The sequence below is a fragment of the Chiloscyllium plagiosum genome, unplaced genomic scaffold (assembly GCF_037043375.1).
Source record: "Chiloscyllium plagiosum isolate Xiang-an unplaced genomic scaffold, Cpla_swu_hap1 HiC_scaffold_25, whole genome shotgun sequence".
Lineage (NCBI taxonomy): Eukaryota > Metazoa > Chordata > Chondrichthyes > Orectolobiformes > Hemiscylliidae > Chiloscyllium > Chiloscyllium plagiosum.
The window spans coordinates 53,274,431-53,418,609 of record NW_028270163.1 but is presented as its reverse complement, the minus strand read 5'-3'; the positions used below and the strand labels follow the sequence as shown (position 1 = coordinate 53,418,609).

General features: G+C 44.9%; 2 protein-coding genes and 1 pseudogene across 7 annotated transcripts in view; all 3 read left to right on the top strand.

The window, feature by feature from the left end:
• Nucleotides 1-62,395, top strand: part of prkcaa (protein kinase C, alpha, a) — a 446,457-nt gene extending 384,062 nt beyond the window's left edge. For 2 of the 4 annotated variants that reach the window (XM_043715073.2, XM_088000738.1), the window contains 8 exons: nucleotides 2,976-3,067; nucleotides 4,513-4,575; nucleotides 6,725-6,863; nucleotides 24,855-24,935; nucleotides 26,903-27,010; nucleotides 32,853-32,993; nucleotides 36,727-36,756; nucleotides 58,248-62,395. In XM_043715073.2, coding sequence (XP_043571008.2) covers nucleotides 2,976-3,067; nucleotides 4,513-4,575; nucleotides 6,725-6,863; nucleotides 24,855-24,935; nucleotides 26,903-27,010; nucleotides 32,853-32,993; nucleotides 36,727-36,756; nucleotides 58,248-58,412 — 819 coding nt within the window. In that variant the 3' untranslated portion in view covers nucleotides 58,413-62,395. The remainder of the gene's footprint in view (nucleotides 1-2,975; nucleotides 3,068-4,512; nucleotides 4,576-6,724; nucleotides 6,864-24,854; nucleotides 24,936-26,902; nucleotides 27,011-32,852; nucleotides 32,994-36,726; nucleotides 36,757-58,247) is intronic. The other 2 variants (XM_043715075.2, XM_088000739.1) reach the window with 1 other exon arrangement.
• Nucleotides 62,396-82,346: 19,951 nt separating this feature from the next.
• LOC122545726 (voltage-dependent calcium channel gamma-5 subunit) lies at nucleotides 82,347-122,618 on the top strand. 3 transcript variants are annotated; one of them, XM_088000828.1, is made up of 8 exons: nucleotides 82,347-82,480; nucleotides 93,915-94,034; nucleotides 103,494-103,677; nucleotides 106,645-106,861; nucleotides 108,827-108,913; nucleotides 114,209-114,349; nucleotides 115,159-115,304; nucleotides 119,282-122,618. In XM_088000828.1, exons 4-8 carry the CDS (start codon nucleotides 106,654-106,656, stop codon nucleotides 119,537-119,539), a joined length of 840 nt encoding a protein of 279 aa, XP_087856954.1. In that variant the 5' UTR covers nucleotides 82,347-82,480; nucleotides 93,915-94,034; nucleotides 103,494-103,677; nucleotides 106,645-106,653; the 3' UTR covers nucleotides 119,540-122,618. The 3 variants fall into 3 exon arrangements, with proteins under 3 accessions (XP_087856954.1, XP_087856950.1, XP_087856951.1); XM_088000824.1 differs by lacking the exon at nucleotides 103,494-103,677 and having other exon boundaries at nucleotides 93,915-94,022; XM_088000825.1 differs by lacking the exon at nucleotides 103,494-103,677 and having other exon boundaries at nucleotides 119,282-119,739.
• Nucleotides 109,275-109,547, top strand: LOC148145339 (large ribosomal subunit protein eL37-like; annotated as a pseudogene).
• Nucleotides 122,619-144,179: the final 21,561 nt, after the last annotated feature.

The following is a 144,179-nucleotide window of genomic DNA, read 5'->3' as shown; positions in this document are numbered from 1 at the left end:
ACAAAGTTAAAAATCACACAACACCAGGTTATAGTCCAACAGGTTTATTTGGAAGCACACGAGCTCAGCCACCTGATGAAGGAGCAGCGCTTCGAAAACTAGTGCTTCCAAATAAACCTGTTGGACTATAACCTGGTGTGGTGTTGTATGATTTTTAACTTTGTTAACCTGGCTGTGCTCACAAACAGCTTCAAATGAGCAACATACCTAGTGCCAGTTTCCTCCTCCTTCCCCCATATCTTCGCTTGTTATTTCTATCCAAGTAATTGTGTAATGTCGTCTAATGTTTCAATTGAACCTGTTTCCACTCCACTTCCTGGCAATGCATTCCATATCCTAACAACTCTCTGTGTGAAACATTTTTATCACACATCGCATTTTCTCCTTTTGAAAATTACTTTAAATCTATTCTGCCTTGTTCATGACCCCCCTACGATCAGGAATAATTTCTCCCTATCCAGCCTGTCCAGTCCACTCATGCTTTTGCAAATCTCTATCATCACCTCTCATGGTCTATAACCTTTCAACAGTCTGATGTGGGATACTGTATCAAATGCAAATCAAGAACACTGTTACCCTCATTGATACTTTCTGTTACCTCTTCAAAAAACTCTAGGATGTTAGTCAAGTGTGATTTCTTCTTCAGAAATCCATAACGAATCTTCCAAATCGACCCACTCTTTTCCAAATGAGACTAATTCTATCCTGAATAATTGTTTCCATAAGCTTTCCAACATTGAAGCAAACTGACTGGCCGTTAACTGCTGGGTTTAACCTGATCTTGGACAAGGCTTTAATGTTTGCAATTCTCCAGCCTTGTGGCCCTCTCTGCACTCTATCTGAATCCACTATTTATTTCTGCTTTGATTTAATTCAAATTCCCTCTGTTTCTCCAACCCTCTCCTTTATCAATCCTCGAGTCTCTCTGATTAAGGAGAGACCAACCGTAGCTCCATTGCCCTCCTCAGGTCTTTGTCAGCTCACCCTGGTGACCAAGTTCTGGAGACAGACCCTTTGGTCTGCAATACTGCAGACAGACCCAGGAGGCTGTGACCCTTCTGCCCTCTCTCTGTGTCCTGACCTGAAGTGGATTGATTTCCCAGCACAATGCAGAGGAAGACCTTCAGTTACCAGAACCTAAAGAAATTCACTGAGGGCACAGAAATGCGGCATCACCTGCCAACAAACAACCCTGATCTTTCTTCAAACGTTCAAAAATCACTTGAATTTATAAAACCATGATGAACCCTTCATTTTGTAAGCACTTTAGTGCTCAGAAGCTCTCACCCTGTGTATAGTAACGTTCAGAATTTGAAGAGTTGTGAATTGGTTAAATCTGATTGTGTGCAGAAATAGGGCTGAGCCACTTGCATGGTCTACCGTAGATCACTCAGGACAGTGCAGGGGTCACTGTGGAGGAGTTCAGAGGGGACAAAATGAGGCAGTTAGCTGGAGAAGCAGACAGAGACTCTCTGTTAGGGAGTCCGACTGTCAACTGTGCTGATGAAACAAGCAGCTTTGTGTCATGAAGATTTGGGTAAGACCTACTACATTGAATGGCTGTGCTTAGTGAGGGCTCAGGGAAGCCCTGGAAGCTAAGAGAAGGCCATATGCTGCTCATAATTCAGTACCACTGAGAGGGAGGGTTGAGAAGCCAAGAAGCTGTTCTTGCTGCACGCAACTGAATACAATTCCAGCTCGGAGAAAAACCCAAGACATGAGTGGCTGGGTGCAGCTTGCTATTGGTGACGAGCTGGAGAGGTTACTGAATGAGCACTGGAGTACAGTTTGAGAGTCCAGTGGAACATATGCCAGGAGAGGAGGATGATTAATGAGAACAGAAGGTGTCATTGAGGCAGTCTGTGGCAAAGCAGTTCTTAGCAAGGAATTTCAAGGCCAGATGCGACGAGAGTGAAGAAGCTTTGAGATGACTCACAATATCAATAACATTAGGGGGAAATTACTGAGAAATCTGCAGGAACTCTCTTGATCATATTTCTGATTTGAAATATGCTGGAGGATGTTTGATCAGATCTTTTACCCCTATTGAACACATGTTGATTCTGGGTGTTAGTTATAACTTGTTATAGAATGTATCAAATTGTTCTGATGTTGTAAAGTATTGTTTTCTGCTCAAAACTGTGGAATCCTCTGGCTTTGCTTTCTTAGTAAGTCCCCTGGACCTCTCAGATTGCCTACTTTAAGGAAAAAATAAAAGTTACTAGTCCCTCATCAGATGGTGAGTGCAGTGTAGGATGGAACATAATTTGAGAGCTACACTGAACATATAGCACCCATGGGCTTCTTTCGAACAGTTCACAGCCTTCCCACAACTTTCCCACGTGTTTAGTTCCACAGACCACATTTGGAAAGGACAAGGAGAAGCAGGAGGTGAAAACCCACAGTCTTGCTCTGCTACAGGCTCCAAAGGTTGTTACTGACCGGCAAGCTGACCCTGTACCCAATACAGTCGAGCCTTGATTATCTGAACGAGACAGACAGGGAGCATTTTGTTCAGATAACTGATTATTCGGATAACCGGAAACAAGCAGTGATTTATGAGTGCCGGTTATTGGTTATTTGACAATGCACACCATAATGCGTTTAACCGAATGCTGAGTTGCCTAATGCCGTTTTTACGGGACCTTGAGATCTTGTTTGGATAATTCAAATTTCAGATAATTGAGGTTCGGATAATCAAGGTTGTACTGTAATCTCCTTTGGTTAACTCTAGCCACAGCCTTTTTTATACCTGAGCAGATTGCTGTTTTTCTGATTTCCTTTCAAATTCTTGTCCTGATTAACAACAGACACAACGCAGTATCTGACTCAGGCTAGTTTCTCTTCTGCAGTTCAAATTTGTGAGTATATTTAGTGGAAATGGTATTCTACAAATTCTGCCAAATATTGCAATTTGATTGCAGCTGATTAGGGAGATTTTCTCCTGCTCATATAGCTCTTGCCTTCCATTTCAGGATCGCCTGTATTTTGTTATGGAATATGTAAACGGTGGGGACCTGATGTACCACATTCAGCAAGTTGGCAAGTTCAAGGAACCGCAGGCAGTGTAAGCACATCTCCCCATGATTTCCCTGATTCGAATCTTGCTGAGTTCTCACCATGTTTATGCTTCACTGTTCCAGTGTAATATTCGGTATTAACTCCAACGTCTATGTAGCCACACACTTCATGGCTGAGTGATGGGACATGAACTGCGTTTCCTCATGTACTCCAGTGTCCCTGGGTTGTTTCGGTCTGAATGACAAGGTCAGGAAACAGCGAGCTTTCTGACCCAGGAAGTAAACTTTGTCCAGGGAAGAATGTACCGACCCATTCCTGCTCCTCAAAGTATTCGGTTGTTGTAGGATCATAATAAGCTTCAGCTTCCCACCTAGTTTACCCCTCTCCACTCAATAATCCCCCCCAATTGTGGCTTTGCCCACAAGCCTCTCCCATCTATCTATGCCACTCTCTCCCGTCAGGCAGAAGATACAGAAGCTTGAACACACACACACACACACAACCACACACACACACACACATACACACACAGACACACACATACACACACACACACACACACACACACACACACACATACACACACACACAGACACACACAGACACACACACACACACACACACACACACATACACACACACACACACACACACAGACACACACACACACACACACATACACACACAGACACACACACACACACACACACACACACACAGACACACACATACACAGACACACACACACACACAGACACACACACACACACACACACACACACACACACACAATTCAAGATCAGCTTCTTCCCAGCTGTTATTCAACTGATGGACCTCTCTAACTTTAAACCTAATGTTGATCTTGCTTTCTGCACCTTCTGTGCAGCCATAACCCTGTCCACCTTGCTCTGTTGAAGCACCCTATGATCTTTATGTGCTTGGATGTTATGATCTGCCAAGAATTGCAGGCACAACATTTTTCACTGTACTCAGGTATATGTGACCACAGTAAATCAAATCAAAGCATTCACCCCTCCCCCGTCACTGACTCCTCATCCCCTAACCTATGCCATCTAACCCCCCCAGGAGAAAGGGAGGACTGCAGATGTTGGAGATCAGAGTCGAGAGTGTGGTGCTGGAAAAGCACAGCAGGTCAGGTAGCATCCGAGGAGCAGGAATGAGGCTTGTGGGCCGGGGGCTGAGAGATAAATGGGATTATCTCTCACCTAACCACGCCCCTCCCCCCTGCCTCCTCTCTCCCCATTTCAGTGTAAAATGTAAGGCTATTGTATTTCATTGACCATCGTTGTATTTTCAGTAGTTTATGAAGGCAGTTTAAAACCATTTAATACTTGCAAAATTAGACAAAAACTTCCTCTAACTTCAAGTAGAATATTCTATGATGATCCATTTTGGTTGAAAGATTTGAAATTTAAAATGTGGAATATTTGGACATTTCATGGCTGATTGTTCCTGTTTTCTGTCTTCCAGGTTCTATGCAGCTGAGATCGCAGTGGGACTCTTCTTCCTACATAAGAAGGGGATTATTTATAGGTGAGAGAGCCAGAGTTTATTCAGAGATTATGATTACAAGCCTGTCCACAGTTTCTACATGCACTGCCACAGGGTAATACAGGTTTAAAATGCTGCAGCTTACTGTTCACTCAATAATACCAAACAATATCCATCACTCAGACCTGTTGCTTAGTGGGAAAATGGCAATAGATGAGAAAACAAAGGGTGGTATCGTGGTAACACTGGGCCAGGAGGTCTGGGTTCAAGTCCCCCCTGCTGCAGAAGTGTGTCATAACAGTTCTGAACAGGTTGATTAGGAAAATATCTAAAGGAAAGAGACAGACAAGGTAAAAATAAGACAATATCCTGCTTTAAGGGAAAATATCCATCTGTGCAGGATTCCTCCTTTGATGCACTGCTTCCTGAGTTTGGGAATTTTGGGTGTAGCACAGTAACATTCTACAGTTGCTTGACTTGGTGCTTAGGTGGCTGCTGTTATAATGCCTGAAATTTAAATGGATTTCCTTTCAAGGGCGTAAGGAAGGGAACGAATACGAATAATTTTATTTTAATTGTGGCAAATGAAATGCAATCTACACGAATGTGAGGTGATGCACTTGGAAGGACAAGGAAAGCTAGGGAATACGTGAATAACAGTAAGACCCTGGGAAGCACTGAGTATCTGGCCTGCATTTTCACTGGCCCCTTAAGGTAATCGGACAGGCAGATAAAGTGGTAAAGAAGGCATATGGGACGGTTGTTCTTAATGAACTGAGGCATTGAGTTGAAGAGCAGGGAGGTTTGGCTGGAACAGTATAAAACATTGCTCAGACCACTGTTAGAGTATTGTGTGCAATTCTGGAATCTATATTATAGGAGGGATGTGATTACACTGGAGCGGGCGCAGAAGAACTTTCCCAGGATGTTGCCTGGGCCGGAGAGTTTCAGATTGGACAGACGAGTTGTTTTCCTTAGAGCAGAGGAGACTGAAGGGGAACATGTTTGAAATGCATCAAATTATGAAGGGCTTAGGTAGGATGGTCACAGAAAAGATTTCTCCACCTGGTGGAGGAATCAAGGAGTGGGGGGGGAGGACAATGGATTTAAGGGAAGGTTTAGAGGGGATATGAGGAAAAGTATTTCACCCAAAGGGTGGGAGGAATCTGGAACTCATTGCCTATAATGGTGGGAGAGGTATAACCCGTCATTACGTTGAAGAAGTGTTTAGATGTGCAAGTCATACAAGGCTTTGGGCCAAGTGCTGGAAAATACGATTAGAATAGTTAGATGGTTGTTTCTGACCAGCAGAGATTCAATGGGGTGAAGGGCCATTTTCTGTGCTGTTGACCTCTATGATTCATGACTGATACAGAAAGCCCTAAGGAAAGGGAACAAATATTCACAATTTGCTTTGAGTTATCTCCCAGTAAAGGGCAGACATGTTGGAAGCTGTCAGCATGTTTCCCACATCCTTCTTCCTGAAGCTAAAACGCTTTGGTGACTCTGGTTTTGGATTAAGTTAAGGTGCAGGTGTTTTCCTTATTGAGTCTTAGGATATTGTGACCTCTCCATCAGTAGCTGTTAAATATAAAATGCCCATCACGTTAGTGTACAAAGATTGATTTCAGAAGGATTACTGAAACATTTACCCTCTCTAATGCACTCCTATGAAATCAGTTAACTGGGGCTCACATATTTCGCAATCTTACCGTCATTCCTATTTGGATCTCCTACCGAAGAAATATGAAAAAGATTAAACAATGAAGCTTTTTTTAGAAAAAAAACTTTATTTGTGGAAGCTGGACAGCTCTAAAATGCATTGTATGTTTAGGAACAACCACTTGACCATTTAGAGGACAGTAAAGTGTTAGCCAACTTGGTGCAGGACAGATGTCACGTATCAACTAGACCAGAGGAGATGGTCACTGTCTGTTCTTAAAGAGCATTCTGAGAAGCAGTTTCATTTTTCCCAGCAGCTGTGAGGTTTATATTGACAGACAGACTGGTCTGAATGGCTTCCTCCTGCATTCTAGGATTCCTTGTCTAGTTGAAGAAAATTGTTGTGACCAGTGTGTGATTTCAGAACACAAAATTCCTGGCGTTCACAGTCTCAGTGACTCTTGACAGTGGACTCGACCTCAGTTACATGAAGCTCAGAGTATTTCATCCACATTTAAATTGTTTGCAGAGACTTAAAGCTGGATAACGTGATGCTGGACGCCGAGGGACATATTAAAATTGCAGATTTCGGCATGTGCAAGGAGGGCATATTCGACAACGCCACAACGCGGACTTTTTGTGGGACGCCAGACTACATCGCACCGGAGGTAAGGCCAGAGCCAAGTCCTGGTTTATTAATATATCAGAATGCTGCTGAAACGTCATCAGAGCCCGATTTTTATAGACGTCAGATGTAGTTCATTCTTTCCAGGTCTCTTATCCCATTGTTAAGCACAAAAACAGAAATTGCTGGAAAAGCTCAGCAGGGTCTGTGGAGAGACATCAGAGTTAACATTTCAGATCGAGTGATGCTGATTTCTCTCTGCAGATCCTGCCAGACTTGCTGAGCTTTTCCAGCAATTTCTATTTTAGTCTCTGGTTTACAGCATCCGCAGTTCTTTTGATTTCTCTTAAACCATCTTTTAAGTCTCATTTGTGAAAATTGTTTTTTAGACCTCCAACAATTATTCTAATAAAAGACCATTCATCTTCAGTCCAGCTATTGAAAGTAAATTACAGCTTATTGTTACCAAGCCCTTAGTTCACACTGTGTCTCTGTCAGTAACTCAGGGAATTTACTCAGAGAAGCAAACCAGACTCAAATCCCACAAATGTAGATCAATGAATCAGTGAACTGTAGTCACAAATACAGTTTGTTGAGATTGACCAAGCCTGGAAACTAAATATTGTGGATTATACAGCCTAAAGGAGAAGCTAGTAAAATGGTGCAGCAGATGTTACCTCAGTCAGTAAGATGAAACCACTGCTGTAATAGAGTACAAATATAATGAAAGGTTGGGGGAGGGAAGGGGGGGGTGCTCTTGTGGTGTAGTGGTAGTGTCTGTATTTCTGGACCAGGAGACCCAGGTTCAAGTCCCACCTACTCTGCAGCAGTATGATAACATCTGAACAGGTTGATTAGAAAGTACCTATGATGGAAGCTCAGGAAGCATTGAAACATTTTGGGTAGAATTATTAAATAGAAACAGGAGCTTTGTGTAGATCCCCCCCTCCCCCCAATGGTAGCCTGTACAAATGCTGAAGTAAGATGCATGTAAAAGCAGTGTGGTTTTTAGAGGGGACAGGGATTAATTTTCAGAAAGACTGGAATAAGCAGCCAAGTCAATCAGAAATGAAATTAATTTCAATCATGTATTCTGGATGGTTTTCTAAAGCAATAGGTATAATATTCTCCGTGTGAAAAATCTCCAAGTTTCAGCACTGTTTACAGGTCACGATCCTGCTGACTTGGAGCTGTGCCACGCTTTTACATGACGTGACCAGGTAAGGGCTCTGTGGCACAGTGGTAATGTCTCTACCTCTGGGCCAGGGCACCCAGAGGTTGTGTCATAGTATGTCTGAACAGGTTGATTAGGAAGTGGGCCCATCAGCTAGACCTGCCCTGGATTTGCTGCCCAGTAAAGGATGGGATGAGGAGGTTGGCCTGATCCTGCTGAGAGAGACGGACACAGCCAGCTGCTCCTGCACAGGGGCCCTCCAAATGAGGCCCAGTCACAGAGCTTTCATTAACTTGGAAGGCCTCCCCTACTGGAACATCTGCTGTCAGCTCTGCCATGCTGTAATAGCATCACACAATAACAGGAATATTCATTGTGCAGGGGAGGTCACTGTCCTTACCTCAATTAAAGCCACCTCCACTAGAATCCCAGGCTGTGCCTCCCAGTCTCAAATTTAAAAGGTGGGGGCTGGAAAAGCACAGCAGCATCTGAGGAGAAGGTGAGTCGATGTGGGAGTAAGGCCTGACCTTTGGCTGCGGGAGTGAGCCTGACGTCTGGCTGTGAGGGGGAATGAGCCTGAACTTTGGCTGTGGGGGGAGCGAGAGTGTGTTTCTCAGGTCTCCTGGCTGATTGTGTTACTGTGCATAGCTAAGGGCTAAATGTTCATTCACACGCCTTGACTTCCCACCTCCCATAGGGCACCGTCAAGAAGCTCAAGTTAGCTTTTAAAGTTAATAGACTTTGTTCAAGTTAGGGTTGCCATAATCTCAGAGGATCATAGGGTTGCTCTTTCGTTAGAGAGAGATGACTGCTGGTGGTTTAACCAGTGGGTCACCACGCCCCAGGCAAGGGGAGAGAGGTTGAATGTGCAGTGACATTAATTCCACACCAGGCTTTTCAATGTTGTGGGTGTATAAAACTTCAGAATGCCTCCCTTTGGCTCACGTAGTGATCTTGGTTAAAGAGGTATCAGTTTATTCACTACCCTGAGAAATACGGACCTCCATTGTACAATTACCACTGGTATTTCAGAGTTGAACAAACCTAGCCATACATCAAGAACATCTCTGAACTGACAGCCAGACTATTGCAACCACTAGGACTTATAACAGCACACAAACCAACAGCCACTCTCAGACATCAACTCACCAGAACGAAGGACCCGATACCCAGCTTGAGCAAAACTAATGTAGTGTACAAAATCCCATGCAAGGACTGCACATAACACTATATAGGACAAACAGGAAGACAGCTAACGATCCGCATCCACGAATATCAACTAGCCACGAAACAACACGACCAGCTATCCCTAGTAGCCACACACGCAGACGACAAGAAACATGAATTCGACTGGGACAACACTACCATTATAGGGCAAGCGAAACAAAGAACAGCCAGGGAATTCCTAGAAGCATGGCATTCATCCACAAACTCCATCAACAAACACATCGACCTGGACCCAATATACCGGCCACTACAGCGGACAGCTGAAACTGACAACCGGAAGCGGCAGGGACAGGCCACTATAAATGCCGGAGGAAACACCACAGAAGCGCTTCACAGGAGGCTCCCAAGCACTGAGGATGTCACCTGGACAGGGGACGAAACGTTTGCAATAAAAACTTCCAGCTCGGCGAACAGAACCACAGCAACGAGCACCCGAGCTACAAATATTCTCACAAACTTTGAAAACCTAGTTCAGTCCTCAGAAACATCCTCTCGCATCACTGCATTGCTGCCTCCTGAGAGAGAGAGAGAGAGAGAGCAGGGAAAGTATGTGCTGAAGTGACTCTGTTCACCATTGGAGGTAGTGAGGCTGCCTCTGTCCACTGAATAGCTGTGGTGCTTGTTGGGTACAGAATGATCCCAGCTCACAAAGTGGCCATTCAGCCCCTTCTGGAAGACTTTCACTGTTCCTAACTGGTTTACAGTGCGTGAAGCAACACAGCTCTTTCCCTGTTCTGATATCTATGCGAAAAATTCCTTCAGACGCCTGACAAAGTGAGAAATGGAGGTCACGCTTTGTTTTTATTTGTTTCTGAACTCGTGGCTGGACATCGAGTCTCCTTTCAGACTGCTTTAGCCTCGCAGCCTTTCCAATTACTGTAAGCTTTAATGTGATCGATGACAGCACTGACTAGTGGTAAATCTAATTATCTGCTCATGTTTTTAAATGCAACTGGACTTTAATTGCAGCTGCAGGGAGAGATGCAACTTTCATGCCTCTTAATTCTCTCTAAAGCCATGCTCAGCCACAATATCTAACAAATTGTTACCCCCATCTGTCCTGACAACTACATTTCTATGGCGCCTTTAATACAATAAACCATCCCAAAGCAGTTTGCAGGAGCAGGGAAATAAAATGTGACACCAAATACATTAAGCAATATTAGATCAGCCTGGTCAGAGAAGTAGGATTTGGAACAGTGTTTTGAAGGAAGATGGAGGAGCGGAGAGGTGTAAAGAGGGGATTGCAGAGCAGGAGGCATGGCCAACAATTGTGAAGCAGGGGATGCAAGAAGAGGCCAGAATTAGAGGGTTCCAGATGTCTCAGAGGGTGTGGGGCTGAAGGACGTTGCAGAGATAGGAATGGGAGAGGTCTTTCTTATTGAATTAAATTGTGTGTTACATGCAGTTATACAACGTTGCTTAGAGTATTACAGATTATTGTCTTTCTGCATTCCTTCATACAAACTCACTCATCACACGCTCAGGATTGGTTAACTCTAAATAGGTTCAGTTTATTTGAAGGTTCAAACTGATATATGAACACATCGCTCAACAATCAGGTTCACTCTGGGAATTCAGTGACCATCATTACTCACAAAGTCTGCTGCACTCCTACACCTAGCCAGCTACTGGTTCATATTCTACATTGCAGTCTAGATTAGAGTGGTGCTGGAAAAGCACAGCAGGTCAGGCAGCATTCGAAGAGCAGGAAAATCGACGTTTTGGCCAAAAGCCCTTCATCAGGAATGCCCAAAACGTTGATTTTCCTCCTCCTCGGCTACTGCCTGACCTGCTGTGCTTTTCCAGCACCACTCTAATGTAGACACCAGTTATCACTGTCTGATGAGATTGTGACCCTCTGGCACTGTGGTGGTTTTCCTCCTTTTATTTTGTCACATTCTGGTTCCTTGGTCATTTGCAATCCCTCTTAAAGTCTCCAGTCCTGAGATACTCCCACATTACTGATTTGGAAGAGAACAGGAGTTCAGTAGGATTGTCCTGGAAGACAGATACAGTGAAAGGGAGAGGTTTTAATGTAAAATTATCATGTAACTGTTGATTGAGATGCAGTGAGCAGTACACCAGTGCTTTATTGCTGAAGCTGACTGCATTGTTCATTGTGGGCAATAGCCTTGAGCCCAATGCCCTAGCACCACTCAACAACTTTGGAAACAGAAGCAGTAAGAGGCCATTCGGCCCAGTGAGCCTGATCCACCATTCTATAATATCACGGCTGACCTAGTTGTAGTCTAAACTCTCCCACACCCTTCAATTTCCTGGTCAAGCAAAACTCTGTCTAATCCAATTTGAAATACAACAAACCTTGTTTTAACTGATATGTTATGAACCAGCACTCTTGTTAAACCAGCATTATCCCCCTGAAATCCCAGCAGTTTACTGCATCATCATGATGTCCGAATAGTCCATTGAGGGTTTGAGTGAGAAGGCTGTCTACAGGTAAGTTTTATTTACAGAAAGGTTGCATTATTATTTCAGTGATTTATGTCTTAAATAAAGTATAACAGTGATGTGTATACCCCCTGCATTATGTTTCTATCACTGAGTGGGTGTTTTTATATTGATTATATGGACCTCTCGATCAACCGGAATATTTGATCAACCAGCACACTCCTAGTCCCATAAGTGCTGGTTATATATCTTCTGACACCCAGAACTATACACCTCCCTGTTCTTGTACTTTATGTCTCTATTCATAAGGCCAAGGATACTGTATGCTTGGTTAACTTCTCCATCTGTAATCCCTGACACCTTGAAGGAGTTATGCACGTGTATTCCCAGTTTCCCTTTTCTCCTGCATATCCTTTGGAGCAATATCCTTTATAACCATCTCTTCAAAAATGTATCAGCTGTTACTTCTCTGCATTGAACTTCACCTGCTACTTACTCGCTGACTTCCCCGTGATTATGTCTTTCTGAGGTTCTACACTGTCCTCCTTTGTTCACAGTGACTTAGATGTTTCAATAAGATAGGAAAGATGCAGAGGCTTTGGAGAAGGTGCAAAGAAGGTTTACCAGGATGCTGCCTGGACTGGAGGGCTTGCCGTATGAAGAAAGGTTCAATAAGCTCGGACTTTTCTCTCTGGAGAGAAGGAGGGAGAGAGGAGACCTGATCGAGGTGTACAAAATCATGAGAGGAATAGATAGAGCCAATAGCCAGAGACTTTTCCCCAGGGCAGGATGGACTGGTACGAGAAGTCATAGTTTGAAGATATTAGGAGGAAGGTATAAAGAGAGTTGTGAATGCATGGAATGCGTTGCCAGCTTTGGTGGTGGTGGAAGCAGAGTCATTGGGGACATTTAAGCGACTGCTGGTCATGCACATGGATAGCAGTGAGTTGAGGGGTGCGTAGGTTAAGTTACTATGTTTTATATTAGGATTAAGCCTCGGTACAACATCGTGGGCCTACGGGCCTGTTCTGTGCTGTACTTTTCTATGTTCTAGGATCACCTTTCACTCTTTTCAACTCCACTGAGTATGGGACCATCCTATTCCATCTTTTCTCCAAAGGCAACCCCTACATTCCAGGAATCAGCCAAGTGATCCTCCTCTGAACTGCTTCCAATGCAAATCTACCCTCTTCAAGCAAAGAAAGCAAAACTGTATGCAGTATTACCCCAAGTGTGATCTTATTAATACCCTGTACAATCATAGCAGCATTTCCCGATCTTTATACTGTTACTTCCCTTTGCAATAAACCCCAACATCTTGTGTGTCCTCCTCATTTCCCCCTGGACCTGCATGTCAATTTTTTTGTGATCCATGGACTGGGCCACCCAGATCCCTCTGTACCACACCATTTTGCAGTATCTCTCTCTCTCTCTCTCTCAATTTAAAAAGATATTCTGCTTTTCTGTTCTTCTTCTCAAAGTGAACAAACTCTCATTTTCGCTCATTCACTGATCCATATCCCGTTGCAGATTTTTCGGGCTATCCTCCACATCATTTACCTTCCCTTTGTATCATCAGCCCATCTGGTTACATTCCAGTCAGGGCCTCTGTCCAAGTCTTTGAACATTAATGGGGCAGCACTGACCCAGGCTACGGAGGAACAGAAACAAGAGAGACCTCTGATGCCAACACAGCACCTTCTGTTGATTTCACATTCCCAGCCTCTCGCTGATGCTGTGTGTAGCCGAGAGGATGTTTTTGAGGTTGGATCAAGCATGAGTGACAGTCATCTCTGGGCAGGGGACACAGTTAGTGCAGGGGCCCAATATCCAGAGGGGGTCGCTACCCGCTCCATTCTGCTACAGAGGACTCCGATGAGGACTTCAATGGCATGGCCGATCAAAGAGAGTGTACAAGGAAGTGCTTTCAGAAATCTAGCAGAAAGCCTGCGACCAACGTACAGGAACGTTGAGGAGTCCAGCTCTAGCTAAGGCAAAGCTTGGAGGCCATTCTCTGCAACAAGGAATTTTGTGGACTCAACCGTAACAAATCCGAGTTCAGATCAGAAAGAGGCAGTGTAGCCCCAGAGCCTGCTCCAAACCTCACTGCAGCGTCTGGTAGCCAATGCTGCTATATGCACTGCAGCTCAGGCTGCTGCAGGAAGAACTTGTATCCCCCCAGCCCGTCGATGGTCTCAAGTCCTCTCACCTGTCCCAACGATTTGGCTAATTGTCCTGTTAATGCGTCAAAATAATTAACAGTTAGAAAATAAGAATATCCAACTAGTGTTCAATTCTTTGCAAAATTTTCCCAAACTGGAAATACTTTCTGTTTGCTTGTCACATTATAGTCGCAAAATGTAAAAGTCTTTAAGACAAAGTCCAGGCAGATGCTGCAGATCAAAAATAAGACCAGAAAGTGCAGGAGAAACCCAGCAGGTCTGGCAGCATCTTTGGAGAAAGCAGCAGTGTTAACATTTCCAGTCTGATATACTGAAAAAGGTCTGAAGGAGAGTCATACAAGACTGAAAATGTTCAAAATAAAAATATTGTTCTCTTTCTCTTCACTATAAATTGTCTTTACACAAATCATTTTACACTTTCCACAGTGTATACTGGACAGAGTTAAGTGCAGTGTGAAAGATGATTTGTGATGCAGTGATTACTAGTGAGCTTTCACAGATGAAAATGTATTGTCTTTGTAATTGCGCCATACCATATCTTTCACTTAATTTGGAGTTTTATTCAGACATTTACTGTCTACCTCATTATCTCCTCAAAACTCTTCAAGCAGATAGTGGTTTTCTTCCATTTCAGGAGCGCGTCACACACAAATACCTAAAAACATAAATTGCAACTATCACCCTGGATTAGGTCAGCTTGGAACATCTACAGGACAGAGATTGGTTGCTGTCAGTTCAGCTACATTGTGATATTTGATGAGAGATGAACCTTGCAGTTATGCGCCAGTTTATAAAGAATGATGCACTGCTTAAGAAAGGGAAAGCAATTCACCATTCACAAAACACACACACAGAGTGCAATTTGAAATAAAATAAATATAGAATATTTCAAAGCAGTCTCACATTTTACTCAGAGCTATTTTCAAAATCGCTGCAGTTACCCCTCACTATTTAATCAGCTGCAATTTGATGATATCCCCCTCAGTCTGATGTTTTTTTCACGTCTCACTCCAGTAGCATTGACCCAATTATCCCATCAGAAAGCAATTCTTTATGAAGCCTTCATCATCCCAGTACAACACTGGATTTGATTGCATCTCTGACGCAGATTTGAGAAGACATTCTGCTTTTATTTAGATTTCTTTTAAAACTGGTTCCAGTTAGTTTCAAGGGTTACTTTTGAGTTTTGACACTGTTTTGTGTAAAAACATGTAATTATTAGAATAGTCCAGGGAAGGCACAAATATCATCCTCCGAATCTCATTTTTGTCAAATTAAAGATTAAGTTAATAATGTCCTTTGCTTATTTTATTTCCACTCCTTCGAGGAGCTTCCATGTGATCACTGCAGCCAGCGTAATTCCTGTCATTTTTTAACAACGAACGAGATTGGAGTATTGGCTTCCAAAGCACAGATTCTCTGACTCAAATGCTGAGAGCTGGAGAAAGAGCATGACTGAAACTCATCACCTTCCTGGCAAGGGATCCCTTACACTTTCCATGTCTTTGTGACAGATATAAGCAATGTGAATAACAAAGATAAAACAGTATGGTTTAAAGAAATTGTCGGTGAGCAGGAAAATAGTTTTATTCAGGGAATTAAGAGAAAAATAATCACTGTAAATTTTAGGATGGTAACCTCACTTAAAGACCTAAAAACTTGAAATTTCAACGACTAGAAATTACAGTTCTGAATGGCCACTGGGTCCTCAGTCTGCATCAGAGTGCTATATGTGGTGTGACTATAAATGTTTTTTACTGAGTTTCTGATTTGATTTGATTTGATTTGATTTGATTTATTATTGCCACATGTATCTAAGTACCGTGAAAAATATTGTTTTGCAAGCAGTACAGGCAGATCAGAGCAAACAAGGACGTACAGATCAAAGGATGCTTAGATACAGGTTACACTGCACAGGAGTACACAAAGCAAGATCAGCATTGGATTTGACATAAGAGAGGCCCACTCAGCAGTCCAATAACAGCAGGGAAGAAGCTGTACATGTACAATGGTGCGTATGTTCAAGCTTCTGTATCTTCTGCCTGATGGGCACTACTGGAGTGGGAGGGGTCTTGGATGATGTTGGCAGCTTTTCCATAACAATAAGAAGTGTAGATGGAGATTGGGGGATTGGAAAGGAGATTGGCTTCCGTGATGGTCTGGGCTGTGTGCTCAACTTTCTACAGTTTCTTACAGTCCCAGGCAGAGCCTTACCAAGCCATTATCCAACCAGATAGAAAGCTTTCTATGGTGCATCTGTAAAGGTTGGTGAGGGTCTTTATGGAAATGCTGAATTTCCTAAACCGCGTGAGGGAGAAGAGGCATTGTGTCTGATGAAATCTCAAATTCATAATGGGTAGGCCCCCTTTGAGATCGAATGAGGCGCACACACACACACACACACACACACAGACACAGGTGCATACACACCCTCATGCACTTGTGCACACATAAACACACATGTGTGCACACACATACACACAAAGCACAAACATATGTGCACACACAGACACAGGAGGTAATATGCATATGGAATAAGCTGTCAGAGGAAGTGGTTGGGGGCGGGTACATTAATAACATTTAAAAGGCATTTTGGACACATACATGGATAGGAAAGATTTCAAAGAATATGGGCCAAGTGCAGGGAAATGGGGTTAGGGTGGATGGATATTTTTGGCATTGCCCAGTTTGGGTCAAAGGGCCTGACTCCGTGCTGTAGGACTCTATGACTCTATATGTGCACACACAGACACCCATGTACAAACATATGTGCACATGTGCACATCCAGTGGAGAACAGGGAGAATGGGCTGTTCAGCCAAATAGTCGAGTCTAATTGGATCAGCAAATTCAAGGTGAAGTTCAATGAGAATATGGAAATGAATGGACAGACAGACAGAATGGTAGCAGAATTTTGGAATGGTTGTGAGACATTGACCAGGTGGACTCCAGTGATAGTCTCCAGTCTTTTTCACTCCTGTGTACCTTGTATTGCTTTAAGAATGAGCTGTAGTTTTCCATTTCAATGATGAGGAGTTTGGTTATGTTATTATCCAACTTTCACCACATCGCTGATCCAGCTGCTGTTCTGAAGTTTAAACGTCTTATTTCAGAAAATGAGTATTGATCATTTGGAGTTGAGCTTACAGTGATATTGTTAATGTAATGGAGCTGCACTAAAATTACTGCTGCTGGTCGTATGCTGTTTTGACAGTTTGACAGGCTAAGTGGATATGATCAGTACCCACTCCTCAATGCTCCTAATATAATCTTTGCAATAGCTCACAGTTTTGTTTTATGAGGACTAGGGGCGGCAATAGCCTAGTGGTTTTACCACTAGACTATTAATCCAGAGATGCAGGTAATATTCTAAGAATAAAAACAGAAAATGCTGGAAAAGCTCAGCAGGTCTGGTAGCATCTGTGAAGAGAATCAGAGTAAACGTTTTGGGTTCAGTGACCCTAATATTCTGGGAACCTGGGTTCAAATCATATTGGAATTTGAATTCAATAAAAATCTGGAATTAAAAGTCTAATGATGACAAGGAAACCATTGTTGATTGACAGGAAAAAAACTGAACTAGATCACTAATGTCCTTTCCGGTAGGAAGCTGCTGTCCTTAAGGCGTTTGACAAGGTTCCCCATGGGAGACTGATTAGCAAGGCTAGATCTCATGGAATACAGGGAGAACTAGCCATTTGGTAACAGAACTGGCTCAAAGGCAGAAGACAGAGGGTGGTGGTGGGGGGTTGTTTATCAGACTGGAGGCCTGTGACCAGTGGAGTGCCACAAGGATCAGTGCTAGGTCCTCTACGTTTTGTCATTTACTTAAATGATTTGAATATGAGCATAAGAGGTAGAGTTATCAAGTTTGCAGATGACACCAAACTTGGAGGTGTAGTGGACAGCGAAGAGGGTTACCTCAGATTACAACAGGATCTTGACCAGATGAGCCAATGGGCTGAGAAGTGGCAAATGGAGTTTACTTTAGATAAATGCGAGGTGCTGCATTTTGTGAAAGCAAATCTTAGCAGGACTTATACACTTAATGGTAAGGTCCTGGGAGTGTTGCTGAACGAAGAGACCTTGGAATGCAGGTTCATAGCTCCTTGAAAGTGGAGTCGCAGGTAGATAGGATAGTGAAGAAGGCATTTGGTATGCTTTCCTTTATTGGTCAGAGTATTGAGTACAGGAGTTGGGAGGTCATGTTGCGCTGTACAGGATATTGGTTAGGCCACTGTTGGAATATTGCGTGCAATTCTGGTCTCCTTCCTATCAGAAAGATGTTGTGAAACTTGAAAGGGTTCAGGAAAGATTTACAAGGATGTTGCCAGGGTTGAAGCATTTGAGCTATAGGGAGAGGCTGAATAGGCTGGGGCTGTTTTCACTGGAGTGTCAGAGGCTGAGGGGTGACCTTATAGAAGTTTACAAAATTATGAGGGGCATGGATAGGGTAAATAGGCAAAGTCTTTTCCCTGGTGTCGGGGAGTCCAGAACTAGGAGGCATAGGTTTTGGGTGAGAGGGGAAAGATATAAAAGAGACCTAGGGGGCAACTTTTTCACGCAGAGGGTGGTACGTGTATGGAATGAGCTGCCAGAGGATGTGGTGGAGGCTGGTACAATTGCAACATTTAAGAGGCATTTGGATGGGTATATGAATAGGAAGGGTTTGGAGGGATTAGGGCTGGGTGCTGGCAGGTGGGACTAGATTGGGTTGGGATATCTGGTCGGGTTGGACCGAAGGGTCTGTTTCCATGCTGTACATCTCTATGACTCTATGACTCTATCTGGTCTGACCTACATGTGACTCCAGACCCACAGCAATGTGGTTGACCCTTAACTGCCTTCTGGGCAATTAGGGATGGGCAATAAAAACTGACTGAGCCAGAAACGCCCACATCCTGTGAGTGAACAAATAAAAAAAATGTTACTTTGACAACATTTTCCTTTCCTCCTAAGGTCATGTTATGGATCCTTGCCATGAGCAGCCATTTTGGCTTTTCTGCAGATGCTTAGTTCTCTCTAGTGTCAGCTGGTTGTTCAACTATAGGGGGCATCACAAGCCAGTGCAATCCTGTCCTGACTGGCTACTTGCCCTTCCCAATTCAAATTATTAACCACTAACCAGGAATGAACCTACTGATTGTGCTTTTTAATCTCCTTCCCATGTGGGGAAGGTAGCAATACTAAACACAATTGAGCCGCACCTTTTAGACGTAAAGGAGTTGCTGTTAGATATTTTAAACAAAATGTTGGGACATTTTATGACAAAACTCCAGGGTAAGGTGGACCGGAACTCAGACCGTCTGGTTTAGAGAAGATGACACTACCACTGTGTCACCACAGCCCTTAAAGGAGTTGCTGTGAATAAAAAATACATGATCAACTCCACGTCTGATCTGAATGCCATCTGATATGATTATGTTGCTTTTGAGACATGTGCTACTTCCCCGTAGTTCAGCAGTTTAAATGAACATTTATAATTCTCTGTGGGATAGGAGCTGTAAAAATAATTATTGAGCAGTCTTTTCTGGATCATGTGAGGTTACCCATGTGGAATGTATACTTGGATCCATCAACTTTAATAAATTGCACTTCATGTAAGTCACAGAGATCAATGTTTACACTGCCTGCGGTTCCTTGAACTTGCTAACTTACTGAACGTGGTACAGTTGGTCACCACCGTTCACCTATTCCATGGCAAATTAATGGAAACTGAAAACAGGCAATGCTGGCGAAACTCAGCAGGTCTGGCAGCTTCTGTGGAGAGAGAAGCATTTCTTTCCTGCCAGTGATACCCGAGTAGCCTTGCTTTATTTCTGTGGTAACTACAGCATTGTTCTGCTTGACAGCATAGTGACAGGTTAGTTCACTCTCCCACTGTCATTTCTGAAGCTCTGCATCATTTTTACAGATTGTAGAAGGGTCTGATGAGAAAATATTTGTGATCATTGTGAAGGTAGGGCACCTCTGCTGGGAAGCACAAAGTCAGTAATTTTGTGCAGGCTGATTTTATCAGTTAGTTTGTGATTGAGGTTAATGCCATTGTCCTTTAATATATTGCTCATTGCAGCTCTACATTGAATTGGAGCAGGATTTATGAATGCTATTATTTTTGTAATGATACGAGACTAAGGTTGTTAAAAGGAACCTGGCCATCTGTTTAGAGGAATCACTTAGAGCCAGTGTGTAAGGGGCAGTCAGTGGCAACAATCAAAAGGTCAATGAAAAGTTCCTTGGTATTTGAATGTGCCTGGAATTCAAAAAGTTGGTGGTATTTGATTCCTTGAAGCGTGGTTTAACACAGCATTTGCTTTTAGACAATGACAGGTGGATTTTACTCGAACCCCCACCAGTTCCTGTTTGTGGTGAGTGGGTCCAAAGTAGTTTGAGTCCCCAGGCCACTCCACTCCAGCCCATTCCCATACTCACCCCCATAATACACTGGGAGATGGGGGGGGGGGGGGCGAGGAGTTGAAATTAGCATGATGTCTGCTGCATTGAAGTCAACTATCACAGTTCAGCCGGGCTTTTCCCTTTTAATCTGTTCAGAGATATTATGACACATCTCAGAAACAGGTGGAGTATTGAGCCCAGGGCTCCTGACCCAGTGGTAGGAACGCTGCCATTGCACCAGAGGAATTTCCCCACCCCATTCAGCTAGACTTGTTAACAGGACAATTGACTTGAATCATCCTTTGTCCTTGCCATACTTTTGTCGCCAGGGATATTTGGGTCAAAGTGGGTGGCCTATTACTTAAACATTTTTAAAAGGACAGGAAAGAGGGAGGACTATCTTTGGGGGTTTGGGGGTCAAGGAACCTCCCCGCCACCAAAGGTAGTATCCCCTTTTTACCTGCCTGCTCACCACAACCCATTCCCCACATCCCGCCCCCTCCTCACCACATCCAGCCTTCCCACTCAATACCCCAATCTGCCTCATTGGTTTCCATTGGCCCTTCTTCATCAGAGCTCAGTACTGCTTCCTCCCACTGGAGGGCGCCCCCAACTTCAGCCTGCCCACAATATGTCATGGCGGCAGGGATGGCTCTCTTCTCATGCCCATTGGCTGCCCATGCACTTTTCTTTTGGTGGTTTGAGTGTCTGTGTGTATGGGAGAGAGAGAAAGATACAGAGACCAAAGGAGAGACAGACAGAGAAAGAGACAGGAGAGAGATGGAGAAAGAGAGACAGAGACGAGAGAGACTGACAAACACAGAAGGTGAGACAGAGAGAAAAAGAGAGGGACAGACAGACAGACAGAGAAGGTGAGAAGTGGAGTGTGGAGAGACAGACATAGAAAGGCTGGTCAAGCAAACATTGAATTTTACCCCAAATCTCAGTAATTCCATATTGGCCTCAGAAGATTATAGTGTGAGGACTAATACAAGGACTAATAATTCATCCATGAGCAGCAGTTGCAGAAACTACATTTGTACTCCCTCGAGTTTAAAACAGCGAAGGCATCTAATCAAGACATGTACAATGTGGAAAGGATTCGTTGGGTTCCTTTCAGAAATCCTATTTTCTCTGGTGGGGCAAGTCCACAACAAGCTTAGCATAAAGGCAACACTATTTAGAAATGAAATTTGGGAGCATTTTTCATGCTAAGATTGATGGAACTCTCCCTAAGAGGTTAAGAATTTTGGGTAAATACATTTTTCAAGATTCAGACGAACAGATTTATTTTGGGCAAGCGTATTCAAGGTAATAGGCCAAAGCCAGAGAAATGGGTTTGAGGAACTGAGATCTCTGTGAATGTCAGAACAGATCAGTGAGGTTAAACAGTCTATTCCTGTTACTGAATGTTTACTGACCCTTTGGCGTAAATTGAAAGAATGTATAAGATGAAGAAGGAGCGGTTACTCTCTCTACCATTTACAACATTTACAACAGGTTTGTCCTTCTCCTCCCCAAAAATTTCTCTAAATCTCTTAGAAACTTGCAAAAACATACTGTAAATTTTGGGTATCTACAGATCATTCTTCATCATTGTTGCCTAATGCTGTGTGACCAGGTGTGTACACTCTATTCTGGGTGATTGGAGGAATAGGAGTCTGGGTCTGGCTATATCTCACCCTCATCAGCTTCCTACTATCTACCAACGGTGACAAGAACACAGCAACTCATCCATTTCAGGTGTGATGTCTTCAGTGGGCACCCCTTTGCCAATGGGAGAGCCAGCATTTGCCACACGTACCTCGCTAGAAGCTGCCATGTGTTGTTGTGGGTTGTCATTCTCACCAGTGGTGCCTGTTGCCAAGCAACCAGTTGGTGGTGGTGCCCACCAGCCCACAGGAAGTGTCACCATTTTCCTATCAGGCCTTTGTTCTGTATCCAAAGACGTCCTTGAAGTGGGGCAGACTGTGATTGGATTCAAAAGATTTTATCCACAGAAGATTCATGAATGAGCAACACTGTCTCAAAGTTTGCTGTGTCCATGATAAACTTTTCATTCAGTTAAATAGATTCCAGCTGGAGAAAGGAAAAGACAGTTGGCCAAATGTTTATACATCTTACACCTGCACATTGTCTCTATTTATAGGAAGGTGGCAGAGAATGACTAATCTGCAAGCAAACATTCTGGCACCTAATGCCTGAATATAGAAACCCGCAATGTGATGGGAGAAATCTCGAGGCCCTTTCACATGGAGAAGAGCAGCTGCCAAGCAGAGGCAGGTTTCTGCCCTTCTCAACCAACCCCACCAGAGATCCCCGAAGGTGTCAATGTTACAGAGCTGTGATTGGCTTAAAGCTGCCTGTTTCAACAAAGTATTACAACAGGATCTTGATCAGATGGGCCAATGGGCCAAAGAGCAGCAGATGGAGTTTAATTTAGATAAATGTGAGGTCCTGTCTTTTGGAAAAGCAAATCAGGGCAGGACTTATACACTTAATGGTAAGGTCCAAGGGAGTGTTGCTGAACAAAGAGACCTTGGAATGCAGGTTCATAGCTCTTTGAAAGTGGAGTCACAGGTAGATAGGATAGTGAGGAAGGCGTTTGGTATGCTTTCCTTTATTGGTCAGAGTATTGAATATAGGAATTGGGAGGTCATGTTGCGGCCGTACAGGACACTGTTGGAATATTGTGCACAATTCTGGTTTCCCTCGTATTGGACGGATGTTGTGAAACTTGAAAGGGTTTACAAGGATGTAGCTAGGATTGGAGGATTTGAGCTATAGGGAGAGGTTGAATAGGCTGGGGCTGTTTTCCTAGAGGGTGAAGATTGAGGTGTGACCTTATAGAGGTTTATTAAATCATGAGGAGAATGGATAGGGTAAATAGACAAGGTATTTTCCCTAGGATGGGGAAGTCCAAAACTAGAGGGAGTAAGTTTTAAAAGGGACCTAAGGGGCAATGTTTACACGCAGAGGATGGTGCGTGTATGGGATGAGCTGCCAGAGGAAGTGGTAGAGGCTGGTACAATTGCAACATTTAAAAACCATCTGGATGGATATATGGATAGAAAGGGTTTAGAGGGACATGGGCCAAGTGCTGGCAAATGGGACATGATTAATTTAAGATATCTAGTCCACATTGGACTGAATGGTCTGTTTCCGTGCATAACTTTATAAATCTGGAAGGTTATGACTCTATAACTCCATGATTCTGTAACTCTTTGACTCAATGGCTCTAGAACTCAATGACTCTAGAACTCGATGATTCTAGAACTCTATAACTCTGAGCAGTTGGATCCTGCCGTTTCCTTCAAACAGTAGGCAAGCCGAACCCAGCCCAGCCACAGATGTCATCACGGTCAAATTCCCCTTCGGTCCGTCCTGTCAGCAGACCACTCCTAAAGGCTCTCGGATATTATAGGAATGGGGTTGTTAGTGTCTTTAGGTTGCACCACCAAACTTGTGAGAGAATCTCATATTACCCAGCGCCATAGGTTTTGTAAGGCAGAACACGTCACAGCTGTTAAGGCAGAGATTCCCAAAGACCATTCCCACCCCCAAAGACAGTCATGATCCTCAACATTGTTTGGTTCCAAAATGAACCAAAGAAGCAACATATTCTGCTTGTTTGCTGGTGGGACCATGATGGCCTTTCCTGGCTCCCAGTCAACAAGGGTTCCATCAAGATGTGCAAAGCACCATGTTCCTTCCATAACCCTCGGCCACTCTCTTGGCCATTTTCCCAGGTCTGGGGGAGCTGGATGGGAAATTCTCCACCATTTGCCCCTGTTCCATTAGAATGTCTGATAACATCGTAACCAAACAGAATATCAACAGAAATGGGTTCCACTCTCTCTTCTGACCTCTCAACCCCAGTTCCACTTTGGACACGAGTAACATTTTGAGGGACAAGTACAGAACTGGAGCAGGATGTAAAACTTCCTATAGTATGGTACAGGACCAGCAGCCTATGATTGTTCATTCATGTAATGTCAATGGGTATCACATTGAAATCACCTGGTTTTTAGATTAGATTACTTACAGTGTGGAAACAGGCCCTTCGGCCCAACAAGTCCACACCGACCCGCCACCCACCCATACCCCTACATTTACCCCTTACCTAACATTACGGGAAATTTAGCATGGCTAATTCACCTGACCTGCACATCTTTGGACTGTGGAAGTAAACCGGAGCACCCGGAGGAAACCCACGCAGACACGGGGAGAACGTGCAAACTCCACACAGTTAGTTGCCTGAGGCGGGAATTGAACCCAGGTCTCTGGCGCTGTGAGGCAGCAGTGCTAACCACTGTGCCACCGTGCCTCCCACGGTGTGTGGCAAAGCAGAAAATCTTCACCTGGGATCCACTCACTCATTGTGAAAGTGATGAGCATCACTAAAACGGTTTTATCTCTGCATAACAACTCAAGGATGAGTTGGACCAAAGGGTCTGTTTCTGTGCTGTACAGCTCTATGACTCTATGTTATTGAAAGAGTCATAGTACTTTTTGCTAAAGTCAATTCTTTTAATAAAGCAAGTTGGAATAGCTGTACAACCAAATATTCTTTTCAAGATGTGACTGCAGTTTTTTTTTCCAGTTCTTTCCCTCACCTTTTGGATGTTTGTCCTATCTTTCAGATTATTGCTTATCAGCCATATGGAAAATCGGTGGATTGGTGGGCGTATGGAGTATTACTTTATGAAATGCTAGCTGGACAGGTAAGAAACCCTTTGGGGAAGGGAGACTTTGGATGGTTGGATTTTCATGCTGTGCAGAAAGTGACGCCAAAGGATTGTTTTTTTTTCTGTAGTTTACTCCATTAAAAATATTTCCTTCTTCAGTATAACACCTATTCCTACAAAACTAATTAGAATTAGGTTTATTGATTACATCATTTGTCAGAAGAAAAGGTAGTACAGTAAGAGTTTCTGTAAATCAAAAAATAATTAATATCCAGTTGAATAAGTACATTGTCTCAATTTTCATGTTTGAAGACACTATTAGAATTTCAACCTTTCGAAATAATCAAGGGGGCTAAAAGGAGGGGTGGAGGAAGTAAGCAATAGTAATCACGAGAGAGAAAATACAGGGGTAACTCATGGGCCTGAAAGCAGATAGGTCCCCTGGCCTTGATGGGTTGCATCCTAGGATATGAAAGCAAGTAGCTACACAGGTAGTGGATGCACCAGTTGTAATCTTCCAGGAATGTAAAATGCACATTCTTGATCTTCGGCCAAGAATGGGCTGTATAAGATTTTACTGAGGCCACAGCTGGTGTACTGTGTGCACTTCCGGTTACCATACGATAGGAAGGATATGAATGCTGCAGAGAGGAGTTTCACCAGAAATGTTGTCCATGCTGGAGTGTTTCAGCTATGAAGAGAAACTAGATAGAAGGGATTGTTCTCCTTAAAGCCGAGAAGGCAGAGGCAGGACCTGATTGAGGTGTACAGTTTTATGACGAGCGCAGTTCGGAAGAAAGCTTTTCCCTTAGACCAGTAACCAGGCCTGTAGATGGTAAGGTAAATGGCAGGAGGTTTAAGAAATATCACCCAGACAGTGGAGGGCAACTGGAACATGATCAGTCTAAAGTCCGAATTTGTACAAAATAGGGAAGTTCAGATGCATTAAAATAAAAGCAAAACTGCATCCTGAAAGAGAAGATGGAGTTTAGACTGGTGACTGCTGTCTCTCCCTCTTTGGTAGTGCCTTGGGCCAAAGGCTGACTTGTTTGCTTTCTAGCTCAGTGGGTTCAGAGATGGCCGACGAGTCCAATGCTGTTGTTTGGAGGATCGGGTAGATGAGTTGTTTGAACTTTGTTTGAAGTTTTGATTTTTTTTAACTTTCTCTGATGCAGTGCAGTGATCTCCTGTGCAGTCTTTCGATGTGGTTGGTGTCTTCCTGAATGAGCCCTGACTGTTGTGATCAGTCACTAGCCACAGATTCTTGGGAATTGGCAGGAATGTTCAGTCTTCTCAAGGGTATTTTGGTGTTTGTACCGTCCCTCTCCTCCTGATCTCACAACTCAAGAGCTCTCACAGACCGAATTGTAATCCTGAACTCCCTCCCCCTCTCTGCCTCAGGTTTGAGGATACGATCCTGGATTTACAGTTGGCCTCCAGCATGACACTGGACTGTGGAATTCCCTGCCCAGTGAGGTAGTTGAGGCTTCAGCATGGAATATTTTTAAAGCTAAGATAAATAATTTTTTTTGAACAGTAAAGGAATTAACGTTTATGGTGAGAGGGCGGGTAAGTGGAGCTGAGGCCATGAACAGGTCAGCCGTGATCTTACTGAATGATGGAGCAGGCTCGAGGGGCCAGACGGCCTACTCCTGCTCCTCGTTCTTATGTTTGTGTGACTAGTTTGGCAACGTGCTAATAAAACTGAGCTGAAAGCTTCAGCTGCTGAGGTGGAACGATACAAGGAGGAGGAGAGGCCTCATTGTTGACCATGTTGACTTGGTGAATTGTTGGGCAGCCTTTCTTGCTCCTGGATTGGGAGGATCATGCGGCCCTGTGAGGAAAACAAGGACAAACATTGTCAATTCTACTTCTGAAATCTCCATGTAAAAGATCGTATAAATATCGCTGGAATTCAAAGGGGTGAATAGACCTTCAGGTCTGTTGACAGTTCTAATGAAGCTTTACCTAATGCTTACAATGGTTTGTTTGTATTCTGACAGCCTCCATTTGACGGCGAGGATGAGGATGAGCTTTTCCAGTCTATAATGGAGCACAATGTATCATATCCCAAATCAATGACAAAGGAGGCTGTCTTAATCTGCAAGGGGGTAAGATATCGGTCTGCTGTCATGACATCTGAATGGAGTCTGCTAGCGCAATATTTCATGTTGTGAAAGATTAATTATTATTACTTTAAATAATGTGACAGACTGACACGGTTAGGAGTTTTCATGCTGGAATGGGGACGACCAATAATACTACCCAATCCCTTGAAGTTGTGACATCGCCTCAGAAGCTTTCCTTGGGGTCTGTCTTTCATTTCAACTTCCATTTGAAAAAGTAGCAATGTATTTCTTTTAAAGTGCCAACTTGCCTCCATTACCAGCCTCCAACCTGTGAACTCAGTTTCCCTCTCCACACATCCATGGAATATTGCCTGCATTTTCCATTTGCATTTCAAATTTCCAACTGTTGTGATATTTTGCTTTTGCGTGATCCTAGAATTTTAGATTTCTGAACCTGTTTGCAGTGGCTCATGTTTGATTCCTGACCCTTGATAGGCTGAGCTTGGAAGAAGACTTTTAACCACACCATCTGGGATAGATGGTTGGTGTGAATTCTGACTCAGGGAGAAAAGGGGTGAAGGAGCACAGAGAAAATCCAACAAGCCTGGGGGTCCAGCACTCCAGCTGACTTTAACAGCAGGACATTACGATTGTTTCTTTTCATTCCTGATGGACAGCTGACTGGATTGTAGGCTGACAAACCCTAAGCCTAAAACTGACCTTAACCCTGACCCAATCTCTGACAAACCCTAACCCTGACTCTATCTCTGATAATCCCTAACCCTAATCTTAGCCCTAAATCTGACAAACCATAACCATACCTCTGATAAACCCTAACCCTGACCCTAACTCAGACAAACCCTAATCCTAACTCTGATAAATCCTAACCTTAACCCTGACCCTATCTCTGACAAAACCTTAACCCTAACCCTGATCCTATCTCTGATAAACCCTAACCCTAATCTTAGCCCAAAGTCTGACAAACCCGAACCCTGACCCAACCTCTGACAAACCCTAACCCTAATCCTGATCCTATCTCTGACAAAACCCTAACCCTAATCCTGATCCTATCTCTCTGACAAACCCTAACCCTAACCCTGACCCTATCACTGACAAACCCTAACCCTAACCCTGACCCTATCTCTGACAAACCCTAACCCTGACCCTATCACTGACAAACCCTAACCCTAACCCTAACCCTATCTCTGACAAACCCTAACCCTGACCCTATCTCTGACAAACCCTAACCCTAACCCTGACCCTATCTCTGACAAACCCTAACCCTAACCCTAACCCTATCTCTGACAAACCCTAACCCTGACCCTATCTCTGATAAATCCTAACCCTAATCCTAGCCCTAAATCTGACAATCCCTAACCCTAACCCTGACCCTATCACTGACAAACCCTAACCCAACTCTGACCCAATCTCTGACAAACCCTAACCCTGACCCTATCTCTGACAAACCCTAACCCTGACCCTACCTCTGACAAACCCTAACCCTAACCCTGACCCTATCTCTGACAAACCCTAACCCTGACCCTGACCCTATCACTGACAAACCCTAACCCTAACCCTGACCCTATCACTGACAAACCCTAACCCTAACCCTAACCCTATCTCTCTGACAAACCCTAACCCTGACCCTATCACTGACAAACCCTAACCCTAACCCTGACCCTATCACTGACAAACCCTAACCCTAACCCTGACCCTATCTCCGACAAACCCTAACCCTAGCCATATCCTATCTCTGACAAACCCTAACCCTAACCCTGACCCTATCTCTGACAAACCCTAACCCTAACCCTGACCCTATCTCTGACAAACGCTAACCCTAACCCTGACCCTACCTCTGACAAACTCTAACCCTGACCCTATCTCTGACAAACCCTAACCCTAACCCTGACCCTATCTCTGACAAACGCTAACCCTAACCCTGACCCTATCTCTGACAAACCCTAACCCTAACCCTGACCCTATCTCTGACAAACGCTAACCCTAACCCTGACCCTATCTCTGACAAACGCTAACCCTAACCCTGACCCTATCTCTGACAAACCCTAACCCTAACCCTGACCCTATCTCTGACAAACCCTAACCCTAACCCTGACCCTATCTCTGACAAACCCTAACCCTAACCCTGACCCTATCTCTGACAAACCCTAACCCTAACCCTGACCCTATCTCTGACAAACGCTAACCCTAGCCATATCCTATCTCTGACAAACCCTAACCCTAACCCTGACCCTGACCTGAACTCTATTGCCTGACAACAAAGCCAGTACTAAATAGCTCATCACAAGAGAGACTTTTCTATGGTCTCTATTAATGTGGAAGGAGAAGGGGCTTGTTGGATGTGAGGGCAATAGTTGTGAGTGAGTGGGAATCAAAAGGAAGGGAGTGAGAAATTAGGGTCTGGATTGGTGCGGAGGAGGGATTTGCAAAAGGAAAGAATGAGTGTAGAAGTAGATACAGAGGGAACCATTGGGGCTGGAGGCTGACAAAGCTTTGACAAAGGGTCACTTAGACTTGAAATGTCAGCTTTTTTCTCTCTTTACAGATGCTGCCAGACCTGCTGAGATTTTCCAGCATTTTCTCTTTTGGTTTCAGATTCCAGCATCTGCAGTAATTTGTTTTTATCCCGTGCTGGATAGGGTGTTGACCTCATCAAACTAACAGCTTCCCCCTCGAGCTTTTTAAACCTCTGAGCTTTCAGAGCCAATGGAAACCTGGCTGGCCACTGTTTAAATTTCAGCCAGTGTCCCAATCAGAGCCTGACTTAAATCACCATTTCATTTTAATCATCTTAAATCATCTTTATCGCGTGTTGCCTGGCACATTAAAAATGGCAGTGTTGGTGACACGTCCCCAATTTTATGAACTTGAATCCTCTTCCTGCCTGATATGAGTACAACTTGCCACTGCCAGATAAAGATGAAAACAAAGCTTAAAATTGCAGTATGGCCTTGTCAAGAATATGTTGTTCAAGAACTTGCAGTTGTTATCTCCCCAGCTGATGGTAATACTGAACAAACCTAATCCCAGAGTGAAACCTGGCTTCATACACTCGAGGTTTCATTTCTCGTCTTGGTTACCATGGAAGGCAGTTGCTGATAAGAGGCCGTCAATATACTTCTTAAGCAAAAGAACATAAAAGAAACAAGCAACAGAAGTGTATTAAACTATTTCATTGGTTCTTGTATAATCTCATTACAAATATCATAAAGGAAGATTCATCCCTTTTATCCCAGCAATAACCTTACAGATACTCAAACCTCAGTGAAAACTCACTCTCGACTTCTGCTAAAGCTTCTTATTCATTTGGCACAGCTGTAATCAGTTTCGTTTTTGGTAAATTTCTGTTGTGCATTCACTTAGTGTTGTTTCCTTTACCTAATGTCTCTCCCCGATATCCTTAAACCAAACTGCTAACTCAGCTCACTTATTATTTAACATGGCTTCCCTAAACTCATGTTTTCAACAGCCTTGTTGAATATTTCTTCTGGGTTGTTGCCTTCTCACTGATTTCTGGGCAACTCGGCAACTCCCCCCATCCCTAACTGCTCGGAGACTGGGAATTACCTCACGTCTGCTGTTTAGGAGTTGTCTCTGAATCAAATTGCGTCCTAACAATTACCTCCCCAGGGAACGTGTTGGTCAATTATCTGAAATCTGAATCCCTGAAATTGTAGGGACACTGAAATTGTGGGGACCACTTGTAAATGCTGTTTTTGAACTTATTCAAAATGACTTTCTGACCATAAGAACCACTGAAAGACTAGAATCAGTTTTTACCTACTTTAGAATCTAATTTCTCAAATCATAATAACATACTCTGAAACTTCATAACAGTGATATACTTTAAAAAAATGCCTTTGGAAAACAGCGAACGTGAACTTACACCATGCAGTGGCAACGTATAAATATGTTCAGTGCATCGTGGGAAATTCTTTTGTATGTTGCTTTAGTGGAGCTTTAATCCATCCCCATAAACAGGGCAACTCATCCATTAAAGTAGTAGACAAAGAAATTTCAGACAAACAAAGTATTCACATCCTGCTATCTACACAGTGTCACTTGAAGGTGGCACCTTCTTTATTTGCCAAATACAGCAGCTTGATGCTATAATTAACCGTCAATGAAGTCAACATAATGAGAATTACACATCCTTTCTAAAATAAAGACTTGAAGAACAATTATAATTTTTTTTAACTTTCTGTCAGATTTATGAAGTATTTTGGGAGACGTTAAGACCTAAAGGTATTGACAGGCAAGGAGGGGTCAGTTCGGGAGAACTGCAGGTCTGGCCCCTCTCTGGGAACAGCCTCCTGGCTTGAAGCAGAGGGAGGCAGGGGGATGCTGCTGGAGAGGGACAGGCAGTGAGGCAGTGGGACCGGGGGCAACAGCTGGGGAGACCAACTGGGCAGACACTGCCCGGGCGGGCGGTGGGCTGTTCCACCTTGTTAGCAGCACGTACTCAAATGCTTTCTGTGGTGTGTCCTGGCCAGCTGATATCACAGGCTGATTGTCACCGCAGCCAGGGTCGCCCTGTGGATCTGTTTGATTTGGAGTGCCCGTTGCCAACATTGAAGCTGACTGACATAGTACACGCATGTGATGTCAGTCAGCCATGACAGGATCTCTGACCATGTGGATCTCTGACCCACTCAGGCACACTCAGCTGACTCTTCAGGGGTTTCACAATCTGCCTTTGTTTTTATTTGAGCTATTTGTTTATTTTTTCAAATTGCTTAAAGCATTTATTTCCATCAAATTAACAGAGCAGATCTTGTAAATACTCTCGGCTTCGAAGGATATATTGTAACATTTTAACTCAAATATTGACGTGATGATGTCAAACCTTTCCTGCCTGGTGGAAGTTTGGTGTGAGGTGATTCTAGATGGAAACAATTCTTCCCATAAGGAAAAGGAGTTTAATCAGACAATTAAAAACAACCAGTTTCTCTATTCTCTCCTTATGCATTATTCTGTAGCCACATTCTCAGCATCAGACAGGATCTCTGACTTTTGTTTTATTTTCTGTAACACAGTCTCCACAAATGTAGGCCACGGCTGTTGGAAATGCAAAATCCATCAGTATATTGGAGCATCAAGTGTAGTAATTAACTGACTGGGGATTTGGAAGAGCAGAGAGAACAGGAAATGAATTCTTAGAATCACTACAGTGCGGAACAGGCCATTAGGCCCAACAAGATATATCCCTAGTGGTGGGGTCCGTTTGGATAGGGGAGGGGAGGGAAATATATCCCTGGTGGTGGGGTCCGTTTGGATAGGGGAGGGGAGGGAAATATATCCCTGGTGGTGGGGTCCGTTTGGATAGGGGAGGGGAGGGAAATATATCCCTGGTGGTGGGGTCCGTTTGGATAGGGGAGGGGAGGGAAATATATCCCTGGTGGTGGGGTCCGTTTGGATAGGGGAGGGGAGGGAAATCCTCTGATCTTCAGCATCTGCAGTCCTCACTTGCTCCTTTGAAAAGAGTTGCCAAACTGAACCATCACCGTGCTACCCTGTAGGGATGACCCAGCAATAATAATGAATTGTGATATATTTGTATGACTTGGAGATGCCGGTGTTGGACTGAGTGTACAAAGTTAAAAATCACACAACACCAGGTTATAGTCCAACAGGTTTAATTGGAACCACTAGCTTTTGGAGCGCCGCTCCTTCATCAGATATATTCGTATGTCCGAATGGTGTGCAACTTAAAGGGGAATTTGATGATATGATAAAAATTGCTGTTTCAGCTTTTTAACTTCCAAGAAGGATAGCCCACTGATTCTGCAAAGCACGCACCTTTCAAGCTATTTTCAGTGACCTGATTTATTTTATCTCAAGCTTTTAAAAAAAATCTCTTTTGCAGCTAATGACAAAACATCCAGCAAAGCGTCTTGGCTGTGGAGCGGAGGGAGAGAGAGATATTCGAGATCATGCTTTCTTCCGGAGAATTGATTGGGAGAAACTGGAACAAAGAGAAATACAGCCTCCATTCAAGCCAAAAGTGGTGAGTGTCACTGAAATAGAGACACATTGATGTCACATTTAGGAAATCTAGACTGTCTGCACGTGTAGAAGCAGCTTATAACACAACACTTTGATTCAGGAAATAGTTGGGCTGAGACAGCAGAACTGAACAAAATATAGGTCAGACACAATTTATGTAGGTGGCTTCAAACAGCCATCTCCAGTTCAACATTGTCTAAGGGTTTCGAATTAAAATTTCTTCAGAAAGTAGTTTCCTTTAGGAGCTCTTTTCAGGGTTATAGAGAAATAATCTAACATTAGAGGTTATTCCCAGACACAGAGCCCCCAGCACTGATGGGAAAGGCAAGTGTGCATCCAATATATCTAACTGACATGCTTGCCTGTGGCAAATTGTGTGTTATATTGTGGGAATTTATATCACAGTGTAGAAAATAAAGCCAGTCTGGTTCCTCACAGAAATGTGAGGGAAGTCAAATATTTTTGAATCATAACAGACTGATTTCTACACTTCTAAAGCAATAAAATACTTCTTTATTCGTTTTGATTATGAGATGATCTTGACTGTATCCAGAGAAGCTGTACATCTCTTGTCAGCAGGATTTGAGGGGGTTCATCCTTCCTGCATGCAGTGACTAAGTTGCTAAATGTCTCTTTTTTTTGCAAAAGAAAGGATTGACAGGGTGGAGGATTTGTGGGTGGTGTTTAAGCTCATGCCTGTAACATGGTACAGCCTCACAGTATGACAAGATGCCATGGTAATGCTGACTTTAGCAAGATGTCAAGCAGTTTTCCCACAAGGAAAGGGAAAACTGAAGAGTTAGTCACCCTGCATTACTCCCACCTGCTTCTCTTAAGAAATGAGAAAGAGAGACTACGTATCCCATTTAGCTGTATTCAGTGAAAGTCTAATAATACTAGAGAGGAATAGTTCTTAAACTGTTGACTATATTTAAAATCCATGACAAATATATTCAGACACCATAAACACATATGAACATAAAACTCAGATTGTGCAATAGGTCTTTATGTGACCACAGCAAGGACCAGTGCATTTATTCCATTTGTGGTTCAGCAGCAAACGGTGCAAGTCTGACACTCTTCACCAAAAGCAAGCTAACTGTTTTCCTTTTCAGTTATGATTCCAGCGTATTAGTTTTGCAGGGTCCTGCAATTCTGACATGAAACAAATCCAGATCAGGAAGGTTATTTAACCCACCTCCATAGGAACATCCTGCTAGTCCCCCGGGCAACATTGCGTTTTTTTTTAATGATTCTAAGCTTTTCTGCTCCACTTTTCAATGCACAGTAACTGGCTGATCACCACTCTGGATGAAGAGCTAATTGCACTGTGTCTCGAGATTTCCAAAAACCATTTGGCAAAGTTCTACACAAAATTGTTTGAGCTCAAAGCAGTGATGATTCGAGTTAAGTAACAACTTATATTTATGTAGCACCTTTATCATAACTAAACATTTCAAGGCATTTCACAAGAGTGTTACAAAGCAAAACTTGGCTCAAAGCCATCATAACGCAACATTCCAGGCAGTAGCCAAGGAGGTGGGGCGCATCTTAAAGAAGGAAAACGGGATGGAGAGGTTTGGGAAGGGAATTCTAGAGCTTCAGGCCTTGGTGGCTGGGGACAGGATCACCAATGATCCAGCAATTAAAATCTGGTTCTTCCAAAGGCCAGAATTAAATAAATGCCGGTATCTTGGGGCGGCACAGTGGCTCAGTGGTTAGCGCTGCAGCCTCACAGCGCCAGGGACCCAGGTTCAATTCTTGCCTCGGGCGACTGTCTGTGTGGCGTTTGCACTTTCTCCCTGTGTCTGCGTGGGTTTCCTCCAGGTACTCCAGTTTCCTCCCATAATCCAAAGATGCGCAGGTCAGGTGGTTTGGCCATGCTAAATTGCCCATAGTGTTAGGTGCATTAGTAAATATAAGATAGGGGAATGGGCCTGGGTGGGTTACTCTTCGGAGAGTCGGTGTGGACTTGTTGGGCCGAAGGGCCTGTTTCCACACGGTAGGGAACCTAATCTAATCTTATCTCATCTTAAAGCATTGTGAGGCTAGAGTGGATTATAAACTTAGGGAGGGGGAAGCCCATGGAGGGATTTGAAAACAAAGGGATCTTTGAAACCAAGGTGTTGCCTGTTCAGGAGCTATTGTGATTTACTAACCACAGGGATAATGGACAAACCGGAGTTGGTGAGAGTAAGGGTATGAGCAGAGTCTAGAATGGCCTCAGTTTATCCAGGGTAGAGTGTGCAAAGTCAGTCAGGAGTGTGTGTTCAATTCTCGAGGCTGCAACAAAGGGTTTGGTGAGGGTTTCAGCAGCAGATGAGCCAATGGAGGCAGTGTAACCAAGGTGGGCACCATCCGAATGATGATGGACTTGGGAGCTGACCTCTGCATCAGAGAGCAGTGGAGGCAGGGACATTGAATATTTTTAAGATAGAGGCTGACAGATTCTCATCAGGCAAGCAAGTCAGAGGTTGCTTAGGTAGGAATGTGGAATACGAACAGATTGGCCATAATCTTATTGAATGGCAGAGCAAGCTCAAGGGCCTGTGTGCTCTCCTCCTGTTCCGACTATGTGTGAAATATCACACTGAGGCTGCTAAACGATTAGCTGCTGCCTCATGTAGAGGGACGGAGCCTGTGGCTGGGGAAGAGAATTTGTAACAGGGACCAGCAGCAATGGCCTCAGGCTTCCCAATGTTTAATTGCAGGAGCTTTCTGTTCATCCTGGACTGGATGTCAGGCAGGCAGCAGAGAGGTAGTGGTGAATGAGAGTCATCAATGTAAAAACCCAATGTGTTTGAGAATGATATCATCATGGGACAGCATGTAGATGGAGAGGACACAGATACATCCCTGAGGGACCTCAGAGATAAAAGTGTGAGAGTCCAGAATTGGAAAGGAAGCCTTTACACTTCCAACATGATTAGACAGATTAAAATGGAACCTGGGCGACTATGGCAAGACCTTGGAAAACAGTGGTATGCTCATCCATCCTGCTGACAGGTGGAGAGGGACAAGGAGGATTAGTTTAACATGGCCATAGTCCCACGGTAAGGAACTTGTTGAAAGTCGAACATTGATGGGCTTTTGTTGATGGAGTCATCCTGAGGTTAGGGGCAACACTGAGTACTCCAAGGGCAAGAAATGGAATCATTGCTGTTACTGGTTTGTAGAAATGAATTGAATTCAAAGCCTCATTGTAAAAGGATCAACTTTGCCAGTGACTCCAAATTACATGAGGAGTTGAAATCAAAGAAGCTAGTTCAGAAATGACACAACAAATGGGTAAGGTATTTAAATGGGCATAGCAGACAATGCAGCACTTCCTTAGTACCACAGAAGTATCAGCCGAGGTTTGATTGTGGACTTGTGTCGAGGCTTAACCTTCTGACTTGGGAAAGATTGCTATCCACTGAATCATGGCCAGCATGGAAAAAGAGGCCAAATATCACACAACAACATTTCAAAACAGACTTGAGTTTAGGTTTGACAGTCCACGTAGTGACAGATGGTCAACTTCCTTTGCCCAGCACTATTTCCTGCAATGAGTTCTTGTTATCAGTGGTATTTAAAAACACTTTACAACAGACTTTCTAATTTTAATTTGCAGTGAAATTAGTAGCTTTATTGTTTGATGAACATTCAAAATCTCAACATAAGACTGGACAGACAGTGTATCAACAGAGGGTTTATTTTAAAGAGCAGATCTCAAGTTAGTTTTCATTTTACAGAGCACTTCAAACAACGCAGATATCTCTCATGTAAGTCTTACTTCACATTTAAGAAGCATCCTAAAGGCTTTACTCCATTAACGCTTTCAGAACAGTGTTGATGTGTTTTGGCACCAATGTGATCTCCTTTCAGGTCACAGGGTAACTGTGTGTGTGCTTTATTTCCCTTTCCTTAACATTTGCAAAGTACAAGTTCTAACTTGGTGATTTAACACGTGTGTGTGTGTGTGATCAAACTGCAACAAAACACAACACTCAGAAACACAGGGCTGCAAGTCTTAAAATACTCTGAAGGATCATTTAGCTATGTTTGCTGAATGATTTCATCTCACTATCTCTTTACTAAAAAGGAACATGCATAGCCTTATATTTTCCATAATGTGAGGGAAATTAATCACTTTGGCTTGAGCTACGGTTGGTTTTGGAGCTGTCATCCTTCACCTTCCATTACTTTGAACTGGGTGTTGATGAGCTTAGTTGGTGCGATGGCTGGAGTGATCACCAGAAAAGGTTAAATCCCCATACTATCTGAGGTAATTATGGAGCTGGCTGCCTTGAATTCTGTCTTCATCCTCAGTGATAACAAGCCCTGGACAATGAACATGTAATGTAGAGACAGAAATAATATAACTAACTGACTTTAAGGCTATAAGGAGGAGTTGAGGCCTAGGACAGATCAACCATGAATGGTGGGACATGTTTGATGGGCCAAATGGCCTCCTTCTCCTCCCACTCCTTATGTTTTCTGCTCCCAACAAAGTAATCATTTATGTAGTTTTTCTGTTACCACAGTAAGGGAGCCAGATTTAATCACCTCATAGCTACTGGAGTCTCAGAATATGAATTAAAATGATCATTCAGAAACTTACTTAAAGTAATTACTTCTTTAAAAATCGTGAACTGATCCACCAATTGCATGAATGTGCACTTTATAATGATAGCTGTCCATTTAGTGGGCAATCATTGTACAACAAGGCATGGTGTTGCAGTTATAGAACTGATCTTTATATGATCCCTTTTGTTCTCAGGACAAATATCTATTAAATGGAGGTAGAGCAGTTTATCACAGGGAAGGGGAAAGGCATTTCAAGCCTGTCTTGCCTCTCAGAGCAACTAATGACAATCAGTCAGAGAGAAGTGCAGAAGGGGAGTAGTTTCTGTGTCAACTCCTTGTCCTACAATCCCACCTCTGGGAAACAGGAGGATAGGGACAAAAAATTACACATGGACACTCCTCTTTCAGTTCAGCAGGTTATTTGACAAAATGCATCATAATTCACATTTCTAAAATGTAAATAATTTCTTAGCTGTAAAAATTCCATTCAGATGAATTCATTTCATTGTGTCCTAACTGCAAATGTTTGAATTTACTCATTGCTACTGCTTCGCTTGTTGTATTAATTACACTAATTTCAATCCAAAATTCAATGAAGCAATGCAGCATGTGTGTTTCTTGCTGTTTAACCATATGAGGATTAATTCGATTTCCGCTGAGTTAGTCTTGAGTATTTTTTAGTGCGAACAATATACATTTAAGGTATAAACAAGGATGATTCTATTAAAGTTTATTATTGTTTATTTTTACTCACGGTAGGCAACATTAGCAAGAATCCAAATCTCAGAAGCACTGATGTACTGGTTTGGCAATGCCATAACTGAAATTGGAAGAAAAACTGAGATTGTGTTAAAAGGTTCCACTTCCTTGATGGCCAACAAATTAATTTGTTGTGTGATGACAGTCCAGATGGTCCTGTGTATGTACATAATTAGCTGATGTTAGCTGGGGAACAGTTGGACATTTTATTTGACTTCAGAGTTGCTGAGTTAGAAAAGGAAAAGAAAATTCTAAGAAAATAAGGGGCATGGATAGGATAAATAGACAAGATCTTTTCCCCACAGTGAGGGGAGTCCAGAACTAGAGGGTATAGGTTTAGGGTGAGAGGGGAAAGATTTAAAAGGGACCTAAGGGGCAATGTTCTTATGCAGAGGCTGGTGCGTGTATGGAATGAGCTGCCAGAGGAAGTGGTGAGACTGGTACAGTTACAGCATTTAAAAGGCATTAGCGAGTTTCGAGAAGATTTGTAGCTCAGGTTGAGGTTCTGGATGTAGGTTTGCTCACTGAGCTAGAAGGTTCATTTCCAGACGATATCAACAAACACATCAAGTTAGACCCCATCCAACACCCCCTGAGAAAAAGAACAGGAAATGACATCACCATAGGAAATGACATCACCAACCCAAAGAAATTCAAACATATAAATAGAAAGAGGAACATGTACAGTGCTTCGCCCACTGAAGATGTTACCTAGTAGGGTGACAAAATGTCTGGAAAGGAACCTTCTAGCTCAGCCAGCAAACCGACATCCATTTAAAAGGCATCCAGATAGGTATATGAATAGGAAGGGTTTAGAGAGACGTGGTCCACGTGCTGGCAAATGGGACTACATTAGGTTAGGATATCTGGGCGACTTGGAAGAAGGGTCTATTTCCATGCTGTGCATCCCTATGACTTTATGTCTCTAAAAAGGAAAGAAATCTAGCAATCCATATTTCACTCACTGAGATTGGCAAAGCTGAGGTTTCCCACTTTAGAGACGTTTGAGAGATTTGATGGAGGTTTTCAAAAACCATGAGTCCAATCAGAGTAGGTAGTGAACAAGTGTTGCTATTGGCTGAAGGATCAAGGACCAGAGGACATTGAGGTGACATGAAGAAAGTCCTTTTTGTGCAGCAAGTGGTTAAAATATGAGATACACAGCTGCAGACTGTGGTGGAGATAGCTGCGATCATGACTTTCAGAAGGGAATTAGATAATTCCTTGAAAGAAAAAGATTTCCAGGCAATGGGGAACAAACGGAGGACTGGGACAAGCTGAGTTGCTGTCACAGAGAGCCAGCACAGAGATAAGTGTGGGACTGTTGTACTGAAGGAAGGTGACTCTCTGATTCTTTAATGAGCTTTACTGGATACCTGGGAAGGATAGACATGACTCTTCTGTGATAGCTTCATTAATTTGGCTTGAATCTTGGAGAAAGCAGTTTGTGTGAGGGGGACTGTAGAACAAAATGCCAGTAATAAAAGGAACCAGAAACAGGGGACTATAAAACCCAGGCCATCACTAGATATCCTTCTGGCAAAGGGCATGTAGAATATGATGGATAACAAGGCCCAGGCTTTTCCTGCCCTCCCCAACCTGCCCCCATTCCCCTCCACAACAGTGGTTCATGTTCCCTAAATTCAGCAAACCTCCCCCCCCCAACCTTTGCCTACCCACCACACGACCACCATCTCTCCCAACCACTAACCTCCCATAATCCCACCTACCCCATCACCACCTCACCTCCCTCTGCCAACTCCCTTCCCCCAATACCACCTACTCCCCAACCCCTGCGTACCCACCACACAACCACCATCTCCCCCAACCATTGAGCATCCCACAGTCTCCTCACCATCGCCCTCCAGCAACCCCTCTTCCCCCAAAAGGTGTTACCCCTGGCCCCTAGGTTTGTTTGTGACTTCCTATCTAGCTCCCTTACCAGCCAGATCCTGTCCCAGAACCTGTTGTACTTTGTGTGAAGTAATGATTCCTGACATTGTCTCTAACTGGCCTGTCTCCAATTTTAACATTGTTACATCTTGTTTTGGACTCTGTCCCCACTGGAGAAAGTCCTTTCCCTCCATCTACACTATAACCTTTTTAATAATCTTAAACATTTCAGTTAGATCATTCCTCAATCTTCTGTATCCAAGTGAATAACCCTTGTTCATGCAGCCCATCTTCATTAATCAATATGGCAACAGTCAAGTCAACAAACTCAGAGAAATGGCACTCTCACCCCCTCTGTCCAGGTCACTGGTAAACAGTGAAATATCAGAGTTCCAGAATAGATTGCTGAGGACGTTAGTGGTCACATCTGGCCAGTTTGAGTACAAGCCAATGTTAGTACATACTCTCCTACCTCCTCATCAGTTCCCTATTCAAGCCATTGGCTCCAGTCCCCATGTCTTGTTAAGAGTTGGATGTGAAGCCACATCAGATGCCCTCACACACAGCATCCACAAACATTTCAGTGCAACCTCACTTGTTACTTCCTCAAAGATGTTACTTATTCTGTACACACGCACCTCTGTCTAATGAGTACACATTTGTCCAAATACTCACCCACTTAGTCCCTAATAATAGTGACTAGTACTTCCCGATAACTGACATCAGAACGAACAGGACGTGGCAGATGGTGAAATTTGAATTCAATGAATAAAATCTGGAATTGAAAGCTAATCCAATGGTGACTAGGAAGCAATTGTTGATTGTTGAAAAAAACACTCAAATGACGGGCTCTTTAATGTCCTTTAGGGAAGGAAATCTGCTGTCCTGAACCAGTGACTCCAGAACGGTCCTTACCCCACATGTGACTCCAGACCCACAGTAATGTCATTGACTCTAATTGCCTGGAGAGCCAATCAGTTTAAGGCCAATTAAGGATGGGCAAATGCTGACCTTGGCAAAAGTGAGGGCTGCAGATGCTGGAAATCAGAGTCTAGATTAGAGTGGTGCTGGAAAAACACAGCAGGTCAGGCAGCATCCGAGGAGCAGGAATTCCTGATGAAGGACTTTTGCCCGAAACATCGATTTTAAAGGTCTGACGTGCATACAATTCTTATAGTTACCAACAGCTGCTTTTGATTATCCCACATTGTGTTTCAACCTGTGTCCAAATCAACTTGTGAACTGACTCAGGATCAGAACCCAGGGACTGCCTGTACACGAAGAATGGTTACGGCACGGTGGCACAGTGGTTAGCACTGCTGCCTCACAGTGCCAGGGACCTGGGTTCAATTCCCACCTCAGGCAACTGTCTGTGTGGCGTTTACACATTCTCCCTGTGTCTGCGTGGGTTTGCTCTGGTTTCCTCCCACTGTCCAAAAAATGTGCAAGTTAGGTGAAGGGGTAAATGTAGGGGAATGGCTCTGGGTGGGTTGCTTTTCGGAGGGTCGGTGTGGACTTGTTGGGCTGAAGGGCCTGTTTCCACACTGTAAGTAATCTAATCTAAAATTACATCCCTGGAATGTGTTTGTAAGTTGAACATTTGTACAAAGGTGACTGCCTTTAGGTTGCAGCAGTCATGAAATCACATCATTAAACTGGACACACTCGTCCAGCTGCTCGTACTCACCCCTAAGCTGGAGAACACAAGGCTCACTGGCACAGTCAGTGGATGCCAAGAAAATAAAGAATTCTTGCAATTTTTATCCCACATCCCATATTTCACTGAGCAATACAAAAAGTTATAAATGAAATTGTGGATAAAGCTGGAACAGCTGCACAGTGTAGTGACAGTGAGAGATCTCTTGCTGATCAAATAATTACCCAGAAATCCCTGCTGCATCACATAATTACCCAGAAATCCCTGCTGCAAGCTCCAATCACATTTTTCATTTATTCTGCTGAAGTGTCCTCACAAAAGCAGTTTACCTTTTTTTTAAAAAAAAATTACAGATGAGACACATTAAAGGCAGGAGACTGGTCTCCTCACTGTGATTTCCTCTATCAAAAGCTCAAAACCACATCAATGGACCCACTCATTAATATCATTTCCTTTTCAGTCTCTGTACAATGTTTTTTTCTTTGAACTGTACTGAATGAACTATAGACTAAAGGGTAGATCAGTGAAATGCCTTGCTTTTGCATTTCTGCACAAAACAGATGGCATCTCACCAAGGTCTTTGTTCACCCCAGGGTATTGGCCTCAACATTATTAAAGCAACTGGATCTGCTCCCTGGTGGTTTTCTGAAATGCTCCTTCACTGGATGAAGCCCCACAGCAAGATTGCAAATTATGAGAGATTTTCAAATACCAAACTGCAGTAAACTTGTTCACACATAAAAACTTAATCTGTCCCTATTACATCCAGCCGCATCAATCAAGTCCTGAACTCACTTAAACAGATTATTACCCACATAAAAAGGTGTTCATATTCCCAAATCTTATATCAGTGTTTGCAAGGATGCAGTTACATTGTTTCACTTTGTTACCTTGACATATGGAATGCTGTATAAACTCTGGATCACTTTATAGTTCAATCAATCATAAGCGAGTAAACAGTACAATTTAAATAGTATTTACCTAGAAAGGAAATAATCTCAGGCCTTATGGATTCTGTTGCTAGTTCTCATATTGGAACTCAGGTTTGATACATTGTACCATTTGCAAATCCCCATACACACGAGGATGATGATGAACATTTGCTTAGCTTCAAGATAGATATTGATTCATTCTGTTGAACTGAACAATCTGCTTTCTTCCATTCAATTCTGGAACCCAGACGTGCCATTTTGAAAACATCCTCGCCAAATTCTCTTCTTACCATCTTCTGTCACGATATTTGACTTTTGGAGAAGTGAATTTCAACAGGCAGAACAGTTTTAAGCTTTTGGTTTTTTTGGGGAGGGGACGCGGTGCTCTCCCTCACCCCTGACCCTCTTCTAGGGAATGTTGACCAGACCATTCACAAATCAGGGGCTGGCGTTTGCCTGGACTTGAGACCGTTGGAGCAAGGGGTCATGCCTGAGGCTCTGCTGGTGACACATAGGCAGCTCCTGCACTCGGCTGCGCCACAGAGGATATCGCGGCTGTAGACAGAGGAACACCCCCATCCCATCCCCAGAGTCACAAGATCCCGGAGCAACCCAGGACTTAAGTCAATACGTTATGGTGGGATGCATGCAGAGGGGTCAGCATTCTCAACAGGTCATGGTTGTTGGGGAGATGAGGGCAGGAGGCAAAGTGAGGAGTGGCTGTCTGTGCTGCACCCCCCAGGATGTCCAGTTCCTCGCTCAGACTCCCAGACCTGAACCCCACCCCACCCCACCCCCGAGGCTGCCTGCGGGGGAAGAGTTGCCATGGTTGGCACCTTACTGTGCCAAATCCAGGGTTCATACCAACGGCGACCACAGGCCAAACCCCTGGATTGGTCATTTAAGAGCCACGTTTGGCAGTGGGCTGTCCCAGCCAGAAATGAATTTGTGAGGAAGCAGAAAGCCAGTTGGGGTTTGGACGTTGGAGTACCCTACTGAATGAAGGGTCCGCCCCTACTCCCACCCACCTCGCCCAACCCACAAAAAGGCTCCACCTAATCTTTCGATTGAAAGTGAGAACAGGGTATTGTACCCAGTGAGGAGCATTCAGAAACACCAGCTTCCTGCAATAATCCTCAACATTTTTTTCCTTGGGTTTCTGAGGGAACTGAAGCCTCTGTCAGAGCCTAGTCATTTTGTTCCTTTTTTTTCTCTCTTCCATTCTTTGGCTGAAAGCTGTTCTCTCGAAAGGCATTGCACTGGCTTTTGACTGTTTGTAGAATGGTTTGAAATCAGTGGAACTGCCATTAAATCATTCTTTCAGTACGTCCCAAATGAGTACCTTTTAGAGAAAAAAAAACAAGCTTGAAATACATTTGTGACCCGAAACCAGCAGCTCCAAAACCGTAATTTAGTAAACCACAGAAATTGTCATTTTCTTTACAGGAAGCTAATTGAACTCAGCATCCGATCCATAATCAAGATTCATTGGCGCTGTCAGCTCCCCCACTCACACCCTTGTTCCCCTCAAATAATGTACAGCCAGGCTTCAAATCTTCCATAAGGTAAAAACAATGACTGCAGATGCTGGAAACCAGATTCTGGATCAGTGGTGCTGGAAGAGCACAGCAGTTCAGGCAGCATCCAAGGAGCTTCCATACTTTCACTGTCCATGTCCTGTCTGCCCATTTATCATAATTGTCTTCATCAGTCTGTTTTCACAGTTTTAATACTTCCAATTCCTAGAACTGAGCATCATCCACACCCGTGTCACTCGGAACGCTGGCCGTGCCTTCATCTCTCTTGCCCCTTTGTACTTTCACTGCAGAACAGCCTGAGGAAGATCCCTATGTCTCTCAATCTTGCTACCTCTTTCCTCACCTTCAGAGACACCTTCCAAACCCAGCTCTTTCGTTATGCCTTCAGCACCTCCTCTGACTTCTTCACAAACTGCTTCATATTCTCTGCACCTTTAAGAAACATGAAATGGTGGCTCAGTGATTAGCACTGCTTCCTCACAGCGCCAGGGACCCGGGTTCAATTCCAGCCTCAGTCTGTGTGGAGTTTGCACATTCTCCCTGTGTCTGCGTGGGTTTGCTCCGGTTTCCTCCCACAGTCCAAAGATGTGCAGGGTAGGGTGAATTGGCCGTACGAAATTGCCCCTCGTATTCAGGGTTGTGTAGATGAGGTGTATTAGTCAGGGGAGATGTACAGTAATAGGGTAGGGAGAATAGGTCTGGGTGGGATACTCTCCGGAGGGTTGTTGTTGGGCCAAATGGCCTGTTTCCACACTGTAGGGATTCTCTATGATAACTGCTGTTTGACATTGCCATCCATAAAACAAACTAATGTTTATTCTTGAGGTAGTAAAAGTAAAATTTAACAGATCTTGAAGTATTACAAGATTATAAAGGTTGGTTTGGAACACCTAATACATTGCAGGTATAAGCCAACAGAATCAGAAGACAGAGCAGGTTGCAATTCCCAACATCTAAAGGAGATCATTTCACAATAATTTTGAATCCAACTTCCTGTTTAGTTTGAGAATAGGATTAACCACAACCCTTCCCAGCTGTCAGAACTCTTTCAGACTTACACAGAGGTTCACAGAATCATTGTGGTACAGATGGTGGCCATTTGGCCCGTCATGTCTACACCAGCTCTCTAAGCATTTTAATTGGGCCCTCATCTCCTGCCTTTGCCCTATAACCCTGCACATTACTTAAATAGAAATAACCATACAATGTCTTCTTGAATGTCCCCAATTGAATCTGTCTCCACCACATCCCAAGACAGTGTGTCTTAGACCCTAACTACTCGTTGGGTGGAAATCTGTCTCCACCACATTCTAAGGCAGTGCGTTTCACACCCTAACTACATGCTGGGTGGAGATCTTTCTCTGGTCTTGTACCTGCTCCTGTGCTGTCTAGTTCTCAACCTTTTCCAGATGGGAACAGATTCTCCCTATCTATTGTGTCCAGACCCTTTTTGTGAATTTGAAAACTTTTTTTGTGGTAAACAACCCCAACGTCTCCAATTTTCCTCATAAGTGTAGCTTCTTATCCCTGGAACCATTCTGACAACCCTCTTCTGCTGTCTCTCCTGTTATGGACCAGGCCCGACCCTTCAAAACATTTTTAAGCAGGTAGCCCAGACCGTAACTTTGCTGTTTGTTTTCAGTAAGTGTATAGTGGATATTCCCAAAGTGAATCAGCTGATCCGTTTGCCAAGTTTTCAACAAACAGAATCTATTTACAAAATCACAGAATGAAACACACAGAACAGAAAATAGAATACTGGATAACTTATCCTATCCAAAACCCGATAGACTATCCTGACTCAATGATGCTGTTCCGAAAATACTTGCAACAGTCCCCATAAGCACACCCCTTAGCACAAAGAGTAAACATGACACAAAAAACTTACAGGTCACAATGTCAGAAGGGCAGGAGGAGGGAGATAACTTCCAATTTCAACTATGACCCTGACTCAACTAATGCCCGAACTGAACTGACCTGCGGAGCTAGATAGCTGGTCACTTCCACTTGATTACAGCAGTTTGTTTAAAAGACTTGAAAGTTTTCTTGCTAAAGCATTATCTGTTCGGTGTAAACTAAAAGGGCCCCAATAAACCTTTCAAACCCAGCCAAGTTGGAATCTGGCCAATTACCCCCTCTGGGGAAAAATAACTCAAGGGCATAGTAACCTTGTAAAAAGACCAGCATTGTGACAGTCCATTGAAGTCCGAAATCACACACCACCAGGTTATCGTCCAACAGGTTTATTTGGAATCACAAGCTTTTGGAATGTAGCCCTTAATCAGGTGTCTCTTCCAAAGCTTGTGATTTCACATGAACCTGTTGGACTAGAACCTGGTGTCATGTGATTTCCGACTTTGTCCACCCCAGTCCAACATCGGTACCTCCACGTCCTGACTCTCTGTAATGAGTTCACATCCATTCTATAGTGTGGTACCTTGAACTGTACACAATATTCCAACTGAAGTCTAATCCATATCCTACACAAAGTCATTTTTGCGTATATAAATCTCCCTGCTCTTGTAATCCGTGGCCTTATTAATGAAGCTGAAATACTGATTGCTTTATTAACAGCTCTCTCAACCTGTCATGCCACCTTTCATAATGAATGTATATATTCACCCAGACCTTTATACTCCTGCATGTTCTTCAGAATAGTATCTGTTAATTTATACCAATTCTCCTTGTTATTTGGACCAAAGTTTCACTTTTGTATTGAACCACATATGCTACCTAGCTACCTACTTTGCCAATAATGTCAGTGTTCTTTTGAATTTCTAATTAAATCTAAATCTTTTACTTTCATTCCTCTCTCTTCTAAGTTTGAGGCCCTGCTCACTTGTAAAATATGCAAAATATTTGCATATTTCAAGGTTGAGAGAGCTGTTAATAAAGCAATCAGTATAATGCAAAATGTATTTGCATCAATCTTGTCTGAACTTGCATACAGTGAGGTTTTGTGGCACTGTCTGCAGTTGGAAAAAGATCTGATAAGTTGCCATTCCATCAATTGGCTGCTTTTCCAGAATATTGGAAAAGATTAAGCTCGGGTGGGACTTTTCTCACTGAAAAGAAACTCTCAAGTTTTTCTTTTTTAAAATATGAAAGGGTTTGGTAGGGTAGATGTGGAGAGGCTTTTTTCCATTTGAGGGGGACTCCAGAGCAACAGAGTATACATGCAGAATAACCACTAAAGACTTAAAAAGGGATTTGTTCACACAGTCGTGAGAAAGTGCAGTGTGCTGCCACACAGTCGAGCTGAAAGAGATGTGGTGATCCATTTTGGCAGCACTTTGCTGAGGGGAACATTTCCATGGTGGTCTGAAGTCCCATTCAGCCAGAGCTTATTCCCAGTTGGAAAGTATGGGTCTGTGTTCACAGGAACTGTTTGGTAGCAAACTGTCCTGCAGAGATGTTTACTAGCAATGAAATAGTAAGTTTCATACAATACGTTTTCACAGATGAGCATTCCACCCAAAGATAGGTCTTTGGCTCATAATCGTATTGAAATCCAGGGCAATGTTTTCCTTTTCGATAGTGGTTTCCCATTGTCTTAGTAGCAGGAGAAGAGACAGTCTGACTGGACCCTGTTGCTGTTGGTGCTATTCTGAACCATATGCTGGTTACCTAACCCCATCAGCCTTTCCTTCCTGCATGTCCTTTGCAAACGTCACATACTGGTGAACATTTAGTTCCCAACTTTGATCTCCTTGATCCATTATGGCACTAAAATCATTCCCATGAATCTCGAACTGAGACGTTAATTCATTTGGTTTATTCTGAGTACTAAGTGCATTTACGTAAAGAGCCATTCATTTTGCCTTTTTACTAAATGTTTCCTCTTTGACCCCACTTGCTGCTGTTTTCTTATGCTTGTACATTAGATTAGATTAGATTAGATTAGATTACTTACAGTGTGGAAACAGGCCCTTCGGCCCAACAAGTCCACACCGACCCGCCGAAGCGTATACCACCCAGACCCATACTCCAACATTTACCCCTTCACCTAACACTACGGGCAATTTAGCATGGCCAATTCACCTAACCTGCACATTTTTGGATTGTGGGAGGAAACCGGAGCAGCCGGAGGAAACCCATGCAGACACGGGGAGAATGTGCAAACTCCACACAGAGAGTTGCCTGAGGCGGGAATTGAACCCAGGTCTCTGGCGCTGTGAGGCAGCAGTGCTAACCACTGTGCCACCGTGCACACACACACACACACACGCTCATAGACAGGTGCGTGTACACACATGCTCACAGGTGCACACACTTTCCTGTCCCGCTCTGGGTATAAACACCAAAATAGTTCACAGACATACACATGCGCACACACACACACACTCAGACAGATGCACATACACACACACGCTCACAGACAGGTGTACTCGCACACGCACATACGCTCACAGACAGGCGTGCGTACACACACGCTCACAGGTGCACACACATGCTCACAGACAGCATGCGTACACACACGCTCACAGGTGCACGCACACACACGCTCACAGGCATGCGTACACACACGCTGATAGGTGCACACACGCACGCTCATAGACAGGTGTGCGTACACACGCTCACAGGTGCACACACACATGCTCACAGACAGGCGTGCGTACACACACGCTCACAGGTACACACACGCTCACATATGCTCACAGACAGGCGTGTGTACACACACGCTCACAGGTGTACACACACGCTCACAGACAGGCGTGCGTACACACACGCTCACAGGTGCACACACACACGCTCACAGACAGGCGTGCGTACACACACGCTCACAGGTGCACACACACACACATGTTCACAGACAGGTGTGCGTACACACACGCTCACAGGTGCACACACACACTCACAGACAGGCATGCACGCACACACACACTCAGGTGCACACACAGACAGGCGTGCATATACACGCGCTCACAGGTGCACACACACACACATGCCCACAGACAGGCGTGTGTACACACACGCTCACAGGTGCACACACACACACACGCTCACAGACAGGCGTGCGTACACACACACTCACAGGTGCGTACACACACGCTCACAGACAGGCGTGCGTACACACATGCTCACAGATAGGCGTGCATACACACGCTCGCAGGTGCACACACACACATGCTCACAGATAGGCGTGCGTATACACACGCTCACAGGTGCACACACACACACATGCTCACAGACAGGCGTGCGTACACACATGCTCACACATGTTCACAGACAGGCGCATACACATGCTTACAGATAGGCGTGCACACAAACACATGCTGTGGTCAGCAAGGTTTTGGAAAGAATTCCGAGGGATAGGATTTATGACTACTTGGAAAAGCAAAACATGGTTAAAGGCAGTCAGCATGGCTTTGTGAGGGGCAGGTCATGCCTCACAATTCTTATTGAGTTCTTTGAGGAGGGGACGAGACAGGTCGACGAAGGTCGAGCAGTGGATGTGGTATATATGGACTTCAGCAAGGCATTTGATAAGGTTCTGCATGGTAGGCTCATTCATAAAGTCAGGAGGTATGGGATACAGGGAGATTTGGCTATCTGGATTCAGAACTGGTTGGCTGACAGAAGGCAGAGAGTGGTTGTAGATGGAAAAAACAAAGAACAAAGAAAATCTACAGCCCAGGAACAGGCCCTTCGGCCCTCCAAGCCTGAGCCAATCCAAATGTACTGTCTAAACCTGTCACCCAATTCCTAAGCATCTGTATCCCTCTGCTCCCCACATACTCATGCATCAGACATATCTTAAATGAATCTACCGTGCCTGCCTCTACCACCTCTGCTGGCAACGCGTTCCAAACTCCCACCACCCTCTGTGTGAAGAACTTGCCGCGTGTATCCCCCTTAAACTTTCCACCTCTCACCTTGAAAGCATGACCTCTGCTTATTGAATCCTTCACCCTGGGGAAAAGCTTGTCTCTATCCACCCTGTCTATACCCTTCATGATTTTGTAAACCTCAATCAGGTCCCCCCCTCAATCTGCTTTTTTCTAATGAAAATAAACCTAACCTACTCAACCTCTTGTCATAGCTAGCACCTTCCATACCAGGCATCATCCTCGTAAACCTTCTCTGCACCCTCTCCAAAGTGTCCACATCCTTTTGGTAATGTGGCACCCAGAACTGTACACAGTGTTCAAAATGCGACCGAACCAATGTCTTGTACAATTTTAACTTGACTTGCCAGCTCTTAAACTCAATACCCCGTCCAATGAAGGCAAGCATACTGTATGCCTTCTTGACCACTCTATTCACCTGTGCAGCAACCTTCAGGGTACAATGGACTTGCACTCCCAGATCTCTCTGCCCATCAACTTTTCCCAAGGCTCTTCTATTCATTGTATAATTCGCTCGAGAATTAGACTTGCCTAAATGCATCACCTCACATTTGTCTGGATTAAAAGCCATCTGCCACTTTTCCGTCCAACTCTCCAGTCTATTATATCCTCCTGTATTCTCTGACAGTCCCTTATGCTTTCTGCTACTCCACCAATCTTTGTGTCATCTGCAAACTTGCTGATCATACCAACAGTGCCCTCTTCCAGATCATTTATGTATATTACAAACAACAGTGGACCCAACACTGATCCCTGTGGAACAGCACTGGTCACCTTTCTCCATTTTGAGAAACTCCCTTCAATTACTACTCTCTGTCTCCTGTTGCTCAACCAGTTCTTTATCCACCTAGCCAGAACACCCTGCACACTGTATGACTTCACTTTCTCCATTAGTTTACCATGGGGAAACTTATCAAATGCCTTACTAAAGTCCATGTATATAACATCAACAGCCCTTCCTTAGTCACTTCCTCAAAGAACTCTATTAAGTTGGTAAGGCACGACCTCCCCCACACAAAACCATGTTGCCTATCACTGATAAGCTCATTATTTTCTAAATATAAATAGATCCTATCTCTCAGTACCTTCTCCAGCAACTTTCCCACCACCAATGTCAGGCTCACTGGTCTGTAGTTACCCGGAATATCCCTATTACCCTTCTTGTACAGGGGGACAACATGAGCAACCGTCCAGTCCTCCGGCACCTCACCTGTATTTAAAGATGCCACAAAGATATCTGTCAGGGCCCCAGCTATTTCCTCTCTCACCTCCCTCAGCAAACCCTGGGATAGATCCCATCCGATCCTGGGGATTTGTCCACCTTACTAACCTCTAGCATACCCAACACATCTTCCCTACTTATGCCAACGTGATCCAGACTAATCAGACTTCCATCTTTAATTTCAAGATTCATCATGTTCCTCTCTTCAGTGAACAGTGATGCAAAGTAATCATTCAGAATCTCACAGCCTTCCTTCATTATTTTTTAGTAGACCAATCCTTTCTCTAGTTACCCACTTGCTTCTTATATAAGAATAAATGCTTTGGGATTTTCCTTAATTCTGCTTGCCAAAGCTATTCCATGACCCCTTTTAGCCCGCTTGATTCCTTGTTTAAGACTTATCCTACTCTTCCGATATTCCTCCAGGGCCCGTTCTGTTCTTAGCTGCCTCGACCTTATGTACGCTTTCCTTTTCCTCTTGGCTAGTCATACAATTTCTCCTGTCATCCACGGTTCACAAATCTTGCCCTTCCTATCCTTTGCCTTCAACGGGACATGCCTATTCTGTACTGCCATTAACCGATCTTTGAAAGCCCCTCCCACATCTCAAATGTGGACTTGCCTTCAAATAGCTGTGTCCAATCCACTTTCCCAGCTCCTGCCTAATTTTGATATAATTGGCTTTGACCCAGTTTAGTACTCTTCCCTTAGGACCACTCTCTTCTCTATCTACGAGTATTATAAAACTTATAGAATTGTGGTCACTGTTCCCAAAGAAATTCCCCACCGCAAATTCTACCACCTGTCCTGGCTCGTTCCCCAGTACCAGGTCCAATATGGCCCCTTCCCTCGTCGGACTATTGACATACTGCTTTAGAAAACTCTCCTGGACACTTCATACAAATTCTACTCCATCCAGATCTCTGACGCTAACTGTATCCCAGTCAATGTTGGGATCCCATCATCACGACCCTATTGCCTGTTTACCTATTTGTTCTTCTACCTCACGCTCACTGTTGGGAAGTCTGTAATACAGCCCCAACAATGTAACTGTACCCTTCTTATTTCTCAGCTCCACCCATAATGCCTCACTATCCAAGACCGCCACAGTGTCCTCCTTTAGCACAGCCGTGATATCGTCCTTGACCAGCAATGCTATTCCGCCCCCTCTTTTACTTCCCTCCCTGTCCTGTCTGAAGCGTCTATATCCTGGAACATTTAGTTGCCAATCATCATGCCCTTCCTTCAACCAAGTCTCTGATGGCAATAATGTCATACTCCCAGGCACCAATCCAAGCCCTAAGTTCATCTGCCTTACACACTGTACTCCTTGCATTAAACTAGATGCATTTCAGGCCACCAGTACTTTTGCGCTCACCTGCTCTCTGCCTATTCTTCCCTTTATTAATGGTATCTTCATAATTCTTACGGTCTCCAGTCTCCACCTCGCTGCCTACTTGTTTTCTGTTCTGGTTCCCAGGCCCCTGCCACATTAGTTTAAAACCTCCCCAACAGCAGTAGCAAAAACTCCCCCAAGGATATTGGTTCCAGTCTGGTTTGGATGTAGACCGTCCATTTTGTAATAGTCCCACCTTCCCCAGAACCGGTCCCAATGTCCAACAAAGTTTTCTGCCTGGAGGTCAGTGTTGAGTGGGGTCCCGCAGGCTCTGTTCTTGGGATTCTGCTCTTTGTAGTTTTTATAAATGACATGGATGAGGAGGTTGAGGGGTGGGTTAGTAAACTTGCAGATGACACAAAGGTTGGAGGTGCCATTGATAGTAACGAGGGCTATTGCAGGCTGCAGCGTGACAGAGACAGAATGCAGAGCTGGGCTGAGAAATGGCAGATGGAGTTCAACCTGGATAAATGCGAAATTATGCATTTTGGAAAGTTAGACTTGAATGCTGAATATAGGATTAAAGACAGGATTCTTGGCAGTGTGGAGGAACAGAGGGATCTTGGTGTTCAAGTACATAGATTCCTCAAAGTTGTCATCCAAGTGGATAGGGTTGTTCAGAAAGCATACGGTATTTTGGCTTTCATTAACGGGGGATCGAGTTTAAGAGCCGCGAGGTTTTGATACAGCTCTACAAATCCCTGGTGAGACCACACTTGGAATATTGTGTCCAGTTCTGGTTGCCTTACTATAGGAAAGATACAGAGGCTTTGGAGAGGGTGCAAAGAAGGTTTACCAGGATGCTGCCTGGAGGAGGGCTTGCCTTATGAAGAAAGATTGACTGAGCTTGGACTTTTCTCGCTGGAGAGAAGGAGAAAGAGAGGTGACCTGATCGAGGTATACAAGGTATGAGAGGCATGGATAGAGTCAACAGCCAGAGACTTTTCCCCAGGGCAGGATTGACTGGCACAAGGGGTCGTAGTTTTAAGATATTAGGAGGAAGGTATAGAGGGGACGTCAGAGGTAGGTTCTTTACACAGAGAGTTGTGAATGCATGGAATGCATTACCAGCGGTGGTGGTGGAAGCAGAGCCATTAGGGACATTTAAGTGACAGCTGGTTATGCACATGGACAGCAGTGAATTGAGGGGTGCGTAGGTTAGGTTATTTTATTTTATATTAGGATTAATCCTCAGCACATGGGCCAAAGGGCCTGTTCTGTGCTGTACTTTTCTATGGTCTATATTCTATGTTCAGACAGGTGCGCGCACGCGCGCGCGCGCACACACACACACACACACTCACTGACAAGCATGTACACACACTCAAAGACATATACACGCATACACACACACATGCTCACAGACAGGCGGACACACACACATGCTCACAGAAGGGCGCACACACACGCTCATAGACAGGAGCACACACACATGCTCACAGACGGGTGCACACACACACACACATGCTCACAGAAGGGCGCACACACGCTCATAGACAGGAGCACACACACATGCTCACAGATGGGTGCACACACATGCTCACAGATGGGCGCACACACACACACACACATGCTCGCAGACAGGTGCACACACACACATGCTCACAGAAGGGCGCACACACACACTCATAGACAGGAGCACACACACATGCTCACAGACGGGTGCACACACAGACACACACGCATGCTCACAGAAGGGCGCACACACACACACACATGCTCACAGACAGGCGCACACACACACATGCTCATAGAAGGGCGCACACACACATGTTCACAGACGGGTGCACACACACACACACACTCACAGACGGGTGCACACACACACACACACACAAATGCTCACAGACGGGCGCGCACACACACGCTCATAGACAGGAGCACACACACACACGCACATGCTCACAGACGGGCGCACACACACACTCATAGACAGGAGCACACACACACACGCACATGCTCACAGACGGGCGCGCGCACACACGCACATGCTCACAGACGGGCGCGCGCACACACACACATGCTCACAGACGGGCGCGCACACACACTCATAGACAGGAGCACACACACATGCTCACAGACGTGCGCGCACACAGATACACACATGCTCACAGACGGGCGCACACACACGCTCATAGACAGGAGCACACACACACACACACACGCTCATAGACAGGAGCACACACACACGCACATGCTCACAGACGGGGGAGCACACACACACACTCACAGACGGGTGCACACACACACACACACACAAATGCTCACAGACGGGCGCGCACACACACGCTCATAGACAGGAGCACACACACACACGCACATGCTCACAGACGGGCGCACACACACACTCATAGACAGGAGCACACACACACACGCACATGCTCACAGACGGGCGCGCGCACACACGCACATGCTCACAGACGGGCGCGCGCACACACACACATGCTCACAGACGGGCGCGCACACACACTCATAGACAGGAGCACACACACATGCTCACAGACGTGCGCGCACACAGATACACACATGCTCACAGACGGGCGCACACACACGCTCATAGACAGGAGCACACACACACACACACACGCTCATAGACAGGAGCACACACACACGCACATGCTCACAGACGGGGGAGCACACACACACACACATGCTCACAGACGGGCGCGCACACACACTCATGCTCACAGATGGGCGCGCACACACATAGACAGGAGCACACACACGCACATGCTCACAGACGGGCGCGCACACACACACATACACACACACACACACGCACATGCTCACAGACAGGCGGACACACACACACAAATGCTCACAGATGGACACACACGCACATGCTCACAGATGAGCGCACACACACACACGCACATGCTCACAGACAGGCACACACACACACACAAATGCTCACAGACAGGGGTGCACACACACACATGCTCACAGACGGGCACAGACATGCTCACAGATGGGCGCGCGCGCACACACGCACATGCTCACAGACACACACACACAAATGCTCACAGACGGGGGCGCGCACACACACACGCACATGCTCACAGACGGGCACACACATGCTCACAGACGGGCGCACACACACACGCACATGCTCACAGACGGGCGCGCACACACACGCACACAAATGCTCACAGACAGGCGCACACACACGCATATGCTCACAGACGGGTGCACACACAACACAAATGCTCACAGACAGGCGCGCGCATACATAATTAGTTCCTAGCCCACTCTGCAGCATGGCCCTTGGTCTTGAAGTTGCTGAGCAGCAACAAGCACCTGACTGACATGTACCAATATTGGATGGGGCATCACTGGGTGGGGCATCACTGGTGGGGCATCACTGGTTGGGGTATCACTGGGTGGGGCATCACTGGGTGGGACATCTTTGTGTAGGTCATCACTGGGTGGGGCATCACTGGGTTGGTCATCACTGGTTGGGTCATCACTGAGTAAGTCATCACTGGATGGGGCATCACTGGGTCAGGCATCATTGGGTAGGTCATCACTGGGTGGGGCATCATTGGGTAGGTCATCACTGGGTAGGGCATCACTGGGTGGGGCATCACTGGGTAGGTCATCACTGGGTGGGGCATCATTGGGTGGAGCATCATTGGGTAGGTCATCACTGGGTGGAGCATCACTGGGTGGGGCATCACTGGGTAGGTCATCACTGGGTAGTTCATCACTGGGTAGGTCATCACTGGGTAGATCATCACTGGGTAGTTCATCACTGGGTGGGGCATCACTGGGCAGGTCATCACTGGGTGGGGCATCACTGGGTTGAGCATCATTGGGTAGGTCATCACTGGGTTGGGCATCACTGGTTAGGTCATCACTAGGTGTGTCATCACTAGGTGGGGCATCACTGGGTGGGGCATCATTGGTAGGTCATCACTGGGTGGGCATCACTGGGTAGGTCATCACTAGGTGTGTCATCACTAGGTGGGGCATCACTGGTTGGGGCATCACTGGGTAGGTCATCACTGGGTAGGTCATCACTGGGTGGGGCATCACTATGTAGGTCATCACTGTGTAGGTCATCACTGGGTGGGGCATCACTGCGTAGGTCATCACTGGGTAGGTCATCACTGGGTGGGGCATCACTGTGTAGGTCATCACTGGGTAGGTCATCACTGGGTGGAGCAACACTGGGTAGGTCATCACTGGGTAGGGTATCACTGGATAGGTCATCACTGGGTGGGGCATCACTGTGTGGGGCATCACTGGTTGGGTCATCACTGGGTAGGTCATCATTGGGTAGTTCATCACTGGGTGGGGCATCATTGTGTCAGTCATCACTGGGTGGGCAACACTGGGTAGGTCATCACTGTGTGGGGCATCACTGTGTAGGTCATCACTGGGTAGGTCATCACTGGATGGGGCATCACTGGGTGGGGCATCACTGGGTAGGTCATCACTGGGTGGGGTATCACTGGGTAGGGCATCACTGGGTAGGTCATCACTGAGTGGGTCATCACTGGGTGGGGCATCACTGGGTGGTTCATCACTGGGTAGGTCATCACTGGGTAGGTCATCACTGGGTGGGTCATCACTGGGTAGGTCATCACTGGGTGGGTCATCACTGGGTGGGGCATCACTGGGTGGTTCATCACTGGGTAGGTCATCACTGGATGGGGCATCACTGGGTGGTTCATCACTGGGTGGGGCATCACTGGGTGGTTCATCACTGGGTAGGTCATCGCTGGGTGGGTCATCACTGGGTGGGTCATCACTGGGTAGATCATAACTGTGTGGGTCAAGAAGTGATCCCAACAGTGATCCCACCAGCTGACCAAGTTTGAGCTGGACAGGTGAGTGCTTGTGGAGGTGAGGTGAGGTGAGTGTGGGCACTTCTGTCAGACACCTACCACTACGTATACCTGAAAAGTGGAAAAATTCTGCACATTTTTTTATTTCCAAGCAATTGGGAAATGCAGAATTTATCATGCAGCAGAATGTTTAATACTTGTAACTTGCTGGATTGCTGGAAAAATGTCTACTTTCCAACAGTCTGCGCATTTGATCATTGTAGCCAATTGAACAAACTCTAGGGCAGTTTGTGGGGAAGACAGAAACTCGAAAAATAATTTCTGCAATTCATATCCAGATTGTGGCCACTATCAATGCTGAGGTTATTTAAACTTGCATTCTTTATTTCTGTGTGAACCTGTGTTCACATTACCTCATGGAACCATGCAATATTCTCACAGGAGTGCAATTCCCAAACATAGTCTGTGCACGATCATTCTGAATTTGACTGCTGGGAGTTACTTTCTGAACTCCGGAAATAAAATGTTAATTTTATGCCCTTCCCAAGTTCAAATATCACTAACTAGTTCTTCATTCAGTGAAAACATCCACCAAAACATTATTTGTGTTCTTTCAATAATCATCCTGACCTTCTCTTCTCTCTCGACAGTGCGGCCGAAGTGCTGAAAACTTTGACAAGTTCTTCACACGAGGACAACCAGTGTTAACGCCACCTGACCAGCTAGTTATAGCTAACATTGACCAGACCGAGTTTGAAGGATTCTCATTTGTAAACCGAGAATTTGTCCACCCCAGTTTAACCAACGTTGTATGAAACGCAGGACAAGCAGCAACAGCAAATAGGCCTTTGTTTAAATTGTCTAGAATAAATCAGCAATTAACTTTACAAGATAATAATGTTCCAAAAAAGTTAAGGAACAAGCACTTTTGATTTTTAGAAAAAAAATTAATATACATTAAAGAGATTTATTGACAATTTTAACGTCCAGCTTTAAATCAGTCTAATATAATTGTGAATCATTCTGATAACTAAAAGACAAGAAGGTTTTAAAGAAGCATTCTCCTCTGCTGGATCTAAGTTTTTTTTAAAATGCTGAGATACAAATTGCAATATACAAATGGCCCTGGCCAAGGGACCAGCTCTTTCGTTTTGTCTTCCCAATAATCAAAGATGGTCAGCTGTCTCAGTATCAAAAGCAACTGTTTCTCCAAAATATGTTGTGGATGAACTATGTTTGAGGAAATCCAAATTTGTATCTCATAACATTCTCTATCTGTAACTTGCACTAATGTATCAAATTGATATTTCCATTTTGAATGCGGAACAAGGAACCTGAAGGTATTGCAGGGAATTAGTTAAAAAGGGAAGCAGAGGATTAAAACAAACGATCAAATTCTGTTGGTATTTTAACATGTACTAGAAATCACTGTTCCAAGTAGCTACTGAGAGGATGTAATACATTTTCTCCTGTGAATCACATTCAGTTTAACATGTTCCTGTTCAAAAATACAGAAACTAAATTTAGTGCACACAACTAATATTCAGTGCAGGAATTGATTCTGCTACTTTTATATCAAACTGCAAAGAATGCTGTGCTACAATTGTCTAGCTCATACCTTGTTACAGTTTATCATATGGGATGAGTTTTTTTTAGGAATAGCAGCATTCATCTTGCAGCAGAGCTTTGGCTTTGATTTTGGTAGAGCATATCTTCAATGTATTATCGGAGCAACGACTTCATACAACAGCGTGTGGCAAAACTGTCTTTCATTGTATTAAAACATGCAATGAAACCATGTTATTGCATCTCTAAAATAGCATTCAATTACCTGAGCGACATTTTGAGAAAAACAGTGTGGCACGTCTCATGACAGTCTCCCTTTAAAATGCTGACTGAAAGTTTTCTCAAACTTTTAAAAGACCTATTGCAATTTTTAATCTAAGGAACAGATTTTTTTCTTCTGAAGGCGTTTGCTTGTACTGTTAGAAAGCAACCTTTCAAAGAAAATACATTCAAAACCTATTAAAGTACTTGTTGTATTGTTTAGCTCCTGTACTTATCACTACAAGTAAACAAAACTATTTTGGTCAAACTTACTTTATTTTTCTTAAGGTTGAACAGTAAATGCTAAATCTTAAAAAAAGCCACATTTAAGTCCATGTGCGCACCTTCATTCAGTTTATGAAATGGGAGTCAGTTAGGATCGTGTTGCCTTGATTTTGGAAACAGTAATTTAGTAACTCACTATTCTACCTTTAAGAAATGCATGTTGGAATACAATATAGCATGTTGTTGATAGGTGCTGTATGCAACAGCATTATGAAAGCACGTATGTTTGGCTGTTGGTCTAAACAGTGTTTGCTATATCCAAGTTGAAAGTGCACCTTTTTAAAAAAAATACAAACTACAATTGAAAATAGCAAGTTCTTTTTAAGTCGCATCCTTCTTCAGTGCTTGTTGTTCTGGTTGATGGTCACACTCATTTCTACTTTTGTCATATTGCATAATTCAAAGTGACATGCCTGAATCTGCCAATTTATTGAAGATATAGAAAGTATATGTACACACCCATACCCTGGTACCTGAAACATCAATATTTAAAACAAGCATTAATTGATGCTGAATGCAAAAATTTTAAGTGAATGAGAAAGGTGAATAAAATATATAAAACACGTATGAAACACTGCTATGTGATATCTTTCACAATTTATAGTAAGTTTTTGGACCAAACGTTTTACTAATTGTGTTTACTTAGTCAGCTTGAGTACAAATATTTACTGAATGGAAGGTGCTAGGAGGGGGAAATGCTTGTAAATTAAATGCTAATATCAATGTATAATATATATTCTCTTAAAATTGAAGAAAAGGTTCAATGTTGATCAAGTGTCTGATCTTCAAATATCTCAAAATTATTTCAAAAGACAGCCCTCTCAAAAGATTAAGGAATTAACTTTGACATTAATCTGAATTTTTGTTTATTTTTGAATGAAATTAAGAAGATATAATTGAAGGAATGACTTGGAGAAACTTTTAAGTCCCTTGGTTTATGAGACCTGGAGTATAACGGTAATGTGTCACATTAAATCTTCTCCCTTAGATTGCCAGAACCAGTAAGCACCCCGTTTCTGCATCTCTTGTTAAATGTTATCCAGTTATTGTAATTCAAACTATTGTTTCTCCAAACCAATAAAACAGATAGCCAAGTAAAAATAGTTATTCACCTTCTTTGAAAAAGGGCTAAGTATTGAAAGGAATATTGATAATGAGACTGCCTCTTTAAGTATGTTTTGAAGCTGTTAAAAAGAACACTTGCATCACTGTACAGAACATTATGCAGGTTATGTTGTCAAAAATGATATGTACTGCTGAATAAGATATGTTTTCAGGTAATTTGTTACCCCACACTCCAAATAAAGCTTCAGCCACTCAACTCCCTGCTTTCAGTTGCTTTACACCAAATTGCCACACACTTTTTTAAGAGTTCTTTAAACAAAAGCTTTTACATTAACTTATAGATTATATATTTGATCAACATGAGTTTTAAGGTGACAATTCAATCACATGGCTTTGTATGTTTTCATAAACTGCTCGAGCTTAACTCTCTCAGCTTATATTCAACTGGCTTCTCCTGTTAAACTGCTGATTCGCCTGACACAGTCAATTGTACACTATTGACTGGCTGCAGACTTCATATCATTGCCTTATCAGCATCACTGCAAGTAAAACTAAAACGTGACTCTAGTTGAGTATGTAGATTCGCAGAATACAGCAATGACATCATTACCCTCCAGCAAGTAAATATAGTCCTGCATTTCAGACAGACCACTTAAAATGGGAGGTACAAATGACCTAGTCAACTGTTTTAGTGACAGGGAGAGAAAAATCAATCTCTCTGAATTATTTGGGATGCCCAAAAGTTTGCATTCTATGTAAATTAGAGCGATCACTAACATCTTGAAGTGACGGGTTTTCTGTATGGAAGGTTTTACGCGACATTTCATAGAAAAGCCTCCCATGTTTCCTCTCTTCACACTATTTTGGTGAATAAATATCCACATATCTAGAATTCACTTTTTTGTTAAAAGGTATGAACGTTCCAAACAGCACTGATATCAGGATTCTTCAACATTGACACATTTCATAAAAGCCTTCAAACCCAGTAACATTGCAGAAAACTACGTGAGGCTCAGCAGGAACTGCTACAATAATTTGAGGGAGTTTCTCGCTAAAATTGCACAGTGGCTGTCATGACTGAGGGAGTCGTTCTGACTGCAAAAATTCAATATATTCTGCAGGGTAAGCTATTACATCATCGTTGTCCTACAGATTTTTTTTAAAATCCAAAAATAATCAGCAGTTCAATTCACTTTAACTGAAGTTTCTCATTGTTTACACAGCGAGTAAAATTACAAGAAAATCACTTGAGAAACACAATATGTTCATATAAACCAAAAACAAAAATCACAGTTTCTCATCATGAAGGTGTTATTTCAAATTTCTGATTTGCAATGGCAAAAGTCATCTCCCCATCATTTATCATAAGCAGTCATATTATTCTCTTTAGCACTGAATTCTAATTAGGACCTGTAGTGAGCCGGAAAGGAAATGAGAACAGAAGACTCAATATTCACTTAGAAATTGGTAGATTACGGTACATTATCAAAATGCAATGTTTTACTTCATCTATTATATATTAAGAGACTTGCTTTCCTCAAATTGTTTTGCATGGTATTGTTTGTTATATGTTCATTGTAGTTTGACAATGTGTAAAAAATAAACAAAGTGGCTGTCAGAAGTGTTTGCTTTGATTTCATTGTCCCCCTGCAGGGTTTTTGTTACAGTTCTTCCTTGTCTAAAGATGATGCAAGTTATGGGGTGACAGGCACTGAGCTGACCAGGAAGCCACTGTCTGTGTTTAGTGTTAACCATTTCAGTGTCGAGGCCTCAGGGATCAGTCAGGGGTTCAAGGGTTACGGGAAGAACACAGAGAAGTGGACGTGAAGAACGTCAGATCAGCCATGTTCCTACTGAATGGTGGAGCGGGCTTGAGGGGCCAAATGGCCTACTCCCATTCCTGCTTCTCACGTGTTAAGCCAGATCCGTTTCACCACTGAAGTCCAGTCTCAACTTTCTGACACGTAATTATCAAGAATCCAAACTCATTTATTTCCTCACAAGCCTTGGGGCACAGGGGCCTATTGGCCCTTCCATTAAAATCAGCACAGTCTGAGCATCAGAGCTGGGACCTGGCTTTGATATGGCCAACCACTGCTCCAGGAATAAAACCCACTACCCATTTGGATCATCACAACACTTCCTTCCTAAAAGGTAAAGAATGGATTGGGCAATAAGGTGACACATTGTCAAGTTGTACATTTCTGCTGAGGCCTACTCGTGCAGTTTCCCCACATGCAGAGGTTCCTGATTTTAATTCAACTGTTCCATCCTCAGCCCCAACCCCAGCATGTGAATAACAGTTTCATTACTTGGATGTAGACTGCTTCAATTGGTATATGGTGAAATTGGGAACTAAATTCTACCATTTTTAAAATGGATTAATACTAGTAGAGGAAATGAATCACCAAACCATACTGTGACATAGATAAAACCATGTTGTCCCTGTAACAAGTGCTAATGCAATTAAAACTATAAACAGTCGAAGATTGTGTGAAGAAAACACTGTTTTGTCATGACTATATATAAAAAAACTTCAGATTGTTCCATTCCAATTGTGAAGTATGAAGTTTCATTTTATAAGTTAAACCTTCTAAGTAATCAAGTGGACATAAATCAATCTCTCAGTGGCAAAAATTGAATCAAATCTTAACTGAAAACTAAAGCAGTCAACTCCAAATGCAACAAATCCTGAACCACTTCCACAGCTGACAAGTAGCAGGTAATGTTCCTACCACACAAATGCCAGGCAATGACCGTCTCCAACCAGAGACAATCTCACCACAAACCTCTTGATGTTCAATGGCATTTCCATCACTGAAACGTTCCGGAAGTCACCAATGACCAAAAACTGAACTGGACTAGCCAAATACATTCTGGGGCTAAAAGAGCAGGTCAGAGCCTAGAAATCTTTCAGCAAATACCTGACACGATTCCCTAAAGTCTATCCACCATCTATAAGGCACAAGTCAGGAGTGTGATGGATTACTCCCCTCTTGCCTGGATGGGTGCAGCTCCAACAAAACACAAGAAACACAAGAAGACACCATCCAGGACAAAGCAGCCGCTTGATTAGCACCACATCCACAAACATTCACCCTCTCCACATTAACACTCAATAGTAGCAGTGTGTACCATCTACACGATGCATTGTAGAAATTCATCAAGGCTCCTTAGACAAGACACTCCATATCCATGACTGTCATCTGGAAGGACAAGGGCAGCAGAAACACGGGAACACCACTCGCTGCAAGCTCCCCTACAAGCCACTCACCATCATGACTTGGAAATATATCGCTGTTCCTTCACTGTCACTGGGTTAAAATCATCTGAAATTCCCTCCCTATTAGCATTGTGGGTCTACCTACAGCATCTGGACTGTAGTGGTTCAAGAAGGCAGTTCACCACCACCTTCTCAAGGCCTTGCAGCACCAGGGACCTAGCCTCAGGTGACTGTGTGGAGTTTGCAAGTTCTCCCTGTGTCTGCGTGGGTTTCCTCTAGGTGCTCCAGTTTCCTCCTGCAGTCCAAAGATGTGCAGGTTAGGTCGAATGGCCATGCTAACTTGTCCATAGTGTCCAGGGACATGCAGGCCAAGTGGGTTAGCCATGGGAAATGCAGGGTTATGGGTTAGGGTGGGGGGCCAGTGTGTTGGTGGGAAACTCCTCAGAGGTTTGGTGCAGTTTTGATGGGCCGACTGGATTCTTTCTGCACTGTGGAGATTCCATGATTTCATGAGCTGTGGACAGGCAATAAATGCTGGCCCAGCCAGTGATGTCCACATTCCATGAATGTGTCTTAAAATGTCTTATCAATGTTTCAGTGAGTTTAACAAAATATAGGGAAGTTAGGTCTGCAACAGCAGACCCCAGTTTATGTCAAGCTGATTGATGTGATTTGACCTCAAAATCAATGGCTTTGGATCAGGGTGAAGTATCCTAACTTCGATCCCGCAATTAAGTGAAAAGATATGTGGAAATTTGGAAAGGGAGACTGGCTCATGCTTGGCTGTGGTTCGGACAGCTTGATAATGCACCTTTTCGGAAATGAACAGTATCATAGAAATGACAAAAGGAAGTTGTGCGCGTGCCTTTTCACTGGAAAATTCCCTTTTCCACAAGCTTTTCTTTTCAGGGTCTGAACACTGTGCAACCATCAATGAACAGCCCCACCTTTAACCTATGACAGAGGAAAAGTCATTGTTGAAGTTAGTTTCATTCAGACACTGCCCAGGAACATCCTGGCACCAGAAACAGAAAAATCTCAGCCAAATTGTTGTGTAATAGTTATGATTCCAGCAACAGGAGATTTTACTCCTGATCTCGGCTGGATTTAAATAGGGGTTAAAGCAATAGAAACAGCACACGGTAAGTTCAAACACAGCCCAGACCTAGAAAGCTGCAAATCAAAGAGCCTGGGGCCTACAGTCATGTAATAACATCCAGGTACTGGGCTCATTGGCATGTTGAGCTCCTTAAAGAGTCATCACCCTAAAGATAAAACCACAATGTCTCCCTTTACCCCAATGATAGCTCTCATAATAGTTGAAAACACATAAAGATTGGGTAATGCCAAAATTAGTTTTACAGAGATAGAGTAAGTGCAGAACTTAAAGAATGTTGTTTTGGTGGATTGGATGATTCCTCTAATGGTTGCCCATTTAAAACAACAATGGGGTGAATCTATGTCTCACAAAGGGTCAGGAGTCTTTGTACTGCTTCCTGAAAAAGTGATGGAAGCAGAGTCTTTGAACATTTTTAAGTCAGTACTGAATAGATTCTTGCTGAATGAGGGGGAGTGGAAGGTTATTCTGAGTGAGGGAGCGGAAGTTTATTCTGAGTGAGGAGGTGGACGGTTATTCTGAGTGATGGGGGTGGGGTTTATTCTGAGTGAGGGGATGGAGGGTTATTCTGAGTGGGGGATGGAGGGTTATTCTGAGTGAGGGAGTGGAGGGTTATTCTGAGTGAGGGGATGGAGGGTTATTCTGAGTGGGGGATGGAGGGTTATTCTGAGGGGGGTTGGAGGGTTATTCTGAGTGAGGGGGTGGGGGTCACTCTGAGTGAGGGGGTGGAGGGTTACTCTGAGGGGGGGTTGTACGGTTATTCTGAGTGAGGGGGTGGGGGTTACTCTGAGTTGGGGATGGAGGGTTACTCTGAGTCGGGGGGGCGGAGGATTATTCTGAGTTGGGGGTGGAGGGTTATTCTAAGTCGGGGGGTAGAGGGTTATTCTGAGTGAGGGGGTGGAGGGTTATTCTGAGTGAGGGTGTGTAGAGGGTTTTTCTGAGTGAGGGAGTGGAGGGTTACTCTGAGAGGGGGTTGGAGGGTTATTCTGAGTGAGGGGGTGGGGGTCACTCTGAGTCGGGGGATGGAGGGTTATTCTGAGTCGGGGGGCGGAGGATTATTCTGAGTTGGGGTGGAGGGTTACTCTGAGTTGGGGGTGGAGGGTTATTCTGAGTGAGGGGTTGGAGGGTTATTCTCAGTGAGGGGTGGAGGGTTTTTCTGAGTGAGGGGGTGGAGGGTTACTCTGAGGGATGTTGGAGGGTTATTCTCAGTGAGGGGTGGAGGGTTTTTCTGAGTGAGGGGGTGGAGGGTTACTCTGAGGGGTGTTGGAGGGTTATTCTGAGTGAGGGGGTGGAGGGTTATTCTCAGTGAGGGGTGGAGGGTTATTCTCAGTGAGGGGTGGAGGGTTATTCTGAGGGGGGTTTGGAGGGTTATTCTGAGTGAGGGGGTGAGGAGTTATTCTGAGTGAGGGGTGGAGGGTTATTCTGAGGGGGGTTTGGAGGGTTATTCTGAGTGAGGGGGTGGGGGGTTATTCTGAGTGAGGGGGTGGAGGGTTATTCTGAGTCGGGGTGATGGTGGTGGAAGGTTATTGGAGGAATGACCAGGAGTATGGTTTGAACTTACAATCAGATCAGCTGCGATCTTATTAAATGGCAGTGCAGGATTGAGAGTGAAAATGGCCACCTCCTGCTCCTTGTCTATGTTGTGGTGTGTCCTTAGGGAAGTGTGGATTCCTTCTGTGGCTGTTCTCGGTTGATTTCCTCCTGGGTGTTCCTTGACATTGATAACATCTACCACGTTCACTCATGTTGGCTGGCCTTAGCTGATAGATCAAATACCTCCCCTGAGCTGGCCTCCGCCCCTCTTCAGTGTCACTCCACCAGGTGTCCTGCAGTAGGCCATTCGGCCCATTCAGTCTGGTCCAGCCTTCAACGGGATTACCACGATCTGAGAATCTTCAAATCCATTTTCCTGCCTTTTCCCCACAACCCTCAATTCCCTTACCTGTCTATCTCAGCCTTGAATATATTTAATATCCTAAGACCTGGGCTCACTATGCAAATTCGGAAGCGTCTGTGAGTAATCACGTTCCCACTGTGGCTGGTGCCTCTGCCAATTTGACCGACATGTCCTTGAGTCGCTCTGCACCAGGGGAAGAGTTGCGTACCACATTTGTCCTCCCATGTTCCTCTGAGAAGTGTAAGTACATCGCAGAGAATTTGGGCGCTTGCTCATTCAGCAAGATCACTTCCCTTCCAAACATGATCTCTCCCAGCAATAGTAACTCTCTTATCCCGAACTGTATCACGACAAGCTGAAAGCCTTGTTTCACTGCCCTACACTCACGTGAGCGATTTAATGGTGTGAATCGTTCACTCGGTGAGATTGCATGATCCTGGGTAACATTGGGATGAGGATGGCACATGATTCACACCTACATTCCCTCTCATTACCACAGCCACTGCACGGATGCTGAGGTAGGTGTGCGGCAGTGGCTGCTGACACCAGAACTGGACACATCGGTGGCTGAGGACCCTCACAGCAGTGGCTGTCCAAGCTTACAGGAAACACTGGCTCACACCCCATTTCCGCCACACAGGACCCATTGCCAGAACTGACTCTTCAGGTGCAGCCTGTGTTTGTTGTTCATTCCTTCATCCATTAACCACTCAGCAAATGCAAGCACCTTTGCTGTGATCCACACAGAAAGCGTCTGTTGTTGAAATCAAAGAGGGATACGTCCTGTACCAGATTGAGGCTGTCTAGTCTCTCTGTGATAGCAGACAAGTGGTCGACTGGGGAAGAAGGAGGTTGGTGTTGTGCTGGTAGTTGGTGCAGAGATTACAACTGAGCTTGGGAAGGAATGCAAGAACACATTCCTTCTTGCATAGGGTAGAAGATAGATAGATAGATAGATAGATAGATAGATAGATAGATAGATAGATAGATAGATAGATAGATAGATAGATAGATAGATAGATAGATAGATAGATAGATAGATAGATAGATAGATAGATAGATAAATGCATACTTTAATAAACATTCTTGCATATATATACTTCCATTTTTATTAAATATATTTCCTCATATAAGTGTGTGTAACAGTAATTTTAAAATGTGTGTGTAAAGGCTGTTTGTGGTTGTCAAATATCTGTAGACTAATGTGTGCAGCTTCATTGTTCAGAAGGTTTGGTCTCCCCCTGATCATCTGGGATTACAGCTGCTATACAATATTGAGTACAAAAAACGGGGAGGCTGTGCTGAGTCAGTGTGTAGACTGTGGCCAGGCCACATCGAGGGTCCTGTTCCGGTCACCAGCCTTTCAGAAAGATGTGAGCGTTTTTGTGAAGTTGTGGAGGAGGGTTAACGGAAAGGTTCCAGGACGTTAGCCTGAGTGACAAGGTCAGCCCGGGGGGAGCAGTGGGTTCATCTTGGAGTGAGGAATGAAGGAGGCGGAGACAATGATAACAGATGTAGATAAAGCAGACCAGGAGAGACTTTCATTAGTGGATGTCATGAGGACTAAGGCATACAGATTTAAGGTTTCAGACAAGAAATGTAGGAATCTGGGGAAGAAATTATTTATTCCGCTTTTGTCCAACTTCCCTTCTCTTTTCCCTTCCCCCCTCCATTCCCCTATCCTCCACCCAATTCCCCTATCCTCCACCCAATTCCCCTATCCTCCCCCATTCTCCTAACCTCCCCCCATTCCCCGATCCTCCCTCCATTCCCCTATTCTCCCCATTCCCCTATCCTCCCTCCATTCCCCCCCGCTCCCCAATTCCCCTATCCTCCCTCCATTCAACTCCCCTCCCCATTCCCCTCCCCTCCCCATTCCTCTACCCTTCCTCCATTCCCCTATCCTCCCTCCAATCCCCTCACTCCCCATTCCCCTATCCTCCCCATTCCCCTCACTCCCCCATTCCCCTATCCTCCCCATTCCCCTTATCTCCCTCCATTTCCCTATACCCATTCTCCTATCCCACCTCCATTCCTCTCCCCTCCCTCCATTCCCATATCCCCGTTCCCCTCCCCTCCCCATTCCCCATCATCCCTCCATTCGCCTATCCTCCCTCCATTCCCCTCCCCTCCCCATTCCCCTATCCTCCCCATTCCCCACCCCTCCCCATTCCCCTATCCTTCCCATTCCCCACCCCTCTCTCCATTCTCCTATCCTCCCCCATTCCCCTATCCTCACTCCATTTCCCCTATCCTCCCCCAATCCCCTATCCTCCCCCATTCCTCTGCCCTCTCCATTCCCCAATCCTCCCCATTCCTCTCCCCTCCCTCCATTCCCCATCCTCCCCCCATTTCCCTATCCTCCCCAATCCCCTCCCCTCCCCATTCCCCTATCTTCCCTCCATTCGCCTATCCTCCCTCCATTCCCCTCCCCTCCCCATTCCCCTATCCTCCCCATTCCCCTGCCCTCCCTCCATTCCCCATCCTCCCCCATTCCCCTCACTCCCCCAATTCCCCTAACCTTCCTCCATTCCCCTATCCTCCCCCATTCCCCTATCCTCCCTCTATTCCCCTCTCCTCCCTCCATTCCCCTCCGCTCCCCCATTCCCCTATCCTCTCTCCATTCCACTATCCTCCCTCCATTCCCCTCCGCACCTCATTCCCCTATCCTCTCTCCATTTCCCTCCCCTCCCCATTCCTCTCCCCTCCCTCCATTCCCCTATCCTCCCTCCATTCCCCTCACTCCCCCATTCCCCTATCCTCCCCCATTCCCCTCACTCCTCCATTCCCCATTCTCCCCCATTCCCCTTATCTCCCTCCATTCCCCTATCCCTATTTCCCTTCCCCCCTCCATTCCTCTCCCCTCCCTCCATTCACCTATCCCCATTCCCCTCCCCTCCCCATTCCCCTATCCTCCCTCCATTCCCCTCCCCTCCCCATTCCCCTATCCTCCCCCATTCCCCTCACTCCCCCATTCCCCTATCCTCTCTCCATTCCACTCTCCTCCCTCCATTCCCCTCCGCACCTCATTCCCCTATCCTCTCTCCATTTCCCTCCCCTCCCCATTCCTCTCCCCTCCCTCCATTCCCCTATCCTTCCTCCATTCCCCTCACTCCCCCATTCCCCTATCCTCCCCCATTCCCCTCACTCCTCCATTCCCCATTCTCCCCCATTCCCCTTATCTCCCTCCATTCCCCTATCCCTATTTCCCTTTCCCCCTCCATTCCTCTCCCCTCCCTCCATTCCCCTATCCCCATTCCCCTCCCCTCCCCATTCCCCTATCCTCCCTCCATTCCCCTATCCTCCACCTATTCCCCATCCTCCCTCCATTCCCCTCCGCTCCCCCATTCCCCTATCCTCCCTCCATTCCCATCCCCTCCCCATTCCCTATCCTCCCTCCATTCCCCTCCCCTCCCCATTCCCCTATCCTCCCTCCATTCCCCTCCCCTCCCCATTCCTCTCCCCTCTCTCCATTCCCCTCACTCCCCCATTCCCCTGTCTTCCCCCATTCCCCTTATCTCCCTCCATTCCCCTATCGCCCCTCCATTCCTCTCCCCTCCCTCCATTCCCCTATCCCCCATTCCCCTGCCCTCCCCATTCCCCTCCCCTCCCTCCATTCCCCATCCTCCCTATTCCCCTCACTCCCCCAAGTCCCCTAGCCTCCCTCCATTCCCCTATCCTTCCCCCATTCCTCTCCCCTCCCCATTCCCCTATCTCTCCATTCCCCTCCCACCATTCCTCTCCCCTCCTTCCATTCCCCTATCCTGCCTCCATTCACCTCCCCTCCCCTATTCCTCTCCCCTCCCTCCATCCCCCTATCCTCCCCCCATTCCCCTATCCTCCCCATTTCCCTATCCTCCCTCCATTCCCCTATCCTCCCTCCATTCCCCTATCCTCCCCCCATTCCCCTATCCTCCCCGTTCACCTCACTCCCCCATTCTCCTATCCATTCCTCTCCCCAACCCCATTCCTCTCCCCTCCCTTCATTCCCCTCCCCTCCCCCATTTCTCCCCTACTTTCATTCCCCTATCCTATCCCTATTCCCCTATCCTCCCCCATTCCCCTCACTCCCCCATTCCCCATCCTCCCTCCAATCCCCTATCCTCGCCCCATTCCCCAATCTTCACCCCATTCCCCCATACTCTCCATTCCCCATCCTCCCCCCATTCCCCAATCTTCACCCCATTCCCCCATACTCTCCGTTCCCTAGACTCCCTCCATTCCTCTATCCTCCTGCAGCCTCCTCACATCCCTGAGGGCTCCTTCCTTCACTCCACTTGAAATCCCAGATGCTCTCCCTCCACATTTCTCCATCCCTGGGCTCTCCCCCCTTCCTTCCAACATTGTCAGTTTGGATTTTATTACCACCAGACCGAACAATGTCAGTGCTCTCCACATCAGCCTCCCATCTTTCAAAGACCTGAGCTGGTCCCAATTCTGGCTGATTGCAGTCAAACCCACTGGAAGTCCTGGTTATCCAGCACTCCCCGGCCTGCTGACATATACTGGCTGACAATCCTCTAGCATCTTGCTTTTAAACATTCTCAGCATTTTGTTCAAATGCCCCTTTTGCTCCAGCAGCATGGACCTCTGTCAGCTCCTGCAATCCCACATCCTTCTGGGGAGTTGATACATTCCCACTTATGCACAGACACAAATATAAATGGCATATATCTATACATTCCTCCCACTTACCTTCACTCAGGCCATTAGGTGTGAGGTTTCAAACTGCAAATTCCTCGTCAGGAACTCTCCTTTTCCTTTCTTCCCTTTGGTAATAAGGAGATGTATCTGTAAAATCATTTCTCCAAAATGAACAACTTTGCCTTGTAATTATGGGCTGTTAATGAAGATTTAAAACACAGAGAGGTACAAGGCATTAGATTGAGTGTAATTATGAGTTATTCAGGGATTTAATTTCTGTCAGAATCTCCAATATGTTCATTGGCACCATTTATTTGAAAAGAAGCAGAGAAACATCAAATATACCAAAGCCTAGGTGTTAAAACAGCACCTTAAAAAAACTGTTCAATTTTCATCTTAAATTTGGAAATGTAAAACACGTAAACTGAAATCGGAATCTTGTCACATTGATCCACAGGACTCAGCTTTTCAATCTCCAAATCTATTTCACATCTGTTTGTAATTTCATCAAAACGTGTGAAAGAATGATTGGGGAATGTGCCAGAGTCAATGTTTGTCTCCAACTCCCAACAATCTAACCGTGCTGGCCCACAGTGGGAGTCAGATTGTGCTAGATTCGGCACAGTGAAATGGCATCATGAATTGACAATCGATTTGTCAATGCTGCATCAGTTTTTGCTTCCCATTGCCAAGCCTTTGAGCTTCAAAGCAAGTGAAATCCAGAGTGAGAGCAAGGGAACATGTCCCCAAGAGGAACTGTCATGTTGTGAATTTCAACGAAGTAAAGACTGATCGAGGTGACAAAATAACCGCCTCATTTTCAGCACCCACCAACTAACACTCCCCCAGAATGCTGTGGCTCCTATCCATCAGCCTCCCTTCAGGTGATTTCACAATGTGCCTCCCCTACCTCAGTAATCCCCACCTCCCATACCTCAGTAATCCCCACCTCCTACACCTCAGTAATCCCCACCTCCAATACCTCAGTAATCCCCATCTCCAATACCTCAGTAATCCCCACCTCCTATACCTCAGGAATACCCACCTCCAATACCTCAGTAATACCCTCCTCCAATTACTCAGTAATGCCAACCTGCCATTACTCAGTAATCTGCACCTCCCCTACCTCGGTAATCTGCACCTCCGATAACTCAGTAATCCCCACCTCCCAAGCCTCAGTAATGCCCACCTCCCATACCTCAGTAATCCCCAATCTCGCATCCCTCAGTAATACACCTCCCATACCTCAGTAATCCCCACCTTCCATACCTCAGTAATCTGCATCTTCCATACCTCAGTAATCCCCATCTTCCATACCTCAGTAATCCCCGCCTCCCATACCTCAGTAATCCTCACCACCCATACCTCAGTAATCCCCACCTCCCATACCTCAGTAATCCTCACCATCCATACATCAGTAATATCCACCTTCCACACCTCACTAATCCCCACTTTCCCTACCTCAGTTATCCCCACCTCCCATGCCTGAGTAATCCCCACCTCCCATGCCTCAGTAATGCCCACCTCCCATACCTCAGTAATCCCCACCTTCCTTACCTCAGTAATCCCCACCTCCCATACCTCAGTAATCCCCACCTCCCATACCTCAGTAATAACCACCTTCCATATCTCAGTAATCTGCACCTCCCATACCTTAGTAATTCCCCTCCTTCCTTACCTCAGTAATGCCCACCTCCTATACCTCAGTAATCCCCACCTCCTATACCTCAGTAATGCCCACCTCCTGTACCTCAGTAATCCCCACCTCCCATACCTCAGTAATCCCCACCTCCCATACCTCAATTATCCCCACCTCTCATACCTCAGTAATCCCCACCTCCCATGCCTCAGTAATGCCCACCTCCCATACCTCAGTAATCCCCACCTTCCTTACCTCAGTAATCCCCACCTCCCATACCTCAGTAATCCCCACCTCCCATACCTCAGTAATAACCACCTTCCATATCTCAGTAATCTGCACCTCCCATACCTTAGTAATCCCCACCTTCCTTACCTCAGTAATGCCCACCTCCTATACCTCAGTAATCCCCACCTCCTATACCTCAGTAATGCCCACCTCCTGTACCTCAGTAATCCCCACCTCCCATACCTCAGTAATCCCCATCTCCCATACCTCAGTTATCCCCACCTCTCATACCTCAGTAATCCCCACCTCCCATGCCTCAGTAATCACCACCTCCCATACCTCAGTAATCCCCACCTTCCCTACCTCAGGAATCCCCACCTTTCTTACCTCAGTAATCCCCATCTCCCATACCTCAGTAATCCTCATCTCCAATTACCTCAGTAATACCCACCTTTCATATCTCAGTAATCTGCACCTCCATACCTCAGTAATCCCCACCTCTAATACCTCAGTAATACCCACCTTCCATATCTCAGTAATCTGAACCTCCCATACCTCAGTAATCCCCACCTCTCATGCCTCAGTAATCCGCACCTTCCTTACCTCAGTAATGCCCACCTCCCATACCTCAGTAATCCCCACCTCCCATACCTCAGTAATGCCCATCTCCATACCTCAGTAATCCCCACCTCCCATACCTCAGTAATCCCCACCTCCCATACCTCAGTTATCCCCACTTTCCATACCTCAGGAATCCCCACCTTCCTTACCTCAGTAATCCCCATCTCCCATACCTCAGTAATACCCACCTTCCATGTCTCAGTAATCTGCACCTCCATAGCTCAGTAATCCCCACCTCTAATACCTCAGTAATCCCCACCTCCCATACCTCAGTAATCTCCACCTCCCATACCTCAGTAATCCCCACCTTCCCTACCTCAGGAATCTCCACCTTCCTTACCTCAGTAATCCCCATCTACCATACCTCAGTAATACCCACCTTCCATATCTCAGTAATCTGCACCTCCATACTTCAGTAATCCCCACCTCTAATACCTCAGTAATACCCACCTTCCATATCTCAGTAATATGCACCTCCCATACCTCAGTAATCCCCACCTCTCATGCCTCAGTAATCCCCACCTCCCATACCTCAGTAATCCCCACCTCTCATACCTCAGTAATCCCCACCTCCCATGCCTCAGTAATCCCCACCTCCCATACCTCAGTAATCCCCACCTTCCCTACCTCAGGAATCCCTACCTTCCCATACCTCAGTAATCCCCATCTCCCATACCTCAGTAATACCCACCTTCCATATCTCAGTAATCTGCACCTCCATACCTCAGTAATCCCCACCTCCTATACCTCAGTAATCCCCACCTCCCATACCTCAGTAATCCCCACCTTCCCTACCTCAGGAATCCCCACCTTCCCTACCTCAGGAATCCCCATCTCCCATACCTCAGTAATCCCCATCTCCCATACCTCAGTAATACCCACCTTCCATATCTCAGTAATCTGCACCTCATACCTCAGTAATCTCCACCTCCCATACCTCAGTAATACTCACCTTCCATATCTCAGTAATCTGCACCTCCCATACCTCAGTAATCCCCACCTCTCATGCCTCAGTAATGCCCACCTCACATACCTCAGTAATCCCCACCTTCCTTACCTCAGTAATCCCCATCTTCCATACCTCAGTAATCCCCATTTCCCATACCTCAGTAATCCCCATCACCCATACTGCAGTAATCCCCATCTCCCATACCTCAGTAATACCCACCTTCCATATCTCAGTAATCCCCATCTCCCATACCTCAGTAATCCCCATCTCATACCTCAGTAATACCCACCTTCCATATCTCAGTAATCCCCATCTCCCATACCTCAGTAATCCCCATCTCCCATACCTCAGTAATACCCACCTTCCATATCTCAGTAATCTGCACCTCCATACCTCAATAATCCCCACATTCCTTACCTCAGTAATCCTCACCTCCTATACCTCAGTAATCCCCATCTCCCATACCTCAGTAATATCCACCTTCCATATCTCAGTAATCTGCACCTCCCATACCTCAGTAATCCCTATCTCCCATACCTCAGTAATCTGCACCTCCATACCTCAATAATCCCCACCTTCCTTGCTCCATTCCATTCACACCAGTTTACTCCTCGTCCCCTCAGTTTTTTAATTGCAAAAATATACTTTATTCACAAAAACAGTTCCCTACATTTGCATATACTGAGGCAGTTATAGTGTCATAGAATCATACAGCACAGAAACGGAACTTTCGTCCCAAATTGTCCATGCTAACCTAGTTTCCCAAACTAAAATTAAACCCATTTGCCTGCGTTTGGCCCCTATCCCTCTCAACCCTTCCTATCCATGTACCCACCTGAATCTCTGTTCAATGTTGTATGGGTGGGTGTAAAAGGCCACTCCTTTGAAGGGGATTATCATTCCTGTCGTGGTCATCTGCTGCTGCAATCGTTCTTATTGTGTGAGCAAGCTGGGACTGACAGTATTGATATCGTCACTGCTGCCCGTACCGAGTTGGCTGCATTTCCTGCAAGTGACCAGACTTATAGCAACATTTCATTCATGGATGGCACTTTGGAATGTACTGTGGCTGTAAAAGTAGCAACACAAACACAGGCTGCTACAGACCTTGACTCAACTGTGGTGTGTCCTTTCAAACTCTGAGATCATGATCACAGCAGTAAAACCTGCCATCCCTTCTCCTACTGCGGTGATCCCTTCCAGACCAACTCCGACTCGTCTTTCCCAACTACTCGGAAGCATCCCACTTTCCCTGAGATGTCTCCATGGTTACTGTATTGAAGCTCTTTTAGTCAATAAACAATAGCTCTGCACAATCTTTGCTTAACAAGAGGAGCAAAACATTGGAATTTGTCCAAAGTTTGGGTGAAGATTTGTAGCTCGGGTGCTCGTTGTTGTGGTTCTGTTCGCCGAGCTGGGAATTTGTGTTGCAGACATTTCATCCCCTGTCTAGGTGACATCCTCAGTGCTTGGGAGCCTCCTGCGAAGCACTTCTGTGATGTTTCCTCCGGCATTTATAGTGATTTGTATCTGCCGCTTCCGGTTGTCAGTTCCAGCTGTCCGCTGCAGTGGCAGGTATATTGGGTCCAGGTCGATGTGTTTATTGATTGAATCTGTGGATGAGTGCCATGCCTCTAGGAGTTCCCTGGCTGTTCTCTGTTTGGCTTGTCCTATAATAGTAGTGTTGTCCCAGTCGAACTCTTGTTGCTTGTCATCTGCGTGTGTGGCTACTAGGGATAGCTGGTCGTGCCGTTTCGTGGCTAGTTGATGTTCGTGGATGCGGATCGTTAGCTGTCTTCCTGTTTGTCCTATATAGTGTTTTGTGCAGTCCTTGCATGGGATTTTGTACACTACATTGGTTTTGCTCATGCTGGGTATCGGGCCGTTCGTTCTGGTGAGTTGTTATCTGAGAGTGGCTGTTGGTTTGTGTGCTGTTATGAGTCCTAGTGGTCGCAGTAGTCTGGCTGTCAGTTCAGAAATGCTCTTGATGTATGGTAGTGTGGCTAGTCCTTTGGGTTGTGGCATGTCCTCTTTTCATTGTCTTTCCCTTAGGCATCTGTTGATGAAATTGTGGGGGTATCCGTTTTTGGCGAATACATTGTATAGGTGTTCTTCTTCCTCTTTTTGCAGTTCTGGTGTACTGCAGTGTGTTGTGGCCCTTTTGAATAGTGTCTTGATGCAACTTCGTTTGTGTGTATTGGGGTGGTTGCTTCCGTAGTTCAGGACTTGGTCTGTGTGTGTGGCTTTCCTGTGTACCTATGTGGTGAATTCTCCGTTCGGTGTTCTCTGTACCCTCACGTCTAGGAATGGGAGTTGATTGTCCTTTTCTTCCTCTCTAGTGAATCGGATTCCTGTGAGTGTGGCGTTGATGATCCGGTGTGTGTTCTCCATTTCTGTGTTTTTAATGATTACAAAGGTGTCATCAACATATCTGACCCAGAGTTTGGGTTGAATTTGCGGTAAGACTGTTTGTGCTAACCTTTGCATTACCGCTTCTGCTATGAGTCCCGAGATCGGTGAGCCCATGGGTGTTCCGTTGATTTGTTCATATATTTGGTTGTTGAATGTGAAGTGTGTTGTGAGGCACAGGTCTGGTAGTTTGAGTATACCGTCTTTGTTGATAGGTTCCCCATCTTGTTGTCTGTTCTGTATGTCCAGCAGGTTGGCTATTGTTTCTCTGGCTAGGGTTTTGTCGATAGAGGTGAACAGTGCTGTTACGTCGAATGAGACCATGGTTTCTTCCTTGTCTATGTGTATATTTCTGATGATATCCAAGAATTCCTGTGTTGTCTGTATAGAGTGTCTGGATCCGCTGATCAGGTAGGAGAAAGTGAGGACTGCAGATGCTGGAGATCAGAGCTGAAAATGTGTTGCTGAAGAAGGGCTCATCCCCGAAACGTTGATTCTCCTGCTCCTTGGATGCTGCCGGCCTGCTGCGCTTTTCCAGCAACACATTTTCCGCTGATCAGGTGTTTCAGTTTCTGCTGTAGTTCTTTTGCCAGTTTGTGTGATGGTGTCCCTGGTAGTGATACTATGGGTCTGAGTGGGATGTCTGGTTTGTGCACTTTAGGTAGTCCATAGAATCTGGGGGTGTTATTGCTTTCAGGTTTCATTCTCTGTAGGTCCGACCTGGTTATCTGTCCTTTTTTTGTAGGTTCCTCAGTGTGTTGTTTATCCTATTGGTGAGCTGTGGGGTGGGGTCAAACTCCCTCTTTTGGTAGGTGTTGGTATCTGCAAGTAGTTGTTGTGCTTTTTGGATGTACTCTGCTTTGTCCAGGATGACCATCATTCTGCCTTTGTCTGCTGGTAGTATGATTATGTTCTTATCGTTTCTTAGTGCTTTTAGTGCTTCCCTCTCCTTGGTGTTGAGGTTATGTGTTTGTCCTTTCCTTGTTATCAGGGGTACGATACTTTGTCTCACTGTTTGTTGTGTCTCTTCTGTCAGTCCATTGTTCCTGAGTGTGCATTCTAGTGCTGCTAGGAAGTCTGCTGTCTTGGTGTCCCTGTGGTTGTAGTTGAGTCCCTTGGCCAGTATTGTTCTTTCCGTGTCTGTGAGCTGTTTGTGGGAGAGGTTTCTAACCCAGGTGTGTGTTGTGGTGTCCCCTGTGTTGTGTGTTAGTTTGGCCATTTTTTCTTTTAGTGCCGTTTTTATGTGGTGTGTGGTCCTGTTCTGTCCTATGGTGATGACCTGGTCTATGGTGCGGGTCCATTCCTGATTGGTGGTTTTTGAAATTAATGATTTTTGGTGCGCAATTTCTTGTCTGTATTTATGTAGTCTGTTGTGTGCGTCTGTAATCATTACCTGGATCATCCTGAATCCGTTCTGTCTGGCTGTGTCCCTGGCTTGTGGATTGTTGACTGGTGGTCTGTATCTGACACATGGTGGAAGGATTCGATTCTTTCAGCATTCATGTTCGTATGTGGCGCTTAGGCGGTTGGCACAGGATTCCCATTTCCTGGCTTGTCTTAGCATCTCTCGCCCGTAGGTGTTCAAAGTTTGGGAGAAGATTTGTAGCTCAGGTGCTCGTTGTTGTGGTTCTGTTCGCCGATTGGAATTTGCCATTCCTTGGTGCGAAACCCAAAGGCTTTCCTTCCTCATGCAAGACGGTATTTACATACATTCAGGTAACCAGAGACTCTGTTAACTGGACAGCCCCTCCAGAACTGGGACTGTTCACTCAGTGAGTTGGATGTCTCTCGCTGCAGGAGTCCCACCTTAAGCATCCTCCAATGAGCTCTCACTATCTCTGCTCTACTCTGTGGACAATCTTTCACACTGCAACACTGGTGAGAAGTCCCGAATGATCCTCCCAAGATAGAAATGTAAGTTACTTTGACAGAAGATAATTACCAAAAAAACACAAGTTAGTAGCATTTTCACATCAACTGTAGTTTTGATAAATTCGGAGTTGATTTATGCCGACTCTGCCTGACGAATAATTGATGGAGCTTCCTGGTGCAGATGGTGGTTATTAGTAACTAGAAGTTAATTTCACAGCTCAACACCCTTTATTACTCGGTTTGACTGAATGAAACAGCTCCAATAGTCACATTTAGCACATTGGGATGACAGGAACAGAGCTCACACTGGCCATAGCGTGGACCTTCACTGTTTCACACCAGAACATCGAATAGAAAACAAAGGTGGTTTTTAATGACATCTCTGTAGATGGGGATGGGGATGTCAGAGATGTTCAAAACTGTGCACAGAAAAGAACTGAAATTGTTAAACTCCAAGGAGCCTGGTTTTCCACCTTTTCTGCAATACCCCAGAGGATTGTCCCCATCCTGCTTTTCCCCAGGGACTACCCTGCACAGTGCTCCCCACCCTTCCCCTGGGAAGCCTACCCCCTGCTGGGGTACATAGGGATTGCTGTGGTGGACAGGAACTCAGTCTCCCCTGAAACCTCAGGGTGCCAGGACTGGGGACCTGGGGCCGCTACATACAGCACTGCCCCACTCCGCCCCCTCCCCTCCACCTCTCTCCTCCTATCACCCCTTCCTCCCACTCACTCTCCTCTACCACTCTCCCCTTCATCTCCCTCTTTCCAGCTCTCTATCCCACCTGTATCCTTCCCTCTGTCTCTTTCCCTATCTCTCCATTTGCCTCCCCCTCCTTCCTGCCACCTCTCTCTCCATACCCCCTTCCCCTCTCCACTTCTCTCCCCCCTATATCATTCCCCTCTCTTCGCCTCCCCCACTCTCTCTCCACCTCCCTCTCCATCTTCTCCCCCATCACCCTTCCTCCCCCTCCCCCTTTCAACCCCTCCCAATCTCACCACTGCACCTCCCACCCTCACCCCCTACCTCACCCCTTCAGCCCTCACCCTCACCCATTCCCCACCCCCTCCCCCTGCCCCCACCACCTCCTACCGTCACCCCTCCCCCACCTCCTTCAACCCCTTCCCATCATTCCACACCCTCTCCCCCTCACACCCTACCCCCTTGCACCCACCCTCTCCCTTTGCCCCCACCACCTCCCCCTCTACTCCCTCCGCCTCTATCCCCTCCCCTCTCCCCACCTCACTCTCTCCCACCTCCCCCTACACTGTCCCCCATTCTCTCTCTCCATGCCCGCCTTATTCCCCCACCCCCTCTCCACTCCCACTCCCCCTCACCCTCTCCCATCCCTCCTCTCTCCCATCCTCCTCTCTTCTCTACCTTCCTCCTTGCTGTCTCTCCTCTGCCCATCCCCGTCATTTCCCACTCCTCTCCTCTCACTCCTTTACTTCCCTGCCCCCTCTCCCTCCCTCCCCCTCCCCCTCCCTCTCCTTCCCTCTCCTTCCCTCTCCCATTTCCCTTCCTATCTCCGGCTTTCACTCCCCGTCCCTGCCTCCCTCTTCCCCACTCTCCACCCTCACTCTCTGCCCCATCCCCCTCTGCCCCCCCTCCACCCCTCCCTCGCCCCTCACGCCTCCTCCCCGCTCTCTCCACCTACCTCTCTCTCCCTCCCTCCTTCCCCCTCCCCCTCCCTCCTTACCCCTCCCCCCCGCCTCTCTCTCTCCCTCCATATCCCTCCCTCCCTCTCCCGCCCCCTTCCCGCTCCCTCTCCCCCACCCTCTCCCTCTCTCCCCTCTCCCTCTCTCCCCCACCCTCTCCCTCTCCCCATCTCCCTCTCTCCCCTCTCCCTCTCTCCCCTCTCCCTCTCCCATCCCTCTCTCTCCCCTCCCTCTCTCCCCTCTCTCCCTCCCTCTCCCATCCCTCCCTCTCTCCCTCCCTCTCTTTCTCCCTCCCTCCCTGCTTCTCTCCCTCCCTGCCTCCCTCCTTCCCTGCCTCCCTCCCTCTATTCATTCCTCCATTCCTCCCTCCCTCGCTCCCATTCTTCCTCCCTCCCTCTCTCCATCATTCCCTCCCTCTCTCCATCATTCCCTCCCTCTCTCCATCACTCCCTCCCTCTCTCCATTATTCCCTCCCTCTCTCCATCACTCCCTCCCTCTCCCTGTCTCTCCTCCTCCTCCTCCCTCCCTGGTCCGCTCGGATTCCCGGCTGGTCCTAGTCTCGGGAATCCGCGCGGGGACAGGCGGAGTTTCTGGTGAAGTTCCTATTTCCGACAATCACGGAGCGGGAGAGAGCCTCCACACTCCGAGAGGCAGATAGATAGACTGCCAGTCAGAGACAGAGAGTCCGTGTGTGTGTGTGAGAGAGAGAGATGCAGTGAGAGAGTGAGCGACAGGCAGGGAGAGAGTCAGCGAGAAAGAGTGAGTGAGTGAGTGAGAGTCAGTGAGAGAGAGAGTGAGGGAGAGATTGAGAGTGAGTGAGGGAGGGGGAGGGTGAGGCAGGGAGAGAGAGTGAGTGAGAGAGAGCGTGAGGGAGAGATTGACAGTGAGGGAGAGATTGAGAGTGAGTGAGGGAGGGGGAGGGTGAGGCAGGGAGAGAGTGAGTGAGAGTCAGTGAGAGAGAGAGTGAGGGAGAGATTGAGAGTGAGTGAGGGAGGGGGAGGGTGAGGCAGGGAGAGAGAGTGAGTGAGAGAGAGAGTGAGGGAGAGATTGAGAGTGAGTGAGGGAGGGGGAGGGTGAGGCAGGGAGAGAGTGAGTGAGAGTCAGTGAGAGAGAGAGTGAGGGAGAGATTGAGAGTGAGTGAGGGAGGGGGAGGGTGAGGCAGGGAGAGAGAGTGAGTGAGAGAGAGAGTGAGGGAGAGATTGAGAGTGAGTGAGGGAGGGGGAGGGTGAGGCAGGGAGAGTGAGTGAGGGAGGGGGAGGGTGAGGCAGGGAGAGAGTGAGTGAGAGAGAGCGTGAGGGAGAGATTGACAGTGAGGGAGAGATTGAGAGTGAGTGAGGGAGGGGGAGGGGGAGGCAGGGAGAGAGAGTGAGGGAGAGAGAGGCAGTGAGGGAGCAGTGACCCTCAGTTCCGGATCCCAGCTGAAGGCACAGACCCTGGGAGCTGCGGCAGGTAGGAACGGTCTGATCTCCTTCTCTCACACACACACACACATACCCGGGACACGGGCTCCCTGCTGCTTTGGCCGGGGGGGGGGGGGGGGGGTATCTGAAAAGGCTTTTAAAGACTGATGTTAACAAGAAGCTGGACAGGACCCGAGCAGAGAGCGGCAGCTGGGACTCAGGTTCCCTTTGGAAGGAATTTTCTCAAAGTGTGTCACCCTCAGAGTGCTTTCTGCTTCTACACAGTCTCTAGTGGATATTACCGTTTCATTTTATATTTAAAAATGGTCTTGCGAGCTTCCTATTACAGTGAGCAGGTTGGATTCGATTGAACGTGAGGTTGTATTTTCCATTTCTCAATATTAACAATTGACAAAAGGCAGATCCCTCGCTAGTGCAGGGCAAGACAGGACAGACCAGCTCCTGCTGTCAGCCTCTCTCAGAGCTTTATGTTTTAAAAAAAAACACATTTCTGTATTAACTGAAACGTCAACCTCTGGAGAAACGCGGCAGGTCTGGGAGAGACAGGCAGAGAGGAGCAGAGTTAAAATTTCCAGCCCAGCTCAGAAAAAAAAAGGTCACTGCACGGTAACCGAGAAACGGCGGAGTTTTTCCAGCATCCTCTGTTTTAGTTTCAGATTTGCAGCATCCACAGTCCTTAGTGTTGTGATATATGGAGGTTTGAGCTGCTCTGTTCCGGACTGGGTCACAGCTCTGGCTGATTGATGAGCCACTGTCTGTGTCCTCACATCAGCAGCAGTCAGCTGCTCTCCCGGGAGGCTGCCTCTGCCCATTCTGCAGTTTATGAAGACACCAATTTCTCCACAAACCATCTCAGACACAGCAAAGACCATACACAACGTTTAACCAAAAAAAAAATCCCATCTGCTTCACTGTCCCAGAGTCAGTATATTGAGTGCAGGAGTTGGGAGGTCATGTTGCGGCTGTACAGGACATTTTTGGAATACTGTGTGCAATTCTGGTCTCCCTCCTATCAGAAGGATTTAGTTAAACTTGAAAGGGTATCAGAAAAGATTTACAAGGATGTTGTTGGGTTTGGAGGATTTGAGCTATAGGGAGAGACTGAACAGGCTGGTGCTGTTTTCCCTGGAGCATCGGAGGCTGAGGGGTGACCTTATAGAGGTCTATAAAATCATGAGGGGCATGGATAGGATAAATAGACAAGGTCTTTTCCCTGGGGTCGGGGAGTCCAGAGTTAGAGGGCATAGGTTTAGGGTGAGAGGGGAAAGATATTAAAAGAGACCTAAGAGGCAACTTTTTCAAGCAGAGGGTGGTACATGTATGGAATGGGCTGCCAGAGGATGTGGTGGAGGCTGGTACAATTGCAACATTTAAGAGGCATTTGGATGGGTATATGAATAGGAAGGGTTTGGAGGGAAATGGGCCAAGTGCTGGCAAATGGGACTAGATTTATTTCGGATATTTGTTGGTGTGGATGGGTTGGACTGAAGTGTAGGTTTCTGTGCTGCGCATCTCCGTGACTACAGCACAGAAATGTGGATCATTGTCCCAGGAATAGACCAGCCTCATCCTGCCTGATGTTAAACTGAGAGCAGTTTCCAGCCAATAGCCCAGTAACTGCAGCCATGCCTTAAAGGGGAACACTGCAGCCCTCGCTGCTATCTCTCTCTCTCAGTGCTGGAGACACCCTCCACTCCCTCCTCAATCACACAGCAATATTGTGGGATCGATGAAAGAAACACTTCATGTTTCTAAAATATAAAGAGAGACACAGGAGGGTTTTATTGTTCGTATGGTGAGGTGTGATCTGGGAAGGCAGTTCAGTCCTAACTTTCACAGGGGCAGTGGAGAAAGGTCTGAAAGTGCCCAGGGAAAGTGCAGGAGGTGGGATTCTTTATCCTTCTCACAGTTAGCACAGCCGCAATGGGCTGAACGATCTACAGCAGTGGGGCAGTTCTCTATGAAAGGAATGTCCAGAGCCCTCTATTGAAGGGGAGACTGAAGAGCAGCTGGAACCATCACTGATTGCACCAACAATGCTGCCTTTTCAAATTGGAATGTTTAATTTCATTTCCAGAATCAGGATAATTGTTGTCAGTGGAAAGCTCACAGATCCAAAGGTGACAATCTCAACTGATACACACAGCATAGAGCAAGAATTATTGTACTTTTTATTGTACAACTTTTATTGTGATTTTGTACAATAAAAAACAGAAATTGCTGGAGAAACCAATCAAAAGGAATGAAGAGGAATGCAGGAAAAGCTAAGGGCAGACTCAGGGATAGTCCTCAATGACCACTGACTTCCTCATTTTAAAGTAAAACTAATTTCACTTGAGTTGTAAAGTTTGGTGGGGGAAGTCATTGTATCATTGCATCCTCAGAATCCAAAGAGCAAGAGCGCTTTATGGATTGTGTGCAAGTGTATTTTAAAATAAAGACCTTAATCCCATTCTTGCTGTAATCTGAATGCTGATTGGGGAGTTCAGGTTGAAGTCCGCTGTTGAGAGTCAGTAATTTCTTACCCAATCTTCCTCTCTCTCTCGTATCTCTTTCACTGTCACCTCTTCATACAGTATGCATTATTTTGCACTCAAAACTTATAATTACAATGTAGTACAAAGACTGAAATTATATACAAAGTAAGAGTAACGATGAAGTTACAACACTGGCAACTTCCTAATGTCATCATCTGTCACAAATAGGAAGGTAGATAAAGTGTATTCATGAGCAACTACACAAATAGGTGTCCACTTCAGTCAAATAAATTAACATTTTCTGATTTAGATTTCAGTGTTTCTACAAAAGCTTCTAAGAATGTTAGTTTGTGGAATGATGAATGGCTTTAATTGTATCAGTACATAAATATGTTACATCATTAATATAAAAATATAACAGTTTTTATGTGTTACATTGGTAACCACATGCACGTAAGGTTACCAGCAAAAAAAGACTTATGGATAGTTTTATGGGTAACCTTGTTTTTAAAATGAAACAAATAAACCTGATTTGTTTCCGCATTGTTATCATTTGCTGATTTTTAAAAAATATTTTTGTTATCCAGGGCTACAGACAAGGAATCAACAGTATATATATCTATTAATATTTATTAATTCTGATTGTTCACCCTCTCAGGGTGAAAATGTCACTCCACACTTCTGTGACAGTAATGTCACTGGAGGACCAGCCTTGAGATTTGTAGATATGATAAGAGGAAACACAGTAAATAATGAGCTGCAAGGACTATTGATGAAATTGTGGAATAGGCAACAAAATGGCAGGTGCAATTCAATGTCAGGGACCGTAATTTGTGTCATTTTGGTTTGAAAAATTATTGGAATTTGAATGAAGGAATATAAGAAATAGGAGGAAGGCACAACCCAAGTAAGTGTGATTTTCTGGGAATTTGGTGCAGAGTAGAAGAGGTCCTTTTTGCAGTTCATAGTTTATAAGATCTTTTTAACAGAATAAATTGAGGCTCAGGATTGGTACAGACTCAATGGGTCAAAGGGCCTCTTCTGTACTGTATGATTCTATGAGAGGAGAGGCCATTCAGCCCACTCTGCCATTCAGTGAGATCAAACCAATCTGCTGCTTTGTCCTTGTGCTTTACCCTGTCCTTTTAATGATTTAATGTGTAGAAACCTATCCATCTCAGTCTTGAGTGGACACTGCAAGTCAGCCTCCATGCTCCCCTGGGCCAGACAATTCTGAGATCTACTACCCTCTGAGTCCTCAATGACCTTCCCCGTTATTCAGAGACTATCCCACCCTGGGAAGTTGGATAGTGTGGCAGAGGGTGGCTAAGCTTCAAAAAGACCAATGACTTAAATCGATAAGTCACCACAAATGGTTCATGGAGCTGAATGATGAACTTCCAAAAAAAAGGTGTTGAGTTGTAATAGTGGTTCTACGTGTAACCTTAATAACTCAGTGCAGTGTGTAATTCTAAGCTTCACACTACAAGGAGGATGTTGACATAGACAAAGAATGAGCAGGTTGACTGAGATGTGGCCTGATATTAGGCAATAAAAAGGTTTTGTAAATGTGATTATTTTGCGTTTAGAGAATAATTTAATAAAAATATTTAAAATGATGAGGGTTGGGACACAGCAGATTGTCTCAGAGATTGAAGGGTCTACAGTGTGGGGAGATAAGGGGAAGATTACAAATGAGAGATTTAAAAGGAACTTCTTGCACTGAGAATTGAGAAGCTGCAGAATGCCCTACCCGAGCTAGTGACTGAAGCAGAGACAATTCTCCCTTTTAAGGATAGATCAGATCTGCTCAAGGAAAATAATATAAAGAATAGCAATGAATTTGAATTGCTGTCTTTGTGGGAGATAGAGATGACTATGAATTGATTGCTGTGAATAACTTGGTTTTGTGTTGTAGTTTCCATTGTATTATGAAAGTGGTGATGCATATCAACAGAAAGACATTTCAATAAATATTTATACCAGATCTTGGAGCTGTACTAATTTCAGAGAAGCTCTTTGAGACATTGTACATGTTTAATCATTTGTGGATCTCATTTTTAAGCATTCCATGAATGAAATAGTTCCATTAGAACTCAGTATTGCTTTGAGAACCAATAGCTAATTGAAATCTGATTATCGGTCTAGGTAATGTTAGAAAGGACAAAATTATTTACAGATAGTGAGAGAGTCAGATAGGACAGAAGACAGCCTTTGGCCCATTGAGTCTATGCTGACCTATCACCTTTGAGCTTTTTGTAGAAATAAATCTATTTGTCACACCATGCTAAATTGTTCATAGTGTTTAGGGATGTGGGAGTTAGGTGCATTAGTCTGGGGTAAATGTAGAGTACTAGGGTAGGGGAATGGGCCTGGGTGGGTTACTCTTTGGAGGGTTGAGGTGGACTTGTTGGGCCAAATGGCCTGTTTCCACACCAAACAGATTCTAAAAATTTGAAAAGAGATGTTGGTTAAGATCAACAGAGAAGTCAAAATGGAATATAAGACTATCCTAGTTGATATGGTGATTTTTGTCCCGGAGCACAGAATGTAAGAAGCAATCTGATTTGGGTTGATTTACTTGTGAAATGTCGATGACACAGTAGTGCAGCAGAAGGTGTTTTTCTGAGATTAAGACGTGTTATTAGAGCTGAGTGGCAAAACACTGACTCTGTATCTAAATTCTCCTGTGCTGAACGTCTGCCTGTGTGATCCTGAATCTGGAGGAAAGAGTGTCTCACTTGCCAGAAGTGAGGAATATCACTGCAAGTGCAGAAGTCATCAGAAACAAAATCTCTGTCTACCAGCCATCATCAATCTTAACCCAAATCCAAACTCATTGCATTTTTGTTTCCTCTTAATGTTTGTCTATTTTATTCTCAGTTCGAAATGTGTATTCATCCTGCCTTTCCTGTGCTAGTCTGTATTTGTTCCTTTAGTTAAGGTTCAAGGCTGAATTTTCATTTGAAAATTCACCTCCGCTATTGGTGGTGAATTTCAAAGCAAGCTTTCAAATCCAGGGAAAGAATATCTGTCCATTTTATTCTTTGTTCCCACTACTTATTGACTCACCCTCCATTATAAAATTACTCCTCAGAAAGAATCGTTAAACATTAAACATTTCTTGATGGAGTTTATGAATCACTTGTTAAGAAGCCCACTTGAGTGAATTTAGATGGTCCAGTCCATAACTTCCTTTCCTTCCTTGGTCACTTGATACCTACTCCCTAATGATATGGTCAAGACTTCAAAAATCTCCATCTGAATTCATGATGGTGTGGTTCAGTTTGTCAATATACTAAGGCAATTCTCTGATATATCCCAGTGTTCAGCTAATTTATTAGACACATCACCTTCCATTTTTTTCTTCCATTTTTCTTCTATTTTTCTTTTCTTTGGAGCCTTTTGTGGCGGGTTAGTCAGTGACATCAGCATGGCAGCGAGAGCAGGCCGTGCCCAAAATGGTGACTCCTCCTGTTGGCCGGAAGTTGTGGCGGACTTGGTTTCTCACAGCGACTGGAGGCAATGGTGGCAGTGGACCTTTTAAGATGGTGGCACCGGCAAAGTGACATCTTGGAGGAGTGCGGCTGGAGCAGGAGTTTTAATGAGATAGCAGCGGCAGCCTGGCCTGGCAGTGGAACCAGGGACTCCTGATTGTAGTAGGTCCAGAACAGGGACTCCTGGCATTGGCGAGGAAGTGGTGGCTGTAGGGGGGTGTATGCCTGGAGTAAGGGGTCCTGATGTCATTAAGGTGGCAGTGGAGCTGGGGTCTCCTGGTTACAGGGTGAGTGTCGAATCAGCATGGGACCAGGCATTGGCAGTGCTGTCGATGGGGTGGGCCCAGCGGCAAAGAGTGTTTTTAGAATCCCTACAGTGTGGGAACAGGCCCTTCAGCCCAACATGTCTACACCAACAAGAGATGGCACCTAAAGGATTGGTGACTCCTATGTTGGTGAGTCTGGCACAGAGGGGTGGTGGTACACATGTAGTGGGTGAGCTGGCTCAGCACTCGGGACTCCTCAGTTAAATCTTTTATCCTTTTTATTCTGAAACTATTCAAAATGGCATCAGATTGTGGCAATTGATGCTTTTCGCTGTATTTGACTATTATTTCCTGTAAAATTCAATGACAAATAAATCAGCAAACTGATAGATTAATGGCACGTTTTCATTTTGTAAGATGAATTGCTTACATTTGTAACCTACTGCTCTGCCACCAATTAATATTATTGAATGTTACAGTCTTCTATGTCACAACTATCATTCTCCTGACTGGTCTGCTCAGAGCCTGTGTGAGAATTGTTAGCCATATGTTACAAGGCAGACAGAGATGTGGAGACAAGGCAATCCCACACTTCCATCAGTCTGCCTTCTTGAATGCATTTCTCTATTTCATTGCGAGGAATTTTTCAGCCTCAGAGTTGTGTAATTAAACATGATCCACTGAGGCTGGAAAATGCATGCTTCAATTATTTATTGTGTCTTAATAATTTTACTAAAAGCTCCACAGTCATAACAAACCATCACGGGACTAATGTCAAAATCAATTATCCTTGTCATTCCTCTCTGCACTCTTTCTAATGCATCAGTGACCTTTTTAAATACACAGGGGTCAGAACCAGATACATTGTGTGCAGTCTGTTCTGATGAGTGTTTGAGGGATTTAAAGAGATAGGTTTCTCCTATCTAGAAATAATTTCTGAATTTCTAAGTTGAATGTTAATAGCAGGGCTTTTGAGGAAATAGTAGACATTAAACACTAATCAATGTCTAAACAAGGAAAATAGAATTGAAAATTCTGACAGGACAAGCAGGTCCTATTATGTTGCATCAACATGTCTGTTTTACTGCAAATATGTGTCTCAGCTGCAGTCGAACAGATCTGCCTCCCTATAACAGAAGCATATTTATCTACACCACATTATTATTGCAGCAAACTTAGATGAATGTGAAATATATTCAGGTAGTAATTTATGGACAAAAATAGATCATCAACATTTACCTCCCCTTTGAATAACAGCTGCCACAGCTGACAATACATCAGTGAATATACACGTTTTCATTAGTTTGTGTAAAGGTGAGGGTTATTTTAATAAAGAATGTGCTAAGCCACCTCTTCCATCATTTTCAAAGCTTGTCCCAGACTGTGCCCTTTGGGCTTTCGGTTAATGCTATCCCCTAATAACAAGGTGTGCTCTCAAGACTGTGTTGACATGTCTTTACCATCAGTTGCTGAAGAAAGAACTCACACTTACACAGTGCTTTGCACACCCTCAGTGTAAGAAAACAATTCTGGCAAAACCTCTTTTTTTCTAAATAAAGGAAAACAAAAGCTCCTGGGGTACGGTTACCAGATTTGGTCATTCATATGGATGGAATAAATGGGATACACAACAATGTTGTGAATTACTGGAGAGAGAGTTAGCAGATAAGAGAGATAATGGGGTTCATTTATTAAGTAAATGTCATGTTAGTACTTATAAGAGAAATGTGCGACTCAGTTGAGTTATACAAAATATAGGTTATTTCAAAAAATCCTCTCCATGGCCAGATTGGTAATACATTTTCCACTATCCAAAAATCTTTTTTCACTCTGATTTAGAAAATAAGGACAACTGCTTTCCTAAATTGATCCAATTTCAGAAGACATAGGAGCAGAAATTAGGCCGTTCAGCCCATTGGGTTTGCTCCACCTTTCGATCATGGCTGATAGATTTTTCAACCCCATTTTCCCATTTTCTCCCTGTAACCCTTGATACTCAAGAATCTATCTATCTCTGTTTTAAATATACTCAATGACCTGGCCTCCACAGCCTTCCGTGGCAATGAATTCCACAGATTCACCACTTTCTGGCTGAAGATGTTTCTCCTTCTCTTCATTTTCAAGGGTCTTCCCTTTACTCTAAGGCTGTGCCCTCAGGTCCTCATCCTTCCTGCCAATGGAAAGATCTTCCCAACATCCACTCTGTCTAGGCCATCAAGTATTCTGAAAGTTTCAATCAGATCCTCCTTCATCCTTCTAAACTTGAATATAGATCCAAACTCCTCAAAAGTTCCTCATATTTTAAGCCTTTAATTCCTGGGATCATTCTCGTAAACCTCCTCTGGACCCACTCCAGGGCCAATACATCTTTCCTGGCAGTCATATTTGCTCTCAAATGATGCAAGTAATTATGACTGACTATTGCATAAAATAATAAGTATGCTTTTATTTGTCAAAAACTATGATACCAAAGTATTAAGGTACCAAAGTATTAAAATGGAAATAGAATTATAAAAGTTTATGGTTGAATACTTCTGATGGCCAAGATTATTGTGAGTAGTTGCACAGTTAAAATTCTTTATGGTCAAATGTTCATCTGTGAATGGCTCCATTTAGTTGACACAGTTATGCAGTAAATCTGCTTCAGAGATCTAATTATTATCCAAAACAAAGTGATGGTGTGGTGCCGGATATTCAATGTATACCCCTCCTGTTGAAGGTTGGAGGAAGACAAATGCATTTTTTAATCAAATTGGTTTCAATTTGACCATAACTTGACCATAGGAAATTAGAGCAGCTCAGTCACAGTAAAGTTGTCATAGTCCCCACTCTCACATTAATGAGAAAGGACAGTTGGTGGATTAACCTGAGGGTCACTGTGCCTCAGAGGAGGAGAGAGAATGAAAAAAAGAGTTCAATAAGGCATTTGATAAGGTTCCCCATGGTGGGCTGATGGAGAAGGTGAAGTCGCGTGGGGTCCAAGGTGTACTAGCTAGATGGATAGAGAACTGGCTGGGCAACAGGAGACAGAGAGTAGTCGTGGAAGGGAGTTTCCCAAAATGAAGTTCTATGACCAGTGGTGTTCCACAGGGATCCGTGTTGGGACCACTGTTGTTTGTGATATACATAAATGATTTGGAGGAAGGTATAAGTGATCTGATTAGCAAGTTTGCAGGTGACATTAAGATTGGTGGGTTAGCAGATAGTGAAGGGGACTGTTAGAGAATACAGCAGAATACAGATAGATTGGAGAGTTGGGCAGAGAAATAGCAGATGGAGTTCAATCTCAGCAAGTGTGAGGTGATGCATTTTGGAAGATCCAATTCAAGAGCGAACTGTACAGTAAATGGAGAAGTCCTGGGGAAAGCTGATGTACAGAGAGTTCTGGGTGTTCACGTCCATTGTTTCCTGAAGGTGGCAATTCAGGTCAATAGAATGGTCAAGAAGGCATACAGCATGCTTTCCTTTATCGGACGGGGTATTGAATACAAGAGTTGGCAGGTCATGTTACAGTTGTATAAGACTTTGGTTCAGCCATATTTGGAATACTGCGTACAGTTCCGATTGCCATATTACCAAAGGATGTGGATGCTTTGGAGAGGGTGCAGAGAAGGATCGCCAGGATGTTGCCCAGTATGGAGGGCGGTAGCTATGATGAGAGGTTGAGTATATTGGGATTATTTTCATTAAAAAGACAGAGGTTGAGTGGGGACCTGATTGAGATCTACAAAATCGTGAGAGGTATAAACAGGGTGGATAGCAAGAAGCTTTTTCCCAGAGTGGGGGACTCACTTACTAGGGGTCGCGAGTTCCAAGTGAGAGGGGACAAGTTTAGGAGAGATATGCATGAAAGGTTCTGCTGGCAACATGTTCCAAGCTCTTGTGTAGTACCACCCTCTGTGTAGAGGTGGGCACGATAGTGCCATTTAAGATGTATTTAGACAGATACATGAATGGGCAGGGAGCGGAGGGATACAGATCCTTAGAAAATAGACAACAGGTTTAGATTGAGGATCTGGATTGGCACAGGCTTGGAGGGCCGAAAGGCCTGTTCCTGTACTGGAATTTTCTTTGTTCTTTGTTTCTTTGTTCTTTGCATTGTTTATGGTAATTGAAGCCATGCTGGTGATATCATTTGCATTACAAACCAGCCGTCCAGCCAACTGAGCTAACTCAGTATCCAATGTTCAATGCAGTCATTACCATGAAGACTGTTGATGATTGGCCACTCAGCCTTACTCATTAGTAACCTGGAGACATTGAGCTGTCACTAAGGAGGTGGGATTCTTCCCATTTTCTTCCAGATCATCTTGTGCATCAGTGTCTAACAGACCAGCTGGACCCTGTGGAAAGGCTGGGCTCAACCTTGAGGTTGTTTTTGGTTAAGTCTGAGTTGTGTCAAGATTTTTGGATGGTTTCTCAGCACGAGGCCTTGCGTGTTTTCTCTCTGTACCTTACCAAACTCTCCTCATTAACTACCCACCCTGCCCTATGGTATTTTTCATTATTGTTTCCGTCCTCATCGTTTCACAACTTGTTTCTGGACTAACTCACCACTCGGTAGAATTCACCGGTATTCCTTATGCGCATGCCACCTTTAAATCCCACTGTGCACCGACCACGTTCTGTCAGTGTGGAGCTGCCATGCACGGTTGCTGACATTTGCCCCAGACAGGGCAGACAGGCAGACAGACAGACAGACAGACACAGATAGCCAGGGAGAAATGGGGGCTTCTCCTTGCAGGTCGGGACAGTGGCGGTTAGTGTTTTAGGGGCACCTCCCTTTTCCCCCAGCAGCAGCAGTGAGGGCCTCACAGCACACAATGCCAGCCTGGTCTGAGGGTGCCATGTGGGGTTAGTACAGTCTCAGCTATCTGGGGAAATGCCCAGTACTGTAGGAAGAACGTCAATGACCTTCTCCGTTCGACCAGCATTAAGTGCTACCATCTTCTCTCTGATACCCGCACTCACTCTATCCCGGCTACTGCACCCACTTCCCACCAAGGCCCATGCTCTGATACTTTTGCTGTTGTCTGCAACATCTTTCCCACTCGCCCTCACCCATCCCAGCCCCTGGCACCAGTAACCCTCCATGCCCTCTGCCCTGCCTACTCACTTGGTCAGGATACCTCCTGTCTGCACCAAAATAAAGGCTGTACTACCCACTTTCACCTTCTGTAATGCCTGTTTTTCTCTCTCTCTCTCTCTTTCTTTCATTCCAGGAGATAAGTATCCCACAGCAGGGTGGAAAGACAGGTGCTGTGTTGCCCTGCCCACCGTTTGGCTCCTCATTCCTTATCAACAGAGGATCCTGACCCTGACCCCCTACTGTGAGTGTCCAGGTAGGTTCACTGTGGGTGAGTGCAGAGCCCAAAGCTGTGGTCTGGTCCAGTCCCAGAGCTGGGTGTATGTGCTGCAGTGTCATTGCTGCAGTGTTGCAATAAGAGTTACCGGGGCAGCCTGAGGTTCAGCACTGAAGTTTAGCAGTGTCCTGTAAGTGGATCAGAGGTGCACCATGAAGGTTCTGAGAGATTAGCGCAAGTAATGAGCTGCCAGAGGAGGTGGTGCAGGTGGTATGAGTATAACATTTAATAGGCCTCTGGATGGGTACATGAATAGGATTATGAATAGGTTAGAGGAACGTGGGCCAAATGCTGGTATGGGACTAGATCTGGTTGGGACTAGGTCTAAATCTGGACCTCATTCCTGATGAAGGGCTTTTGCCCGAAACGTCAATTCTCCTGCTCCTCAGATGCTGCCTGACCTGCTGTGCTTTTCCAGCACCACACTCTTGACCCTCGCTCTGGTTGGCGCAAGCGAGTTGGCCTGACGGTTCTGTTTCCATGTTGTACATCTCTATAACTCTCTGTCCAATGCTGACGTCTGTGCACATGGAGTGAGTGTGGCTGGTTTCCATGGAGTCTATCCCTGAGATTCCGGGGCCTGATTTCCACCAAGGAAGCTGTTTGGAGAGATTAACGAGTTGGATTGGCAAGGTGTCTGTTCTCGATTTCTTGTCGAAACTTCCCAATATTGGGTTTGTTCAGTCAGGTGGGAGACTGAATATTAATGAAGCAAGTTGGGGATATTAACAAGGCTTTAACAGACAATAATCACTGTCATGGAGGAACCCCATTGCCTCGTGAGAGTCTTGCCACGTCGCTTGTGAAAGTATAAAAGTTAATGCAAGTTGATCCTGACATGGAGATAGCCCTTAATGCACTCGTTGCCTGATTCTGCCACATCTCCCCACACCCAACATCATTCAGACCCCTCGAAGATTCTGCCTCTAAACTTGACTCCTGTCCTATTTTGACAAAGTGTCAGATTTGTCAAGTTTCATGGAGGGTTTCTCTTCCTGAGGGTCTGTGAGATTTCTGCTGCTATCATCATAAACTCACCTCATTAACCAACCCACTTGGCAAATGCTAGTTGGATGCTACTGCCTGTTGCAACCAGAAGAACTTGCCTTTGTTGGGATATACCAGAATAGATCAGCCTTCCTGGTGCCCAGTTAACTTTCAAAGGCCGTTGTGTTGCCAGGCAATCAACGTCAGCTCGGCATTGATCTACACGGTGAGTGACATTTGCCCCAGATATGGCAGACCAGGGGAAATTGGTGTCCCACTTTGCGGACAGGTACCTGGAGACCTTGGTGGACAGGGTGGTGCAGAACAGGGGTGTCTTCATCCCACAGGACTGGCAGAGGATGCCAAGTCCCTGCCACCCAGGTCAGAATGGCCTCAGCCATTGAGGAATGCCTCAGGAGAGGCATGATGGGAATGAGTAGGCAGTGCAGGGTTTGGAGTGTGGGGGAGTTGTGGCAGAAGCAAGTGAGGGAAGACCCTGCACACAGTCATGAGAGGTTCATATCCTCACCCTGCTCCCCTGTGGCTCCCTCACTCCATCCCAGACTGATTCCACGTATTGAATTCTTCTGGATTAGTGGTACTGGAAGAGCACAGCAGTTCAGGCAGCATCCAAGGAGCTTCGAAATCGATGTTTCAGGCAAAAGCCCTTCATCAGGAATAAAGGCAGTGAGCCTGAAGTGTGGAGAGATAAGCTAGAGGAATTCTTTTGTCTATTCTCATAATTGCTCTGATTTCATCTTGAATTATTAATGCTATTTTAGCTATCCTTCCAAAGAAGAAATACCCTTAGATGGTCACTTCTCAGCCTTGGTCACCCTGCAGCCATTTCGCTGGAATTGTAAACATATCATACCTGTGTGTCACTATGCATGCTGTCAATTTGTCTACCTATTAGCAAGAGCCCCCTGTACTCAGGCTCAATGTTTTTAACATAACCATTTTTGTACTCTAGCCATATTTGCTGCTAGCACTTATTTCCTCTACCTTCCACTTTTTCTTTCTATGTTTCTACCTTTCATTTCCATCTTTGCTTCCCTTGCTCTTGTCTGCCTGCTCAGGTTCCTGTTCTTCGTCCACTCTAGTTTCAACCCTCCCTCACTGTCCCAGCAAATGCCCCTGTGAGGACATTGGTCCCTCTGTTGGCTGGAGTACAATCTGTCCAGCTGACACTGGTCCCAACGTCTCCAGAATCAGTCTCTCATTCTCAAGAATCTAAATCCCTCCGTCCTACACAATTCCTCGAACCAGCATTCATTCATTTATTCTACTGCTCCTGAATTTACCCACACATGACACTGTGGGTAATCTTGAGATTTTATCTGTGAGGTCGTGCTTTCTAACGTATTTCCTACCTCCCTATATTCAGCCTGCAGGACCCAATCCTCCTTTTTATCAACGTATCAATGTCATTGGTCCTGACGTGGATCATCAATTCTGGCTGAACCCTCCCAGTGCTCAGAGTCAATAAACTGAACAGTTTGACCTGATTAAGTTCCAACATTAACTCTGAACAATGTCTTTAGGATCAACGCCTTTGGCCTTCTTTATCTGCATTTAAACTCTGCAGAGTAGGTGAGTAGGATGTGTTTGGACAAGGAGAGAGTGCAGACTTCAAAGTGGAAAAACAGAAAAATCTAGCTGTGTGAGTTTCTCATCAGCTGGCGGGTAATGTGTTTCCATGCATGTCAGGCCCCTGCTTAATGAATAGTCAAATAACCAGTGCAAAAGGTACATTGTCTTTCAAACTGAGTGTCAATTATAAATGAAAGAAAATGCCTAAAAGTGGTGTAAACCAAAACAGCTGTTGTTGTCCTCAACCAGCCAACCCCACGCTTGACTGTCATTTCTAATATAAGAATGTTAAAAGGAATTAGACATATTAACATTTTCACATTGTACTGAGTATTGTAAAGGAAATACAGAGTCACTAAAGTTCAGAAGGAGACCAGTCAGCCCATCTTCTCTGACCAGCTCTCCAAATCAGTAATGCATCTCATAGCATTCTCCTGCCTTCTCCCTGTAACCCTTCCTTTGCAGATGCCAGTCTAATTCCCTTTAGGATGTTTCAATACCCAATCCTGGCCTCAGGAACTCTGTCCAGCTCACTAATCCAATATAAGATTTGCCTACATTACCCCTGTGAACCTCGGAGAACACAAATACGTTTTGAAAGCCAACACAATAAGATGAAGCACAGGTGAAAGAAAATTTTATTTCATAAAACATTTCAAAAGTCTCACATGAATTAAGGATCTTTAGCTGTCTATCCTTGAGCGAATGGGATAAAGGATCCTAACTCTGTATGAATGCACTGCATTCATTTCACTTCAAGGGGGATTTGGATGAAACTTGGCTGAATGCAGGGACTTAAAGTCACTTCAGATGTTTGAATTCCCTCTCCCCCCGTGTGTATTCCAACCCACAGATTTCACGAACATGAAATGCAGTTTTAATAAGGCACTTACAGTAGCAGCTGATTTGTGTGGTTCAGTATCAGACCGTGTGGTGCCTTTACTCACTGAGCCAAGCTCCCAACATTTCATCTGTGTGATTGTACTGATGGCTAGGCTGAACTCCCTGATTACACAGCACACATTTCAAAACCGGTGGCACACCCACACCAAACCTGCGGTGTGATTCTTCCATGATATCTCTATCTTCAGACTGCCAGCATTGTAAATACTGCCAGCTCCATCCAGCAGCAGCATGCTATTGTTGGGCAAAGTGATAGATTCACAATTCCACACTGCCCCCTTGCCAGTCGGGCTCAATGAGTAGAGACTGTGATTCTTCCTCAAGCCATGAATCATTCCACTTCAGGCTGCTGGTGACTCACAATCCCTGCATCTGTATCGACCCTTTATCAGCCCACTGCATCCGCTCCTGGGTGTACAGTGCGTCACTTCACCAAGCTCCTTTTAAAAATACTAAAATAATCTTCCACATTAAAATATCTCCCAAAGTCATCTTATTGTGAAATAATTCCGGGACACTCAAATCCCTTCCAAATGACCATTAATCTTAATATACAAGGCAGTGGTGTGTGCTAACAAATATCAAAATACAAACATATTAGTGATATTTAATTTAAAAATGTGTTTGCGTCATAAGCTTTGCCTTTTTTTGGATTTTTCTTCAAATTCCTTTCTGTAAGATTTGCAGCAAAAAACAAAACTGAGAATACTGAAATATTCAACAAGTCTTACAGCGTCCGTAGAGAGAGAAGGAGAGTTGCCGCTTCAGGTCCATCAGAGTCATCCATTAGAAACTCTGTTTCTTTACCCACTGATGCTGCTAGAGATTCTCCAGCATTTCCAGTGTTTATTTCAGATTTCCAACATGTGCAGTACTTTACTGGTCAGATATGCAGAATTGGAGATGTTACGCCAAAATAGCTTTAGTTGCCTTTTCAAAAGAGATAATTGCAATGGGTTCACGTAGAAATAGGCACCTTGCACACTGTTTGCTCAAGGATGGACCAGCAGCAGATCCTTAATTCATATGCGACTTTTCCAAAGTAATGTCTTCCTTCAGCCAATGCTTTGTCTTGTATCAAGGTTTCCAGATATAGAAATTTCAATTTCACTTACCTTCAATTCCTCAGGAGCTTTCTATCTTCCACCACATTGCCCAAATTCCTCCAGTAGGAGCATTAGCAGTTCGTGTTGGCAAGCCTTTTGATTCTAAAAGATCTGGCAGCCCAGTGTGGATCTGCCTACACTCCAATAACACTTGGCAGATGGCAGGAATGGGGATGGGGACCTTGGTTTCCAAGTCAAGGGCAATTGCAGCATCTCCACGTAACCTCTGATTCCATGCTGTACATCTCTATGACTCTATAACTGGATGACTTGCTTTCAATTATGAACTAAGCTGAAGACGGTTAACTGCTCCACTTCCAGCATTTTTTGGTAAATGCTGGAGTGGGGAGGTTATGTTTGTCCAGTTTCCATGGACTGTGCACTATAATGTGAACAACTGACCCAATAGCTAAGTGTCGGTGGATGCTGGAGCACTACTTTGTGACATGATGCCATTTTAATTTCACCACTGAGGTTCCAATTTCCGGGGCTTTACAACGTGAGGCTGTGGGGCAGAACCCAGTCAGTCCTCATCAAAGGGAGAGAGGAAATCCACAAGTTATCACTACTCCTGCCATTATCCTTCCGAGCAGCAAAAATGTGGAAATCTGGAAAAAGATCATCTGAGCTCCTGTGCTCTCAAAAATAATTGGAGCATGGTGACAGAGGAGCTGAAATTCATTTTGGAGTTAATTAAATGCAGAATTGTGGATTTCCTCTCTCCCTTTGATGAGGACTGACTGGGTTCTGCACCACAGCCTCATGCTATAAAGCCCCGGAAATCAGAACCTCAGTGGTGAAATTAAAATGGCATCATGTCACAAAGTAGTGCTCCAGCATCCACTGACACTTAGCTATTGGGTCAGTTGTTCACATTATAGTGCACAATCCAGGGAAATTGGACAAACATAACCTCCCCACTCCAGCGTTTACCAAAAAATGCTGGAAGTGGAGCAGTTAACCACCTTCAGCTTAGCTCATAATTGAAAGCAAGTCATCCAATTTCTGGAAGGCTTGGTCTTTGATCATTGAGGTAACATAGAGATGCTACAATTGAATTACCACCTGTTCTATAGAGTTGTAGGGATATGCAGTGTGAACACAGACCCTTTAGTCAAACTAGTCCATGCCAACCATGTTCCCAAATTAAACCAGTCCCTCTTGCCTGTGTTTAGCCCATATCCCTCCAAACCTTTCCGATTCATGAACTTATCCAAATTGTCTTGTAAATGTTGTAACTGTACCTGCATCCATCACTTTTGGTGGGTTATTCCACACATGAACCACACTGTGCAAAAAGGTTGAATAGGAAAGGTTTGGAGGGATGTGGGCCGAAAGTAGGCAGGTGGGATTGGCTTTGTTTGGAAACATGGTCAGCACGGACTAGTTGGATCGAAGGGTCTGTTTCTGTGCTGTATGACTCTATAATCTGCTCAGTGACGTCCAGTTTGGGTTCCGCCAGGACCACTCAGCTCCTGACCTCATTACAGCCTTGGTTCAACCAGGGACAAAAGCTCTAAATTCCAGAGAGGAGATGAGAGTGACAGCCCTTGACATCAAGGCTGCATTCGACTGTGTGTGGCATCAAGGAACCATAGCAAAACTGGAATCAATGACATCAGGGGGCAAACTCTTGGGCTGTTGGCATCATACCTGACACCCAGGGAGATGATCGTAGTTGCTGGAGGCCAGTCATCTTAGGTCCAGGACATCTCTGCAGGAATTCATCACGTTAGTGTCCTAGACCCATCCATGTTCAGCTGCTTCATCAATGACCTTCCCTCCATTATAAGGTCAGAAGTGGGGATACTTGCTAACAATTGCACAATGTTCCTCACCATTCATGACTCTTCAGACACTGAAGCAGATCATGTTCAAGTGCAACAAGATCCGGACAACATTCAGCACTGATGATACGGTGAGTAACTCACCTCCTGACTCCTCAAAGCCTGTCCACCATCTACAAGAAACAAGTCAGGAGTGTGATGGAATACTTCCCACTTGCCTGAATGGGTGCAGCCCCAACAACACTCAAGAAGCTTGATACTATTCAGGACAAAGCAGCTTCCATTTGATTGGCACCACATCCACAAACATCCACTCCCTTCACCACCAATGCTCAGTAGCAGCAGTGTGTACCATCTGCAGAAATTCACCAAAGATCCTCAAACAGCACCTTCCAAACCCACAACCACGCAGAAGGATAAGGGAAAAGATACATGGGAACACCACCCCCTGAAAGTTCCCCTCCCAGCCACTCACCATCCTGACTTGGAAATATATCACCGTTCCTCCATTGTCACTGGGTCAAAATCCTGGAATTCCCTCTCTAAGGGCGTTATGGGTCAACCCACAGCACATGGACTGCAATGGTTCAAGAAGGCAGCTCACCCCCACCTTCACAAGAACAACTAGGGATGGGCAATAAATGGGCATCTCAGCCAGAGAATGAATAAGAAAAGTATACTTTGGTTCCAAAAACTCTAAGAGACAGTGTTCTCCCAAACGAAGGTAGTCAAGTCTCAGTATTACCACAGCCTCACAGCTAACCATTTGATGGGCTGTCGAACAGCTAACAGTTTCAAACTACAGCCCAGACTTCAAGGCAACTCACAGATTTCACTGAGAGTTGGTGAATAATTATTCAAACACATTTGGTTTTAGATTTATTTATTCTGTATGCTTGTCAGGATAGATCCTGGCTTAACCCTTGCACTTAAATTCAAAAAGTGATCTTACGTTTGAGAAGGTTGGAGAGCACAGTGGCTCAGTGGTTAGCACTACTGCCTAACAGTGTCAGGGACCTGGGTTCGATTCCAGCCTTGGGTGACTGTCCGTGTGGAGTTTGCACATTCTCCCTGTGTCTGCGTGGGTTTCCTCCGGGTGCTCTGGTTTCCTCCCACAATCCAAAGGCGTGCAGCTTAGGTGAATTAGCTATGCTTGCGTCTGGGTGGGTTACTCTTCGGAGGGTTGGTGTGGACTTGTTGGGCCGAAGGGCCTGTTTCTACACTATAAGTAATCTAATCTAATCTAACCTAATGCAGTGTTCAGGGATGTGTATGTTAGGTGCATTGGACAGGGGTAAATATAGGATAATAGGGTAGGGGAATGGATCTGGGTGGGTTACGCTTCGGAGGGTCGATGTGGACTTGGGCTGAAGGGCCTGTTTCTATGCTGTAGGGTTTCCATGAGCACTGTTACAGTCAGTGGTGGAGCGAGACTTGAAGCCACAATGTTGAGTCTCAGAGTCAACCCAATACCAACTGAGCAATAGCTGCCATTCAGTCTAGAAAGGCTCCTGTCACATATGTCTTGGAATGGGGAGGCCTGAATCAATAAATGCCAGAATGTAATTTATTCCAGTTCCATAGCTTCAGCCAATGAAACCATTTGCATCATTGATATAGAAGGATTTCATCACAGTAAAGGGGAACAACTCATTTCAGCACCAGATCCCCAAAGTCTCAAATCTGATTGTGAACACTGGTTGTGTGTTCATAGGTTCACTGTAGGAATCCTGATTTTGTTGAGATGCCCCCAGCAGTTATGAATTAAATGCTTGGGATAAAATATTTGGAAGGGAGCGAGCTACCTGCAGGAGAGCTGGTAGGAACCTGTGATAACTCTTTCATCAGCAGGAAAGCCCCGGTCTTTACCCAGGATCAAAGACATGGGGAAGAAACTTGGCAGCAAGAGGTGAGGTTGTGGTCTTCAGCAGCACCCACCCCCAAATCTCTCTGACTCTTTCATTGAGGGTCCTAACTCCATCTCCCACCCCCATCCCCAAGCTCTGGGAGCCCATGAGTGACATCAGCGAGGTTTACTTATCATAGTCCCCCCCATCCCCTGGTTATGTAATTACTCCCTGAAGGGTATTAATAGAGGAGGGGGGGGGGCAGGTAAGCCATGCAAATACACTCTCACTGCAGACTTGATCGAGGTGGATGTGGGAGGTGATGGGGTTTAATTAAAAGTCCTCCCCCATCAAATTCAAGTCAGGATTTTGCCCACAATGCAGATGGGAGTTTGATGGAGAAAGATCTGAGAATGTGCAGCTTAGGAACAGGCAAAGGATGACAATTAGAATGGTTCAGACTGATGAATTTATATTTGTTACTGGAGCTGTTAATTGGGCCACTGAACAGCTTCAAACTCTCCTGTAAAGCGTAAAATCTACCTTCCTAATTATTTCACGTGCCTCCCTAAATAAAACCCAGAAACCTTCAGAATTTTGTTAACTCCGTATTTTTCTGGACAGAATGGGAACAATGAGCAATCTTACACAAGCCCATTCCGATCCACATTGCTTCTATAATTGTGCTGAAGTGTAGGTCAGTAAGAAGACTCAATACACGCATTCACCAGGGACATTCGACATTTAAACAGTCCCATGAGATCTTTAAATCCACCCAAGATAACAGCCTTTGTTTAACATCTCCTTTGGGAAAGGACATATGCCCATGATTGTCTGGCTTTGAGATGGAGTGCACTCTGATTGAGCCATAGATGGCCCAGTTGGCTGATGTTATAGAACATATTTTCTAGCTCTCTCCTTTCTTCTGTTCTGCCTATTTGTGTTTGCTTTGTATGTTTCATCACGTTACTAATACTGTAACAGCATTATTATTGTAGAATTGCTAAAACTCACAATTTCATTAAGGATTCATTCATTTTTTCAGTGTTGCTCAAAAGCATGAGCTCTCCCTTTTCCACCCCAGTGAATCATGGGCGTTCTTGCAATAACATAAAATCAACCAATGGGTCATGAAATTACAAGTGTTGGTGTTTTTATTCATGTCGTCTCTTACACGTACACTCTCCTAACGAATGTAAAGATAATTATTTTAAGTCTGCAGAACAGAGATGCCCTCCCACACTCCTGCTTGGTGAATATTGCTATTCAAATCATTGAGAATTCTCTCCGCTCTCGCGGCAACTGGAGTCTGCGACTGAGTACGTCCGAGTGAATTGTCAGCTAGAGGGCCAAATGCCAAATGCTTTCAGTAGACGAGTGAGAAGATTTCAAAAAAAAGGTCAATTCAAATTTTTTATGTAATATTCTTTCTCTTTCTTTGCTCCATCACCAATTTTCTCCCAATCCTGCACGGGCAACAGGGAGCTCTCCAAATAGTTTATCCAAGGGGTCATCATTTCCATTAAGCTTTGACTATGAATTATTAACAGCAGAAGTAGGCCATTCAGAGCAATTCCCCACCTGATGTTTAGGTTCCATGTAGCAACTCATCTTATCTAAATATCTTTACATCTCTTTCTTTTCCTTGTGACCATCTTTTTTCTGAAATACATCAGCATTATCTCTGTCAACTACTCCTTGTGGTAGTGAATTCCACATTGTAACCAATCTCTGAATTAAAGCAAAGATCATCTGCCAGCCAATAGTTGCCCCCTGCCACGCCAGGAGCCAGTCGATGTTCCAGTGAGTGAGGCCATTGTGCATGGGATCCTCCTTTGTGAAGCTGCTCAGATGAGTTTTCTTTCGATGGTCAGACACATGGTTTGCTGAGTTCAAGGCAGTTCTCCTCCAGCACTCCTTGGCAGCAGCAAGGGCTGGGAGTGTATTTCCAGCTCCTGAGAGACAGGAACCATCACAGCTGCATATAAGAGATCCTCCACTTCACCCAACTGACGGACACACACGCACGCATACGTGCACACACACTCACACACACACCCACACAGACCCACACACACGCACACCCACACAGACCCACACACACCCAAATAGACCCACACACACTCGCACAGACCCACAAACACCCAAATAGACCCACACACACACGCACAGATCCACACACACACACCCACACAGACCCATGTGAACACACACACTCACACACACATGCACACCCACACAGACCCACACACACACACGCACGCATACGCGCACACACACACACATATGCACACTCACACACACACAGACCCACACACACACCCAAATAGACCCACACACACACGCACAGACCCACACACACCCACCCACACAGACACACACACACACACATGCACACCCACACAGACCCACTCACACCCAAATAGACCCACAGACCCACACAGACCCACACACACACCCAAATAGACCCACACACATACGCACAGACCCACACACACACTCACACACAGACCCACACACACACACGCACGCCCACACAGACCCACACACACCCAAATAGACCCACACACACACGCATAGATCCACACACTCACACTCACACACACACCCACACAGACCCACACGCACACACACACACCCAAACAGACCCACACTCACACACACATACACACTCACACAGGCCACCACACACATGCACAGACCTACACACACACTCACTCACACACAGACCCACACACACATGCACACCCACACCCATACACATACACACACACCCACACACACCCACACAGACCACACACACTCACACGCACACCCACACAGACCCACACACACATACACACACACCCTCATACACATACACATAGGCACACCCACACAGACCCACACACACACGCACACACACACACCCTCACACGCGCATACGCACACTGACACAGACCCACACACACGCACTCATCCACACACGCACACCCACACAGACACACACACACTCAACACACACGCGCACACACTCACAAACACTCTCATACTCTTGCAGACACATGTCCTCCAGCAAACTAGCATCCCGAACTTTGAGCTGACCATTCTCACACAGCAGATGCAGTTTTGTGGCTGGTTGAACCTGGCATGTGGGACACTGACCTTCTGAAGTGTACCCTCTGCTTCCAGAAGATGGTTGGTCTCGGATCACAGCTGGAGAGGTGTCTTCTTGAAGAAGATTAGCTTTGCTCTCAGCAGCTGGAGAAGAGGCCATGTGTTCCCAAGCTGGAGGTGGCTCTGTGGCAGAGCTGATAATGATGGCTGAGTACATGACAGTAAGAAAAGAGCTTAAGAAGAGCTTTACCAACAACACACTGACCAACAGAACCATTAACTCTCATTTTACCTTCTATCTCTTTAATCTTGCACTAACTTCACCTCTATCTCTTACAACCTCTCCTCTATCGAAAACCTCCATAATAGTGTCTCCCCACTGTAAAGGATATCAGGTTGTAGCCCCATGAAACCACCCAGGATTTGGGTCACACACCCTTCAGGGATCATCCATCAGGAAATGAGGATAAATCTCCTGATTGTTCCACTGAAATATTAACAGCAGAAATAGGCCATTCAGAGCAATTAGGAGAAAGTGAGGACTGCAGATGCTGGAGATCAGAGGTGAAAAATGTGTTGCTGGAAAAGCGCAGCAGGTCAGGCAGCATCAAAGGAGCAGGAGAATCGATGTTTCGGGCATAAGCCCTTCTTCAAGGGTTCCCCTCCCCCCACCTTTTCTCAGTCCCAACCCTCAGACTCAGCACCACCTTCTTGACCTGCAATCTTCTTCCCGACCTCTCTGCCCCCACCCCCTCTCCAGCCTATCACCCTCACTTTAACCTCCTTCCACCTATCGCAATGCCACTGCCCCTCCCCCAAGTCCCTCCTCCCTACCTTTTATCCTAGCCTGCTTGGCACACCCTCCTCATTCCTGAAGAAGGGCTTATGCCCGAAACAGCGATTCTCCTGCTCCTTTGATGCTGCCTTGACCTGCTGCGCTTTTCCATTCAGAGCAGTTCCCCACCTAACGTTTAGGTTCCACATAGCAACTAATCGCATCTAAATATCTTGCCATCTCTTTCTTCTCCAGCTGTAAAACCAGAGGGCAGCTCGAAAGAATTGTGTATTGTTTGCATTTTGAAGGACCTTTTTCAATTTATTGATGATAAAACTGCTTCAGAATGATGAAAAGACTGAGTGGAGTATTTAGGAGGCTGCAGGAATAGATTGCTGTAGAGTTGGTGACTTTTCCCTGGGTGGGGGAGGTGTCCATGAAACAGGAGGGTTTGCTTGCTAATTGGTCCATTCTCCTGCCTGCCAATTCCTACAGGAGATCCTGATGTTGTGTGGAATGACTTCGTGTGGGCGAAAGGCCCTGACGCTCCTGAGCAGTGTGTTCGCTGTGTGCGGTCTGGGTCTGCTGGGGGTAGCTGTCAGCACTGACTACTGGTTATATCTGGAAGAAGGGACCATCTCCCCCCAAAACATGTCGGCGGAAGTCAAGGTATCGCTGCACGCTGGCCTCTGGAGAGTTTGTTTTCTGGCAGGTATGACCATGTTACTCGTCATCAACTTTACTGCTCAGAAACTCAGCTAATCTTCTGGGGACCTGGGTTCAAATCCCGCCATGGCAGATGGTAGAATATTAATTCAGTTGAAAAAATCTGGATTTAAGGGTCCAATGATGACCACAAAACCATTGTCAGAAAAAAACCCATCTGGTTCACAAATGCCCTTTAGAGAAGAAAACTGCCATCCTTACCTGGTCTAGCCTACATGTGACTCCAGACCCACAGCAACATGGTTGACTTTTAACTGCCCTCTGGGCAATGATAAATGGGCAATAAATGCTGGCCTACTCAGTGATACCCACATCCCATGAATGAATAAAAAATCGCTCACAATTGCTCTTCGATAAAAGAAAATGGCCGATCATGTGTTCTATTCTATAGCTTTGATCTACTTTGCTCTTTTTTACCCCTCGCTTTCTTTCTCTTTCTGGCTGCTTTCTGTTTTGTTTGACAAGAATTTGGAGAAATTCCTGTTGAAACTCAAAGCTGCAGCCTTGGAACAAGAGGCCAGAGGAATGATGGGAATTAGACCTTGGGTCCATTAGAGTAAACCAACCCTGAGCACCAATAAATTTTGTTCCAAGATGTAATACTTAATGTGTAAAAAAAAAAGGTCCATTCCAAGAATACACGGTGAACACTCAGCAAATCAGACAGTGTGTCGATGGAGAGAAACAGAGTTAACCTTTGGTTTGATAATGACTTTCAGTAAAAGGTGTCAGGACCTGAAACCTGAGCTCTGTTTCTCTCTCCACACATAATACTGGGCCCAATGAGTATTTCCAGTGTTATTTGAGATTTTCATCATCTGCAGTGTTTCACATTTATATATCCACTACAAGAGGCTGTGCTTTAAATACAACCATTGTTTTGAATGCTGTCCATTTTCAAACCAAAAATTACAAATGACCTCTTAAAGTTTATACTTTACCAAGAAGATGATGTCTTTAGAGCTTTATAAATTAATTATTTTTTTTAAAAATTGTGATATATCTTGGCTTCCTATGTAGGATCTATATCATACATTTGCCAACTGCAGGCTTGGTCTGTTTTAAGGTTGCCATGATGTGGAGACACCGGTGTTGGACTAGGGTGGACAAAGTTAAAAATCACACAACACCAGGTTATATTCCAACAGGTTTAATTGGAAGCACACTAGCTTTCGGAGCGACCTGACAAAGGTGCAGCGTTCTGAAAACTTATACTTCAAAATAAACCTGTTGGACTATAATCTGGTGTTGTGTGATTTTTAACTTTGTTTTAAGGTTGGGGTGTGTGTGGAGGGACTGACAAAAAAAAAGCGGTTGTATTAAGTGCTGAAGTTCCCATATTTTGTATTTCAGAATTTTAAAACTCCTGTATCTTATAACAACAGCGCCACAGAAATATATAATGCACATCATATGCATTTCTTTACAGATGTATAAATCACTTAATATGTATAATATGTAAAGTTTTACAGATATATATCATATACTCGCATATAAATCAAATGCAATGCCTTATAGAGATATAAAACACTCCTAGTATATGTCATCTCCTTACAGAAATATCACATTTCTTTATGAATTTATAAATATAAATTGTCACTGTCATTCTGAAGCCAAACTCTCTGCTCCATTTAATAATTGCTTCCACAGCAGTAACACACTCATAAATGTTTTGCAGAGTATCCCACTGTTTGAATATAATACTTATTTTCCAGGAGTAATGTCCCTTTGTGCATAATCAGCCCTACTTTATGGAGACATTAACCTGCTATGCTGGTAATCATACTTTGTCATATGGACATAATCATTCTGGGGAGGATTGCAGTCTTTCAGGAGCTGCCATTTTTACGGTTTCCTGACAGTTTCATTTTCTCCCACCCCTCTCCATCCCACTGTGGTGCGATTTCCTGATGATTGATGATCTTTAACCAGCTCTTGTTTGTATCCACAGGAACAGAGCATGGGCACTGCTTCACCATTGAGTACGTGATGCCAATGAATGTGCAGCTGACCTCAGAATCCACCATCAGTGTTTTAAGTCAGTATCCATTCTCCATCCGATCAATCGTTTGATGTTTAAATTAATAAGGACGTTACACATCGTCGCTTTGAGTCTGCACTTCAGAGGCAGAGCATTTGGCACAATATGTGCTGGTGTTCATACCCCTCACAAACTTACACCCACCTCCTCTCCATCACATGCACCTCTCTATCTCACATGGTCACCCAGCTTCTGTCAGGGACAGGAAAAGATGTTGGATAACTTTTTCCCTTTCTCCCCATCTCACGGCTTTTCCACAATAAGATGTATCTTCCTCAGTGGAATATTTTAAACAGTTGAGAGTCTGAGATGTTCAGTAATAAAGGATTTTTGGGGTAAGCTTAAATTGGCAGTGAAAATGACAAAGGGATCATTGTCATTTGGTAAGAGGTGGAATGGGACCGATGTTGGGCTCAGGCATTTCACCTGCAGAAACCTCCCCTGCTCGAAAGGAACAGGAAATGTAACTGGAGTGTGCAGGCAAGGAGGAGACACACAATGTGACAGGCTGCATGAGGCACCCAAAGGGGCTGTATTGCAGATTCAGGAGTGGATTCTGCAAGGAGAGTACCCCCAGCCCAGAAACGCTGCAAAAGCTTTATCCAGCACTGCGTCGACTATCAGTGTTTAGACACAACGATTAAAGGTCAGATTTGGAAATTAAACGCAAGATCTGAATATAAGACCATGTTTATTCACACAATCCCCTGCAATGTCAATGTAATGAATAACACTCACCCTCACATAGAGTCATAAAGATGTGGAGCATGGAAACAGACTCTTCGGTCCAACTCATCCATACCTACCAGATATCCCAACCCAATGTAGTCCCACCTGCCAGCACCCAGCCCATATCCCTCCAAACCCTTTCTATTCATATACCCACCCAGATGCCTTTTAAATGTTGCAAGGTAAATTTGAAGGTGTTAGTAAAGTGGATGAACTGTTCAACCTCCTCGTGGGAGCACGAGGTAGCGCCGATACAGTCATTGATGTAGCGGAGGAAAAGGTGGGGGGTGGTGCCAGTTTGTTGCGGAAGATGGACTGTTCCACATATCCGACGAAGAGGCAGGCATAGCTGGGGCCCATGCGGGTGCCCATGGCTACTCCTTTGGTTTGGAGGAAGTGGGAGGATTGGAAAGAGAAGTTGTTCAGGGTGAGGACCAGTTCAGTCAGTCGAAGGAGGGTGTCAGTGGAAGGGTACTGGTTGGGTCGGCGGGAAAGGAAGAAGCAGAGGGCTTTGAGTCCTTCGTGATGTGGGATGGAGGTGTATAGGGACTGGATGTCCATGGTGAAGATAAGGTGTTGGGGACCGGGGAAGCGAAAATCATGGAGGAGTTGGAGGGCGTGGGAGGTGTCCCGAATGTAGGTGGGGAGTTCTTGGACTAAGGGGAGCAGGACCATGTTGAGGTATGCAGAGATGAGTTCGGTGGGGCAGGAGCAGGCTGAGACAATGGGTCGGCCGGGGCAGTCAGGTTTGTGGATTTTGGGCAGGAGGTAGAAACGGGTGGTGCGGGGTTGTGGGACTATGAGGTTGGAGGCAGTGGATGGGAGATCCCCTGAGGTGATGAGGTTATGGATGGTCTGGGAGATGATGGTTTGATGGTGGGAGGTGGGGTCATGGTCAAGGGGGCAGTAGGAGGAGGTGTCCGCGAGCTGGCGTTTAGCCTCAGCAATGTAAAGGTCGGTGTGCCAAACTACCACCGCGCCTCCCTTGTCTGCCGGTTTGATAGTGAGGTTGGGGTTGGAGCGGAGGGAGTGGAAGGCTGCACATTGCGAGGGTGAGAGGTTGGAGTGGGTGAGAGGGGTGGACAGGTTGAGGCGGTTAATGTCGCGGCGGCAGTTGGCTATGAAGAGATCGAGGGCGGGTAAGAGGCCAGCATGGGATGTCCAGGTGGACGGGGTGTGTTGGAGGCAGGAGAAGGGGTCGTCAGAGGGTGAGCGAGAATCCTGGTTGAAGAAGGGCTATGAAGAGATCGAGACCTGGACCGTCGCAGACTCCTCCCTCCCCTTCCTAGACCTTTCCATTTCTATCTCGGACGACCGACTCAACACGGACATTTACCTTGATTACACCTCCTCCCACCCTGCCCCCTGTAAAAACGCCATCCCACACTCCCAATTCCTTCGCCTCCGCCACCTCTGCTCCCAGGAGGACCAATTCCAATACCAAACAACCCAGATGGCCTTCTTCTTCAAAGACCGCAATTTCCCCCCAGACGTGGTTGACGATGCTCTCCACCGCATCTCCTCCACTTCCCGCTCCTCTGCCCTTGAACCCCGCCCCACCAATCACCACCAGGACCGAACCCCACTGGTCCTCACCTACCACCCCACCAACCTCCAGATACATCGTATCATCCTTCATCATTTCCGCCACCTCCAAACAGACCCCACCACCAAGGATGAGTGCCTCATCTTCCGCCTAGGAACCCTCCACCCACAAGGGATGAATGCAGATTTCTCCAGCTTCCTCATTTCCCCTCCCCCCACCTTTTCTCAGTCCCAACCCTCAGACTCAGCACCGCCTTCTTGACCTGCAGTCTTCTTCCTGACCTCTCTGCCCCATCCCCTCTCTGGTCTATCACCCTCACCTTAACCTCCTTCCACCTATTGCATTCCCAATGCCCCTCCCCCAAGTCCCTCCTCCCTACCTTTTATCTTAGCCTGCTTGGCACACCTTCCTCATTCCTGAAGAAGGGCTTATGCCCGAAACGTCGATTCTCCTGCTCCTTTGATGCTGCCTGACCTGCTGCGCTTTTCCAGCAACACATTTTTCAGCTCTGATCTCCAGCATCTGCAGTCCTCACTTTCTCGAAGGTATACAAGTTACAACTACACAAAACAAGATCAACATTAACAAGGTCAGCATTATTTGAAGTTGAAGGGCTTTTGCCCTAATCTCCAGCATCTGCAGTCCTCACTTTTACCTAGTCCATTCAACAATCTAATAACAGCAGGGAAGAAGTTGTCCCTGAACCTCCTGGTGCGTGGTTTCAAGCTTCTGTTCCTTCTGCCTGATGGAAGAGTTTGTAGAAGAACATTACCAAGGTGGGATGATGTTAGAACAAAGAACAAAGAAAATTTAGAGCCCAGGAACAGGCCCTTTGGCCCTCTAAACCTGAGCCGATCCAAATCCACTGCCTAAACCCGATGCCCAATTCCTAAGCATCTGTATCCCTCTGCTCCCCACCTGCTCCTGGATCTGTTCAGACGTATCTCAAATGAATCTACCATGCCTGCCTCTACCACCTCTGCTGGCAACACATTCCAGGCACTTACCACCCTGCGTAAAGTACTTGCCACGTGTATCCCCCTTAAACGTTTCACCTCTCACCTTGAAAGCATGACTTCTTCACCCTGGGAAAAAGCTTATCTCTATCTACCCTGTCCATACCCTTCATGATTTTGTAAACCTCAATCAGGTCCCCCTCAATCTCCTTTTTTTCTAATGAAAACAGTCCTAACCTACTGTACCTAGCACCTTCCATACCAGGCAACATTCTCGTAAACCTTCTCTTCATCCTCTCCAAAGCATTGACATCCTTTAATAGAGTAAATGGAGTCCATGGATGGGAGGTCAGGGCTGCCCAGACAATCTTCTGTAGTCACTTCCAGTCCTGGGCAGAGCAGTTGCCGTACCAAACTGTTATGTACCCGGCTAGTATGCTTTCTTTGGTGCATCTGTAAAAGGTGGTGAGGGGCCGTACGGACATGCTGAATTTCCTAAGCCACCTGAGGAAGAAGAGGTGTTGTTGTGTCTTCTTGACCATTACACCTACGTGGGAGGTCCAGGACAGATTGTCAGTTATTGTCACTCCGAGGAATTTGATGCCGTCAACCCTCTCAACTTCCACTCCATTGATAATAAATGGGTCATGTTCTCTCCTTCTTTCTTTCTGAAGTCAATGATCAGTTCCTTTGTTTTGCCGACATTGAGAGAGAGATTGTTATCATTGCACCACGCCACCAAGCCCTCTATCTCCTTTCTGTATTCTGACTCATCATGGTTTGATATCTGTCCTACCACAGTGGTGTTGTCAGCAAACTTGTTGATATAATTTATTTGGAATTTGGCTACACAATTGTGGGTGTACAGGGAGCATCCTTGCGGGGCTCCAGTGTTGAGGACTATGATGAAGGACGCGCAGTTGATTGCAGTCTGTGGGTCAGGAAGCTGAGGATCCAGTTGTTATGGGTGGAGCCGAGACCTGGCTGAATCCCTAATGCTGCATACCACCTGATCACCTAGATTTACTGATGACACAAAGGTAAGTAGAAAAGTGAGTTATGAAGAGGACAGAAAGAGCCTGCAAAGGGACATAGATAGGTCAAGTGAGTGGGCAGAGCTCTGGCAAATGGAAAACTGTGAAATTATTCATTCTGGAAGAAAAAGAAGCATTTGTGGAATTCGAAAGAGGGTGGAGAGTTCTGAGATGCAGAGAGGTCTTTGTGTCTTACTGCATGAATCACAAAAGGTTGTGTGCAGGTACAACAAGTAATCAGAAAAGCTCCTAGGATGTTATGTTTACTGAGGAGGAGAACTGGATGCAAGAGTAGGGAGGTTATGCTTCAGTTATACAGGATATTAGTGAGACCATGTCTGGGATGATATGTGAAGCACTAATTACCATACTTACCAAAGGATGTTAAAGCATTGGATGCAGTTCAGAGAAGGTTTACCAGACTAATACCTGCAATGAGCAGTGCTTTATTAGGAAGGACTGGACAGGCTGGGCCTGTATCCTCCGGAGTTTCGGAGAGTGAGAGGTGATTTAATTGAAACATAAAAGGCCCTGAGGGCACTCAGAAGGGTGGATGTCAAATAGGTGTTTCCTTTTGTAGCAGAACCTAGAACTCGGGTTCATAGATTAAATGTAGGCACTCGTTTAACAGAGATAAGGACACACTGGTTTCTGTTGAAGTGTTGTGAGTATTTGGAATTCCCTTATTGAAAAGGTACTGGCTGCAGAACTTTTCAATATTTGTCTGGTAGAACTAGTGTAGATTCCTGCTTCCCAAGGGGAATGGGAGATTATTGGGAGCTATGCAGGAATGAAGAGTTGAGGTGAAAATCGGCTCTGATGTTATTGAATAGTGGGACAGGCTTGAAGCACAGAGTGGACTTCTGTTGTTCCTTTACAGCAGTGACTGCATTTTCTGAGTTACTTTATCCTCATATAAAATGTTTTGGGATGCCCTGAAACTGTGAATTTTTTTTTCAGAAATTTAAGTCTTTGTTTCCTTCTATTGGTGACTGATGCCTCAAGCTCTTTATTTTTCTTTCCTCAGAAATGATCCGTTCATCGACTCCCTTCCCATTGGTCAGCCTGTTTTTCATGTTCATCGGTTTTGTGTTGAACAACATTGGCCATATTAGACCTCACCAGACAATCTTAGCCTTTGTGTCAGGAATCTTCTTCATTCTTTCAGGTAACGGTCAGCAAAGAAACAAACGCCGAATTGATCACGTTCCCTCTCGCTTTTAATGAGCTTTCTGTTGTCTGACTTTGTTCAGTCACCCTGTGAGTTTGGAGGCATTTTTCTGGTGAGGAAGATGGGAAGGTGACCCAGGAGGAGACTGGCACGTGGGCATCTGCTAACACCCTCCTGATACTGCCACAGCTGGCAGCCAACAACACCTGAACTGCCTGCAATTTGTGTCACAGCAACACGAGATGTTTCTGCAGTCTGCCTGACTCACCCCAACACCTGAGAAATACCATCTTGCTTCCCTCTCTTTGATGCCCAGTACCGATCACATTGGCACAGTGGCTCAGTGGTTAGTGCTGCTGCCTCACAGTGCCAGGGTTCTGAGTTTGATTCTACCCTCAGACAACTGTCTGTGTGGAGCTTTCACATTCTCCCCGTATCTGCATGGATTTTCTCCCACAGTCCAAAGATGTGCAGGTTAGGGTGGATTGGCCATGCTAAATTGTCTTATAGTGTTCTGGAATGTGTAGGTTAGATGGGTTAGCCATGGGAAATGCAAAGGTACAGAGATGGGGTGGATGTGGGTGATGTTCTTCAGATGGGCTGAATGGCCTGCTTCTAAACTGTAGGGATTCTCTGGCTCATTGCCCCTCTACCCAAGCACCAACATTATTTGTTGCCTCATTTGTATATTTTCATGTTCCAAAGTCAACCACCAGATACTGAAATGATCAATAACACAAATCTTTGTTCTAAATGTTTTATGCAAAAGTAGTGTTTTCTGACAAATCATTTCTTCACAATTGCAGGTTTGTCTCTGGTTGTTGGGCTTGTCCTTTACATATCCAGCATCAACGATGAGATGTTAAACAGGACCCCAGACTCCGAGAGCTATTTCCACTACAATTACGGGTGGTCTTTTGCCTTTTCTGCAATCTCCTTCTTGCTGACCGAGGTAATTACCAGTCGAATTGGTTCCGTGTCTGGCTCAGCCCAGCCCCTTTTAATCCAAGATCATTTGGGGTTCCAAGGAAATCGGGTAGACCCAAAATCAGACAAGACTGATTAAACCAGAACTACCATTGAAACCATGAAAATTATCTCCAAGTTCAACAGCCCGTGACAGGTGCTTGGACTGTTTGTGTGGTTCAGTTATCCATGCCCTCTGAATTCAAAAGTGCTGTGTTCGAAACCTACCCCAGCTACTTAAAACATAGAACAATACAGCACCGAACAGGCCCTCCAGCCCTCGATGTTGCACCGACCTGTGAACTAATCTAAGCCCACCACTCCCCCCATCATCATCCATGTGCTTATCCAAGGATTGTTTAAATCTCCCTAATGTGGCTGAGTTAACTACATTGGTAGGCAGGGCATTCAATGCCCTTACTACTCTCTGAGTAAAGAACCTGCCTCTGACATCTATCACCCAACAATTTGTAGCTATGCCCCTCGTACAAGCTGACGTCATCATCCTGGGAAAAAGACTTTTACTGTCTAATCCTCTGATCATCTTAAAGGCAAAGATTGGAGCTGATGCCTCATTGCAGCACTGAGGGTGAGCTACTCTGTTGGAGGTGCCATCTTTTGGATAAAACATTAAATCAAGCCAGTTCTTTCAAGTAGACATCAAGGCATCATGACACTGTTTCAAAGTAGGACAGGGGACCTCTCTATCGTCTATTGGTCAATATTTATCACTCAATCAACATTATTAAATGAAAGAATTAGAATTAGCTTTAAAGTCATGTGTACCCACATGAGTACAATGAAAGGTTTATAAGCCACCCCTTACAGCGCCATTTCTTAGATATAGATACTCAAGTACAAACTCTTGGGGAAAAAATTAGAAAAATAAAGAAATACAAAGACCAGCAATAAATCAGAAAAATAGAGAAATAAAAGTTCAGAACAGCCATTAGGACAGACTGTTGAGAGAGAGAATGTTTCAGGTAAATGACCTTTCATGACAAACAGTTGAATTGATTGGCAGATTTGGTTCATCATCACGGTAATACTGACTCGCCTGCTGTGTGCCACAAGATAGTCTGCATCCCGTCCCACCAGTTCCCTCAGTGCTCTCCGTCAGCCACACCCTCTCCTGGTTGCTGAATGGTTCGGGATTGCAATTGGAAGGAACTCAGTTCCACATTTCCATCTTCTCCTGCTAAGACCAATGTTCCCTCCTTCTCCATCTGATGTTCCCGTCTCCTTTGATGGTCCAATGCAGTCTGGGGAATATTGAGTGGTGATGCTGGGGGAGGAGGTTTGGAGTGGTTAGGGAGGTATGGGGAGGGAGTGGAGACTGCTTCAGAATCATAGCAGCATCACCTGCCACTTGCTGTTCACATGAGCTACAATCACAGTGACACCTCACAGAATCAGGCAACTTCACTGCAACTTATAGGATATGCTGAACACTGCAGATTTAATCACTTAATAATCTCAGCTCCGTGGTCAATAACACTGAAAGACAATACTGCTAGAAGTTAGAATGTTTTTTTCCCTGATGATAAGCAAGTTACTAATTGAAAGTTGATTGGTGGGATTCTAGATTGAGTTGCGAATGTAAATGTTTGGAGGATAAACTGGAGGTGAACGCTCTCCCGTCTCGGTTGAATGCACACCAGGTGTCTGGATGAAGGTCTGATGATTGTAAAAGACCAAAATGACCCAACTGCATTTCAGAGAATACAATGACACCATGGAGGCCATTCAGCCCATTATGTCTAAGCCAACCTGTTATGGACCAGGCCAGACCCCCTCAAAACAGTTCAAGGAGGTAACCCAGGCCCTTACATTTCTCGTTGTTTTAAGCAGGTGTAAAATGGATATTCCAGGAATGATGCAACTGGCCCAGCCACTCAGTTTCAAACAAAACAGAATTTACACATGAACGAAAGAAAACTGAATTTAGAATAATATAACTATTTGAAAATCCAATCGATTTTATCGCAACTTAATAATGCTGTTCCAAATGCCTGTAATATCGCCATAAATGCCCCCTTGGCAAAAAAAAGGAAACATCCAACACAGGTTCTTACAGGAGAGATGTCAGAGAGAGAGAGGGAGGGAGAGGATCAGCCTGGATCTGCTTCTTTGGGTCCAGCAGCTTTACTTGGTCAAATCAAACCAAACACCCAAACCAAACCAAATCAACCCAAACCAACCCCAACCCCAAACCCAACCCCAACCCAACCCCAACCCCAACCCCAACCCCCAACCCCAACCCCAACCCCAACCCCCAACCCCAACCCCCAACCCCAACCCCCAACCCCCAACCCCCAACCCCAACCCCTACCCCAACCCCAACCACAACCCCAACCCCAACCTCAACCTCCAACCCCCAACCCCCAACCCCAACCCCAACCCCGAACTGGGAGAACTGGCCACTCCCCTTTCATTGTACAAATGTTTTAAAAGAGAAACTTAAAAGCGTTCTCAAGTAGATATTCCCAGATATGTCAGAACGTCTGACTTTACAACTCATCTGAAAAAAAAACCAAGTTCAGAATAATCTTGTTAAAGGAGCAGCATCGTCACAAACTGTTATGAAATTGTCTCAATCTCCTGCTCTTTACTGATACACCTGGACATGTTTCATTTTCTGTTATGCATTCACTTTCCCCCTTTCAGGATTATTGTTGAGTTTACCACCAGCACCCATCAGCAGTGTATTCCACATCACAAGAGGAAACTGTCTGTAGTGCAGCATCTGGCTGACATTCCCATTCAGAGGGGTGTGATTCTCACTGGAAGTGACACTTTCACATGGGTGTGATCCTTCAATTTAACAGCAACCCCACAATAACCGTCCTCCCACTGAGTCGTTGAGGACGTAGTGTCAACTGACACTTGCGAAACTGCAATTGATAGATTTTTTTTCACTCACAGTGATCAAGAATTGAAAAGCCAAGGTGGTGTCGATGAAGTTAAGATGCACATAAGCCTCGATCTAACTGAATTATAGAACAGATTTGAGGGGCTGAAAGGTCTGCTCCTGTTCCAATATTTCCAGCTATGCTGCAATTTGAGAATGGAATATTAGCCTCATAAAATCTAATGACTGGAATATGTGCCACCACAGCTTGTTGCTAGGATAAACTCGGTTGCCTAGAGATAGTTGTCAGGATTGACTTTTACCAGATGGAGGTTGTTGCTAGGCGAGATGTTTCCTAGAGACACACAGTTGGTATGGAGTGTGACAATGTGCTGGTGTTGACATGCTAAATGCCCAAATGCCTGAGAGGAAGTGAGATCATGGCCCTCTATTAAACCCTTTTGTGTCTCCGATGTCACACGTTTCCAACTGATGAATTGAAACAGATTACACTTTGCCATTTTTAACTCCAACAAGAATATTTACTTGGATATTAAGATCATTTAAATATTGTCTCCTCATTTGTGTATTCGTGGGTTTCAAGGACAAGCTGCTATCAGCTGGGGGCTGCAACGAATCAGGGTGGTACAGTGGCTCAGTGGTTAGCACTGCTGCCTCACAGCTCCAGGGAGCTGGGTTCAATTCCCGCCTCAGGTGACTGTATGAAGTTTATGCATTCTCCCCGTGTCTGCGTGGGTTTCCTTCCACAGTCCAAAGGTGTGCAGGTTAGATGGAGTGGCCATGCTGAATTTCCCATGCTGAGCAGGGATGTGAAGGTTGGGTGGATTAGCCGTGGGAAATGCAAGGGTTACAGGGATAGGGTGGGTCTGGATGGGAAGCACTTGGGTGTGGACTTACTGGGCTGAATGTTCTGTTTCCACACAGTTGATGAACTGGTCATCTACAAGTGGGGTTTCTCAGCCCCTGTGGGGTACTGCAGTGGGGAAATTGAGGGGCTGGGCTGACAATAAAAGAGGAAGTGTTTAATTTCCCAGCCCTTCAATGGCCCAAGAGTGATGGTGACAGAAGGATTGTATTTTGTGTTGCTGCAGAGTGCCGGAGTCATGTCGGTCTACCTCTTTATGAAGAGATACGCCGCTGAAGAGATCTACAGACCCCACTCCAGCTTCTACAGGCCAAGGCTCAGTAATTGCTCCGACTACTCTGGCCAGTTCCTGCACCCAGACACCTGGCCTCGCGGACGCAGTCCCTCCGACATCTCCAGCGACACTTCCATGCAGCTGAATGCCAACTACCCAGCACTGCTCAAGTGCCCCGATTACGACCAGATGTCCTCCTCCCCCTGCTGAGTCACGGACCACCCCCAGCAGGAAGCCTCTGAAGCAGCCATGGTATCCTGGACCCCACGCCCCCTGGCCATGGTTGTGATGAGGACAATCTTAACACAGATCATCAGCTGGGGCTCTGGTTTCTGTATTAGCAAAGCACAAACTATCAGCTTAACTGGAAGGGATGTGGGGTGGAAAAGGTTGGGGGAGTAGGGGGGAGGGGAGGGAATGTAAAGCTAATCTTAGTGACAGTGACCATGAGACTGTCCGCTAATGTCCTTTAGAGAATAAAATCCCCCGTCCTTACCCAGTCTGGCCTACACGTGACTCCAGGCCATGGAGTCCAGCAATGGCCTTGTCTTTAACTACCCCCTGAAACAGCCTCATTCGGGGCAATTAGGAATGTGCAACGAATTCAGGTCTTTCCCACCACATGCACATTCCAAAGAATAAAGAAAAATATTCACACGGTGCACCACATTTTCAGACAGATTCTCTCTCTGTAAAGCAGCCTGCTGCAGTTTAGAATGTCACGTTGTAATGTAAACGGTGTTTTGTTTTAGTGGTTCCTGTGATCTGGTCCTGAGCAGCTGACTGACAAGCCACTGAGGTGTCGTGGAGGGAGCAAAGGGGAGTGGGAATCCTGTTGCTAGGACAACCCTAGTTGCCTTGGGATAGTTGTTCGGGATTGACTTTTAGCACATGGAGGTTGTTGCTAGGTGAGTTGTTGCCTAGAAACATACAGGTTGGTATGGAGCATGCCATTGTGCTGGTGCTTACACAAAACATGTTGTCCACAGGCCTGAGAGGAAGTGACATCATGGCCCTCTATTAATCCCTCCCATTTCTCCCACGTAACATGTTTCTGATTGATGAATTAAAACAGCGTAAATCTTTTCAGTTTTAAATGCACCAAGATTTTTTTACTTGGATATTAAGATAATTTGAATGTCATCACTTTCATCCAGTAGTGTCCTCTGGGTTGGTAGCTGTCCTTGGTTCAGAGCTGGAGCACAGTGAGACTGACATGGCAATCCCACTGCGATCTACCTCTTTCACTGTGTGTTTGGTCACCTCTCCCATCGTGCCCTTGTTGGACTCAGAGTCAGTTTGTGTCTGATTACCCTCCTGTGCCAGCCACTGGGAATGCTAGACTGTCTTGCTAAATCAGAAGATGCGAAATGCTGAAGTTACCAAGACAGTGCAGATTTGGTCCCCAGGACACCAGGGAGATGTTTTGTTTTGGGAATGGGTGGCTGTGGAAACTGAATGTTTATAATTTTGAAAGGCAGCAACTAAAAGTGATCTTACAGCATTTAATGAACATCTCCCTAAAGGATATTAAGTTGTCCAAATATAGGTAAATGCAGAGCACTCTATGACCATAAAGCAAAGGGATATAAAATCAAAGAACTGAAAGGTAAATCTCAGACCGAGGAAGAATCTACGTTCAATGTGATCAATACTTGGGAAGGGTTCATGGGAAAACAGTGAGAACAAAATATGTCAACCAAGAACCCAATAAATAGTGTCTGAAGAAAATTGTTGAGCGGGAGCACTATTGCTGTGAGTCTTGTGTGTCTCATTGGATAAGATAGGATGGGCTGAATGGTCTTCTTTAATTTACCATGATCATGTGTCCACTCCACCATTCTTAACAGCCTTAAGAAAAATTATGCCAGACCTGGTAACCCAGTCACCATGGAATGTTCCCGCAGAGGAATAATATATAGGAGCTGTTAAAGAAGATTCGAGTGACACATTAATTTGTAAACCTGCTTATCGATCTCAGCACAATTTGTGCCACCTTCCAAGAGGAAGGTGGCAAGCTGCAACCTTTGTGTTACAACAGTTTGTCCATTTCAGAAGTGATCTTTTGGCTGTGAATTGTGCTGTGTAAGGTAATGGTTCTGGAAGAGATCCTGCTGAAGGTGTGTTAAATCTACCCAATGATGTCGCGTGGTCTGGGTGGACAAAATGCAGAAGTCCTCATAGAAACGATGTGTCAACTCTGGTTTCTGATGGTCTTTGTAATTAAATGTAACTAGTCCATGTAACCTGTATCTATTGCTATGAAGCAATAAACTAGATCTTGTGTAATGTAAGTGCCACTTCACTTTGAGACTCAATAGTGGTTTATTCTCTAACAGACCAATTAGACCAGCCCTTAAACTCAGCAGTGAAAGGAGGAAGGCCTGACTAACTTATGTAATGTTTATTTTAAAATAAGATAGAAAAGAGAACTGCAGTCAGCAGTGGTGGTTTAGTGGTGCCATTACAGTTCATCCATTTCCCTCCCACCAGGAGCCAGTTAACCTTTTCAATGTTCGTTTACAAGAGAAAAAAGGGGAATTGGTTGCTGTGAACAACCCCAACCTCGTGTCACCAGGTGGTTGTAACCAAAATGCTTTGAAAGACCATGAGTTTGTGAAATACAAATTCTATCCTTTAAAGAATAGGTGTACAGTTGGAGAATAAATCCTATTTAAGGTCACTTTACTGTGGTGAGATTAGTCAAATGAATACGTTTTCAGGATTAGGCATGTACCATAGATAACCGCAATAGATTCACAAATTGAAAATTGTATTGTGCAATTCAGCAGTAATTTAGAAGGTGTTTTTTGCCAATGCAGTGCACTGTTGTATTGTGACATTTTTGTAATGAATTCAGTGTATTATTCCCTTTCTGTGAGGGCCAGTGCCTGGGGTTCCTTTCAGCTACAGCTCCATTGAGACACCAGAGACTAAAGCAGGTTCTCTCAGGGCAGAAGCCCCTCCCCACCATTTGAGCAAGATCAGAGCTAATCAGGTAACTCAATTCCACTTTCCTGCATGGACCCCAAATCCTTCGATTTCCTTAGTTTCCAAAAATCGATTGATCTCAGTCCTGAAGAGACTCAACAGTTGATCTTCCACAGTTTGTGGGTGAGAGAATTCCAGAGAATCACTGCATCATATTCCTCCTCTTCTCAGTCCTCAATGGGTGACCCTTTATCCTGGCACAATGACCCCTAGTTATAGATTTCTAACCAGGTGTAATGCTTAAAAATGCCAGAGAATATCAACTCCACGTGAAGGCTGTGAATGTGAAATCTTGTTCATCATTCCTGGCCATTTGTTCCCCTGTAATTCAGGCTAGATAAGGGTCTGAAGTCTGTATTTTCTAAACAAACCATGTGTTAATTCCCATAGGAATGGGGAAGAAAACAAAACACAGGAACGTGAAGAACTATCTGTATTTGTGAATTTAATTTCAGACTTTGCAGAATCAACTTCTCAAGAGCGTCTCGGACTGGGTATTGAATTGCAAGTGGTTCCCATTTCCTGAGAATGAGTATTTTTAAAAGATGCTAAATTAAGACGCTATCTTTTGAAAATAGCATGGCAGAACGAGATAATGTACTGTACAGAGGGTTCACTCATTTGCACACTTACACTTTGTGCACATGTTACTGCACCATTTGGAAAGTTATAAACTACAGAAAGGAGAAAGTGAGGACTGCGAATGCTGGAGAGTCAGAGTTGGAAAGTGTGGTGCTGGAAAAGCACAGCCGGTCAGGCAGCATCTGAGGAGCAGGAGAGTCAAAGTTTCAGGCATGAGCCCTTCATCAGGAAACTGCCTGATTCTTGATGGCACATCGACTCTCCTGCTCCTCGGATGCTGTCAAGATATAAACTGCAGTTTGCATTTCTGAAGTGTTCAAGAAATTTTTGTCCTCTATGGAACTGAAGTGGTTCATTGTAACTTTAACTCTGAAATGTGCACACTACTACTTAGTAGAAGTAAATGTGGTGGTAAGGTGTTGCAAAGGAAACATTATTTTCACAACGATGATCATCCACCATTTAGACAGAAGTTTTGGTATAACTGGGACGGCCTGTGGCTACACAATCCAAGAACACCAACAAATTCCCCAAACTTTTATTTTGAGATCAGAATAAAGAGACTTCTCTTTGCCTTTGATTTCCCATCTTTATAAGCTCGTCTTATCTTTTACGTTGTTTCAACTTGATCCTCGCCTTGTAAGGGTTGAACTCAGAACTAAAGCCAATGTGCAGGGGGGCTTCTGTCTGTTAAGGGGAGAGGGGGGACTGAGTCCTGCAATTATGTCGATAGTTTCTGAAACTTACAAAAAACACTCTATTACATTAAGTAACCAACCAATTCAGAAAGTGCATTGTGGAGAGGTGATGTTATATAAAGTAATGCTCTAGTAATCCAGAATCTTAGACTAATGCCTCTAGGTACATGGACTGAAATCTCCATCACAGATGGAGAGACTTGAATTCAATAAAAGCCTGGAATGAAAAGCTAGTCCTAACGGTGAGTGTTACTGATTACCACAAATACCTACCTGACTCATTAAAGATAAATCCCAAACACAGCTTTTTACAAATTTCTCAAGAAAAGGCTGCTGCTTGTTTGGCAGGTCAATCCTGATTTGTTGAGATGTTGCCATGGAGACAGCAATGGGAAAAAAAGACTCTGCAAGCTCTTGGCTAATTCATGAAAGCTGTATTTAGTGATGGGTAATAAATACCTGCGATGCCAATGTCCCATGAATAAATGTTTAAAAACAACATTGCAAGAAAGCTTCCAACTATTGGAATACTGGATTCTGCTGGATATTTAATTGATAGTTTTTTTAAATGAATGCGTGAATCTGACATTTCCCATGGGGACTGTCACAGTGTATGATTAGGCAGGAGCTACACTCACTCACTGCTGACAAACCCAAGAGGAGCTGAGCTAATCTCGTCACCATTTCCAGATGCTCTTCAGTCCTTCACAGGGTTTATGTAAAGCAAGTCAAGTACTAACAATGTCAGGAGTTATTTTCTGGCCAATTGCCTCAAATAGTCAGGTCTCTTTAAACATTTAACCCTAACCTGAACACAGCTGGTAGTCTTCAAATGAATTGCAGCTTTTCCCAACTTGTTTGCTGTATCAAATCCACTGCCCATAAGGGGTCTTGGTATTTACTGCTGCTCTGGTAACTATCCCCATGGTTTAGCTCCATGGGGATTTGAATCTTGCCCCATATACTTGGCCCAAGTGACCATCCCTTAGGTAAGTATCCAGACAGTATCCAATGAAGCCACTCACCTGCAGTGTTCTTCACATCTGTGTCCTATCATTGATGTCCACATCACCCTCTGCTGCACGTTCCAATGCAAGGAGATTGGGTGTTAATAGTGAGTGTGAATCTGAATTGGTTTCATATTTGTACCCCTCCTCTGCTGAAGGGCATTTGACTCTCAAACACCGCCCTGTCCAAAATGAGCCCACTACCCAGGAGTGGGTGTAGCGACTGGTGATGTTGGACTCCCCCCAGGGGGTGAAATGATTCTGTGTCCAAATGAAAGGGCTAACTTTAAGCCATGTGTCATTTCTGAATTAGTCAAGAGCTTGGGGAGCCTCTCCTTCCCCATTGTTCGCTCCGTGGCAACATCTCAGCCAATCAAAATCAACTTGCTAAACAAACCACACCCCTTTCTCTACTGATATAAATTGTTATGATTATTTGAAATTTGAGTTTCTTGCAATGGTCCTGATGAGTGAAAGAAAGAAAGAAGTTCAGATACAAACCCTGTCCTTCCAAGTCATAGTCCATGTCATAGGTTTGTGGTAAATTTCCGCATGCTTTGTTTCAGCTGTTCATGGGAGGTGGCTGTGGCTGGCTGGGCCCAGCATTTATAGCCTGTCCCGAGTCACCCCTTGAGAAGGTTGGGGTGAGCTGCCTTCTTGAACCACTGCAGTCCATGTGCTGTAGGTAGACCCACAATTTCCCAGGATTGTGACCCAGCGACTGTTCCACGTCAGGATGGTGAGTGGCTTTGAGGGGAATTTGCAGGGGGTGGTGTTCCCATGTATCTGCTGCTCTTGTCCTACCAGATGGTTGCAGTTGTGAGCCTGGAAGGTCCTGATGAATAAGCCTTGGGGAGTTGTTACAGTGCATCTTGTTGATGCTGCCACTGAGTATTGTGATCAGTGTTGGAAGGAGTGAATGTTTGTGGATGTGGTGCTAATCAAGCATGCATCTTTGCACTTGATTATGTTGATCTTCAATTGTTGGAACTGCACTCATCCAGGCAAGTGTGGAGTATTCCATCACACTGTAGATGATTGCCAGGCTTTGGAAAGTCAGACAATGAGTTGCTCGGTACAAGATTCCTAGTGCCTGACCTGCTGTTGTAGCCACCATGTTTATATGGCTAGCTGAGTTTCTCATCAATGATAACCTGTAGGATGTGGATGGTGGAAGATTCAGCAATGGTAATGCCATTGACTATCAAGGGGCGGTAGTCAGGTTGTCTTTTATTGGAGATGGTCATTGCCTGTCATTTGCGTGGCACAAATGTTACTTCCCACTTGACAGCCCAAACCTGGATATTGTCCAGATCTTGTTGCATTTGCTGAGGACACTGCCCTGAGTAACCCCTGCAGAGATGACCTGGAGTTGAAATGACTGACCTCCAACAACCACAACCATCTTCCTATGTGCCAGGTGTCACTCCAACCACCAGGAGAAAGTGCCATCTGCAGATGCTGGAGATTAGAGTCAAATTGTGTGGTGCTGGAAAAGCACAGCAGGTCAGGCAACATCCAAGGAGCATTGCTGATGAAGAGCTTATGCCCAAAACGTTGACTCTCTTGCTCCTTGGATGCTGCCTGACCAGCTGTGCTTTTCCAGCACCACACTTTTCGACTCTGACTCCAACCACTGGAGAATTTACTTCCTGATATCCACCGATTCCAGTTTTGCCAGGGCTACTTGATGCCAAGGGCTGTCACACTCACCTCCTGTCTGGAATCCAGCTGTTTTGTCCATGTTGGCACAAAGGCTGTAATGGGGTCGGGAGCTGAGTGGCCCTGGGAGAATCCAAACTGGGTGTCACTGAGCAGGTTATTGCTGAGCAGTAATGCTGCTTGATGACACCTTCCGTCACTTTACTGATGACCAAGAGTAGACTGATGTCAGGTAGGTGCCAGTGTTGTAACTGTACCGGCACAGTTTGGCCAGGGGAGTGGCAAGTTCTGGAGCACAAGCCTTCAGTCCTATTGCCGGAATGTTGTCAGGGCCCATAGCCTTTGCAGGATCCAGTGTCCCCAACCATTTCTTGATATCACGTGGAGTAAATCCAATTGGCCGAAGACTGCTTTCTATAATGTTGGGGACCACTGGAGGAGGCCGAGATGGATCATTCAGGCAGATTGGTGAGGGTGAGGTCAAGTATGTTTCTCCCACTTGTTGGTTTTCTCACATCCTGCTACGGTCCCAGTCCAACAGCGGTATCCTGTTGAACCTGACCAGCCTGGCCAGTGGTGGTGCTGCTGAGCCACTCTTGATGGTGGATATTGAAATCTCGCACCCAGAGTCTCTGATCTTCCTTCCTCTGAGGCTCTCGGTGCAACTGTTCAATTAATTTATTGGAAAATCATTTCCTAGTCTCACAGAGACATGTCATTCATTTGAAATAAAAAGATTTGGAATATGGAAACCACTAGGTGCTGCAGTGGAAGAGGATGCTGACTCATGGCCAGCCAGAGTCATGTTGCTGGCCAAGACAGATTTCACCCCTGTCATTCCCAAAACTCTCTACAAGGAGGGGTGGTTTCTCACCTCGTCCATTTCATGGTCATGGATTGTGATTGAACAACTGCTCCATTATTTGAGTAATGCTGAAAAAGGATACATTTTGTCAAAGCATTTTTTTAAATTCCTCAGGACAATTCACAAGAAATGCCGACCATTAGGGGGTTAGTTACTACGGTACCAGAGGAGAGTGTTCATTGTTTGGCAAGTGGACTCTGATTGGTAGAAGCATTGTCATGGAGAAACACCAGTTAGATGACAACTGACAATTAACTGCTGTGCTTTGTTTGAATTTAAACAAGGTTGACTCTGATTGGTCAGTGCATTGACCTGAGGAATGAACACCCATGTTGTTGAGTTGTTACAGGTGCCATGCTGTACTTGTTTTGTCGGTCAGAACAGAGCAGAGCCCTGTGTAACTCATATAGACACCAGTGTGCCACACAGCAACCCTGACTGACAATCCTAAATTGGTTATCAGCATGATTAATAATAGGGTGGTTATGGTAGGGGATTTTAACTTTCCAAACATAGACTGGGACTGCCATAGTGTTAAAAGTTTAGATGGAGAGGAATTTGTTAACTGTGTGCAAGAAAACTTTCTGATTCAGTATGTGGATGTACCTACTAGAGAAGGTGCAAATCTTGATCTACGCTTGGGAAATAAGACAGGGCAGGTGACTGAGGTGTCAGTGGGGGAGCACTTTGGGGCCAGCAACCATAATTCTATTAGATTTAAAATAGTGATGGAAAAGGATAGACCAGATCTAAAAGTTGAATTTCTAAATTGGAGAAAGGCCAATTTTGAAGGAATTAGGCAAGAACTTTCAAAAGCTGACTGGGGGCAGATGTTTGCAGGTAAAGGGACGGCTGGAAAATGGGAAGCCTTCAGAAATGAGATAACGAGAGACCAGAAAAAGTATATTCCTGTTAGGGTGAAAGGGAAGGCTGGTAGGTATAGGGAGTGCTGGATGACTAAAGAAATCGAGGGTTTGGTTAAGAAAAAAGAAGGAATCATATGTCAAGTATAGACAGGATAGATCGAGGGAATCCTTAGAGTATAAAGGAAGTAGGAGTGTACTTAAGAGGGAAATCAGGAGGGCAAAAGGGGGACATGAGATAGCTTTGGCAAATAGAGTTAAGGAGAATCCAAAGGGTTTTACAAATCCATTAAGGCCACAAGGGTAACTAGGGAGAGAATAGAGCCCTCAAAGATCAACAAGGCGGCCTTTGTGTGGAGCCACAGAAAATGGGGGAAATACTAAATGAGTATTTTGCATCAGTATTTACATTGGAAAAGAATGGAAATTATAGATTGCAGGGAAATAGATGGTGACATCTTGAAAAATGTCCAGATTACAGAGGAGAAAGTGCTGGATGTCTTGAAATGCATAAAGGTGAATAAATCCCCAGGACCTTATCAGTTGTACCCTAGAACTCTGTGGGAAGCTAGAGAAGTGATTGCTGGGTTTTTTGCTGAGATATTTGTATCACTGACAGTCACAGGTGAGGTGCCGGAAGACTGGAGGTTGGCTAATGTGGTGCCAATGTTTAAGAAAGGTGATAAGGACAAGCCAGGGAACTATAGACCAGTGAGCATGACCTCAGTAGTGGGCAAGTTGTTGGAGGGAATCCTGAGGGACAAGGATGTACATGTATTTGAGAAAGGCAAGGACTAATTAGGGATAGTCAACATGGCTTTGTGCATGGGAAATCATGTCTCACAAACTTGATTGAGTTCTTTGAAGAAGTAACAAAGAAGATTGATGAGGGCAGAGCAGTAGGTGTGATCTATATAGACTTTAGTAAGGCGTTCGAGAAGGTTCCCCGTGGGAGACTGGTTAGCAAGGTGAGATCTCACGGAATAGAGGGAGAACTAGACATTTGGATACAGAACTGGCTCAAAGGTAGAAGGCAGAGGGTGGTGGAGGGTTGTTTTTCAGACTGGAGGCCTGTGACCAGTGGAGTGCCACAAGGATCGGTGCTGGGTCCACTACTTTGCATTATTTATATAAATGATTTGGATGTGAACATAAGAGGTACAGTTAGTAAGTTTGCAGATGACACCAAAATTGGAGGTGTAGTAGACAGTGAAGAAGGTTACCTCAGATTACAACAGGATCTTGATCAGATGGGCCAATAGGCTGAGAAGTGGCAGATGGAGTTTAATTCAGATAAATGCGAGATGCTGCATTTTGGGAAAGCAAATCTTAGCAGGACTTATACACTTAATGGTAAGGTCCTAGGGTGTGTTGCTGAACAAAGAGACCTTGGAGTGCAGGTTCATAGCTCCTTGAAAGTGGAGTTGCAGGTAGATAGGATAGTGAAGAAGGCATTTGATATGCTTTCTTTTATCAGTCAGAGTGTTGAGTACAGGAATTGGGAGGTCATGTTGAGGCTGTACAGGACATTGGTTGGGCCACTGTTGAAATATTGCGTGCAACTCTGGTCACCTTCTTATCAGAAAGATGTTGTGAAACTTGTAAGGGTTCAGAAAAGATTTACAAGGATGTTGCCAGGGTTGGAGGATTTGAGCCAGAGTGATAGGTTGATTTGGCTGGGGCTGTTTTCCCTGGAGCATCAGAGGCTGAGGGGTGACCTTATAGAGGTTTATAAAATTATGAGGGACTTGGATAGGAGAAATAGACAATGGTCTCTTACATGGGTTGTGGGAGTCCAGAAATAGAGGGCATAGTTTTAGGGTGAGAGGGGAAAGAAATGAAAGAGACCTAAGGGGCAAATATTTCACGCAGAAGGTGATGTGTGTGTGGAATGAGCTGCCAGAGGAAGTGGTGGAGGCTGGTACAATTGCAACATTTAAGAGGCATTTGGATAGGTATATGAATAGGAAGGGTTTGGAGGGATATGGGCCAGGTGCTAGCAGGTGGGATTAGATTGAGTTGGGATATCTGGTTGGCATGGATGAGTTAGACTGAAGGGTCTGTTTCCATGCTGTACATCTTTTATGACTCTATTAATTGTACAGTCAGGATAATTTAGCACTTACTTCTCAAGTAGCATAAAATATGGTCTCCCTTTAAACTGGTATTCTTGTACAAGTGCTGAAGAGCATTGACAAAATTAACCTTTTTCAGCAACATTTGAGTTCTGTACTTTTAACATCGACTTGAATTCTATTATTGTTGCACCATGTGACTCCCAGGATGGTCAAAGATGTGAGGAGGACATTCTTCACTGAAGATAGTGAATCTGGGGAATTCTTTACCACAGAAGGCTGTCAAGACTCAGTTGTTAAGTATATTCAGGGCTGATATAGACAGATTTTTAATCAGTAAGGGAATCAAGGATTATGGGGGAAAGGTGAGAAAATGGAGTTGAGGATTACCAGATCAGCCATGATCCCATTGAATGGCAGAGCAGACTTGATGGGCTGAATGGTCTGCATCTGCCCTTATGGTCATAAGGTAACATAATGGACCTTGATCTTCTCTTCCAACAATTCTTTTCCTCTCTGTGCAGTTTATTCACGCAACACTAGGTTATAGTCCAACAGGTTCATTTGGAAGCACTAGCTTTTGGAGCACTGCTCCTTCGTCAGATAGCTATCTGACAAAGGAGCTCTGCTCCGAAAGCTTGTACTTCCAAATAAACCTTTTTGGACGTTAACCTGGTGGTGTGTGATGTTTAACTTTGTCCACCCCAGTCCAACGCCAGGCCCTCCACATCACGGTTTATTCCCACGACAGCAGCTGTAATTCCCAACTGTGGCAGCAGAGGGAGCCTTAGTCATTGGCCTGCACATTGGTGCTGACTGCTCCCTGTCGACAATTGAGATGAACTACAATTCCATACCTCATTCCTGTTGATTTTGAGCTCCTAATAAATATCATAATTAAATGCAAACTGGATATCTGTAAAATCTTGGATTGGCTGTTTAATGTACAGAGTTGGATTCAGTACAGTGATGATGAAATGAATCCACACAGGCCGGTATCCCATCACTATGTCACCCTTTATTTACACCCTTGACACAGATCCAGCTCCCTCAGAGTGACCGGGATGTCAGACCTTCCTAGTCTTTTTTTTCATGTTTAAGTTCTTTTTATTAAACAAAAGATCTTTCAGTTTCTAAAAAAAAAAGTAAGCAAGCAGTGAATGTGCAGAAAAATACTTTCAACAAAAACCATAATGTTCTCATTGATGACACAAAAAAACTGCCCGCGTTCTATATGATCAATCATAATAGCATACATGTATTATTTTTGCAAGATCAGAATCAATCTAACATGCATAGAAATATGAACACAGAAGCTTAGTCAACAAAGTCCAGCAATCAATAATACTTCAATAGATAAATGTTTCAATGGCCTCACATTTTACAAAGTTGACTCTATAATAAGTCTCATTCAGATGGAAAAGCTTCAAATGCATTGATTCTTTCCCAGGAATCTTACAGAACCTTCCTGGTCTTATCTGTCAGCCAGGGCTTCCTGATTGGACCAGGTTAACAGCCCCAGTGAGGGGACTCATATTCTATGAGATCCATCTGGCTAACCCCATTCCAATCACTACAAATGAGATAACATAAAGCAGCTCCTGTCATTTACACAAGTGGTATTAGCCAGTTAGTGAACAGCCTGTCAGGCTGGTAATTAATAGGTTCAGATACATGAACTGGATCCCAAGAGTAAAGGCAGTACATTGCAAAGCAGTCTCATTACCATCTCATTTCCATTTCTCTTGCAGAATTACTTTGTTCAATTTTAAATTACATGAAAAATCTTGACATTAATTCATCTACCAACAATTTCTCTTGAAGTCATCATCTATAAATATCACAGACTTTGCAATTTAATCTACATCAAATCACTTGCTGCTGGATAAATGTTCCTTCAGTGTCGCTGGGTTAAACTGCAGGAATGCCCTCCCTAATGGCATTCTGGGTCGCATCCACAGCACATGGACTGCAGCAGTTCAGGAAGGCAGCTCACCACCACCTTCTCTAGGGCAACTAGGGACAGGCAAGAAATGCTGGGCCAGCCAGTGGTGTCCACATCCCATGAATGAATAAAAAAGATGCTTACATGTTCCACATAGCTCAAACAGTAGAGAGACCGTGTGCCACTGAAGGAGACTAGAACAATTTGAATCCCTGGGTTAAGCAAGGCTTTTTTTTAAGGCTATACAGAATGCCATCTGAAGCTGTCACAAGTCCAGCCTGTGAAATGAGTCAGTGCAGGAGCTGGAGCCTCATCCTGAGGGTCCTATAACGGAGGGGACCTTGCTGAGAGCTAAGGGATTAAGATGTGAACCCAATATGTCCTACTCAGAACAGGCATCAAACTCGAACTGAAAGACTGATCATGATGCTGACAGAGGAGAGGTTTCACATCACTTGCATCTGAGGAGTAGGTGGCCTGGGGTTAACATGATGCCTAAGGGAGGTGGGATAGGCAATCAGAAAGGCCAGAATGGCCTCAGAATTGATCCCATGTCTATGCTGATCTGAACCTGTGACGTTGAGGTACTGGTGTTGGACTGGGATAGACAAAGTTAAAAATCACACAACACCAGCTTATAGTCCAACAGGTTTAATTGGAAGTACCAGCTTTCAGAGCGCTGTTCCTTCATTAGGTAGCTAGTGGGGCAGAATCATAGGACACAGAATTTATAGGAAAAGATCAAAGTGTCATACACTGATGCGATTTGAACCTGGGCATTTGTGAACATTAAAAATGACCACAGCATGATGTTACTGAATTACAGAGGGCGAAATGGACCAGGGACATGCTCCTGACCTTTTTATTTATTCACTCATGGGATGTGGGCGTTGCTGGTCGGCCAGTTACCCTTAAACTGAGTGAGCTTGCTGGGCTATTTCTGAGGGCAGTTGAAAGTCAACCACATTGCTGTGGGTGTGGAGTCACGAAAAGGTCAGACCGGGTAAGGGTAGAGGATTTCCATCCCTGAAGAGCATTCGTGAGCCAGATGAGTCTTTCCAAAAATTGGTATTGGTTTCATGGTCTTAATTCCAGATTTTTTTTTAATTGAGTTCAAATTCCACCATCTGCCTTAGCGGGATTTGAACCCGGGTCTCCAGAATGGTAGCTGAGTTTCTGGATTAATAAGCATTCATGTCATTTCAGTCAAGCCTTGCATAAGACCAGGATTTGTTGCCCAGGTTTATATTGTCCTTGAGAAAATGGTCATGTGCTATCTCCCTGAGTTGCTGCAATCAGTGTGCTCCAGGTAGACCCACAATCCTGGAAGAGAATTCCAGGATTTGGACTCAGTGACACTGAAGGAACAGCGACATATTTCCAAGTCAGGATGATGAGTAGCTGGGATGGTAACTTGCAAGCAAGATGTTCCCATGTATCTGCTATCCTTGTCTTTCTAGATGGTAGTGGTCATAGGTTTGGAAGTTACTGTCGAAAGAGCCTTGCGGAATTTTTGTTACTGTGCATTGGTGATGGAGGGAATGGATGTCAAACAGTTTGGATAGACAGCAAATAAATCTCATTGCTTTGTCCTAGATAGTGTTGGGCTTGAGTGTTGTTGGAGCTGCATTCATCCAGGCACGTGGGGAGTCTTCCATCACTTCCATCACAAGTGGGGAGACTTGTGCCTTGTAGATGGTCAACAGGAATCAGGAGGTGAGTTACTCACCACAGTATTCCTAGCTTCAAACCTGTTCTTGTAGCCATTGTGTTTATGGTTTTCAATATCTAGTCAAAAGGGGTTTCGGTGAAGGTAATGCCATTGTATGTCAAAATGACCAGTTTGAAGAGGATCTTCATCCAATTTAATTAAATACTGAGGCAAAATCATGTGAGGACTGTAATGGAAGTCTAACCTTTCCACCTCTAATGTGTGACTTATGAAGTTGTGCTGCCTCCCAGTGGAAGAACAGCAATATTACATCAATGATTTTTTTTGTTACATTGACATTTTGTTTCCGTCTGCTGGTGTAGAACATTCCAGTTCAATATAAATCTAGATTCAGCAAGGGCTTTATATCACCTACCTTGTAGATTGCTACCTATATTTGAATTCAGTACATTAACGGCATGTGTGGAGTAACAGCTCACCTGCAGAGACTGTGGGTGAGGATGAGTGTTGAGTGGGTGAGGAGATTTGACTGTGGGTCAGGGTGAGTGTTGAGTGGGTGAGGGGTGGGTCAGGGTGAGTGTTGAGTGGGTGAGGAGATTTGACTGTGGGTCAGGGTGAGTGTTGAGTGGGTGAGGGGTGGGTCAGGGTGAGTGTTGAGTGGGTGAGGGGTGGGTCAGGGTGAGTGTTGAGTGGGTGAGGGGTGGGTCAGGGTGAGTGTTGAGTGGGTGAGGGGTGGGTCAGGGTGAGTGTTGAGTGGGTGAGGAGATTTGACTGTGGGTCAGGGTGAGTGTTGAGTGGGTGAGGGGTGGGTCAGGGTGAGTGTTGAGTGGGTGAGAGGTGGGTCAGGGTGAGTGTTGAGTGGGTGAGGGGCAGGTGAGGGCGAGTGTTGTGTGGGCGAGGGGTTTTGGCTGTGCGTCGGTCTGGAGGAGGCTCTCTATCAGAGTCTGCTGCCTCAATGTCTGCTTGATTGAGATAATCACAAAATTATCAAGAAGCTCATGGTGTTGGAGGAGATAGGCAAGAAGGAAAATTTACATAAAAATGAAAATTAATTATAAATAAGTTTCTTATAAACTTTAAGACAGCGAGCAATAGGAACAGGAGTAGGCTATTTGGCCCTTTGATCCTGCTCCACTATTGAGTAGGATCCAACATTCCTCACATCCCCCTTCATGTGTTCTTCGATTACCCTTGATTCCCTGACTGATCAAGAAACTATCTATCACAGCCTTAAATATACACAAGGCACCTAATAACTCTCTGTGGCAAGGGGTTCCAAAGACTCTCAACACTCAGAGAGACAAAATTCTGCCATCTCAATCTTAAACTGGTGCCCCCTTTATTCTGAGACTGTACCCTCTGCCCTAGACCCTCCCATGAAGGAGAAAGAGGTTTATAAAATCATGAGGGGCATGGATAAGATAAATAGACAAAGTTTTTTCCCAGGGATGAGGGAGTCCAGAACTAGAGGGCATAGGTTTAGGGTGAGAGGGGAAAGATATAAAAGAGACCTAAGGGGCAACTTTTTCACACAGAAGGTGGTATAGGTATGGAATGAGCTGCCAGAGGAAATGGTGGAGGCTGGTACAATTGCAACACTTAAAAGGCATCTGGATGGGTATATGAATAGAAAGGGTTTAGAGGGATATGGGCCAAGTGCAGGCAAATGGGACTAGATTAATTTAGTATGTGTGGTCAGCATGGACAAGTTAGACCGAAGGGTCTGTTTCCATGCTATACGTCTCTATGACTCTGTGGGGTCTCCCCAGCACCTTATACAGTTGCAGTAAGACTTCCCTGCTCTGATACTACAATCCCCTTGAAATAAGGGCCAATATTCCATGAGCTTTTCTGATTACCTGCTGCATCTATGTGCACATATACACCTCAAGGCCCTTTGAGTTGCAGTTTTCTACAGCTTTTCTCCATTTCAATAATATTCTTTTGAAGTTTGCCCTCCCAAAATTAACTCCACACTTTCTCGCATTATATCCCATTGGCCAGCCTTTTGCCCACTAACTGAACCTGTTGCTAACTCTGTAAACTGTTGCATCCCTCTCACAATCTGCCTGTCCGCATACCTATGTGTCCTCTGCAAATGTGACTCCAGGACATTTGTTTCTTTCTTTCCAGTCATTAATAATATTGCGTGTTAATTAATATGGATCTTGGTACGTGACAGATCAGTTACCCTTGGTTCTGCAATAACATACGTTTCCTCAACGCAAATGAGCTTTAACGCAATTGAAGAATTTAGACCGTTACTTGGAGAAAGCGAACTTTCCTTCCCTGTATTGGCTATAACATTATTATGGTCCCATTGGTTTAAATGGTGCTGCTATTATGCAATTTTCTATTTATGCAGGGTCGCACAGGAACAGAACTATCATGTTATATCAGAACAGACTGTACCTTGCAGTAAATACAGTTGTGGGCACAGTATACAGAATACAGAAGGTTTTATCTTGTAGGAAGCTCTTTCTTTATGAATTCATCTCCGTCACACATTAGGCCTCCAGCACCAAGTCTCCCAGCCTGGTAAGGTGTGGATTGTTGTTAAGCTGAATTTGTGGTCACTGTCAACAGAGGCTAGACCTGAGCTCCTTCCTCACCCATCTTGGAACAGATTGCCGTCCCAAACCTCAGAGCGGTGAATGCAGAGTGACTGAGAGAAGAGGTGGTGGGGGGGGGGGGGGGGGGGGGGGTGGAGAAGGGGCTAGGGGTTAGAGGATCAACAACAAAATACTGTGGATGTTAGGAAGTGCTGGAAAAAAACCAACAGTTCTGGCAGCATTTGTGGAGAGAGAAACAGAGAGAATTCCTCTTCTGAGTTCAAAAGAGAAAATGCTGGAAGATCTCAGTAGGTCTGGCAGCATCTGTAAGGAGAGAAAAGAGCTGACGTTTCGAGTCTAACTGACCCTCTGTCTCTTTTGGTTTCAGATTCCAGCATCCACAATAATTTGCTTTTATCCTCTTCTGAGTCGATGACCCTTGAGTTTAATCTGACTCTTGTTCAAAACTGAAAAGAAACAGAATAGTTACAGGTTTGATGCTGTTGGAAAAAGGAGAAGGAGCATGTGATCAAAACAGAAGGTCAATATGTCAGAATGCAAAGGGAGTGGTCATTTCAGCGGGGATGAAACAAAGTGTTGGTTTGGAGTAGGTGTTAGTCACAGAATAATGGCTAGGTCAGACTGAAAGTAAAAATACAGAAGCGAGTTCCAGGCTTGGTGCTGAGGTTTGGGGTGGGGAGTAAGCAAGGAGCCTCTCTCCAGATGGAAGTTAGCTCCATCGCTCTGTGAAGTTGTTAAAACTCATCATTGAGTACATGGCCTTGTAAACAGAAGGTGAGGTACTGCTCCCTGCAGCTCAGGTTATGGTCAGCGGAAGAGTGCAAAAGCCCAAGGATGGACACTGCAGTTTGAGAGCACAGCAGCATGGCAGAAGAAAGAGATTACTGTCTGAAATTGTTCAATTCCGTGTCGAGGGCAGGAGGCTGCAAACTGTGAAACGAAAGCTGTGAGGTGGCGTTGCTGGAATTTGAATTGAGATTGATTGGAAGACAAGAGGAGGCTGTGGAAAGAGGGGTCAGCCTGAGAACGAGGGGGAGAATTCAAATAACAGGAAACTCAGAAAGGTGAGTGTGGACTGAGCAGGGTGTTCTATAACGCAGTCACCCAGTCACCTCTGGACTCTCTGATGTGGAGGAGACTGCAGAGGGAACAGAGAATGGTTGGTATGGTCTGGTTGGATTAAAATGTCTGTTTCCATGCTGTATGACTCTAAGTGCACATAAATCACTGCTTCACCCAGATTGTGTAACACCCCCTCGATATTTCCTTTCAGTGCCAAGTCCGGAAGAATTTATTAAATTTACGGGAGACAGTCAGGGCTGTTGTTGGCTGCTTCCTGTGGCTATCACATTAAAGAATTGTGTAATATAGGGTGGGAAAGTGACTAGCAGATATACTCTCCTATCAAGGCTGGAGTCTTCCCTTCAACTGTTAGCTTGTTTCCTAGTCTCAAAATATCTGCTATCTTCACTACATTACAATGGCGACAATAATTCAAACTCATTGGTTATTGTCGTGATTGTAACAAAGTCAGTCAGATGGACCACATAGAATAGGGGCTCCCTGATTGGGGCTGTTAACCTGGTCCAATCATGGAGCCCTGGCTGACAGATATAAACAGGGGTGTAAGATATCCTAGTCACTCCGAGGGCTGGCCCTGAGGGAACTGGATCAGTGTCTCCGCATGTAAATAAAGGGTGATTTAGTGATGGGATATCAGCCTCTGTGGAGTTATTTCAGGTTGTAAAGAATTATGTATATCCTGAGATCACAAAAGGCACTATAGAAATGTAATTCCCTCTATCTATCTTTCAAGTATTGTTTCAGTATGGGTTTTGCATTCATCCTAGAGACTGAGACCTGGCTTCTAATTTTTATTTTTATACTGCTGAAGCCTCCAGAACTGCCACTTAAATTGAGCTCCTCACCTGAGGACCCAAGGAAGGGCCATTCAGCCCAACCAGTCTCGTGCTGTTCAACAGTGTAACCTCTTTCACCCCACCTCCCTGGCTCCTGTTAATCATTTGGATAGGGACAAGCACAAGACAATATAATCCCTAACATAAATTACAGAACTGTGGATATTGGAAATCTGAAACAAAGACAGAAGTTATCTTGGTAGTCAGAAGCCTAGTGAGAAACTGTTTAAGTCTGGTCAAGCTTTGCCTAAATTTGGTGAGAAGGCTGTGAAAAAGTGGCTAAATAAATGCAGTGGCCAATGGCAATGTGGGTTTTGTTGATCCAAACAAAACTTGTAGGTGGGGCTAGTGAGGTATTCACATCGCTATCAGAGGAGATATCTGGGGAGAATGAGGAGGTGAAAAAAGCCATTTTAGGTGCATATGAGCTTGTACCAGAAGCCTATAGACAACATTTCAGGAATCTAAGGAGGGACCCTGGTCAAACCTATATTGACTTTGAAAGGATCAAACAGAGTACTTTAAATAGACGGATAAAAGCTTTAAAAATCGAGCAAACCTGTTATGCCCTTAGAGAGGTAATTATTTTGGAGGAGTTCAAAAATTCACTGCCTGAAGTAGTGCGAACTCATGTGGAAGGACAGAGAGTTAAAACAGCAAGGTTAGCAGCTGAAGTGGCTGATGATTATGAGCTGGTCCATAAAACACAGTTTGGCTTCCAGAATCAATTTCAGGCCATGAGGGATAGAAATTGGGGCAAAGAGAAATCTTCACGTGGAAACGGAAATGTAGGTCTCAGTGAAGACCATAAGGATAACTTACCACAGGGTAAAAAAGAAACCCTTGAGGGGGACAAAGAAGTTAAAAAGCTCCGGTGCTTTTATTTTAATAAAATAGGCTACACAAAATCAGTCTTGGAGGGCTAGGAGAAAGCCAGATGTAAGAAAACTGGACAAGCCCGGGTATTTTTTTGGACTAGTAACAAAAAGCATAAGGGACGTTAGACAACTGCCTCAGCGTGTACAAGATGATCAGAGGTTGATTAAGAAGGAAGTGTCAGATCCGCTTAAAAATATACATGCAAGGGCAACGTTTGTTCACATAGGCCAGGAGTAGCAGGTAAAGAGGTTAAAATATTAAGGGACACAGGATCCTCTCAGTCTGTGATGCTGAAGGATGAGGAGATATGTACTCCTGAGGGCCTATTGCCAGAAAAGGTACTGGTAACAGGAATTCATGGTGAGACAAAAAGTGCTCAATTATGTAAAGTGAGGCTAGAGAGTCCAGAGGAGACTGGTCAAACTCTTAGCTCCAGGAATACAATTCATCCTTGCAAATGATATAGCAGATTCACCGGCAGGTGTGCTGCCTACTCTAGTTGAAAAGCCAGTGGAGGCGCAGACAACTGAGGAAATGCAGGATGTTTATTCAGGAATTTTCCCTGATTGTGCAGTAACAAGATCACAGAGACACAAGCTGAAGCAGAAGAGATCAAAAAGATAAGGAAGCTGAAATAGCTTTATCAGGGACTTTTTTGATCAGACAAGTGGGACAGAGCAGGAGCACATATGTAAACATGCAAGTATCTTTAGCTCTGCTAAGTTGATTGAATTACAGCAGAAAGATGGGAACTTACAACAGTTGTATCAAAAGGCATATACAGAAAAGGAGAGTGAATGCATCCCTGTGCATTATTACTTAACAAATGATGTCTTAATGAGGAAACGGAGACCATCACATATGCAAGCAGATGAGAAATGGGCAGAGATTCATCAAATTGTTTTGCCAGTAAGGTATAAAAAGAAGTTACTGTGTGTGTCACATGAGCTACCATTTGGGGGTCATTCAGGGGTGAGGAAAACACAGGCTAAAGTACAAAGACATTTTTACGGGCCTGGACTATGCAAGGATGTAGTTGAATTTTGTCAGACGTGTCATCCATGTCAGCTAATCGGAAAAACGCAGGCAGTAATAAAACCTGCACCTTTAATACCTATTCCAGCATTTGAGGAACCTTTCACAAGAGTCTTGATTGATTGCATAGGTCCCTCAAACAAAAAGTGGGAATAGGTATTTATTAACAATAATAGATGTATCGAATGGATTTCCAAAGGCAGTGCTATTAGGCAACATCACAGCTAAAAGCGTTATAGAAGAATTACTCAAAGTTTTTACTAGATATGGACTACCAAAGAGATCCAGTCAGATCAAGGGTCAAACTTCACATCGAAACTATTCAAGGAGGCTATGGATAACTTGGGAATAAAGCAATTCAAATCTACTGCATACCATCCAGAATCACAGGGAGCACTAGTGAGATGGCATCAAACCCTAAAGACCATGTTACAGTTGCAACATTTAAGAGGCATTTGGATGGGTATATGAATAGGAAGGGTTTGGAGGGATATGGGCTGGGTGCTGGCAGGTGGGACTAGATTGGGTTGGGATATCTGGTCGGCATGGACGGGTTGGACTGAAGGGTCTGTTTCCATGCTGTACATCTCTGTGACTCTATGACTTTATATGGTCAAGATTATCCAGGTGATTGGGATAAAGGAGTTCTGTTTGTACTTTTTGCGATCAGAGATGCACCAAATGAATCGACTAAATTCAGTCCATTTGAATTAATTTTGGGGCATAATTAAGGAGAAATTGATGAAGGAGAAATTAATAAGTCAGACTTCAGAGACACCCATTTGGAGTATGTGTCAAATTTAAGAGAATGATTAAACAGAGCTGGAGAGTTGGTTAGACAGCATTTAAAAGTATCACAGCATACAATCAAACAGGAAGCAGATAAGAAATCACAAATTCGCAATTTTGCCATTAGGGAGAAGGTATTGGTGTTACTTTCAGTAATAGGTGAGCCTTTAAAAGCCAGATTTAGGGGACCTTATCAAATTGAGAAGAAACTGAGTGAGGTGAACTACTTGATAAGGACTCCACACAGGAAGAAATCTCACAGAGCGTGTCATGTGAATATGCTCAAAAGGTATTTTGACAGGGAAGGAAAGCAAGAGGAGAAGGTGTTCATGATTACAGCACAGGAGGGAGAACCGAGTTCAGAGGATTCTGAATTGAACGTTCCTCAAATCAAATTGGATAATGAGGAAGTTGTCAAAAATCGAGATAAATTATTGAGTAACCTTCCACAAGAAAATTGAAATGACCTGAAAGAGTTATTACTATCACATGGGGAGCTATCCAGAAATAAACTGGGAAGTACTAATCTAATTGTGCATGAAGTAGATATAGGAGATTAAGCAACATCCTTATAGGCATAACCCTCTGAAGTTGGAACAAGTTCCGAAGGAGATAGAGCGCAAGCCCTAAGATGGCGTAATTGAAGTGAGTTACAGTGATTGGAGCTCACCCATAGTCATGGTGCCAAAGCCAGATGGTACCCAATGATTATGTGTTAACTATCTCAAAGTCAACACCAATACAAAGACTGATGCATATCCAATTCCATGGTTGGAGGACTGTGTTAAAAAAGTGGGACAAGCAACTTACATTTCTAAGTTGGACTTGCTCAGAGGCTACTGTCAGAGAGAGCAAAGGCAGTTTTGGCTTTTGTAAGGCCAAATTGACTATACCAGTTCAAAGTCATGCCGTTTGGTCTGAAAAACGTTCCAGCCACTTTTCAGAGACTAACTAATAAGGTCATTGCTGGGTTACCCAATGTTGTTTACATTGATGACCTGGTGATTTTTAGTCACTCATGGAAGGAACATTTAAAGCATTTATCAGATTTGTTCGATCGTCTTCAGAAGGCAGGCTTGGTGGTAAACCTAGCTAAAAGTGAATTTGACAAAGCCCAAGTCACCTTCCTGGGCCATTTTATTGGACGTGGACAAATGGCCCCATGGGATGTGAAAACAAAGGTAATTGGGGAATTTCTCACACTGTCGACAAGAAAAGCAGTCCCACGGTTTCTGGGGTTGAGTGGATTTTACTGAAAGTTTGTGCCGAACGTTATCAGTGTGGCTTCTCCACTCACCAAATTGTTAAAAAAAGGGCAAGAAGTTTCAGTGGACAGCAGACTGTCAAAAGGCATTTGACAGCCTAAAAACTGTGTGAACCACTGCCCCAGTATTAGCCACATCTGTTTACACAAAGCCTTTCAAGGTGGCTATCGATGCCAGTGATGTGAATGTCAGTGCGGTGCTCTTGCAAGAGGATGATGAGGGAATAGAAAGGCCCATTGGGTATTCTTCCAGGAAGTTGAACATTTATCAACAGAATTATTCACCGATGAAGAAAGATACTTTAAACTTGGTGTTGGCATTACAACATTTCAGTGTTTATATCACCAGCAATTCATCTGAGACAATCGTATACACTGATCATAATCCATTAACATTTATGGAAACATTTAAGGATAAAATGCCAAACTGTTCAGATGGAGCTTGTTGTTGCAGCCATTCAATTCTACAATTGTGCATGTGGCTGGTTGTGAAAACGAGATTGACAATGTGTTATCCAGACTCGAATTAGATACAGAGGCATTCGATGGCAAGTGTGTCAGGGCCTGAATTCGCGTGTGGTTGTGCATGTTTGCATGTGTATAGTTAGCACAATGTAGATACATGTTTAGACTACTAAACAGTTTGTTTTTGAAGGGTTTTAAAAATGAAGCCATCTTTTGATATTGATGGTTCTATTTTTTTTTTGGGGGGGGAGAGGTGTCACAAAGCTGGTCCTTTTTTATAAAAGTTGTTCCTTTTCTCAAGGATATTGTGCCCTTGGTGTTTTTCAGAGGGGGTATAAAACACTCGGGGCTCCGAAATGGCTGGATTTGGTACAGAGATGAAAGGCCCTTATGTTTATACGTAAACAGATGAGACTTTAGGCCAAAGCGTTTATGTGTTTAGAAGTAACCTGTATAAGTCAAGGGGGTGTGGCTAGCTCTCTAGCTGAGCAGTTCAGTCTGGAACTAGTTAGGAAATTCAGCTGTGGAGCTGTGTGGAAACAGGCTGCTAAACCCTCTCTCGTTCTGCCCTTCTAACGTTGACCCGTCAGCCTTTGTTTCACTTTAACTGTGTTTAAGGGGGTTTGCTTATGGGGACACCTGAAAGACGATCAAAATTAGTTTCAAAATCTCTGGGGTTCAGGAAGAGGTAGGGAGGAGGACTAACCAAAAATGTAGTTCCCAATCACAAGCCAGTTACCCTGACAAAACATCGAGGGTGCTGTGAATTAGACTGCAAATCAAACTCTCAACAGAATGTTACAAAGATGAAAGGCAACCAGTGATTCTAGAAATTTCTAAAGCAGTCAAAGCTAGTCATCAGAAGTTGGGGAAGAACATTTAAATACTGCGATTATTGGGATTTGATGAGAAAACGTTGTTATAGCTGGTCTTTATTCTGATGTGTCTATGAGAGTGGGTGTGAAGGAGTGCATGTGTGAGGATGTGTGTGTGTGAGGGGGCGTGAGTGAGGAAATATGTGTGATCAAGTTTGTGTGAATGTGTGTGAAAGAGCGGGTGCATACGTGAGGGTGCATGAGTGAGGAGTGTATGTGAGAGTATGTCAGTGAGGGAATGTGAGTGAGGCAGTGTTTGTGAGAGATTGTGTGAGGGTGCTTGAATGAGGGAGTATGTGAGTGAGTGTCCATGTGAGAGGGTATGTGTGTAAGGTTGTGTGTGTGAGGTTGTGTGAGTGAGGGAGTGTGAATAACTGAGTGTTTATGAGAGAATGAGGATATGTGTGTGTATGAGGGTGCATGAGTGAGCATGTGTGTGTGAATGAGGGAGTATGTGAGTGAGTGCAAGTGTGAGCGAGTGCATGTGAGAGGGTGTGTGAACAAAGGAGTGTGAGTGATGGTGTGTTTGTGAGAGAGTGTGTGTGAGGGTGTGCGTGTGAGAGAGTGTGTGAAGGCATGTGAATGAGGGAGTGTGTGTGAAAGATTGAGTGAGGCTGTGTGATTGAGGGAGTGTGTATGAGAGAGTGTGTGAGACTGTGTGAATGAGAGAGTGTATGAGAGAGAGTGTGTG

Bases quoted from the DNA above. Each gene is read 5' to 3' on its own strand.
- LOC122545726 (XM_088000824.1), top strand. From the start codon at position 106,654: ATGTTGTGTGGAATGACTTCGTGTGGGCGAAAGGCCCTGACGCTCCTG. The intron at 106,862-108,826 runs GTATGACCATGT...TTGTATCCACAG, and splicing joins GAGAGTTTGTTTTCTGGCAG to GAACAGAGCATGGGCACTGC. The intron at 108,914-114,208 runs GTCAGTATCCAT...TTCTTTCCTCAG, and splicing joins ATCCACCATCAGTGTTTTAA to AAATGATCCGTTCATCGACT.